The sequence below is a fragment of the Amblyomma americanum genome, chromosome 5 (assembly GCF_052857255.1).
Source record: "Amblyomma americanum isolate KBUSLIRL-KWMA chromosome 5, ASM5285725v1, whole genome shotgun sequence".
In the NCBI taxonomy this organism is placed as follows: domain Eukaryota; kingdom Metazoa; phylum Arthropoda; class Arachnida; order Ixodida; family Ixodidae; genus Amblyomma; species Amblyomma americanum.
Genome location: NC_135501.1, coordinates 143,133,306 through 143,259,221, shown reverse-complemented (window position 1 = coordinate 143,259,221; position 125,916 = coordinate 143,133,306). Strand labels below are relative to the sequence as shown.

The window sequence follows — 125,916 nt, the reverse complement described above, 5'->3', positions numbered from 1 at the left end:
TTCCTGTCCCCATGACTAGCGTTCGTTTTTTATTCTAACTAAAGTTCCTGGAAATACCAGTCACAAATTGTGTTCTTGGCTTTCAATTGCGCCCGCAAAGGTTGGATTGCAGGACTCCACGCATATTCCCTCTCCGCATGATAGCCTTCAAGAAGTGCGAAGCTCCAGCTCCACCGACTTCAAGCACACGGTTTTACATTGAGGTTGTTATATGGTCCATTTTAAAGGATGAGGTTCATAAACAGTGCAGGTGGCGTAATATATCGCAACGATAAATGGGCGAATTAAACTGCTCCAGCCTGGCGCCTAAGAATGCACTCCATTGTAGATTAGAGTGAACTATACGCAGTCGGCCTCCTGGGCACCGTGTCTTCGATCCACGTAACGCTGAATTCTTTTGCACATGTATCACGAACCCTCCTGACTAGCTATTGCCTTAATCCTCTCTTCATATGCGAAATGAGCAACAAAGCAGTGGTTATGAAAGACACATAGCCATATGACGTTCTACTCACAAGTAGATATTTGAGTACAGTCCCACACAAGGAGGTCAAATTTGTTAAACATTCGTGGTGATTCATTCGCATGAGGAGCGCTTGCCCAGATTTCATTCCCCGAATGCAAATAATTCATGATTTACGCTGCAAGGTGTTGTCATTTAGGTAGTATGCGATTATGATGTAAGCCCCAAAACAGCAGGCAGATAAATTTAATATCAATCTGTCTTTGCCGGATAGATTCTGGTTCTCTTGGAGTGCTTGCAATTGAGGATCTCGCAGTCAGTCAAGGGTGACTTGTAGCTTGTGCAACCTGCGCTCGGGGATGCCAAGTGCCTTATGTACGCTTGACCTTGGAACATTTCGCCTGCCGAGAACGCTTACGTCACCGCTGTGGCCCAACCTCAGCATGTTTATTTTTTCGCTTGATATGTCGGACCACTCTGTTACGCGCTGCGTCCTTCTGAGTTTCTGGAAGACGTGGTCCGTCTTTGCGATTGGCAGGAGCTTCAGCCGCATATGCCAACTGTGCGACTAGCATCGAAAGGTAGCGGCTGGTTTGCTACCAGCAACGAAGTTTCCCAAGGTGACTACAGCGCCCTAACCCACAGCCTAACCACAGAAGGAAGCAACTCTGAGGCGGGCCAGGCTCAACGATGTGATGCCACCAGTCATACGGAAGCTGGAGACATGAACGTTCTTGATTTATGAGGATGCGTGGGATCGCCTTAAGTATAGGGATGCTCCAGTCACAGTTCGAGGGTTTTTTATGTTACTAGTAGATAAAAAGAAATAAAGGTGAAATGTAATGGACGCCTAGACAATGCCCAGCCTGGGCTGTGATAGCACAAGGGGCCTGTAGATGAACTGTTAGGATGCTTCTGATTTGATGACGTCACTTCCGGTACTTACTTTAGATTTGGTGACGTCACCTGGTATGCGACGCCGCCTGAAATGGCATGCTAGTCATATATGATCAATGGCACTTCATGCTTAGTCATACCCTTCACCATAGACACCGACCATGTCTGCCAGAAGCAACTTGGACGCCGCGAAAATGGCAAAACAGTCTTGTTATGCCTCGCATAACACTTGACATGGGCCGAGGTGATACATACGGCTCTCCTACGGTTTTCAGAGAAGGAAAGCAAATCACTGGTTCAAATTGTAGGTGGACAACACCGCCACCTCGAAAGCGCGATTGCGGAGTCCACAGAACCAGTGAGCCAGTTATGCACCTCCCGGCCGCTAATGCCAATATTCTTTAGCTGATTAATGCGCTAAGCTGTCAAGCTTAGATTTACCAATTTAACAAAGTCCAGGTTTCGTGTAAAATTCATTTTGCTACAATCCTCCCTCTAGGTCCAGTACCTGGGATCTGTTTGTTGGATCCAACCAACAAATGCTCCAGTGCTGCCGAGAGCGGTATTTCTACAACAAAACATCTCGTGATGGCGAAGAGTATTTGACGTTAAACGTTGTAGGAACTGACTTTTTCGAGATTACATTTGCTTCACTGACGCTTTGCATGATGCGGTGTGGGTGTGTGCACTTGTACTAGTTGTCAAAAACATCTCCGTCAGGAAAATGTCTGCATTGATTATTTATGACACGTTATCCGTAAATAGGCTTTATCTTGAAAATATGCAGCTTTTAATATGATATTGGCGCGTGCTCATGGGAGCGCGCCGACGATGAAGACGAAGTGTGCGTGTGCCGGTGGACAAAGACGAAGTGTGTGTGTGGTTCGGACAGCCATCTTGTGAGTTCCCTGCTGTGCGCTGGACTTCGCTGAGACCGTGATCTGTGCCGGTCCTGTCTTCGTTATATTTTTGGTGGAGGTGCTGGGTACTTTCCAACATCTACGTGCCCCGAAGGCTCTCTATGAACACGGATTTGACTCCGATTCATCGCAGTACGAGCCGCCGAATCCAAGGTCAGTCACCAGAGTACGGTCCGTTATCCCCTAGGACCAGGGCTCCAGCTGCGACGCGCAGGACTGACGCGGCACCTATGGCTAGCAACGTAGAAGCGCCAGCTATGGCTGACAACGGGAACTCAGCTGCTCATTTCCTGGTCCTCAGCAGCGAACGCCGCCGACCTTCCATGGCGAAGTGTTTCAGGACGCGGAGGACTGGCTTGACCAGTTCGAGCGCGTTGCCAGGTACAACGGCTGGGATGCGGAGCGGAAGCTGCACAATGTTTACTTCGCTCTTGACGACTCGGCGCGGACGTGGTACGAGAACCACGAGACAACGTTTCCTTCTTGGGAACGGTTCCGTAGCCACTTGCTAGAGACCTACGTCAACACCGACCGTCGGGAACGAGCTGTGTCGGCGCTGCAGTCAAGGAACCAGCGTCCCAATTAGAGCGTCGCAATGTATTATGAGGACATGACACGACTGTTCAGAAGGGCGGATCCAAACATGGCCGAGGACAAGAAAGTGCGCCACCTGCAGCGCGGGATAAAAGAAGAACTGTTTGCTGGACTTGTGCGAAACCCACCTAACACCACTTCGGAGTTTCTATCGGAGGCCACTACCATCGAAAAGACCCTGCAACAACGCGCCCGCTATTACAATCGCGCCGTGAACACCGTATCAACTGCCGACTTTGCGCCAGCCTCCAGCGACTCCGCTGACACCCTTCGGGAGCTGGTTCGATCTATCGTCAAAGAAGAGCTGCACAAAATGCGCCTCTCTGCCCAGTCGCAGCCGCAGTGCCCATCGTTAGCACAAATTATCCGAGAGGAAGTGCAGCAGGTGGTCCCTGAACCTGTTGCCCCTGCTGCCCTTACACCGACGCCCCCGCGCCAGACGTACGCGCCGGTACTCCGACAGAACTGCGACCTCGCCCCTTGGAGCACAAGCCCATCTGCATCAAAGGTCGGGCGCACCCCGGTAGCCAAACACCGCATCATCGTCAACGAGGAGACTAGCCCCATATCCCAACACCCGTACAGAGTGTCGCCGGTGGAACGGGAGGCTATACAATCCCAAGTGCAAGAAATGCTTGCAGACGACGTAGTCCAGCCGTCCACGAGCCCCTGGGCTTCGCCTGTGGTATTGGTGAAGAAAAAAGATAACCCCTTGCGATTCTGCGTCGATTATCGGAAGTTGAATTGTGTAACGAAACGTGACGTTTACCCCCTTCCACGTATCTACGACGCCTTGGATCGACTGCGTGACACTAAATATTTTTCTTCAATCAACCTTAAGAATGGCTACTGGCAGATCGAAGTGGACGAAAGGGACACAGAGAAGACAGCGTTCGTGACACCTGACGGTCATTATGAATTCAAAGTGCTACCCTTTGGACTCTGTTCTGCGCCAGCAACCTTCCAACGCATGATGGACACCGTTCTTTCTGGGCTGAAATGGCAGACATGCCTAGTGTACCTTGATGATGTCATTTTTGCTCCTAGCTTCGAGGAACACCTCAACCGGCTGCGAATGGTGTTACAGGCGCTCCGTTCGGCACAGTTGACGATAAAGCCACAAAAGTGTCACTTTGGTTTCGAAGAGCTCAGTTTTCTTGCTCACGTGATAAGCGCTGACGGAGTCCGTCCTGACCCGGAGAAGACTGCCGCTGTGGCACAGCTCCCGCGCCCAACCGACAAAAAGTCCGTTCGTAGGTTTCTGGGCCTCTGTGTCTATTACAGACGTTTCGTTGAAAACTTTTCCACAATTGCCGAGCCCCTTACAATGCTTACTAGAGACAATGTATCTTTTGTGTGGCATGATGATCAGGAATCTGCCTTCAACGAGCTACGCAGCCGCCTACAAACTGTCCCAATACTCGCCCATTTTGATGAACGAGCTGCCACTGAAATTCATACTGACGCCAGCAGTGTTGGTCTCGGCGCTATTCTCGTTTAATGGCAGGATGGCAACGAGAAAGTCATAGCGTACGCCAGCCGCTCCCTCTAGAAAGCAGAGGCAAACTACTCTACCACAGAGAAGGAATGCCTTGCGGTAGTGTGGGCGATTAGCAAGTTCCGACCATATCTCTATGGTCGCCCGTTTCGAGCTGTCAGTGACCATCATTCGTTATGCTGGCTAGCCAATCTCAAAGACCCTTCGGGACGGCTTGCGAGATGGAGCCTTCGCCTCCAGGAATACGACATCATGGTAGTGTACAAGTCCGGCCGTAAGCACAATGACGCCGATTGTTTGTCACGTGAACCTGCCGACGTTGCTCCGGCCGAAACGGAGGACGACTTTCCGTTTTTTGCTCTCGTCACGTCATCCGATATAGCCCGGTGTCAACGGGCTGATTTAGAGTTGCGTCCGCTCATCGAGCATCTGGAAGGCCTTAACGTCGCTGTTCCGCGGCTTTTCGTTCGAGGTTTGGGTTTCTACAGTCTCCGAGATGGCGTCCTTTACAAGAGGAAATTCTCCCATAACATGGAAACTTTTCTTCTGGTTGTGCCATCCGAACTCCGTCCAGAAATCTTGCACGCCTGCCACGACGAGCCATCGGCTGGCCATTTGGGTGTTATGCAGACGTATGCCAGCATTCGTGCGAAGTATTACTGGCCAAAGTTGCTCTCATCAGTCCAGCAATATGTGAGGACCTGCCGTGACTGCCAGCGACGAAAGACACCACCAGTTAAACCCGCAGGGCTTCTCCAGCCCATCTCACCACCTACAACACCTTTCCAACAAGTGGGCATGGACTTGCTGGGCCCATTCCCATTGTCTTCCTCTGGGAACAAATGGATTGTTGTATTGACGGACTACTTAACGCGGTACGCCGAGACGCAGGCGCTCCCCCACGCTAGTGCTGCAGAAGTGGCTCAGTTTTTTATGACATCAATCGTCTTGCGTCACGGTGCGCCATCAGTCGTCATCACGGACCGTGGAACCGCCTTTACGGCGGCATTAATGCAATCTCTCTTCGAACTCACCCACACCAGTCACCGGAAGGCAACAGCCTATCATCCCCAAACAAACGGCTTGACTGAACGCCTCAACCGGACGCTTGCAGATATGCTTGCTATGTATGTCGACGTTGAGCATCGTACGTGGGACGAAGTTTTTCCTTATGCAACCTTCGCCTACAATACGGCAGAACAGGAGACTACCCGTCTTACACCTTTCCAGCTGGTCTACGGACGGTGTGTCACTACCATGCTGGATGCTATGCTACCCGCTGCTCACAACGACGGAGACATCGGCCCCTACGCTGACGTTGACACATTCGTCCAGCGGGCTGAAGAAGCCCGCCAACTCACAAGGTGCCGGATTCGACATCAACAACAACTCGACGCTGGTCGCTACAACCTCCGACACCGATGCGTTCGGTACGAGCCCGGCGACTCTGTATGGGTATGGACACCTGTGCGCCGCCGCGGACTCTCCGAAAAGCTCCTCCGACGCTACTTCGGTCCGTACGAGGTGGTTCGTCGTATAAGTGATGTCACATACGAAGTTTTTCCGCGGGACACGACCTCCTCACCACGTCGGCGCCATCCGACCGAGACTGTCCACGTGGTGCGCATGAAGCCCTACCATGGCAGGCTGCAACCCGCCGCTTTACCAGCTTAACAGCTGTCTGTATTCTCTGCCGTCCGCCGTCTATACCGAACATTACCTTTGCTGTCCGTGTTCGTTTCCGGCGTCGGGCCGCCGCCTTGATAGAGAGGGTAATGGCGCGCGCTCATGGGAGCGCGCCGACGATGAAGACAAAGTGTGCGTGTGCCGGTGGACAAAGACGAACTGTGTGTGTGGTTCGGACAGTCATCTTGTGAGTTCCCTGCTGTGCGCTGGACTTCGCTGAGACCGTGATCTGTGCCGGTCCTGTCTTCGTTAGAATATTCACTACTCTGAATGATCTAGTACAAGAAATTAGAGGATTTTTTGAAAGAAAAGGCGCCATGGTTGGCATTATTCCGGGGAATGAGACTCTTAACATCAAATCTTCTACAGTAAAACTTTACAAAAGGTAATCAATGGAATATTGTGCAAAATCTACACCAATACCAAATTACTGTGTGAGAGATGGACGTAAACTTTTTCACTTTCGTTCAGCTTTACTTTCGAGCAGCTGTACACAATACCAGTAATGCGTTGTAATTTGACTAATTCCACAGGTTGGCAAGTCAAATATCTTGCATTTCTGAACCGATGGAAAAAAAATCGAACTTATTTTAAATCTCATATCTTAGCTGCATTTTTTAATCAAATAATTTTTGCATTCTTGGGTACGAAAAATAAGGCGGAGGTTTAAAATACACTTTGTCAGTCATGGATCTTTTTACGAACTACAAAGAATCAATAGACAAGAGAATTTTATTGCGGTTTTTATTATGATAAAGCTTGTAGAAATAAATTTGTGCTTCGTCGAATAAAATTGTGTTCATGATTAATTTATTACCCTGATATCAGACAAGACAGTTTACTGCTCCGAAAAAGACAACATTCCTGTTGAAAAGAGGTGGTCAAATTATGAACTGTCGAAGACGAATATTGCGCCTATATCAAACTAGTATAAAACAGTGAAGCAAATATCAGATGATATGAAATGAGTACAACAAATAATGAAAGTATCCATTGCAAACCTTTTTATTCTTATATTACAAAAGGGTCGGCAATTACTCCGCATAAGCCCTGATATGTCACCGAAACTATTTTTATTTGCACATGAGTGAACATGGTCGTTATAAGAAAACGGAGGCACGGATACCTCGTCGTGGGACGTGCGTTTCATAACCTAGATATGTCTAAGGTTATCTTCAGGTAGCAAGAAGGAATTCGTACTGCACAGGCCATGAAAGCTGTCTTATACGACCTTAGTATTGTTCACATAGGAAGCATCAATGTAGCAAAAACGGAACATTAAAAAATTATGCTCACTCTCAGTAAAAGCGCCTTTATTTTATTCGCGGTTATTTTTAAAAGGGTTTGTCAATTATCAACAGGAATTTCTGCATTTAAAACACTGCTTTATATTGCACCGTTAAAATGGTTAAAACAGGGGCCTATATGACTGTCCTGTGGTCTTTCGCATAGTGTCCATGCCTGCGTGTGAAAAGGGGCCTGCTTCCGGGACCCATTCATGCTATCGCTTCATACCATTAAAGACGCAGCTTACGTGCACCCCAAATTTCGCGCATGATGAGCTGCCAAAATAATGTTTAGTTACTATTAAGCATTTTTCTTTTTCCGTTCTTGTTTTCCTTGATACAAGTTTTTCTTTTCGGAACGTATTGCGAAATAGAAGATGTCAGTACTCAGCCGTACAATCCGATGGGTGTTCGCGCACAAACCACGGTGATAGTCGGAAAGAAAGGCAGTAGCTGTATTTTTTTCTTTTTGTGGCTTAGAGACATTCATATACAAAGCTTCAAAGCAACGCTTGTCCTTAAACTTCTTTTTTTTCGGGAACAATCTACGCTCCGCTCCGTCCCACGCACACCAGGACGTCCCCACTGAAGGAATGCGATCGTGCTCCACCGTGTTCTGCAGTCATGCTTACACACCAAGACTTATCTGTTCAAAAACATGCCTGAAGTTGTTTCGTTGGGCTTCGCTTTCGTGCCGTCTCCAAAGGTTGTGGAGTAATCAAAGTAATCTTGAAGCGAAGTCTTTGTTCATCGCTCGAGCTTCATCACCGGCAGGATGTGCAAGGGCGTCACTTGGTTGAACTACATGCTTCAAGCTACTGTATGAGATATTCATCGCCAATCGCCCCTCGGTCGGTGCTTCCCAAGGCGACCTTGCTCTCATTACGCACGGCACAAGGCCTAGCACACAGCCGCTTAGTCCTGGCTTTCGTGGCACCGAGCAAAGTTTCCCCGCGAACATCTTTTCGCCTGTTGTTATGGTTTTTTGTTGGCCTGTCTATATTTGCGATAGCCGATATATGTACTGACCAAACTTCTGTCTTTTTCTGCTCCGTCTTTTTCTTTCATCAACATTGCCAACTTCTTTTCATCTTAGATCCTATGGCGGCCATTTTGTTTTTGTTTTTTTTCTCCTGGCTGTATTTGTGGTTTTTACAGGCTCCTTTTCTGCCCGAACGACGTCAGTTTACAAATTTCAGCATAGGAAAGCAATTTTTTAGCGTTATTGCCTCCTTGAAACATGCACAGTTGAGTTATAGCGATAACCGATTTGGTTAAATGTTACAGTAGCTTTCAGTTCGGCGCCCCGAGGGCAGTTTCGACACTCGGCGAAGCCTTAAGTATTTAAATCTATATTTTATTTTCTGAGAACCTAGAGCGATGTGAGCGGAATAAAAAAGAACGCGCACAATTCAGGATCAGAATAAAGGAGTTATAACTCCACTTTGCACAAAAGCGCCACTGCTTCGACAAACAGTTAAGAAGAAACGGCTGTTCCTGAAGCAGTCTAATATACAAAAAAAAATGTATTCAAGTGGTGAGACTCAAACATAGCTGGCGTTATGCTTCCTTTTTCTACCGTTAACGCTTTCAGCGAAGTAAAATGTTCGCGAATAAAACATCTGGGTTTATGCAGGTTAGTGCCCTTCAAAGCCAGAGCGCATCGTAAGCTGAACTATGTGCTTCTTGATTATGCAGGATTGCAGACGGTCGCCTTCCATAAGGGCATACACTTATGTGCTTCTTGATTATGCAGGATTGCAGACGGTCGACTTCCCTAAGGGCATAGACTTAAAAGCGTCTCTTTCCAAAACCACCAATCGCTGCCTTCATAAAGGCTGCTTCAGCGCAATGCGCGCACACTCTCAGGCGCTCTCACTGCCTAAGGAGCGCAAGCAAAAACATACGCGACCTAAAAACTGCGGCAGTTCTTAGCTCAGATGTTATGAATTCCGTAATTAAGCTGCTGAAGTAATAATTATTTCTGGAGACCAGGCTGGTTATTTTCTACGAAACTCAAGTATAATGCCTGAAAGTGTGAGACTTTGGCTGAGCCTAGCTGATGTATGTGAATAGAATGCATCGGTGCAGTTTATAATCAGTGCAAATGTCAGCAGATGCTAATCGAAAACAACTCCTTGAAGCTTTAATATTTTTTATCATGGGCAGCAGTTTCTTTAAAACACTTACCTAACAAAGATACAGTTTCTAAAAATGTGATTCGAGTACAATATCTGCGCTGACAAAAAAAAAACGTCCTCAGTAGTGCCCGGATATGTTGCTCAAAAGCCAAAATAAAAACGATGCCCATTTTGAAGTTCCCGCTTTTTTAACTTCAACGGTGTACAGGCCATGCGTGCAGCTTGTGCATTCTAGCATGTTGTGAAAGTAACGTCGTTAGCTGGTGTGCCAAGTTGCTTGTGCAAATTTTCCTATTGCATAATGTTCACACATTGGAATAAGCGAGTAGAGATATTTGTTTCGAATGAGAGACAAAGATTCCAGAAGATTTTGTATCGAAAACGGGGCACTCAAGCAAGCATGAGGAGAAAAAGAAGCATTAAGATAGTATATCTCTTCAATTACACAGAATACCTTCAATTGCTCTAAGAATCTATCATCTGTGATTCTACTATTGCTCTTGGAAGACGTCTCAGTAAAATGCCACTTCCTAGGAGGGAACACATCGACCAGGGTGCTGAGCATTATGTTCTGTAGCTCACGGCATCTTGTACTGCGTGCGACCTGTGTTAAGACACGTTCAGTGGAGATGAGTTCATGTGGGTTTTCAATAAAAACCCAAATAATAACACCAATAATCGTTAGGACATTGCGCGACATTAACGTAGACAAAGCTATATAACTGAATAATCAATAACTCTCTAGGTTTACCGATGCAATATAAAGCGTGTGCTGCGAACAAAATGGCAGTAATATTTTAGATGTATCATCTTTTAAAGAATTTATTATCCTTTTAAAATACCAATCAGAATGAGTTCATGACATGAAACGCGGCCGCGGACATTGTCACAGCTCGAACGTTCAACCCAGAACAAGGAAAGGTCGCACACATGTCAACGCTCTGGTGACACATACTAAACGGATGTCGTGCTTCTTGTATCGCCGCTTAAATTTTCATAGGAGTGACCTCAAGGGCTGTTACACTTCGCCGAGGATGTCACAGCTACGAGGTTCAACCAACATGCAAGAAATGTTGCATAAAGGCCATCGCACTGAAGTTACCAACTAAGGAGGTATAGTGCGTACGGTGACATGCAATGCCTACAAAAATGAAAAATCCTAATGAGCCGCCGCGGTGGCTGAGTGGTTATGTGCTCGGATGGTGGCCTGAAAGACGCGGGTTCGACCCCGGCCGCGGCGATCAAATTTCGATGGAGGCGAAATTCTAGAGGCGCTTGTACTGTGCGATGTCAGTGCACGTCAAAGAACCCCAGGGAGTCGAAATTCCCGGAGACCTTCACTACGGCGTCTTCACAGCCTGAGTCGCTTTGGGGCGTTAAACTTACATAAACCCAACTCAAAAATCCTAATGTCCAGTTGGCCTGTATGTTGCAAAAAATAGTGTGTTCAGCTATCCATCAATCGCGCTAATGTCAAACTTGTTCCTCATGACGCCCTAAGTTTTGTGTAGACCCTCCAAGTAAACTGAACTCGTCCAGACTGCCTACTGTATCTATGGAAAGCAAATGAAGTGTTGCGGCTTCGCAATGACTAATTTTCTCTGTATGCTTCATGTTTACGAGAGCAAGATATGTTCAGTAACGTAAAAAGTGAAAGGGCACATATTTTCAACTTCTCTTACCAGAAGAACAATAAAACATGCATCGATTTTTCATTGCAGACAAAAATAACAAAAAAATTAAAAATTTAAGGCATCAGGTTTTAATGCGAACGAATTAAGAGGCATATCGGCAACAAAACCCGTCGTCGTTGTTGACCAGCAGCAGTGGTCTCAAAAATCCCAGATGACATCACCGCAGTATCCGAGCAAATTTTTTTTTTCAAGGTGCGGGCAGCTGGACACAAGATTTTCAGGTTCTATTAAACCAAGATAAGGGGTAAACGACTACATGTCTCTTACTGGTTTTCGCTTCCTGACAGTTCTGCACAGGGGGAGGAAAATGGGGTCCTATGAAGGAATAGTTTGCTTCAGCAGTGCTTATTCAATGAACAGTAGAAGGCAGTAGTGGCTATAGGAGCCTGGTGTTTTAAGGCGAATCTTAATGGCTCATACTCGCGGCTTCCGACCATCCGTCCGTCCGTGCCCTGGAACTGTGCCAGCTGTGGCCCCTCCCCCTTACACTCTCTCAGCAATCACGTGATGGCACAGCGGCGCGCGCGGCAACGCTCCTTCGTCAGACGTCTCGTTGCAGCAGTCGAGTTAGTCGGATGGCTCCTAAGCGGCGCGGTGATGATTCCACGGCAAGCGGTTCGGAGAAGTGCCCCAAGAATGTGGGTTCCCCTGATACCAAACGCCAGAAGAAGAATGCGTGAATGCGCATGCGTGGGCTAACATGTAAAAGGGCACCAGGGCCAGGCAAGCGGAAAGACATGACATAGTCAGTCGAATGGGCACAGGCGTTAGCCTAACAGACATTGGAATTTACAAAATGCCCTTAAATTTTTGTTTCAGACAAGTTGGAATGTTCACTTTCATTGCCCATATCATTTAGATAAAAGCCTGCAATTCAACTACCGGAGGAAACTGCTGCTCTCTGCGAGTCCGCTGCATTGCTACTGCACTAAATTTAGTATAGTTAGTTGTGGGGCTAGTTAGTATCGTAGATTTAAGTTCATAATTTTCCAGCGCAAAGATGCACGGCCAAAGAAAGGAAGAAGAAAGGCGAGGCCTTCTTATCGTCCTCTTTCCTTCTTTCTTCGGCCGTGCGCAGATCAGCTGGAAAACTGCGCATAAATCTTGCTCTAAACTTCCAGATTTTGATGCTGCAAATGCGGTGCGAGAACTTACACGCTCAAGGGGCAGGCACGTGAAAAATGTGTGGTTTCGAAGTTGCTGCACATTCGAAGAAAATTGTGCTATATAAAGGCGCAAACATTAAATCTACTGTATTATACGCCAAATATCTACAGGAAACTAAGGTGCACGGAGCAAAAAAGAAACGTGCCTACAAAATATCCTGCAGGCCAAACTTTGCATGCCACTAGGGAACAATATGAGACGAGCTCGCTTTATCCTTGCTTAAATCAGTCGGTGAATGTATCTATCTTTCCCTGTACGCAGTACAGCAGCACGTTCTCAATTTATAATGTATTGACCTTCTGTAGTGTTGTGAAAGCGAATCGTAGAAGGCCCTGGCATCGCTTAGACGCATTGACACAGGAATGAGCTGTGCAGCAACTTAGGCAAGGTTTCCAATAAACTGCAATAAAGACTGAGTGCGCCTGCGCTGTTTCATAGGTCGCAATACTGGCCTTGTGCATGAGTGAACTCTCTCTTATTGTTGTTATATAGAAGGCTACCTTTCTTTTCCCTTCTATTACGGTGCGGCCATGTCTTCCCGGTGTAAGGCGTACTGCAGTCACTCCTTTCCTATACACTGCTTACTATTTATAACCGCGCCACATTCGCTGACATGACGTATTTATGGTAGCTATTGAAAGCCTTGGCACCTTCTTTCAACCATTCGATCACTACTTTCTGGGGCTGAAATAAGGGGACAAATACGTACTCCTCGCTGAATTGCGCCTAACAAAGCTCAAAACCGCAGATCCCATTCCGTGATCGATAGCGCTGCCTAGCGCACGCTGACCATTACGGGCTATACCCTGAGGGTATAAAGAAGCGACATTGACTCAGACAAAAATAGCATTTGTTGCTGCGACAAAAACAACGCCAGCTAGGAACAAAATAGGCTAAGGAGTCGAGGTCGTCCAACTGACTATCAATGTTACGAGCGAACGGTCGCCCACAGTAGGGGAGGAAAGAAGCTGCGACCCTGGACGGGGCGTATCTGTGTACTTTCAGTACACCGCCCGGTAACTCTCCTGTAATTGCTTTGTCAATTCTGCTAAGGAACAAGTCACTTAGCAGCGGAAGCACGCGAGACCCAATGCATATCCCGGAACGCTGTATGAACACACTGTCATCCCATGCAACAATGGTGGACCGGAGGTACATACACAGCACTTCAAGGAAAGCATCAACAGATACACCGCAAACATTTCGGAAGCGCACTTCGTCATTGTCCTCACTTATACATTCTCTTATAAAGCGCAGCAAACACTCATGAGGAATTGAATAGTATATATCCTCGACGTCCACGTGCAATTGACAAAGCAATTGCAGGAGAGTTACCGGGCTGTGTACTGAAAGTACATAGATCCGTGGACGATTACCTCGTTTTTGTTGAAAACGAAGGATGCACGCAAGATGTCGTGAACACATTTTTCAGAAATGGTCAAGGGCTTGCTTCCACCACGGAGACCGTTAACCAAGGTAGGATACAATTCTTGGATGTGGAGCTGAGACTTGAGCCCGGACATGTTTGCTGGCTGTATTCGCCTCGTTCCGTCAAGCCCCTACTCAGCTTTCAGTCTGGGCACTCTAAGCTGGTAAAGGATGGCATCGCCCTGTCTTGTGTTCGCGCCGCCCTCAACAAGTCGTGTGTCCATATGATTGAGGAAGGTGTGCAAGGCCAGATTTCTAGGCTTAAGGACGCTGGTGTTCCTGAGGCAACCATCGGAAGGTTATGCGAAAGGCTGATGGCCAAAATCAAATCGGAGCGTAAGCGTGCTCCTCAGGAAGATGAGGTCACGAATCGCCTGAAGATTGCTGTCATCCCTTATGTCCATGCATTATCACACCGTCTGAAGAAAGTGGGGCGAAAATTTCTAGTTGATGTATTTTCGTCTCGCAGAAAATTAAGCAACATTTGCCGAGCTGTGCAGCGGAAGCGAGAGTCCCTACTAGGAAGGATGATTGGTGGTGGTTGTACCACAGCACACGCAGAGAGGAGGGATGAGTGCGTAGAAGGTGTAGTATACAAGATCCCTCTTTCATGCGGTGGGTGGTATGTTGGCCAGACTGGGCGATGTCTTAATGAACGGCTGAGGGAGCATTACAATTCTTTGGACAGGGCAGCCTGTTCGAATTTGGCGCTGCACTGCAGGCAACCTAAGCACACGTGCGCCCCATTGCTTCATCAGACATCCGTAATCTTCAAACATAAATCAGATAGTAAGGGAACTAGTAGAGGCATATCATATTGACAACGGGGGTGCAGCATGCATTAGCAAGCCCTCATTATCGTTGGCTAACCACGAAATCGCCTGTTTGGAGCATGCATTTGCAGCAAGGTAGATTTAATGTGTTCAGTGATGACGCAGTGTTTCTTGAATTTTTTTTGTTCTGTGTAGTGTTTGGCGGTAATAGTATATGCACACACGTGCGTAATAAATCACCAGTTGAAAGTCAGCGCTCGTGTCGTCGTGTTTGTTCCGTCCGTGTGTTTTTTCCGCGCTGTTTTACCATGGATAACAGTAACCAACTTGCTCAGCTTTCCGTAATTCTAAATATCAGGTCAATATAGACATAAATACCCCAACGCAGAAGTCCACAGCAATCTCTGATACCTGAAGAGTTTCAATCAAGAAATCGGACCTTTAGCGCATGTTGTAAAGGTTGAGTTGATATGTAAGTAGTTGTGCACCGCTTCTCTGCTAAAGTCCCGATACGAGTCTCGGTACAGCTTCTGCATTCTAGACACCCTAGTGTGACCATTGGCGGTCTGGAAAATCATACTGATGTAGAGGAGCTGCAAAACTTTCAGTCCGAATACTGCGTATAGGGGAAAGGAATATTAGAACAGACTCGGAATCTGAGTCTGTAGCCTCGCAGAGAGTCCACGTCAAATGTGTATCAACTGTTTCCGCAGAAATGGCGCGTGGGGATTTAACTTCAGGTTATATAATGCAAAAGAAGAGTGTAGAGAAGCTTTCGAATAGGACGCTGAGAACTGACACTCGTTTATGACTGGTGGCGCTTGAATAGGGCGTAGACACGTGTGTTCTTGTTGGCGTTGCCGGGCAGGATCTGTCAACTACGATATTGTCGCTGAATAACGGTCAGGTACTACGAGTGCATATGCAGACATCAAAACACACCGCATATTTCCCTAAAAACGTCTGTCACGGTGCTTGCGTAGGTGAAATGCGAAGACACTGTAGCTAGTAGTACTGCTCCGCTCTTCTGTGTTAAACTTTACCGCATGGCACGCAGGGGGGGGGGGGGGGGGGGTACAATGTCAGCTACTTCTTTGGAGCTCCTACATGAATATGTATTCTCTAAACCCTTTTGTAGTGCATATAAGCATAATAGGTGGATTTTCAATGTAATGCACAGGGAATGAATTACAGTGTTTCTTGAGTCTGATGGCTGCAGTGCTAACAGGCACAATTGTCGCAGGTTCAGGAGGTTTCTGACAGCTGTCATGCGCTTACAGGCGTCTACTTGTTCTACACATGGAAGTGAAAGGAGCGGACGCAGAAAGATACCGAAACGAAGTGGGAGTCCAATCGCATGTATGCATATTTGATCCACAGTATCACGAGACTATTTGTAATATTTGTTTTCAACCTTAAAAATACCTTTACTGTAAATGTTATACGTGAAAATAAGCCGTGTTCATGTCTTTGATTTTGTGGAGCAAAATGCGGGCGATGAAATTCTTTTAATTTGCGGTATAACAGCAGGCACATCTATCAGATATTAAAATTTGGCATGATATGGCTTTTACATTGCAGCTTGCGACAGTTGAATTTGATTCCTAGACCCGAGTTTCTCTGCAATGTTTTCAATCTTGCTTCGCCACATCTTGTAAAGGCGATTGAATGCCGAAGAGCAACGAAGTACGTGCACCTTTTTCCTATAGAAGCCGGAATATAAGAGGAGAAACCTAACCAGGTAAAGATTGGACAAATACCAGAACGTGCTGCAGAAGTTTCAAATCTTAATCCTCGGTAGTAATAACTTCCTCATTAAGCCCGCGCGTATTTCTCCTTTCAGCCAAAACGCTGAACACTCGAAAGCAAATGATAACACTTTGTTAGAGATAATAAACTCTCCTTGAAAACGTATTCCGCATTCATGACGAGAATTTATTTCAGACGATAGAAAAATCAAAACGCCAACCAAGGTGAATTCTTTACTGCTTCGGCAGTAAGTAGGTGACCATATAATCACGTGGTTCGAGAAAGCCATTTGCAGCGCATCCATATTGTTGTGTAGGCGTTAAGTTGTTCATTCACCATGAAAAGCGGTACAGCGCTTTTCATCATAACGTCGGCAGCCGTCGTAATCATAAAGCAAAAAACTCGTCAGTGGCAGCCTCTCGACACATTACGGTGGCAGATAGTGTCCGCAAAGGTTGAGGCAAATAAATAAAATTTGCACATTAACAGAAATCTATATCGTGAAATTGACTGGCATGGAAAGAAAAACCATCGGAACTTGCTTCACTCCAAAAAGGAAACGAAGACAATGCACGTAGACTCTCTTTTTACACTTCTCCACATTTCTCATGTTCCATTTGGCTGTTTTTCTTGACTACAGAGTAAGTTTTGAGTATACGCGTTATCCCCGAAGACATGAAGCAATTGAAGCGAATCTTCAAAGCATGCAATAAATGGGTATTCAAATCAAGCTTTCTCGGGAAAAATTTTGAAAATAAAAAATTTGTAAGAGGCTGTGATGGAAATCTTGAAGGTAATGGTCCATTATTCTGATATGAATCAAAATCTTCCTTTAAAGCGTTTCCAGCGATCGAATCAAACATTTAAGACTCCCATTTCAAAACCAATGGGGAATCCTTTTGACGATAGCAAAAATGTTAATAGAGAAAAAAAAATACAAGACTTCCGTCGGGTGGTCTATGGGTATGTTAGTTGTTATAGTGAACTCTTACGTTATATTAAATAATTTCGTTCATAAATGGATTACCGCTCAAGAATGCTTGTGTCCAGAATTGCTGGTTATGAGGTGCCAAGTTTAGCGTCTACTTGTCTACATTGCTTGGCAGTGCGCCACGAGAAAAGTATTCAAGCAGTTAAAGGTACACTTCGTTCAATCTAAGCGTAGGCAACTTGAGATTTTTTGTTATAATCCTAAACTTCCGCTCTTTCATAGCATTCTAAAAAGCAGGGTGGAAAGAAAGCCGCTGTTCTTCAGTTAAAAATCTCTTCTGACACCAAAAATCTATTTGAAGCTTTTCACTAGAACCAAACCCACCCTTCCCCCGCACCAGTCACACATCTTTGAGAACTTAGATAATTTTTGGTGGCTATAAGATGCAAAACAGACTGGACTGTTATTTGCAATGGTTGACATTTATAGTCAGTAAGTGCACTTTGCAAGAAAATTTGTTGCATTTGTAATGTTATGTTCACTAGGAATTGTTACTCGCAAGGTTTTTGGTATTTAGCGTTTCTTGTTTTAAATTTCAATGCGGGGGCAATATTCACGGGAGTTCATCTGCAATGTGCGCCAGCATTATAGGGGCACGAACTATATAATTTGTTGCGGCCGAGGAATAACGCAGACAATTCCCGACATATCTCGACCCACGCTAAAAGGAAACTATGAAGGAGCAGGTGCTAGTCGTTCTCCTTGTCATATTCCCCGTGAAAGCAACGCGTTCTGGTGAGGAACTATTTTAGCATATTTTACAACTATACTTTTAGCAGTCTGCTTCGAGAGCATGCGACGGTGAGGTGACGTCCTGCAGTAACCAGATTATATGTGCTTCACTTTTTTGCTGATCAGGAAAATATTTAGACTGCTGTGCTGGAAGGAGCGCTGGATTGTGTACTTTGTGTGGGTGGGCCTTGTATCTGAGCACGTAGTCTTGATTTATGTGGCTTTTAAAATTGGCGATCTCATGAGCCGGGGTATACACCGGTAGACATAATGTTTGAACTTCCCGGTCCTGCAGGCAAGCGGAAAATCTGTCCGTTTCTTTTAAATTGTGATGAAATTACTCTGATTTCAAAGCAGACAAGAAGGTTTCTGGAGACCAAACTATGCTATGAAGGTATCTGTAGCCCCATGGCTGAGAAGGCTTAGAGCTATGTTGTGGGTGATGTCAAGCGCGCTCGCCATTGTTAATTTTCTCCGAGATTAAGGAAGAAGTGAGTTAATTCGCGTTTACTATCATTCGTTTTGTGATTACGTTTTACATTCTGCAAATGAACTCTTCAGAATATAAAGAAGTAAAATATACCGGCTCATTTCGTTGATGAATGCTAAAAGGTCTTGACGCTGAGGAATGTGTGTCTATTTAGTTGTGTCTTAAGAACGTGAGTCATTTGCAGGCACGGTGAAGTGCGCGATGAAGAGGGGCAGTAGGAGGATGTCAGTGGAGGAAATTGCAACCTACATGTCCAGAATTCAGTGACCTTGAAGTTTATCAAAGCGCAATACGAATATTCCGCTGAGCGACGTGCTCACTACGAGTTAGACCAATAGAAGGATTACATCTGTGCGGTGGAAGTAATGCACGCGTGGTTCGCCTGACAGATTATTTTCTTTGGAGAGCTGAGTCACCTGCAGCTGCAATAGCGGATGTATGATATAGTGTATTTAATACAAGCTGCCGCCATTTTGCTAATCAGTCGCGGCGTTCGTTCAGAGAAAAGCCAGCTCGCGAAAGCGTTAGAGAGGTGGAGAACGCTTTAGAGGTGCTACGGTGGGGCGCCGACACCGTGTTTGATTAAACTGCAGAGCCCCCTTTCTACCTTGCTTCTTGTTGCATTTTCCTAAAAAAGCAGACAGATTACTTTCAATGGGTTCCTTCTGCTGCAAACACTGCACCCGGCAATTCTCTGCAAACTTCTAGCGACCTGTATCGAATAGACGAGTGAATTGTTGATATGAAGCATTTACGGTCTCGTGTTGAAAAACCATCCGGTTTCTCCATAACGAAACTCCCTGATGGGTCAATTGGAAGATGATGTTATCAGGATCACGTGAGTCCACAGGAACCAATCGGAGAGCGCCGTCAAATTTGAAGTTCCGAAGGACTTCCAAATTGTGGTAGATGGCAGAAAGCACTTCGAAGTTTATGATTGCGAAGAACACACAAAAGTTGGCAGCTCGCCAACCTCCAAAAAATTTGAGGCTTAGACAACCCGCAAAATTTTGAAGTTTTGCCTGCCACCCAAACTGTGCCGTTTGTCCCAACCCGAAAGTTTCTCATTTGACCGCACCTCTTATGTGACACCTATAATTAGGATGGCTAATGTGTTCTGTTGAATTTTATGGCACATAGACAACACAGGTCACAATGCGCTACGCTCATGGTATATAAAACTGGTTTTCTGGAGAAGTTTACAATAATATCGTTATGTATTAAATTAGGCTTGTTAATGTATTGAAATGAAATGAAAGGAATCAGTAGTGGGAGGGTATGTGCTTTGAGGAAAGTATGAAAATGCCTGGTCTAACTAATTGGTTGGTTTACTGCACGATCAGGAGCAGCATAAATATACGCAAGGCCTAAGAATGCAAATTGAAAGGGAATAATCCCAACGTAATCAGAGCACAATACCCTCGTTGCCACAAACAGTTCGGGCAAGATATTGAAGTTCGTTTTTGGATAAACTTATTGACAGCGCTCTGACACACTCTGCTTCAGTTTGCACAATCTCGCAGGCTTCAACTATCTCTTTTGTTAGTTGGTCACAGTGATAATGCAGGATACCTGTGCGCTCAAAAAGTGGACGGCAGGGTGGGGTTTAGTCACAGGTTTTGCAGTGCATCGCTAAATTCCCGTCACCGCCACCGCGGAACCCGTTCTTGTGCACTTTTAGGCATAAGTTAATACGCCTGCCATTTTCTCGATATAGAACTTTCCGCATGATAGTAGATTCTTTTAAAACGCTCCCCGCCGACAAGGGACACCGGTCTTCCTGCATCTGAGAGGGCAGCCGAGATTTCGCCTCTTGACCGGACAGCTCATCTTGCACAGCTAAGAAATCTTTCAGGTGCCGTGAATACAATGTTCTCGCGTGACCGCCGGCCCACCTTCTGTACATTATGTGACACTTCTGGAAATAGCGTCCTAGGTTTTCTGCTTACTGCATGGACCCTACGTTCTTTGTTCAAGCATTGTCTGACCAACTTGCCTCTCAGTAGAGTTTGTAAGCATCACAAAACTGACCAGCCGCTGCGCTGGCACAGTTAGTAGGGCGGGGTCGGCTCTAGAGATCAAGGCGCAAGGTCCATATCCCGCCCGCGGGCGTTATATGTGCTTGAGGTAGGCTGCTAAAAAGACCCTTCGGTGCAGAATGTCAGCGCATGCTGAAAAACACCGGTTGGTTGAAATTAATCTGGTGCATTCCGCTTTGCCGCCTCTCATAGTCGATATGCACCTTTGAACAAGAGGACCACATTCGTTGCCAGCAAGCGAGTGATGATATTAGGGAAAAAGAGGCGCAAGTGTTGGCAACCACCCCGAAATTGTGCAACAAGAATCGGCGTGCGTAACTGCTTCAGGGTCTCCATTGCGTGAGCGATTACTTGGCAACTTCACATGGTGTTGCAGTTGCGCAGTAAAAAAGAAAGGTAAACGTTTGCAAATGATATTGCAGCTTGAGTCACTTGAAAACAAAGCAAACAAGAATGATAACCGAGGATAACGTCATTCGTCGGGATTACCAGTACTTCGCCGCCTGAAAGGGTGCTATTTTCAGCAGCACGAAATTCAAGAGCCTCTGCAAATGCCTTCTTTGAATAAAATGCAGCGCAAAAGAGACCAGCACGGGAGGAAGACATGACAAACACGAACACATATAATAACCGGCTTTATTTTCCGTAACAGTCATCAATATGTAGGTGTAAATAACGCGAGCGCGCTTTTCTGGAAAGTTTTCTGTAAGAACAACACCGGCTCTTTCTTACGTGTCTGTTTTTTATTAGGTTTTTACTTCAGTGCCTGCTTGTTCCTACCTTTTTTCGCTGCTGATACACTTGATTCCCGTTATTTCTGCGATTGTAGATATGTAATGAGATATATCTTTCTTTTTTCTGTCAAGAAGCCTAGCGCCGCCCTAGTGTCGTGTGTGCATGCGATGTGTCAGTAGCGTTCGTGTTTGTCGCGTCTTCCTGCCGTGCTCGCCTCTTTTGCTCTACATTCTATTCAAGTATGCGTTACCAACTAGCCCAGCAATAAGTTTTATAAAATGCCTTATGCGCCTCCTTCCTTCTCCTTCAGGCTCATTAAATTTAGAGGGATTGATCATCAATCGCGCGCCTAGCTTCTCACGGAACACACGTTAATAAACATTACTCGCTCTTACGCTACTTAATTTAACACAAAATTCCGACGCAGACGGCAAAGGACGATTACGGGCGTGCTAATTAATATTGTGCAACAAAAATGCCACTAGTAACGGCCGGCTGAGCTGCCCTTCAACGTGATAATTTCGATACGGAGTCTATTCAGAGAGATTCTTGTGAAGAAGGTACAGACAATCGCTGCATTCCGAAGGCGTTAGAATATTAATCAAGCCGTCGAAACGTATATATGATCCGATAAGTATAGTGCTGTCGAAAATATTTGCAGTGGCTTAGCTCGGCTATGCCAGGATATATGTAGCGAAAGGTACGTTTCCCTGACTGAACTTGTTTTTCGGAAACTCGAATGGTGTGATCAGTCACAAGATGCGCCTTCACATCCCCTGCTTTCAGTTCCAGTCGACTAACGCCTTCCATAGGCGCATCGCGGAGGCTATGCGCCGTCTACTACGCTCGGAACCCTGGCATCTCCGTTTGGCAAGGCGTTCCTTTCTCTGTTCGGGCGTCTCCGCTGCTCTTTTCGCCTTCTGATGCTCATTCTCTCTTTGTTGAGTAGCCAACTGCTAGGAGACAACCTCAGGATCGAAAGAGTAAATATTCTCTTGTCTATACTGCCATTTAGCAGCGACTGGACCCTCCTTCTGTGCATGAATGTAAAACGTTGATACAGTCAAACGTTGGTTTTACCTACGCCCTTTTACGCACTGCTGCGCACGCGACGCGCGGTCCGGGTTATAGAGAGACGGGCGGCGAGGCGACGACGAAGAACGCGGCGCACCTGTGGTGTGTCTCTGGTTATCATGGAATCGGCGCATGCGCACAACTGCTTATCCGCGTGACGTCACACTCGGCTCCGACGGTGGAGCGGACATGCGGCCATGGCGACGGTGAAGCGTACGCCGCACCTTGCTCCCGTCCGGTTGCCATGGTAACGGCGCATGCGCACAACTGTCCTCTGCCATGCACCGCGAAATGCACGACTAGTAGCCAGAGTGTACCTCTCGCTAGAAATCCAAGCATGAAATTTTTGGAAGCGGGTGGTGACGCCGAGAAAGGGCGTATGCGCCGCAGCTAGCGACAAGCTGTCTCCCTCTCTCGACTCTTGCAGAGGGCTCAAGCTGTCTAGCTTAGAAGGTCCTTGCGCGCCGGTTTACCATAGTCGTGAAGAGAAAACACAGGGCCGTGAGGAGCTGAGACGCGTTAGCGGGAGCGCGAGCCTTCGAGCGTGGGCAAAAAAAATCTTTTCTGTCTTCTTTTGCTGGTTGCGGTCGCCGCCGCGTAACCTCTCCTCACGCTACCACTTTCCTCGTTATGCTTTCTCCGCTATCGTCGTCTTTCGTGCGTTTTATGCAGCAATGCGCTCGTTCGCCCAGTTGCGCTAAGGCCGACTCATGAAGATCAAGGCAGGAACAGGAGCCTTAGGGCTGCGCTCTAAAACAACTATAGCGCCAAACCCAGAACAAACGTTCCTATGCGCGTTCCCAAGCTTCCGCTTATTCATAAATGAAACATGCAGATTCTATTTCTAGGCAACTTCCTCCCTACGCTGACTGCGTACTTGAGGCTTCTTGAGTTTGCACAGCAGGGATAGGCACGCAGAAAGCAAGAGCATTTCAGGAAAACCAGTTTTTCGGACACACGATGCTTGCATTGCAAAGCATCGTGCAAAATTAACATTCCCCTATGCACCTTGGTTTCGGAGACTGTTGGCTCCCTTCATGAGTTTTTAAAACGCCCCTCATTTCCTTTATCGTATCTGCTATATATATATTGTGAGCACTTTATGCGATTTCGTCGTCGTCGCCTCTCTGGCTGCGACTTCATCCTCTTTTCATGCACTGTACATTCCCATCGTCTTCGCTTGGTGCTGTTCGCTGGAACACGTCTTTGCCAGCGGACTGGAATAAACGTCTGCCTTGAAGTCTTCCCTTACACGTGGTGGAGGTGCTCCTTGGATCCCCCGTATCCTCTTTCCCCGCTTCTCGCTGGAGCTACGTTCCGGTCGTCGCTTGTGTACTCTCGCCGTCATGCCTCAAGAGGAGAACGCCGACGGCCTGGGTTCCTCCCACTCGCCCTCTGCTGCCCCCGCAACTTGGACCGTGAGCAGCCGTCAACGCGACCCCCAGATGTTTACCGGCCTCCTCGGCGACGACGTGGATGACTGGATTGACCACTACGCCAGCGTGAGTTCGTTCAACCGCTGGGACGATTCCCTTAATCTCCTGAATGTGTCCTTTTATTTAACTGACGCTGCACGGACGTGGTTCTTAATCATGAGACGGACATTCTCGACTGGACAAGTTTCAAGCAGCAGTTGCGACAGATTTTTGGCTCTCCAGCTGTTCGATATGAAGTCGCTAAGAAGCTTTCTGGCCGCATCCAGCGCCCTGCCAAGTCGTACACTTCCTATATTGAGGATGTACTTGCTCTCTGCCGCTGTGTCAATGACACCATGACCGGGGCTGACCGTGTTCGCCACGTCCTGAAGGGTATCAGCTCTCTGGCGTTCAATGCCGTTGCCGTCCAAAACCCTACTACCGTCGATGATATCATCGCGACCTGTCGACGCCTCGATCAGCTGCAATCTATCCGTTTACAACCTGACCCGGCTGCCTCCTTTTTGCCGGCCGACTCCGACCTGCGTGCCCTCATTCGTGCGCTCATTCGTGAGGAGCATCTCGCTCATGGTTCTCCGTGCCTCACCGTACCTGCGCCTTCTGCTCCGTCCTCTACTGGTGCTGGCCTTCGCAGCATCATTAAAGAAGAGTTGGCCTCAGTAGCCTGCTCTCTGGCACCGGACACCCCTGCTATTCGCCCTCCACCCACGTACGCTCAGGTCGCTGCCATGCCACCTGTCTTTGGTCCGCCTCCAACGCCAGCTCCACCCCGCGACCATGTAATCGCTTTAGCACATCAAGCCTCAACGCCAGCGTTCTCCTCGCCCTGGCGCCCCTGCCGCCCGATTTGTTATTATTGCGGCTTCCGGGGCCATATTTGCCGCTTCTGCCGCCGGCGCCTTCAAGACGAACGTTGCGGGTATGCGGCCTTCGAAAGTGGCTACTCTACTCGTGCGCCCTCTCCTCAACGCCATGCCTTCCCTGACTGTTTGGGACGTTCTTCTTCACCTCCCCCCCCCACCTCTGCTCGCCCTCGTGGTTATCGGCCCACCAGAGCTCGATCCCCTTCGCCGTTCCGCCGCTCTTCTCCGCTTCGGCCGGCTTCTGCGGCGCCTGACCTGCGCTCGGAAAACTAGCTGCTGCAGTTTCTGGAGGGAAAGCTGCATGCTTCGGACACCACCAAATACCTCCGGAGCGCCCGTCTAATATGGTTTCAGTGTGGGTTGAAGGTTTACAGATAGAGGCGTTGATTGACACGGGTGCTGCAGTTTCTGTTATTCACGCAGGCTTGTGTTCTCGCTTAAGGAAGGTGAAAACGCCGTACGATGGGCCTTCCCTGCGTGGCGCTAACGACGTCATAATTCGCCCATCCACTAAGTGTACTGTTCGGGTTTATATTGACGGTGTCCGTCACCACGTACAATTTGCTGTGCTTTCTCCGTGCGCTTACGTTATGATTTTTGGTTGGGATTTCTTGTCTTCTGTCAGTGCTTTTATTTCATGCCGTGACCGCATCGTGCACATGACCGAGAGCGCCCCATCATTTGAAGTCCTCGAGCCCTGCCATCGTCTCATTGCCGCTTCTGATACGGTTTTGCCCGCTGGGGGTCAAGATCTTGTACGACTTACTTCTGATACCATCGTCCATGGGGATGTCTTCATCGCGCCTTCTGCTCGACATCTGATCAGGGGCCTTGCCTTGCCGCCTAGCCTGATTCGCTTTGAAAATGGGTCGGCCGTCGTCGCTGCCTTGAACACTTCTCGTGAACCTCGAGTATTACCCAAAGGCACTTCTTTTTCCTGCACATTGGACATGCACCCGGTTTCCTTCGCCGTACTTACCGCACCCTCCTCCTCGTCGCCTCCCTCCGCGGATGTTTCCCTCTCCGTCCTCTCTGCCACCATCAATCCAGATCTCCCAGCGTCGCAACGGCAAGAGTTACTAGACTTGCTTCTCAAGCACCAGGGATCTTTTGATGTGGCTTCCTCTACCCTGGGCAAGACTTCTGTGGCAGAGCACCGCATCGTGACCGAGGGTACCTCGGTTGTTCGCCGCCGACCGTACCGCGTTTCCTTATCCGAACGCAAAGTCATCGAGGACAATGTGAGTGATATGCTCCGCCGAGGCATTATTCGCCCTTCCGCCAGTCCCTGGTCTTCCCCGGTGGTTTTGGTGAAGAAGGATGGGTCTGTGCGCTTTTGTGTTGATTACCGTGCCCTCAACAAAATCACTCGTAAAGACGTTTACCCTATGCCCCGGATTGATGACTCCCTCGACTCTCTTCAAGGAGCTGAATATTTTTCGACCCTAGATCTCCGTTCTGGTTATTGGCAGATCCCTATGCATGAAGCCGACAAGGAAAAACCGCGTTCGCTACTCCTGACGGCCTTTATGAATTTAATGTTATGCCTTTTGGACTGTGTAACGCTCCTGCTACTTTTGAACGCATGATTGATACCGTCCTTCGCGGCCTGAAATGGAAAACCTGCTCATGCTTTCTGGACGATATTGTTATCTTCTCTTCAACTTTCGAGAACACTTAGGCCGCCTCGATGAAGTGCTGACTTGCCTCGCTTCTGCTGGCCTTCAACTAAATAAGAAAAAGTGCCATTTCGCCAGGAAGGAAAACACAATTTTAGGTCACCTCTTCAGCCAGGACGACATTCGACCCGACCCTGACAAGCTTGCCGCTGTCCTGAACTTTGCCCGTCTCTAGCACACTAAAGACCGGCGTAGTTTCCTCGGTCTGTCCTCTTATTTTTGGCTCTTTATACAAAATTTTGCGACCATTGCCGCGCCATTGCATCAGCTCCTCGCTGCTCACAGTGCTTTCGTTTAGACTGAGCAATGCGAAAGTGCTTTTCAAGTCTTAAAGCAAGCTCTCACCTCCGACCCTGTCCTTGGCCATTTCGACGATGCTGCTCCAACCATTCTACACACTGACGCTAGCGGCCACGGCCTTGGTGCTGTTCTTCTGCAGCGTGATACTACTTCTCGCGAGAGTTATTGCGTTCGCCAGCCGCACTCTGACACCTGCTGAACGTAACTACACTATCACTGAGCAGGAATGTCTTGCCGTCGTTTGGGCAGTGCATAAATTTCTCCCCTACCTTTACGGTCGCCACTTTTCGGTCATCACAGACCATCACGCTTTATGCTGGTTGTATAGCCTGAAAAACTTGGCTGGCCGCCTTGGCCGCTGGGTTCTTCGTCTCCAAGAATACCGTTTTGACGTCACCTACAAGTCCGGTCGAACACATCGAGACGCCGATGCTCTTTCTCGTTGCCCTCTTCTGGACTCTTCGTGTCTGTCTTCACCCCACCTTCCACATCTCACAGCGCCTCATCATCGCAATCTCTTCAGCACCTCGCCGCACTCCCATGCGTCGCATCTGACGATTTAAACGACCTTGCATCGAACCAACTTAACGATGCGTATTGCCGCTCCCTAATCGACCGTCTCACGGGAGCTTCTTACCCTCCTACCGCTCAGTTGCGTCGGCAGCTTGGCCAGTTCAAACTCGAAAATGATGTGCTCTGCCGCTACGTTTACTGCCCTGATGGCACCCGCTGGGTTCCCGTGGTGCCACGTAGACTACGTATGACCGCGTAAAGAGCCGTTTCTTCTGGCCTGGCCTTTCCTCCAGCGTCGCTAAATACGTCGCATCTTGCCCGTTCTGCCAGCGCCGAAAACGGGCGACTTCACCTGCCGCTGGACATCTGCAGCCTCTAAAATGCCCCGCCACGCCGTTCACCGTCGTCGGCATCGACTTGTATGGCCCGCTTCCTCGCACTACACGAGGTAATCGATGGATAGTCACTGCCATCGACCATCTCACACGCTACGCCGAGACCGCAGCCTTGCCTGATGGTTCGGCGCCCGAAGTTGCCTCCTTCTTTCTTCAATCCATCGTGCTCCGCCATGGCGCCCCTCAGGTGCTTCTCAGTGACCGCGGCCGGACGTTACTTTCGACAGTTGTTGCCGAAGTTCTGCAAGCTGCTTCTACACTTCACAAGATGACGTCTAGCTACCATCCCCAGACCAATGCTCTTACAGACCGGTTCCATCGCACCCTCTCAGATATGATAGCTATGTACGTCGAACCTGACCACCGAAATTGGGACACAGTCCTCCCTTTCGTCACTTTTGCCTACAATTCCGCGTTGCAACGAACCACTGGTTACTCCCCGTTTTTCCTCGTGTACGGCCGTTCTCCCACTACCCTTCTCGGCGCCTCTTTCTCGACGCCTGCGAGCTCCTCACCGTCTCTCCCCGAACAATTTCTCTCTCGCGTGGCCCGATGCCGCCACCTTGCTCGCCTGAACACTCACGCCTGCCAGGAGGATCGCAAGAGTCACTACGACATGAGGCATCGCGTTGTGTCGTTCAACCCTGGAGACGAAGTCTTGCTTTCTACCCCTCTCCGGACGCCTGGTCTTTGTGACAAGTTTCAGCCTCGTTTCATTGGTCCCTACTTGGTGCTCAACCAAACTTCACCAGTGAACTACCGCGTCACCCCTGTTGATCCTCCCCGGACCGCCGTTACCGCGGGACTGAAATTGTCCACGTCTCCCACCTGAAGCCTTTCATTCGGCGCTTTGCATCGGACTAATCGCGGCCAGGCTGGCCGCTTCTGACCGCGCGGGTAGCTAGTGTGAGCACTTCTTCTTCTTCTTCTCCTCAAGTAATATGGCACATACCCACGTGGGGGGGATTGGCCAAGGTATAGGGTAGAATGCCAATGAAGCATTTGCGCGGGGAAGGAAACGTCAGAAGACTGAATCAAGATAAAAAAAATTGGGAAAAATAAAATGAATTCAAGAGGTTATGCGCTTTCGTCGTCGTCGCCTCTCTGGCTGCGACTTCATCCTCTTTTCATGCACTGTACATTCCCATCGTCATCGCTTGGTGCTGTTCGCTGGGAGCACGTCTTTGCCAGCGGACAGGAATAAATGTCTCCCTTGAAGTCTTCCCTTACTATATATATATATATATATATATATATATATATATATATATATATATATATATATATATATATATATATATATATATATATATATATATATATATATATATATATATATATACGAAGGAAGCCGACAGTCACCGAAACCAAGGAGCATAGGGGGAATGTTTATATTGTTTTAATTTGTAGTGCCCATCAATGGGAGAATAACACTTTGATTAATCTGTTGCTTAGTCTGTTCTGACTGGCAGCATAAAGTTAATTTCGTAAGTAATGAAGCTCGAAGAATGAACCGAGGTAAAAGTAACAGTGCCAAAAAGGCAGCAAAAAAACATTTGCACTAACAGCCAAACAATTAGATATATTAGAAAGCGTGGCGTGAACAACTCACAAAAGCCAGCCGTGGACATTAATTGTGAGCAGTAAACAATAAGGAAAAAGAAATTATGTGGCTTAGTAAAAGATAAATTTGTGGATCACGGCATGCAGAGAATGACGTGTCATTCTTGGTGTCAATATTGTAGAGCCGGAGTGTGAAGAGAAAGCACTTTTGTTTTACTCAATCGGAACAACGGAAGAAGTTGCTTTTTTGAGCGGAGCGCAATAAGGCTACATCTATGCGCAAACTTTGCAAATGCGTTTGGCTGCGAGCATCACGTTCCCCTATATTAATAACTAACCACATGCTTTTCTACAGTTAATTTATTCGGTGTATTACGGTCCAGTTTTCAACCACACCAGCAGCAAGCAGTTTTTATAAAGACACATCGGATATCACTGCTTTTCTTGCAGAGGGGCGCCAATGAACCGCCTTGGGACTGGTGCCTTTTTGTTGATATAAAAACAATCCAGTGACCTTCGCTGAAAACAAGGAATCTATCCGACGTAAAAGTAGAACCGCGTGCTCGATACGAAACTCAACGAAAAACATCGCATGATCGTGCTGTCTAATCGTAGGCCTCTGATACCCGTGTTACACGGGCGTTTTCAACGGCAGTTCAGTTGACTCTCAGTTGAACTGAACGGCAGCTAGCGGTGTTACACGGCAGTACTAACTGCCCTTGAAATATCAACGGCAATTGAGTTCGACTGTGGTCGGGGATTCCAGTTGAACGGCCACCTGACAAGATGGCGACCTAAGGACCGAAAAACTTGCCCTCTTACTGGATTATCTTGGCTCAGTGTGCTTCGCACCCGCAAATTTCTACCGCAAAGCAAAAAAAAAGACAAAAAGAATTGTCACTACAGTAAAGAGTATATACACTACGATCATTTACAACAAGAAAAAAATGCACACACTGCTTTTTTATTATTTACACTTCGCTCTAGACGCGAGGTCATGTGGTTAGAGTGCTAACTGAACTGAACGCGAAGTGCTCGTGTAGCAGCTAGCGTTTCCAGTTGAGTTCAACGGCAGTTGAAATCCTCAACTTGCGGTTAACTGAACTGTCGTTGAAAACGCCCGTGTAACACAGGTATGAGTCGACGGCTAAGAACTCCAAATTGGTGCTGCTACTTTTTCTGATATTTTATTTTCAACGCAGTTTTCAATGTTTTTCTCTATGCTATTTAGAAAGGCCTTGAAGCATGTGCACAGGGATAAGACCTGCTCTTATCCAAAGTATCGACCGGTGGTGTACGCGTGCAGTATCCTTGCAAATTACACTGCTCACAGGCGGCACATCGAATGCATAAACGTTAATTTTTGCAGTATTAGAGATAAATGCAGGTAAGCAGAGACACCATTCAATCAATAGTCAATATTAAGTGTGGTAGTGGAGATAATACTGTGCTGTTTCATTATTTGGGAGAGAGATGTGCGTTTTCCTTCAGTTCATGCACTTCTTCTAATGAAAATCATGTTTATTAATCCATAATATTTAGGAAGTACCGAAATGTATCACATTATGTTGAAAATAAAGAAAAGTTTTTCGTAAGTTTCATTTGTAAGATGTCCCAACAATAAAAACTTCATCTCTGGAGTAAATAAATTGGTGTTAAGTGACTTTCGCTTCAATTAGGCGGAGTGCTAATGGCATTGATGAATTACCTGTTCCACATGATGGCTACGAAGTCTTGCGTCTGTAGACATTGTGAGTTGTAAACTGATGAAAATGGCCACTAATGCGCTCATTCCTTTAGCATTCATGCTGCCACAGTGCGGCACATTTATTCATTTCATTATTGAAATCGAAGTTTACACCTATATGAAATATCCGTAATGTTCTTCTGTGATAACAGCAATAGATGAACCAAATGTGTGCATAAATGTAAATTGTTACGCACGTAAACAATGGTTCTGTTATTTCCACGAAATAACTCCAAGCACCACTCACTATAATCAAAAATGACAATTTTAGATAATGGAATAATACAGAAGTTTTAAAAAAATGTGGAAATATATCGAGGATAGCAAAAACGTAAGAAGCTAAAAGACGAAGCCTGCTCATGGGACCTAAGCGGATCTAAAAAAATGGGTTCAAAAACTCTTTCCTATTGAAAAATCCTTTTGCTCACAAACCCCACAGTCTTAAGGCTTTATGATTAAGGCCTTTAGCTAAAATGCCTTGAACGTATCAGAAGCTCGAATGCCCACCGTAACTAGTGCTACTACAAGATATTCCGCGCTTAGCCATGCTCAACCGTCTCATATATTTTTATGTGGACTTGGCGTCCTTCCTGGCAGCCTCATATCAATTAACCTCTCCACCAAGGGTCAGTATATTGCGGGGCCAGAGTCGTCACCTCAAATGGTTATGTCAAGAAGGATTTCAATTCGCTTCGATAGCAACAATATTTTGGTGTGTCTACTATCTCGGACACCACTTCTACTCACCAATGTACGGTGTGCTTTTCTTACACAGTAAAGGATGCCCGCTGGTCCTAAGCAGGGGCCGTGAACTACGAGTCCTTTACAGCGCATCAACAACTTCGGGACATTAAACGCAGCATAAACTAATCAGATCAGGGTTCCTATGATTGCCCTTATAATCAGAGATTCGTCCAGTTTGATTGGCTGCCAGGCTGTATAGTTTAAGGCTACAATGTTGAACAGTCGTTATGACCCTCTGTAAAAGCATGTAAAATATACGCTTGCACAATTGTTTCCCTGCTGCCAACTGTTGTTCACTACTTGCACAGTTACCATGGTTAAGAAACTCTAACCTACGTCTTGCAAAAAGCTGTGGAAGAGTGGCAAAAACTAGAACGTTATGTTGCATTCAGCATCTTCATGGTAGTCCCCATCCCAGTGCCGCGCTGCCACCTTCTGGAATGTTTGAGTTGTTGATGCGATGACTGCGAGCGACCGAATATAGATGAGCCCAAAAGATGGAGGGCTGCCCGGCTCCACAAAAAAACCGCGGTCTATTGTGTGAACTTTTAGAGCCGAAAAATACAAGAGTAGCTGCTCTGAGCCTTGAATATAAACGCTGAACCAGCAGCAACTGCCAGTGAGGTTTATCAAATCTGTGGCTTTAGTGAGGCTTCCATGGCGGCTAAGACGGAGACCTTGGCACTGTTTGCATTGGCAAGGACGCAGACAACAGCTGCCGCATATAAATGGTGGATGCAGCAGCAGCGCAGAGTCCTCATCAGCCAAAACTTTCCAACAAGTCGCAGATTGGAGCGGTGGCGATCACCTCGGTGCCGTTTGAGAAGAGGAACCGCGATCCCTTCTCCGATGGTGGCCACGCCTCGCCGCTCTTAAGCTTGGGCACCTTCCTGAAAGAGAAGATCAAGGCCGCAAGTGTGAGCGCTTCGTACTGAAGAATTTTTGCCGATCCAATCGCAAAGCTAGGTGTGAGAAACAACTGGCCGCCAAGAGAGCCGTGAGACGTTTCAGCCTAATCTACAGGTTGGGTCAACCTGCATCACTCCATTTCTACTAATACTATTTGCTTTGCGCGCATGACGAGACTAAGTTCTTCTGGGTGTGGCCTTAACATTGACATAGGTCCTGCATGTGCCTAGCAAAAACTGCAGGAAGTGGTAGGCTCTGGTACATGCAGGAGTCTGTTGAGGGTCCCTACATCAACTGTTGGCATCAGCCGCTTGCCACGTTTCCGTATACTGGAGAAAACAAACGAGGAGAGCCTCGTTTACGGCAGAGTCGCATGTTCGTGCGTTCGGCCGCGACCATTCTCTTGGCGAAAACGCAACATTCGTGAAGCTCCTGCCTCGGGATATGCGATGGCAGGCATGTTGGCGGAACTGCTATGTATCCTTATAATACGTGCTGTGTCCTCGAGACGTCTGTCACATAGGCGCCCTCAATTATCTGAGGAAAACAAAGAGGTGGACCTTTTAGACTGTCTGCTGCTGTAGCAGCATAACTTCGTTCTGCCTGCTAGTTCTTAGGTCTTCCTAAATGGCCATGTTGTCTCAGAATCATCTCTTTACGACCACAACTTAAAGCACATTTAGAGTAATTTAACGTTAAGAAATGAATTCTACCTTTTGTCTTATCCGCCCAAAAACTTTTCTTCAATATGTAACTTCCGAATGCATGTATCCGGTGTTTAAGGACGGGCTGGCGTGCTCTTTTATTCAGTTTCTTCTTTATACAGGACAAAACTCCTGCTGGCAATCAGTTCTGAGCGTGCATATTCCAGTGTTAATCTTGTATTCCTTTAAAGGCTCTCCAGACGGTTGCTCACTTGCATCATGTGATGGTGGCGTGGCACGTTTTACTAGAAAGGAACTCCGGTTGCTCTTGCCATCAAAATAAAGGTTCTGCCAGAAGCATAGTAATATGTTTATACAGCTACAGTGGGGCATCATTATTGCTGTTGTTTACCGCCCACTAGCGATTGTATAAGCAAATTCTATACAGCAATAGAAACTATGCTGTTATCAATTGCGACTAGTAATTCCCTGTTTATTACCTCTGGCGATACTAACATCGAATTGTTGCAAGATAACCGCTGTGCTTGCCTCTTGCTGTTATGGCCATTTAACGTGACAAATATTATAGCTGAGTCAACCTGAGTAACTTATCAATACGGTTCTGTGACTGACGATGTGTTTTGCAACAAAGACTTAAATGTGTTGGTGTCTGCGGCGTGGCCATTTAGAACCACAATCACACATTAGTGCTCTATTCATGTGAACCTTTGTGCTGTCATTAAAAGCAGCCTCAAGAACATTTAACTCGAGTCGAATACGCTTATGGCATATTTTTGCTTCAATACACTGATTTAGAAGGCGTGTACTAAAACGACGTCGATATTGAATACCATAATCTGGCGACGAAAAACACCGACGTCGTCCATCAGTTGAATTGCACATGTAGTAAGCGTAGCTATGACCAAGATATGCGGCCTCGGATGACAAAATCTACATTGAAGGTCTGAAAAAAAAATAATTCATACTATCAGCACTGCAGAAACTATCAGGCTAATAATAACTACCGAGAATAGTTTCGGTGCTACCGAAATAAGTCGGTTGCAATGGTGAGGAACTGAAGAAAACGAAAGTACGAAAGTTTAATTACATGGCACCAAGGGAGCGCCAAAATGTTATGGGGAAATGTAAAAGGTGTAAGATTAAAAAAAATCAATACACCGTTCCTGAGAATCACAGGGGCGGTCACGATACTGTTCAGAATTCCTTTCGTTGACTGATGGAGCAACCTGAAAAATGGATTACCTTCAATAACACCAGAGATAAGTACACCAGAAGTAAAAAATATTATTTCGCTTTCCGGGAGCTAACTGAACAAAAACCGAGGCAAGTAGTTAAAGGTGTGCCAGAAAATAAATTCGGTTATGATGGAGCACCAGCGAATGGATTAAAAACAGTATTGACACTCTCTCAGTCCCCATATGCACTATATTTAACCACGCCATAGTGGATACAAATGTGAGGAAAACGAACGTTGTGCATAATTATAAGGCTGGAGACACCAATCACCCCTTTATTCACAGACCCATATCTGTGCTTAGTGAACTAAATATGCCTCGTTCAAAAAATAAAGCGCCACATTTTAACAAGTTTCTGCTTCATAATAACAGTATGCAATACCTATATTCCTCGACATGAAAAGGCGTTTGATAGTGTCTGTCACTAAGAGTTGTTGAAAAAGTAGAAGCATGCGGTATTCATAATGATTCCTGTCCGAAAGAAAACATTTAGTGTTTCTAATGAACATGCAGTCGGCATTTTTAGCCACAACATGCGGGGTTCCGCAAGGATCTGTATTCGGTGCTGTTTCCTTTCTTATCTTTGTGATTGACCTAACACAAGCCGTTTGATCTTCAAAGGTCCTAATACCTGTCTTCTGAAACCAGACGATACATGAACTGTCTAATATTTCCACACAGTTTTGTGCCAAATAGTTAGCAATGCACATAAAACTGAATGTGTAGTATTCCACTTTAGGAGAAGAGAAACTTACCGTGGTGATACGATCCATATATAACTAAACAAATGCAAGATTCAGGAAGTGTCTTCTTGCAAATACGTTGGTGTCATCTTTGTCCAAAACCTTGATCGGTAAGAACACGCCCAAAAGGTGTGTACGAAAATAAGTTTTAGCTGTTACGCACTTTCTTATCAATAGACTCTGTTTCTTGCATTTTCCGCTATTTCTTGTCACATCAGTTACTGCGGCGTAATAGGGACCAAGCGTACACAAAACAATTTAATTCATATACAGAGAAGACAGAAGAGAGCATTGCGGTAATAGACCATGCGTTTTCAAATAATAGCCACAGTTGTCTATATCTGGACTGTCTAGAACCCATGCACACTTACAAACTGTGTGTAATGTCGAATTTTCTAATACTAATACTCCCCTACCATTCAATATTTTCCTATCATCATACCGTAACTCAAGGCACGCATTAAATGAAAAGTTCAATATTCCTGACTGTCGCAGTGTATACGGGAACGATTAGTTGAATTTTACCTTTAGGGTGCCGTTCCGGCTTCAGCTTCTGAGCCACATTCCGTTCCGGTTGAATCCAGTTTGAATCGGTCAAAAAGATTCAGGACAAACACGTTTTGAACGTAGACTCGAATATTATAGTAGTTCCTTTGCTCTCTTTGTTTCTCTTTTTGCGTTGGTATCGCAAAAAAAAGATGCAAAATTTGTTTTATACCAAATGTTTTCAGTTTACCAACATTTTACTGCCCACACCAAAACCTACAGGAACACGTTTGATAAAGCACTCAAGCTTGAGCATTATTAGGATTCCATCCAGCATGTAGAAGGGTTCGCCTAAGGTTTGTGCCTGTTGGATATTTTTGATATGAAAAGTAGTTATACGGACGCAGTTAGGGCTGCCGCATGCGGCCCTAACCGTATATAACTGAGATCGGCATCTGTCCTGTATTCGCAGCGGCAGACAAGTACCTTTCCATCGCTCGAAAAACGACATGCCAGTCAGCCCACGGGCCGATGTTGAGAAGAATACCTCAAGTTTTAGTAGATTCCAGTAAAGGAATAACTACTCATTGACACCCACCCAATTGCCATAAGGCTTGAAAACTATACAGCTTCCACATGAAATTCGTAGTTGAATAATGCGACCTAGTACGTGGCTCGAACGCGAAATCACCGCCACACATGGCAGCCGCTCTACTAAAGTGAGCCACCCGGGACGGCTTGCATATAGCAGGGCCAGAGCGAGTTGATCAACAACTCGAAGTTGGAATGGTGTTGGACCAATGTTTACGAGAGTCGCCTAAGTGGAGCAGATTTCTACTAATTAGACATTAAGTGCTCATTAGGATCTGACAAAGCCCAGCCATACAACTTCAGAAGAAAAGCTACATTACTTTGCAGCTGTATGGCTCCACTTGGGTAGGCGAAATTGAGATCGCCATGGTTTCTTGACGATATTTGCGTTAGTTTGCCTCGAATGGGTGCGATAGGCATATTACTTCAGGGAAACATTAGCGGTCTTGCAGGCATTGCATGAATGCTAGTGTTTCTGCTAATGACGGGCATAATTAAATGTCCTCGAAAATGTCTAAGGCGACTGCCCAGCGTGATCATAGTCCTCAGGAGGAAAAGTTAAATTGCGAATCAGAAGAGCGGTTACATTGCCTGGTACAATCTCTCCATTGTTAGCCTTCGCACATTTAGCGGTAGTATTCGTGGCGGGATGGGGAAGGTTTGTGGTGAACATTGATAATAAAATCATCACTTGCCTTCCATATGTTGAAGCTAATAACATGAGAAACAAATTGGGCAATAATTAAGCATGCCAAGCTGCAAATGAAGTCGTATTGATGGTTTAGAATGGTTGATAATCTGCCACCCAGAATAGGTCGTTATGCAAACGAGACCCTCTGCACCTTGCATGCAGCAATCAAGTTGGTTGCAACTGAGACGTTCTTACCTGACACTGTGCAGAATTTCAGGCACATGTTCTAGAAACCGATCTTTGCAAGCTGTTCCAACCTGCGCCAGCGCGGCAACAGCTTTTCCTGTGGCCTGCACACTAACTTCGTCATGTAAAGCCCGTCTTCCCGGACGAAATGTCGTTACAGAATTCCTCGAATTTTACCAGCCGTTTAAAAATGAAGCATGTCAACATCCGCTTTGTCGAGCAATCCAAAGTTTGCATCTTCAAAGTTCGCCTGCGAAGGAGGATCATTGCCGCTGCTCGCAAAATGTCATTGCAGTGCTGGTATTGTGGACATTGCGTTGCAGTGCATATATGTGTTCTCTGTTAAAACATTGCATGACCATTCTCGGTGATACGTTATAGGCACATTAACAAAAAAGAGCGGGTACATTGCTGCGCAGTCTTCGGCACAGGTACTAGAGGGGCCATTTGGATGAGGTCCATTATGAGACATACAGCGCACACACGACGCTATTCCGCACAAAATCACAGGATGAATGCTGATAGAAGCGCAGGCCTGCCAAATTCTGGGAAGGTCAAGTTAAGGCGACAACCCGAAAGCAATGCTCATCTACTGACGAGTGACGTCAGAAGAGGGCTGGCTTTGATGATCTTTTCTACGTGATCTGTTTACCGGAGCTTAACCTGACGGATGCCTCAGCGATGCTTGTCCGGAGCCGTTCGTGAACTTCGCGCAAAACTTCGCAGTTATCAAGAGGAGAATGGGGCCCAAAAAAACGCGGCAAAAAGACTTGAAATGCTATCACGTTATCATACAGTGCACATAGCCCGTGCCTCACGGATATTTCAAGCGGTTGTTACAAAAATATCCTGCAATGACTGTATGTCGCGGCATCCTGCATGGGCACCTGAGTAGCAGCAGCAGCAGCGCCGCAGTTGACACTGCCACGAGCGACGATGTGGAACGCAGCTGGTTTATAAGAAAGGAAAGGAGTAGTAACTGCCTCACCCCCAATGCGCACCTAAAGGGAAAAGATGAAAGAGGGGGCGAAAAAGGAGGAGGCTCGCCACATCAATCGTTTTAGGAGAAAACGATTGATTGATTTTAGGAGAACGTTTTAGGAGGATACGACAAGCACTAGCCCGTCAACTCAGACCCCACGAACCCGAGGCGTAAGACCAAGAGGTAGATATAAGCTGCTCGACAAAGCTTTCAAGATTGAGCAACCAGTTTGTCCTTGATATGGTCGATTGTGGACCAAAATATGTAGCAGAAATTGATCGCTGCTTAAATGACCGCCTTCGTGACCATAATCGCTCTGTAACTAAAAACAATGAAGAAAACGGAGAACTAGTGAAGCATTGCAATGCATGTAACAATTGCAGGCCATTACTCGATAAGTGATTTTAGTTGGGAATGCAAGGACTGGCGCACACAGGAAATCATCGAAGCTGAAAATATAGCCATATTAGATCTGAAGCTCTTGTGTAAGCACACCTTCTGTCAGACATTCAAAAAAAGAAATTGCCTAGTCAAGTTCGCAGTAATTTTCGCACATCTTGTGATGACAAGGCAATGCTGCATGTTTATACTATTGTGCGTGTTTCCGAATAAACCTCTTGGAAGTTAGCGGTGTGTGTGTCTTGTCGTTCACAGGTCCCTTGTCTTGGTGCGCAACTGGTCAGAAGTACGATCCAACTTCCCCAAATCTCATCTTTACTTTATTACTGCGTTTTTCGCTTTTTGTATAAACTTAACACAAGTGAAATCTCGCATCTGGACCGTAACAGCATTTCTCCGGTGTTTGGCGCGAGGTGTGTCGTACATATCATACAGAATTCACGTTTTACACCCAGCGGAGAGCAGCAAAGCCGACTACAAAACTTCATTTTCCCCGCCTTCCTCCGTCCCTCCAAGGTGGATGAAGTGCGGCCGCGTCGCTTTCTCTCTAAGTAATAGTGAGACACTCTATGGCTGTACGCAGGGTTGTTCTATACTCTCCCTGCAGCAAGTATGCGCCGTCTTGAAAACGGCACCGCTCACAAAAGCGGCCTTTTCAATGATAGCAGCACCTCTCTAAGATAACTCCATGTGTACAATGCAACAAAGAAAAGACTTGAGCGGTCATAGGCACTCGGGGAAAAAATGATGGGAAAGTGCGGGGGAATAGCAGCTCAATAGTTGCACGTTCGGCTGCAGTCAATAGCTGAACAGTGCAAAGGGATCTTTCTCTTCAATGCAGGGATCTTTTGGAAACACCAGTTTTTGCTGGCAAATAGAAGCGCGCGCTAGCAGTGAGCATAAGCGTAGGCAGCGCTTACAAAAATTGTAGCAGTCATAAAAGCCGCAGGAACGAGGATTCAGCCGGCAGTCGCTTTAGGGGCCCCCGGACTACTGGCGGTGTTCGTATTCTACTGGTCAACTGTGGTACTGCGCAGATGCGCACGCCACAATATCAGTGCCGGGATCACTGCCAGCCACCTGAATTTCTTTTCTGTGCACCAAAGTAGCGACGGTGCATGAGTGTTCATTTCACGAATGCCGTAGCCTGTATCGCGCTCATTACCTACCTTTCATTAGTGGTTTGAAGAATCAATAATTGTTTGTTGTGCTCCGGGGTAGTGTAAATTTTTGTATAAGCATCAGGACTGTGCTCACCCCTCGGAAAGGTACTGGGCGACGGCAGCTGTGCTGAGCACAGGCTCGAAGAGCGGCTGCGCGCCGCCATCGACGACGTAATGGTAGCCCCGCGATGCGCTCCGGGCTGCGCTGCGCGTAGCGCAACCCGACACGGCCTGGGCAAGAAGCACCAGCTTGGTCTCCTCGTCACCGCCTTTAAGCTGCTGCTCCACAAGGCTCGCCACGAGAGGGTCGTCCCCGGTCAGGTATTTGATGGTGAACTTGAACAGCGCCTCGGGCGTCGATGCATTGCCGCTTGCCTCGGCTTTTGGTCTCACATATTCCTCGAGTAGAGCTCTGGCCTGTGAATGTGGGAGAGAATAGTCAGTGTAATTTCATTGAAGCAGCCGTTGAAGGATTCAAAACGGCAATTCTCCTTCATCGATTGCTATGTTAAAATTTTATCAGCTCAGTTCCTCACTCGGTTTGCACTTCGGGTATTGGCTAGCGTCCATGGCGGAATGTTGCTAAGTTCGCATCCCGTGAAGGGATAAATAGAAGTAAAAATTATGAATTTCGGCGTTTGCAATGCCGCCGCAATATTCCAGCGCACGATGGATAATATTTTACGTGGACTGCGATGGAACACTTGTGGTTGCTACTTACACGAACGCGTTGTTTTACAGGACAACTTCCAGGCACACCTGACTCGCCTGCAACCGGGCTCACACCCACAGGAATGCAATAGAATTTGAAGAAATGCCGCTTCCGAACTCGTAAAGTGACAATACTAGTTCATCTCGCGTCCAAACCGATAATACTTCTAAATTATTCGAAACTATTTATTTTCGTTTAATTTCATCAGTAATTTCCAGTTAAAAACCTCGCAGTATTTGCTGCCAGATATTGTGTGCGGCGATATCATTGGTTTCTTTGCTCAGCGCCGTGCGATAACGCCTTCGTTGCATTACTTCGGATTCTTACCTCACACTCAATATTACGTTTTTATGGCTCCTTCTTTTATGGCTCTAGCGCGCCAACCTAAATCCCGAAGATGCTAACTTCGTCGGAGTCGGTGCTGTGCTTGCCCCATGAAAGATCGGATTCAAATAATGTGTTATCTAATGGGAGTTGCGCAACCTTCAAAGCGGAGTCAATCGTGCTCTGACCACGAGAAAAAAACACAGGAGTGCACTTCAGTCTGCTTAAGAGTGGAAATGGGGAAGCCTTCCCGTTTCCTCTTTCTCCTTCCCTTTTTATGCTAGAACCCACGAACTTCACGGTACTCAAACCGTCGTCCTTCACGAGACTCGAACCCACGACTTTGCCATACAATTTGTGATCGACATTTCGTGCGGACGCTTTTGCAGGCGGCCTCTGTCTACAACTTCCGTCCACGGACACTTTCGCGGACAGCCTCTGCCTACAACTTCCGTCCACGGCAGTCATGAGCGAAGAAAGGCTTTCGCCTTAGTAATGTGGTCAACTCGTGCTCAGCACCTAAATTTAGCCTGCGCAATGTCCGGTCGCCCGTATACTACGTCATTACCGGATATCGCGTTCAATGCTAGACATCCTCCACGAATAATTCTTCTGGTCCCCTCGACCGATATTCCTTGGGCTTGAGAAAAGTACGAAACTTTGGCTATCTGTCGTTTCGGCTGCAAACACTCAGTTGAAAACGCCGTCTCGCAGTCTCCGCTAGCTCCGCATACAACATACGTCCTCACATTTACACCATGCAGCGGTCGTTGAGTCCTTCTGGTATAATAGTGCAACAGCCTAAAAATGCATGAATTGCCTCCATCGTTTATCATCTCTGCAACTTAACCATGGCATTGCCCTTGCGATGGCAACTGATGTCGTTTAAAAAAACCGGGCATCCGTCCACTTGAAAGCTTAAAACTAAACCTCAAATACAAAAAGCTGTAGGCGGAACAGAAGCACAACCAGCCCCACATATGTTGGGTTTCATTGGACGAAAGCAATGGACTAGCTTGGGCCATATCAATTATAAGAAAGCACACGCCCTCGGTGTCCTCTGTTTTCTTAAATCTCCTCCGCAGCTGTATGGTGCCGCGTTATCGCGCGGTGCTGGAAATTTGAAGCCTCGTAGAAACCCCGGGAGATGGGCCCTCGTTCGGTCATTCGAAGGACGGCTCTTTTATGCACGATCTTCTTTTACATTTTGCGCCTCAGCTGCCAGCTTGTCGAGCTTTCTCAAATTGCGCGACTTGCTGCTGAGAGATTTTTTTTTCTTTCTTGAATTGACGCATCCTCAATGAAACGAAACAATTGAAGATGAGATGCTAAATCCGCTTTATGCTCAGCGCATACAGTTCGACATTTTGTCGCATTCGCAGTTGTACGCATCAGGCTTTGCTTCATGCTTTCAAAATACTGCTTCGGCTGACGTAACCAGTGTCGAATTGATTTCCGCGACCGTTTTTACGACAACACGGCTGGCACGAATAATTGCCTTTCGTCTCGGTGAACCATCTCTGGGAGCGCTGAAGAGCAATACCCGCTCTGTGCAAGTCGCGCAGCTCCTATTGCGGCCAGGCACAGCGACTTGCTTTCCCAATATTAAGACAGGCGCTCTCCCGCCTTCGCGCGCCCGCGCAGTGGGAGCAACATTCTGTGTACCACCGAGGTTGAGATATCTGAACTAGCCAATAGATGCCAGGACTTGTTCCAGAGCGGAATTCTGAGCTGGGCAGCATGGAAGAAGCCGTTGTGCAGTTTTGCTGGATGGCCTATGGGGCGGGAAAGCATACTCGGTGACATGATCACAATGTCTCATAAGGTTTTTGGGCCATTAGGTTTGCTTTTCAAGAGGCCTGTGTTGGAGCAATTATAGCGCTCATTAAGACCAAACGACCTTGAAACGTTAAGACGATGGTGATCCTGATGTTTACAAGATCTGGACTCCCAAGTACATATGCAGCGTAATCTTATAATGCGAAGTTGAAAAGAATTTTTTCCGTTCTCTGTGAAGTATGGATTCGTACCCATGAAACCATACTGCTCGACACCACCCTCTTCTACAATAATAATGACTCGAACTTCGTGCCGGCCTGATACCTGTGACATTATGAGCAGGAATGTCGCAGGGTGGTCCGCTACATAACGTGAGATAATCAGACTGCACAGAAAGATTCCCGTGATAACGATAAACCTCATGTCATTCTACCTACCCACTCACATGTTCCGCTTCGATAGTCATGGCTCGTACAACGTTGTCACCACAATGATGACTTAATGGAGTTAGATTCTGAATACGACCTGTTTTCGACCTGGGTGATGACTATATTGTTTTGCCGCATTTCGGATGCAGTTCAGCTTATTATACATAAGAAAGAAAGCGTCACAACACCTGCGCGATGTCGGCGCCGGCGACAACCTCGTTAATTTTAGGCATCTTCCTTTTGCCGCCGGTAATTATGACGTCTAAATCCATCGCCGGAGTAAAACGCAGATCAATTTGCTCTGCGGCAGACAAGAGCGCCTCCAGGCTGGCGTTCGAGAAGCAGGTCGACCAGGCGTCACTCTTGTTTACGCTGCAGCCCAGCTTGGCAGCAAGCTCCTTAGATGGTTCCACCTTTGCCTGCGTGTTAAGGTACGAAGAGTCATTTCTGGCCTACTAAGTTCGAGACGACAGGTAGCTTGATCTGCAACTCTCTAAACCCCATCAGTCATAACAATTCTACATGCTCGATCTAATCCACCTAAAAAGGTGCAACTGATTTGCATGATACGACAGTCACGCAGCAAACCGTTCCAACACCAGGCTCATAAATGGAACTCCACTATATAAGGCCCGCCTAAGTGGTTCGTGAGCACTATAGGACACAAAGTTTCAAACCAAAGAAAGAAAAAAAATTTTTGATGGCCTGCTGCGTGGATGTCAGAACAGTTACGACATGAAAGAGCTGAAACGTCGCTTACGAATTATGTCATGTCAACAACAAAAACAAACTTGAATATTTGGGCATTGAGAATTTGGACTTAGTCAGCAGCAGAGCAGTTGTCGGATCTCAATGGAGATAAAGAAAACTCAATGGGCAGAAAAGTCAAAAGTCTCCGTTCACATGCATATAAATTCCTTTCCTCGAAGGCTAACTTCCACCTGAGAATAAATATCATAAGCAGGCCAGTAAGACCTTTTCTTTTGGACGACAACGCTGCCAACTGGAAAGCATGCGCTTGCGTCGAAAGGGGAGCGTAACACAAACTCGAGTAAACCGGTAACTAACGAGAGGCGTTCAATGAGCTCCAATCTTTAAGGGTAGCATCGGAGCTTTGGGACCAAAACAGGCGTATTTTTCGAAGTAGACCCTCTCCTCGTCGATGTGCTGGCAATGAAAGAAGTGAATACAGCATGAGAGAGGCTGCCAAATAATGGTTACGCACTTCTGTGTTCCTCCTTTCGAGCTAAAGATTAACTACGCATTTTGGACAGACTAAACGTGCGTTTGCGCAGTATTTTTTCGTAGGACAGCGTTTCCAGCCTTCGTGGCCAAGGAACACTCTAATTGCGCTGCCACGCGTCGAATTTTGGAGGAAGAAACACAAAATGCATCATTCAAACGACATTCTGCTGCCAGTTCTAAGATCTATTGGGCGATAAAATCACCCCGGGTTTGACAGAAATGCAGCTATGTCAGAATACTTTTGACCAGACTGGTGCACGGTAATGAATGCACGGGCGCTGTTCAAAGCACAGGTTTAGGCAACGGAAATATTAGGGAATGACACCGAATTCCCGAAAAAAGACTATCGTATAATTCTTTTACCAAACAGGTGCGGTCTATTGCATCAGGATCAGGCCATGTATCTACACAATACTATTTATTTATAAGTACATGAGAGGTTTAATAGCTCTCTCACTCTCGATGGATGAAGCAGGAAGCGAAAGGAGAAAGAAAGAAATATGTGCAGCAGTGCTGTTCTCCGTGTTAACCCACACCACATGGAGTTCTTCAACGTGCAGAGACCCAGCACAGCGCAGTGGATTTTTTTTTTGCAAATCGGCTCCATTGAAACGCGAGTGCCACGACCTTAACGTCATATAAAAATCGTGCTCAGCAGCACAACGCATTAACCACTTAGCTAATACCTCGGGTGTGTAAACACTGCTCGATAGGTATAAGTGGCAGAAGCCACAGCAGTACATGGAAAGGAACCGGTTCGCTCCAATCACTTAGGAGTAATCCAGAACTTACCGTATTCCAGGGCACAACAGACTTGTGAAGTGAGCCCTCCAAAACAGCGCGAGAGACGTTAGCCTTGAGACCCCCTGTCGCTTGAGCGAGTAGGTAGCCTCCGGTGCCGTTGCCCACCAGCATGAGGGCTGACGGGTCGGCACCAAACGCGGCGGCGTTGTCCAGCGCCCAGAGGACCGCTGCCATAGCGTCCTCCTCGGCCACGTCGTTTGCGATGCCTTTTACACTGGGGTGGAGGAAGCCGAGAACTCCGAGCCGTACGTTTGGGGACATCACCACCATGCCGGCTGCGAGGAGCATCCAGAGCCGTGTTGGCGGCGCATTCGGTGCATCTTCTACACACAGAGTGGTAAGGTAGAAATGCCCTAACGCAGTGGCCTCTATGCCATGTTGCAGGATTAAATGCTAACAAAGGCATTGAGCAGTGGCATGGTGCCCATCTAGTGCTTCTATATAGCTATGCTGAGAATTGGTTAGAAACCAACACCGCTTGTTTCTTTTGTCTAAGGTCCTTTAAGGGCCGAATGTCGACGGCTTCACGTAGTGGCTGGCAATACTAGGCAGTTAATAAAGATAGTTCGATGGCTTTATTAAAATGATCCGAGCTTGAGACAAGGACAGCAATTGTGCGAAGACTGTTCCAGTCAAGAGGAATCTTGATAAAAGAGCGAAGGTGGGTCTCGCTGCAAGCCGGACGTAAGCAAACACCCTTGCGGTATCTTGTACGGGCAGATAAAATATGAGTAGTTCGGATAGGAGAATTATAACGGGAAGTGGGATATATTGGGATACAAAGATTGTCTTGCAATTTCTTGGCGGAGCTCAAAGTTTGGTACTCATGCTTTATTTTTATAGTAACTAACGCTCGCGGAGTACGAGTATTAATAGTAGATCAATCGAAAGGTGTATTGTTTGCCTGTTCAATAGAATTTGTAAGGTTAAATATAGCTGTGTCCCTGATTGCAGATTCGTTCTCTAATTTAGGTCGATTAGGTGTTTTATAGGCTAGTAATGTAACCGTTGCGGAAAGGCGATGCTAATTGCGAAGAAGGTAGCGCTAAGCTCTGTTAGCGCTCCTAAGGTTTCGCGCAATGTGGGCAAACCAGTTAAGGATTTCCGTGCTGTTGAAACCAATATGCTTAATAAAAATAGAGGAGAAGGCAGGTGTGAGGAAGTATTGATGTGAGATTGCATAATAATCTGCTAAATTTTGGAACATATATTGTTTACTGATGAATGGCGGTAATTAGCCAAACCTCGTTTTGGGACTGCAGAAAGTTACCCAGTTTCCAAACATGATGGACAATGCCATCAGACGGCGGCTGGGAAATGAATACCTTTGCTGATCTCCTTGTAGTTTTTATCCTGTTAGATGTTTGGCGTTTGTGCCAGTAGTGGGTATAAATTCTACTGATTTGACTATTTTCGAGATTTTCAGCGGAGAAAAGCCGATATCTTAAGACACTAGGAGTTGCCTAGATCTTCCTCCACGAAACCATAATCCCGCTAGCAAGGCTCAATCAAGGAGTGCGTACCTGGTGAACTCATGTTTTATTCTTTCTTGCAAACAGATGCTCCTGGACATGAATTCTTGACACCTATGCTACCCGTATTGTCCTTTTAATCACAGCAAGGGTCTCCTAAACAAGAAAGCATTTTTGGCCAAGACAGGGTGTGCCACGGGCAATGAATTGTACCACAAACCGAACCCCAATAGCAGGCGTGTACTATTGCGCAATCTTGTGCGTGCATACGTTCTGATGTTTTGTGGTGTGGATTGTTTGCAGCCACTCAACATCACACTGCACTACAATGAAGCACGCGCTGCACAAGCACTCCTGCATTTTGCGCCATAATTCAGGTGCACTGTAGCCAAAGGGGCGTCAACGAGACGGCGATATCAGCGAAGCCGTGTATAAAAAGGCAGAAGAAGTAAGAGCATAACCCCAGGAAACTACGGCCTTCTTTCACATTTTGTGGTAGTTTAAATGCCGCAGCAGCCTTTTGGTGTCAAGCCGCACGCTTCGTTCGTGAACGAGATGTTTCAGCACCAACGCTTGACGCTCGGTCGCCAATCAGGCACCACTTGGAACAGAGGACCAGACCGGAGTGAGGCGTGCATACAGTCTAAGGCAACCGCTAAGTGTTCGTTATGCCCTTTGATGGTCTTCTCAAAAGTGACGACGTCACCAAGGTACCACATATAAATGTCCCATTTTAAGTCACGTCGCGCTCTTGAACTGACTAGGTTCCACGGTCAAGACGCTCACCATTTTAAAGGCTATAGCTCATGTAATGGTTAATGCAATTAACTCTGGGAATCTAGCGAGGGTATCTGGCATTTATAACGGAATAAATGTTATTACTCAAGCCGGGAACTTTATACAAATATTTCCTTTTCGCCTCGTGCTGGCTACTAATTGAAAATTATCCGCTCTGTTTGTCAAGACGCTCAACACTTTCAACGCTCTCGCCCACGTAATGGTTAGCTTGCAATTAACACGACAGGTAGAAACAAGGCGCATAATTTCCAACGCGTAGCGAGCACGAGGCGGAAAAGAAAGATCTGTATAAAATGTCTCGTGTGAGAGATCACATGTATTCCTTTATGAATGCACCATACCCTGGCGAGATTAGAGAGACACTCATTAAAAACGGAGCAGATTTTTCACAGCGAAATCCGCTTCTGCGACGTCCCCTTAAAAGTCACAGGCGAAACCACTCGCACCGATGTCATGCCTCACCCAGTGGGGCACCTACGTTTGGGTCGATCACATCGAACGTTTAAAAATGTTTATTGGACTCGGCGGTGCATCCGTGAAATTGATAAAGCGCCCGTGGGTAGACAGGCGGTCATTTAAAGTCGCCTATGGTAGACAGGCGCTTGTTAGATGCTCCGAACACTTTGCAACACTTAGTTCATGATACGTCGTTCGAGTGAGCGCCCAGTGAAAGGCACCTCACAGCCGCCTAGATCGGACGCTCGGTGGTGTCCGCGTCTGATGCAAGTTGCCGTGAGGCGGAGCCGCACTATAGCGCTGGAGTCTCGAGCCACTAGGAGGCGGAGCTGATATGGTTTACGCACTCTCAATTCGTCGCGCGCATTAAATGTATGTGTTTATGCTAACGCTGGTAGCCTCATTCGTTGTAGGCCTCATCCGGAGCACGCGATAGTACTCGAAAGAAAATGAAAATGAAAACAAGTCCAAACTCCGAGAACACGTGATGCTCATGAACGTGACATTGGCATTAGGTCATCGTTGCAAGTGAGTGCTTGCCTCTCACGTAACAAAACAAGTGCATATGGGTTTATTTGGTGGCACTGCGGTACATATACAGAACAACGAAACACGGCAAAACACGCATGCATTCCTGCAGGGGGGCTATTTTATTGTTGCAGGGATTAGAAAGGCATTTATTCAGTGATTCCGAGCGGAAATGGCGCTTTAATAGGGATGTTCCAGTTGCTTGGTAAAGAGAAGGTAAAGGAAATGGTAAAGAGAAGCTTCTTGGCTCAAAGTAATACCACGAGAGGTTTTTGACTGTTTCCAATATGTGCCTGATTGCAATCAGATTTTTGTAGCAGGTCGTAAGTAATAGCCACATCAGTTGCGGAAACTTTCAAAACCGAACACTCTTTGCTGGCCTGACTCAACCATTTGAGACCCTTGCTCGCGCCATTCCAAAGCAGCACGCCTGCAGAGAGCGTACATTGGCGTAAATAAAATCTCGTCACTCGCACGTGCCCCGTGAAAATCTTAGCCCTGCCCGCGCTTCGGTGCTCCCCCCTCATCGACGCTTCGCTTCCTGAACGCGGCCACGGCAGAAAATATCACTAGGTAGGTGCACCACGGAGTGACGCGATTTGATGGAGGTCGCTGAGCGCTCTGCGCGCGCGCGTAGATTTAGAATGACGCTAGGAATAACCCAAATTGGTGCAGCCGCTGCGACTAGGGTAATCGCGTTTTGATGTACTGAAAACTGTTATGACTAATAGCCACCAGCTACTACAAATCTCTTATCGAAATAAGGTACCTATCTGTTGCTAATAGTAGCTATTCGAATTCACTTATTCACTTTAAGGGGTTACCATGATTTTGCCTGTATTCTGACGTCCGCCAAAGCTAGTAGTACTATGTCACAAAACATTATCTTTTCTTCCAAAACTCTATTTCGCAAAATTTATGGCGGGCCTCCCTGAAAAGCCTGGCCTTCTCAGTGTGCTTGTTCGAAAGCTTGCAGATTGCGATGCTATCATGAAATTGTCATAAAAGTTGTTTAGCAGATTTTTCCTCCAAATAAAATTGATATGCATAGCGACCCCGATGTTTTTTTTTTTTAATAATGAAATACAAGTTCTCAATGTCCCTAATTGCGCTAAGTCCCGCATCAGCTCCTTTTGGATATTTGCCCTTGCGGTCGATCTGCATTTCTCTCTTCTCATTCCGAGTGTTTTCCCAAACACATGAGCGTGGCATCGTACGTTACCCTGCGCGGCCAGCTCTTCCCATTGAGGGACGTCATTTGCGGCCCTCTGGAACCAGTGCCCCGTGGCAGCCAGCACCAGGCCCCTCAAGGCGGCCCGTGGAGTCGTTTCGGCGGGCGCCCAGATGTTTATGCGAAGACAGTCGTCGTTGCCCACAACTCCCGTGCCTTCCACCCAGTGGGCGCACGGCGGGTGGGGCTTCACCGCATCGATCGCGACGCACTCGTCGGAAGAGTTGAGCGGCACAGGCGGAGCGAAGCGTCGCTCACCCGCGATGCTCTGAGCGTATGGCACGCCCAGCCATCGCGAAAGCTTCATGTCGCCCACGGACACCGTGGTGCCCACCAATCTTCCCACCCTGGTGGCGGCCTGCGGGTTGCGAGGAGAAGGGTGGATTGCAAAGGTGGGCTTCGTGCTTATCTCTGCTTTGCTTGAGATTGTGTATACGGCAGCGACCAATTTACAAGGCCCAATTTATCGGGTTAGGGACATGGGCCGCAGGCGATAAACGTGACGCATTACAGCATACAACCACCACATAAATGGGGCAGTGAGAATAGTGTCTTGTCTGTCTTATATTATGTACACCTAAGACACTAGGCTCTCTTTTAGTAGACACGAGCCAGTCTTTTGTTCTGTGTTTGTTGTTCCTATGAAAGGTGAGCGGATATATACGTGGGTTCAAGAACGCTAGTTTATTAACTTAGGCATGAACTTGGCCTGGAATGTAGCTTTGGTTTGTTTCGGTTGCGGCACACAAAAGGGATCTAAAGACCTTTCCATAGGGCGTGGAGGAGGTTGTCGAGACGCCCCTTCCCAGGGCTGTTGAAAACAGGTTCCCCTGCCCCTTCTATTGCACTAGCGTGGGAGCACATACGCGTGTGTCGCCTGTGAGCAATCTAGCAACACCCAGGGCGCCATTAAACAATTTGTCAATAGTGTCACTACTGAAGTGGAGGTCATGGGAAGCGTAAAAAACCGATAGTAGAACGGCTGCTTTTTAAAACGCTGTCATTTCGACTCCTTGGGCAGGCTAGCAACATTTGAGCTGCTGAAAGCGAAACTACATGGCCTATGAAATTCAAAATAGTAATTTTTTCGTGTTCGTTGGTGAATGTCAAAGGGCAATTAATGTTTACAGATCCCTTGCCCATCATTGAAAAAAAAAGAACAAAAATTTGTCTTTGCTACTTATGTAAGTATTGCTTGAGTGCCTGCCTCCGCGACCAAGTAGTATGTGTAAAAATACAGCGTAGAGCTCTTGACATAAACAATTCATGAGCACACTGAGACTAATCCACAAAATCATAAATCCAAAATGAACAAATTGAAAGGCAGCCACATAAAGCAATTATTCAATACTCAGGGATACGGAAAACAAAAGTAATCTTTTTTCTCCTCGGGTGAGCATATGTTACAATCATTACTCGCATAATTAAATGAAAAGGACTAGAAACGAAGACGTTTTCCTCGATGACTTCTTTGATCTTCTGCAGCACCATTGGATTTTTCAAACATGCAGGTCGCTCATTATGATTATTGATTTTGAATGAATTTTCACAATAGCATTTATTGGATAAAATGAAAATAAAAGCAAACTATAAGCAAACAGCGGCGCGCTGCAGGTTTGGAAAAAGCTAGCTACGACTGTATGTGCTATACGATTCCTCTGGGGCCGTGCATGTTTACAGGGATCTGCTCAGCATAGAAAAATTTGAAACATAGCATGGCAAGGGTTAAGTATGAGCTCCTTTAAACCATAAACAGGACCATTGTTTTGCTATAAAATTTATTCTGGAACCCAAACCAATCTTCTGCAGCACCATTGGATTTTTCAAACATGCAGGTCGCTCATTATAATTATTGATTTTGAATGAATTTTCACAATAGCATTTATTGGATAAAATGAAAATAAAAGCAAACTATAAGCAAACAGCGGCGCGCTGCAGGTTTGGAAAAAGCTAGCTACGACTGTATGTGCTATACGATTCCTCTGGGGCCGTGCATGTTTACAGGGATCTGCTCAGCATAGAAAAATTTGAAACATAGCATGGCAAGGGTTAAGTATGAGCTCCTTTAAACCATAAACAGGACCATTGTTTTGCTATAAAATTTATTCTGGAACCCAAACCAGCCGAAAGCTGCATAAAAGCTCTTGAATTGAGGGAGACGAGCTAGTAATACTCTCCAAACGCGGCCTGAAGAGGCGTGCAAACTTTTAGAACGGGTAATGCATACCATATATAAAATCCTTCTTTCGCTGTCAAAGACCTTTCCTTGCGCACTAAATGGTAAGCAGCTGAAGTTGAAACTGTAAATAATATTTTGCCGTTGTTAATGCATTAATTTCGAAGACAATCGACACCTGATATTCGTGTGCATTTTATGCCCTCAAACAAGCGCGCTTCTAAAACTGGACTCGGTCATGTCAAAGCTCTGTGCTCCGATGGGGAAGGTAGAGCTAGGGGGGGTTTGGAACAGCACCGTGCAGTTTCCAAGGCAGCGCTAACACCAGACTGGAATTGCAAAGGGCGAGTCGGCTTGTACCTAGGCTGTAAGCGCGTGGCTAAGGGGCTTGGAGAAAGCTAGAGAGCGACGAGGTAGGAATTCTGAAGTTGGTTGTGCAGGCCCGTGAATTCAATCGAAAGCCATGCTTTGTTATCAAGAAATATAGCAATTATGAACTATTTCAAGCTGCAATCTCCTCCTTTCGGGCCCAAAGCCGGGCTCACCTAGCCTCTAAAACAAGTAGGATGGACCTATTAGTCAATTGGCAACGGATCAAAGTCAGAGAAATGTAGTGCGACGGAAATATTACGCTCAATGTTTACAACAGTGGTACCATTGCTAATAAGGCATTCAGATAGTCTTGGAGATACTGAACCCGCTAAAGGTTGACAGTTTGAGGCACCTGGTAGCAAAGCGTCTTTGGTTGCTCTTCTTTTATTTAGCCGATGAAGCACCACACGGGGGTCGAGAGCAACTTACCACGGCGGAGTCGGGACTAAGGTTAGGAATCGCCGGGCACAAGGGCTTTGTGCTCGTTGCCACCGAGGCCGTGGTTGGGGTAGTGCGGCCCCAGATTATGGAGGTGAGGACGACCGACACTGTGAGGAGGACCACAGCAGCGGCCACCAGGGCTGGCACAACACTGCGGTTGCAGAGCCACAAGACGCGCTCTCACATTTCACAACTGCACTGCCTTTAAACTTGTGCTTAGAGCTGTTTCGTATTCTTTTGCGGCTGCCAAACATCCATGTAAATATTTTCATTCTGGTTCCAAAAGGAACTTGTAGCCTCATATATGTCCCCGAAAAGTGACAGGGAAATACAAACCGAAGGGATGAGGGTAGCTGCAATCATGACAGTGAAGACCGAAATACAAAAACACCGACGAAAGGCAATGCCGTGTGGAAAGTGGTTGTATGCACCCAGAGGATTTGTATTCTGAGACCTTGAGTCTAAAAAATCCCGCTCCGAAGCACTTCCCTTTTTCCCAGGTCGATTTGAAACCATGACTTTGGGCCAGAGGCATCCCTGATTTGAAACGAAAACCTCGAGCCATAGGCATTTTCCTTAAAGCAGCAGATGTTTCTACAGATCACCTGCACTGAATGTACTGGACTTTCATCGGAGTAAACACAGGGTGTCAAGCGATAACACTTGGTTCGAAACGAACTGGATGTGAGCATGTGCGCCTACACTGATGCGAATCCACCATCTTTTTTCACCCTGGCTTGTGGACATGGCTCTGGACGCGTCTTTCTCAGTATCATAAACGCTGCGAAGGCGTTGTAGGCCAGTTTTTTTACTCTGTGTGAGTACCTGCCACATAAATCATTCATTTATTTCTTTCCTAAATGCTTAATGGAACTACATTAGGACTGGGCACAGTTGTGCAGCTGGCGTGTGTGCAAGCATGAAAAAATAACCCCAAAGGGAATAAAACATTAAAAAAACATTAAAGCGAAAAATAGGATCAAGATAACTATAAAGAAAGAGCAAAAAAATGATAATATGAAAACGTAGGTGCTATCACAAGGCAGCGTACATGATTGCTTTATGTCGACTTCGACGGAATGTTTACATGTTCTGAAAACGGATGAAGAGTTTGGAAAGCAACGGTGTCCTTTCACTGCGTGAAGCAATTGTGTTTCGTGAGGAATTCGAGACGGACTTCTCGCCGGAGGTAGAAGGCTTCCTAAGTAAAGTAAGAAGCTCGACAACAGCTACGTCGTTAGAGTCGTTGAGGAGGCTGTACCGCCGTCAGCACGCTTAAAACGAACGCTAAAGCACGTGACTTCCACTGACACTGGCGCCGGTAGGCCTCGGTCGGTGCATCTGAGACAATATTAGGGTGGAAGCAGAGCATGAGCTGTCTCCAGCCGCCGCAAGCATACCATACAGCTTGGTCTCGGACTAAGCGCCTAGAGCTGAGGGGCTGTAATATCAGTGCAGAATGCGCAATCCAGCGTTCGTGTTAAGCGTGCTAACGGTGGTACACACATTACGATCGATGGTTCGAGCAGTGCGTGTATTCAAGCTGGGTGATCGAAGAAGAGTAGTGCATGAGGCAAAAAGGAGACATGAAGCTACGTAACTCCAGTGTGGTCATTGAGATGAAGCACTTAGATACAGAGATGATGTTTGTTTTGAGTACAGTACATGTAAGGATCATACCGTGATATGGGAGTGACGTTCTAATGCTAGGAATCAAGGTTAGCCTGCTTTCTGATATATGTGTGCTGCTGTGCAGGTCCTGCTCTGTCGCTTAGCTTATTTTGCAAAGGTACTATGCCTGATGTAGTTGCCGTCGTAGTTTTGAGAAATTCATGATATAGCAAGTTACGGCTGTGCTTTCAGGAATAATTATTGCAAATATACAGTGCTATTCCTACTCTGCGTTAAGGACATCTTTCGAGCACATTGCTGCTCACCTTCTAAGCTTTCTGTCCTCGGGGGCTGGAAATGCACGAGCGTGTTCATGCGCCGCTGGTGCTTGGTCTCGCTGGAATGCGTGATAAAAGCCATTAGTTTGACCTAATATGTAAGGAAATTCGTGCATTTATTTCTCATATAGAATAAACATCCTCTTGGTCACGTAAACTTATCTCTAATGTACGTTGTGCCATAGTGCAGCGTATTACGTGGCTGTATGTACGTTTGGTCTCCCTGTCTCATTCTGTATTTTAATGCTGCCGACAAATGGGGGCAAGGTAGGACTAAATGATTAAAGGCGGCTTGCAACACACCGAGAGTGAAATTTCTTTTACAACACAGACTTTTCGGATGGTTCAATAATAGCTAGTAAAAGTTGCATCTTAATAGCAGGAGGGAAATAAGCTTAATTGAAGTTCAAACAAACAGGAGCGTAGTAAAAATAACGCTCGCACCGCTGGGGCCCTAAAGCACATTGTAAACTTCCTCACTCCGAGTTACTAGGAATTGTATAGGAAGAAAGCGGAACGCCCAAGATGTAGGCAAATATATGTTCTGCAACATGCGTATATACCCGCCGCGGCGGCTCAGTGGTTAGGGCGCTCACCTACTGATCCGGAGTTCCCGGGTTCGAACCCGACCACGGCGGCTGCGTTTTTATGGAGGAAAAACGGTGTGGCGCCAGTGTGCTGTGCGATGTCAGTGCACGTTAAAGATCCCCAGGTGGTCTAAATTGTTCCGGAGCCCTCCACTACGGCACCTCTTCCTTCCTTTCTTCTTTCACTCCCTCCTTTATCCCTTCCTTTACGACGCGGTTCAGGTGTCCAACGATATATGAGACAGATACTGCGCCATTTTCTATTCCCCAAAAACCAGTTATTATTATAAACATGCGTATAGAGTTTCGCATCTGCTGCTGCCTCTGAAGTTTTGTCCAAAGTTGGGCCACCAAAAAAGTGGGGCAGGTATGGCTTTAGGCCACAGCTGTGCCAGTAATGATATTTCCTATACTGTCGGTGTAAGAAGAAATAAACGGTGAAGCCTACGGATGTCGGGAATCGCTGGTGACAAAAATAAGTTGATTTACGGGCGACTCTGAAGTTACGGCTACCATCCTAGGAAATCATTTTTGTTGTTGGCATATAATATTAAAATCAATTAATTATTTATTAATTTAAAAAAGTTGATTTACAGCGACTCTGAAGTTACGACCACCATACTGGGGCACCATTTTGTTCTTGGCATCAAGCAAAGCAGAATGGTACGAGTCCACTAAGGTGGACTACCATTGAAGCTTTGAGCGTTTACTGCACTTTAAACATTTCTTAGCACACTATTCAGAATCGACTCTCATCGGCACTTCAGTAGTCCGGGACGACGGTCACTCGCAGGCCAACTTTCGTTATTCCGGCTGATTCGTTTTCATTCTTGCTCAACACCCCTAAGTTCACATTGTACGTATTTATAGAAAACGCTGCTCACATCAAAGTGCCGTACACTTCATGCTTAGCCCTTGTGCTGCTTTCGCGGGTTATGCCTATAAGGGGGCACTAAAATAATTGGACACGTAATGTAAATGTAGTGTTCGGCCATCTTTTTGCTGTTATTCTTGTTACTGTCAAACGTAGTTTATCTTGTTAGTTTACAGCTATTCTCCCGAAGTAACAATGAAACGGTATACAAAGCTATATTTCATAAAAAAATTAAGCCTCGCGTACCGGAGTCGTGCCAGCAGGAGGACCGCCTGGTAGCGAAGCCATCTGCTCGCGGGAGGCACCGCCCAAGCCTTTCGCAGCCGGAGGCCCCGCATCGCTCCGGTCCTGCACCTTTCCCTCGACTCCAGCTGGCTTTGAGGGCGGCGAGTCGGCATTCGGTGTTTGAGGACTGCGCGCCAACCACTCTGGTGTAAATAACTGAAAGGACCACATGCTCCTCGCCAGACGCAAAAGGCTTGTGCGAAACAGATGCAGCCACTGCAGAGAAAACTGAAGAGTAGATCTACAACACCTAATATGGACTTTCCCTTCTTTTTCGCGAGGGAGACATAGAACTCAACACATACTACACTATGACATGGCCATCAGACCACACTAGATACAATCACGGCAACACAACGTGCTATCGCTGCATGCGGCACTGAGAACGACCTGCTTCGAGTAGTGGAGGGGAGGTCGACTGCCTTACAGAGCGCAGCTCTGAAGGCTACGCGAACGACTGACTAGTGCCCCCCTAACTCCTAATTCCCCCAAAACGGGTGACAGCCATCCCACCCCCTTGTAATGAAGGTTGCATTCATTCATTCATTCATTCATTCATTCATTCACTCGAATTCATTCTTCGGCCTGCACGCCAACCGCTGTCCTGTGAATAGCCGCGAGGGCAAGCAGCGCCTCGTCGAATGTGCGGCTCTCATACCCTTTCCTCGAAATTTAAGGTTAGAGAAGAAATATACAATGCAGAAATAAAATACGCGCATGATCTCTAAGAGTCTTTGGTAAAGTGGCCTTCACACTACCCGAAAGGTGGAGAGTACTTAATAATCTTGGTTTTCAATAGATTCTAGTTTACCGTTTCGGAAGTGACACAACACTTTTGTGAACTTGCACCGAATATTTATTAGCACTATAGAGAGCAAGACAGAGCCCCCTCACACAGCATGGCACTTCTATCTGAGTAAGACGGTCCTGCATTTTTATTTCAATACGTTACCAGAATAATACAGTCATATGACGCATGTAAGAAATGTAACAGTGTAGTGTCTTCTCTATTGCAAAACCCGAATAGATGGATTTTGGCCGTTTACAGATTTGCGCTTATTATGATCCATGTCATCTTCCGAATGAGGCTTACGAACATGAGAGGAAAGCAATAAATATAACAATATCAACCGTTTAATTAAGAAAACACAGGGAGCTTAAAATTGTTGCCCGGAACCGTGACTTGTGTCACTCTCCTTGAATTTTAGAAGCGAGAAGAGATTTTTCTTCTTTAATTAAAACAATAGAAGTAGAGCATACGCCACACACTATGCTTCATAAATCACAATGTATAAAATTTTTTGGGAAATAATCTAAGCAAAAATTTCTACAAGCCCAATTGCATGCAATAATCTGGGTCTTTCACAACGGTGCTATACCTCCTTGTCAATACAGCGCCTTTCTAAAGGACTATTGACCCCTATATATTGTGGCGTTTTATCTTCTTTCAAGTGATGTGTTAGTTTTTAGAATACATGAATAAATTGTGGCATTCTCCTACGAGCGCTGACCTATATGTATTTGAATTTGATCTCTTATAATGTTTCGGTTCCATAAACCGAACGATCGCTGTGGCACTGAGTGAACACTTAGGTCTCGTGGGGCGCTAAAAAACCTGCAATAAAAAGCTAATATATAATTTCGCTTCACTGCAACACTTTAATCAGCTTGTTTCAAGAGCTTGAATGACAACAAACAAAGCATCACCAGTTACAGAGCGATTTGCTTTTCATGCCTAACGTGACCTAACTGTGAAATACACGCCAAGAACCTAAACAGTGTCTAGAAAACATTCAGTTATAAATTATTGAGCGGTCGTAGGCGCATACCGCAGCACGATCTATGAATTCATGTGCTTAACACATCATTTGAAAGAAGAAAACACAAAGAAAACTTTTGGAGTCTATAGTCCTTTAAGAGAAAAGGAGCCCATATATATTGTTAGAGTCTTTCCACTCCAGATGAGTTTACAATTCATTTGACAGTACCCGTCGTGCCTCGCGCGCCTTATAATTCGGCGGCCGTACTACTTACCCTTCTTCAGCCTAGAAGGACATTTGGGCAGCACCGTTAAGTATCTATAACGCCTACGTCATACTGGAAAGAAATTTTTTGAGCCACTGCAGTAAACCTAGAGACGCGAGAAGTCTTCGATATTGCTGCCCTCCTTTTATGATAAAGCTGAAGAACTGAGCTCGTCACTTCCAATGCAGTGGCACAGAATGTTCTCACATAGCGTTTTCTAGCTGGCCTTCATATGCCGCTGGATGCAGATGGAGTTGCAAATTGTAAACCGAGTTAAGACACCAAGGTCACATCAGGAAGGTGCCACTAATAAGCAACGACGCAGGCGGTGTTACACACTGTCGTACGAATGGGCGGGAACAACAATCTTCCACCTACGTGCACACGGCTCGTGCGCCCTTCTTAACGGGCCTTCAAGCTTTGTAGCGCTGAGTCTAATGGAAGGGAATCTTCACAAACTAAGCGCACCCTAAAGGAAAAGTGAAAAATATGACTTGCTTTGCTCTGTCCGGGCTCGTAGTTGCACTGGCGCCTTGGGCCTTGCGATGTTTTCTCTGATGTTTTTTGCTGTGCGAGTGTGGGGAAGACTCGGAACTCGCTGGCTTCGCGGCCTTGGCAGAGTCCATTCCGGCTGATGCTTGGGGCTGAGCTCACAGCTGGCACTACTGCACAACCAGAACGACGCACTTCTTCACTGCTCCCTCGAGCCTTGATCACGTGCAACTCCGACATAGCTTTTCCTCCTTTACGTCCTGGGCGCGTGGAATGATTCGCCGCTGGAGACTGTCTCGAAACGGTACTGATGGTTCATGGTCAACTGCAGAATGAGGTCTTTGTCCCACTAATCCCCCTCACAATAACCAGTGCACCGAGTATTTTGAATGCAGTAAAAGGAATCAATCAAACGATTGATGAGTAATGAATGAATGAATGAATCAATCAATTTATCAACATCAAATGAGTGTTGTCGCAATTAGAACGAGGAGGAACAATAGGGTCCTGGGACTTCTGTTACAAGATAAAGCCAATAAAAATTTAATATTTTTTTTTACATAGCTAACTCTAGCGGCTGCAAGGTGAATGTGTTTTAAGCAACGGTGAAGGTGGAAATTTTAAAATTACAAAGCTAGTTGAGAAAAACGAGAGGCTGGAGCGACGAAATAAACAACTGCGGGATAAGCTGTACGAAAGTGAGCATTAAAACCGGCTTATTCATTTCGTGAAGATGTTAAGGAAATCGGAAGGCAGTTAGGAGAGGGAAATTAACATTCGACATGAAGTTTATGTGCCAAATTCAAGGTCAAAGCACACAGTTGTTCGTTTCACGCGAGAACTAATCCTAATGATAGTTTGTTTAAAGCAAGAGAGACGTGGCTAGCGAGTGAACAGCTTGGTTTCGACGAAACAGCCAAGTCAGCGTACATAAACGGGCACTTGACGCGAAAAAAAAGCAACATCTCGAAGCTGCTAGCTTCAGCAAAAAAGCAGTGGGCTGGAGATATGTGTGGTCGAGCAATGAAAAAGTGGTCCGCCGAGCCGAGAAAACGAGTCTTGCATATTAAGGTTGTGGCCTGATGTTGGAAGCGTGACACCGATTTCGCCTATCGCACGCTCAAGTGATAACTCTGGACTGACTGTAAATGGTTCTTTGCCGCCACAAATCCTAACGGATATACTCATCTCATTTTTCATCGTACGTGCATGTTGTGTAGCATGACCTGACGCAAAGAATAAAAAATGATTGAGTCTAACAACTTCAATGAGAACATTTTGAAAAATGACTAGGTGAGTTGATCACTATGTTTTTTTCACTTGAAAACTCAGAGTCCTTGAAATAAAGGGCACAAACTCACAGTACTTTTAGAACTTCTTTGCGAATTTGATTTTGTTTGTTTCACAGAAACTTGATATGTGAACGATAATGATGTTTTTAGTTTAATGGCTACAATGATACGAGTTTGTTTTGTTCTTTATGGAGAGGTGGCAGCGTTTCCTTATATGCTAAAGTAGAGTTTAAACACTAGTTTAATTCAAGAGTATTGTGTTACAAAAATAATATTGCGATTATGAGGGCAACCTGCAGAGATAGCTTCATTCTTCTTGTGTAGAGACCTCCTTCGGTTGAAACAAGAAAATTCCTTGAAAATTTATATAAATTAATAATGCAATCTCCAGTTTATGGATGGTGTGCAAAAATTGTTGGTAAAATTAATATTGACTTGCACATCCTTTAGTACTGCACCAAATGAATTCATTTTATTGAATTTTTGCTGTTGCTATGAAAAAACTATAAGCTGCGCTACACGCGTCACTGTAATATCAGGCATTCCTGTTGATATCTGCTTTACCTTTTTTGTTTCTGGCCGCATTGCTTCTGGTGTACATGCAGCCGATATTAGTGACCTCCTGCCTACTTTTTTGTATTTTGGAAGATCGTTCTGCTAGTCAAGGCAATGAAAAAGGTTAAAACGAGAAAGAATAGTGGCCGTACCTTACAGGTATCCAGAGAATTAGTTGAGGAGGCTGACGGGTTTGTGGTCATTAGCGAGCAAGATTCACATGCTTGTTTAAACCTGTTCCTTTCAAAGATTAAAGACCTCACTGAACGGCACTTACAGTATACATGTGCAAAAATACAAAAGGGCTTGAATGGTATGAATTTGCGCCGTGTTATGTAATAATATGAAACAAAGAAATAATTTATTTGAGCAATGCATTAAACCTAAAGGCGAGTTAAAATTAAGGAGTTTAAATTTTTAACAATAAAGTTAATGCAAAATTAAGGTAAGCTAAACATGCGTACTATCACCGTAAATTTCTCGGCATAGATCAACCGCAAAATTTTTAAAGGTCTTCAAGGAAGTCACCTATACGATACCTGGCTTCACTTACCTCTCCTACTTTACCTACGGAGAGGGCTCATAACAGAGGAGCCCAAAATCGCACAGGTGACATAAAGACGGTGAAAAGATGGTCTTAATAGCTACCTTCCAAATCAAGGCAGTTATTAAGGTGGCCGTCATGTTCCACTTTCTTGTGGTCATTTTTATTGGGCCTTCGTATCACTCAAAACTTACTTTTGCAAAAAGATCAGAATGCGTTATACACAGACGACGCCGAATATGTAAGTCATTTGGGGTTAATCTTCCCAAAGCAGTTCGCCTTTCGCAAGAACAAATCCACTGTGATATCATTAATTCAAAGTAGGCAAAAGATCACTGAAATTATTAATCAGGCGCTTTATAAAATCAGTCTCTTCCTGTGATATCGAAAGGCGTTTTTATTCTTTATTCTTTATTCAATACTTACCCCGCGTTGACCGAAGGCGTTACAGCAGGGGGGTTACAAATTTGCAAAAGAGACATCTTCATTAACAGAGCACACTTGCGCTTCCGATAACTGGTTCCACTGTTGCACAGTCCTGAAAAAAATGAATTGGCAAGCAAGTTTGTCCTGGCACGGTACTCTCAAATTTTGCAAGAATGATCATGTCGTTTTTAAACGTAAAAGGGCTGTTTAAAATAAATATCCCTATTTGTACCGGTTCTAGTGTGAAATATTCAGTAGAATAATTTTAGCCTTAACTTCCTTCTACGAGAAGCAAGGGATTCTCATTGCAAATAATTTTTCTTTTCTGTACAACTATCTCTTCACCCGTACCTTCCCAAGACAAACCTTGCTGCCCTGTTGTGGATTCGCTCCAGCTTGTCAATAAACGATTGCTGTGCAGGGTCCCATACAACACAGGCATATTCCATGATAGTTCGCACATACGCCATGAAAGCCGTTTTCTTGAGGTTTTGTTGAGAACACTTTAAATTACTTTTAAGGAAATTCAGTGCCCTACCAGCATGCTAACCAGATGATCCACATGTACACTTGATTCTGTTAGTCATTTATTTAACTGACCGTAAGTAGGTCATTGCAGAGTGTGGTTATGTGTGGCAACTGAAACCCATTAACAAGGAGTACCACAATGATAAATTTGCGTATCTTTGTTTTATTGATTTATATTATTATATCTAAAATGTACCTTTCGTTCGAGGCATCCTGCTGTAGGCTGAGTATACCAATTTTTTTTACTCCGGATCAAAATTTAAAGAACAATCAGCTGCAGCGAGTTGACAGCTGAGTAAAATATTAAATTATCTTATTACTAATAACTTTCAGCGTAGCATACCGAAAAGAATATATAACATCTTTCCAGCAAGAAACACACCTGTTGACGCGGAGACTAATACAAAATTTCGCAATTAAAATGTTCAACAAATAAAAGCTGTAGTTCCTTACGTCCTTTGAAGAGTTTCTTAGTTGGGACGAGTACTTTATTCATTTAAATCTAAGGTTGTTGAAAGCAGTTTGCGCACTCTGGAAGGTGAAAAATTTAATTTCAAGTAGGTATAGAATAAATATATAATATAAAATGAAACAATATTATTAACATTACTGCCTTTTGGTAGGAGGGAGAACAACACATTTCAACCTTGAAAAATTAACCATTACGCAAAAAAGCCATTAGAGCTATAGAACCCTCTAAATTACAAGTAGAGAACGGGGTATTTTTTTTTAAACTTGAATTGTTCAATCTCGATCAGCTCTATCTATGAAAACATGAACTCTACATATACATCCAAAAGAAACAATACACCCAGTGTTGATAATATATATCTCCTGGAGAAAGAGATATTATCCTTGAGAAAAATTTATTGGATCACCAACTATTCGAACTACACACTACAAGGTATAAAACATCTTATTCCCAACGCTTTAAATGAGAGCATTGTTTCAGCTCAAATTATCAATTCTCCTGTTAAACCTCTGAAAGCATATCGATTTAAAGTTTCTTTATGCAGATGTATTTTGGTGAGTATATCTGATGCATTGTTTGTTCTGAATATTTCGGTATGCGCAGGTTTCTTTCTTTACTGACTTGATTTCTTACATTTATTTGATTCTTGCCTTTTGTTCTGTTTCTAGAGATTGAAAGTGTTTTATTATGTGTTTTCTTCTTATGATAACTGGATTTTGTTTGAATAGATTTTATTTGTTTTCACTTGTTACGAGCACTGTGTAATGTGTCCAAGCAAACATATTGACTTATGGCGTTCCTCTTAGGTGTTTTTTTGTTTTTTTCGACATTGATTTTGGGTACTCCCAATCAATGTTCCAAGCATCAATGTCAAGATTGTTGAGGTTTCAGGGGACCCTGTCAGGTACTGCTCTGCGAATTTTGTTCTGGCCGCTTAGTTTTTCTCTAAAGACAAAAGTAAAAGGTTTGAATAAACAGAATAAACTCAAAATCCGTTGCCTTATTCATGGTGTGCGCCTGACGACGACAACGACAACGAAATGATATAGGAATGCATGAAAGGAAAGATCGCGTAGTCATAGTGCAGAGGTAATGATTTTTGCGGCCGATATTTTAAGGTTATTTAATTTTAGCCGCCCCCCAGAAAGCACGAAGGGATTTTTTTTATTTGCCCTCATAATATAGGAGCAGGCTCGCTGATTATATTTAGGCGAAGTACCAAACACCCTGCCCGCCGTTTTCAGCCAGTGCACGTTAAGGAACCTCAAATGGTCCGAAGTGTACAGAAGCTTTTCAGAGGGGCGCCTGGATTTCTTTAGCATCGTTTTTTTTCTCCATTCTATTTTCACAACGCACTTGAGTATCCCACTGCATGAGAAAAGGTTACTCTGTATTTAATCCCCGGATACACATATAGCCATAACCACGCCATGCCGTTATGCCCTCATGGCGTTCGTCAGCGGGTACTACGAAGAGGTTGGCGGTGAACGATATCACACTCCCAAAGAATGGCTTCCACGACGCCGCACAGAAGGCTACCCCGATCGCTGAGGCAACCCTGAAGCGCACCGTGACGAAGAGTGATGTTCTAAAGTATGAAACCGTCGACGTCATATGTCGTCGTAGCTGTGCGCTTTGCGCATAGCGCGTGAGAGCATAAATGTCGACAACGATGCGGCATTTCCCTGTGGAAGTGCTGGGAACAGGACTATAAACCTCGATCTCAATAGTGTCGAATGCCCGGGGTAGACAAGGTAACGGCTACAGAGGAGCAGGAGAGTGGGCTGGTGGGTTCTTGCGACGCTAACATATGAGACAAGGTCGGATATACTGGCGAACAAAACGAAACATGCCCCGATAGTAGAACTCAATACGCTGGCGGGTAAGAGTTTTCAGGAGGCCGGCATTAGCACATCGTGGGTCGTCGTGATAACTGGCGCAAATGACGAGGCGAAGATGCCGTGGAATCATTAGCAGACATTTGCGACCATCTGGCAGGCGCCCATGTAGCACAACGTGGGCTATGAAATGACGCCACCTGAAGGTCCAGTATGGGTAGCCCATGTAAGCCCCGTTGGGACCAATGTAGGATTACAACGGGTTGCAATCGGCCCGCCGTGGGCTGCCCACATACGCCCCAACACGTTCCACTTTGAACCGATGCTGGTAGCCCTTGATTTCTTGACGTCAGCCGCCCATGGATCTCCCCCATCGCTCCTATTTCGTTGAGATGTCAGTAACCCCTGAGGCCAAAGGTTAGGTTTTCATCCCCATTAGCCCCTCTGAAATCGATGTAGGACCGATGTGGGTTCTAAAAGGGCAAGCCCAATTGGGGCCAGCCGACATAATCCACGTAGGAGACTGATGTAGTTTCTCTAGTTAAAGACCCACCCCACCATGCCTCCATTGTACTCTCAAACACTAATACCACGCACATTTTTTTTTCACTGTCAGCCTGACCTAAGCAACCCACCAAAGTTTTATTTGTAAAGGAGGGAGCAAATGGCCTGTGTGGGCTGCCTACAATGAGCCAGTGTTGCACTTCGCGCACGCAGCGTACCTGACTGTTGGGCGTTGCGCGGAAAGCCCATGTTCCGTTCCGAACTATAATGACGTTTGCAGAATCTCAGGTATTCGAATGCATCCTGGTAAGCGAGCACAGTCATTGTTGTGCGTGTTCCGATTATTTACTCAATTTGGTTGAGTGCCAGAGCCCACGGCGACACCGCAGGCATCGAAAATAGGTTGTGTACGATAGGATGTGCAGCGGAACGAGGCAGAGAATGGTGGACGAGTGGCACTGTAGGCGCAAGGTGCGGCCGAGAGAAGGTGGAGACGGGTGGCGCGTAGACAGGAACAAGAGGGGGAGGTCTTCGCCAGATCATAGCTTCGGTTTATGTCAGCGAGGCACTGACCAGAGGAGGTGGAATGGCGGGTAGGACCTCAGCAATCTGCTCCGGGATGACACGCATGAAGAGCAAGCGACAGGGATGGCACTCGGGTTGGTTGGAAGGCAGCCAACGATATTGTCGGGCGGCCTCCTCCCGCACAAACTGCTGGATGTTCCGAAGAAGGGTCGGTTTATTGTGGTCACTACCGCCTCCAGGCAAGCTCACAAGGGCGTCATCGGCGCAGCTGGTACGGCGTGTGACAAGACGCTGTTTGCGGATCTCGTCGTAGATCTGACATAAAGAGAAGTCGTCAGATAGGGTTTGGTGATTTTTGGACACTAGCATTTGGAACGCGTTATGCGCAATATCTTATTATTCTGCTTGATTTTTTTCGTCTAGCTGACAGATTTATTGAGGCGCTTGCAGACATCGGCGACGTCTTCTATAAAACTTCAGAAGTTCCTGCTGTTATGCTTGGCCCTACTGCACAACCGTTGTTCGGCGCAAAGTTTCCAGACACCGGGGAGGTCAAAGACGTCGGTCAGGCTCGTTATGAGGGCCGCCTACGCAAAAAAATTGACTTCTTGGTTTTGGAACCTTAATTCGGCGGCGTCGGTCAAGAAAAAGATGAAGTTCACGAACTTTACGACATCATCCTATTTGTTATAGGCGCTTACACGCTCGAAGGACGCCATCCAGGTGTCGTCCGTGCCGATGAAAATGGCAGGGTCAGGCTGACGCATGGCACCGGAGCCGATGAGAGCGGTGGGAACAGGCCGGCCAGGTTTGGTTGGAGTGTCAGTCATCGCGGTAGATGCATTGAAAATGCGACTGCGTAGCTTCACGGTGAGAGTAGGCGGTACGTCCATCAAGTGTAAAGAGGCGAATCCAACAATTATTCTGAAAAGCCACAATCTTTTGAAAAAGGCTATGGGTCAGTATACCAGCTTTTGCAAGTAAAAGCCCACACTTCACTGGCAACTTCGGCGACCACCTCAGCGAGACTGGTCTTACTCCTTCTTTTAACTTTCTATCCCCTGCATTCCATTCCTGCTTTCGTAACTTATGCCTCATGGCACACTTCTAGAAAAAAAAAGTCCTAGCGCCGTGAGCCTCCTCTTCTTTCTGTCTCGCCTCCTTTGTCGGCGCTGGCCGATGGTACCAGAAGCGCAAACTGTCTTGCTTACAATATATACAGTATAAATGCAATACATTGGAAAAGCAGGCAATTCCTTCATATAAGATTTAATAACCACCGCTCACACGCTAAATCTCTTCCTGGTTTCCTTCTTTCGACACACATCCACGAGAAAGGCCACGAGTTTGAGTAACGATTTTGCAGAGTAGCTTTAAAAACACTCGGGAGCGCGAACGCGAATTATACTTTAATTCGGACTTAACACAGTGCAAAAGGGCATCAATGAAAACCACGGCACCATATAGTCTCTTTCGATGGCGGAGAGAGCGAAAATTCTAACTCTAATATACAAAGCACCACCACTCACTGAGTCGTCTGAGGTCATGCCCGTTTTGAATGTCAGTTTCGACTAGCTATTTCCATCTGGCGTTCAACTCATTCTTTGGTCCCGCGAACATATTCTTTCCTGCATGTCATCCGCTCAGGGATGCTAGAACTGTGACATATTTGTGTGTGTAACCTGTGTATTTGTGACTCATGTTTTTTCTTTCTCTTGTCCATTAAGGTGCAGTTTTCTCAGTGCATTTATTCTTCTTTGCATTCCTGCAAACAAGCGTTTCCATGTGGTCCGTGTATGGAAACCTCATCTGGTTTTAGCGGCTCGCCTGTCACCATACGGGCCCACCTTGGGCAATCGCAACCTGTGCCTCCTCGTTGGGTTCTCTTTCGGAGTCGCACGGGCCCACACACACGCGGCCAGAGGGGTCAGACGCCAACAACTGGCGGACACTTCGCTCATTTTGTTAAGCCCCCACCACATTTTTTCTATCTTGGTTTTTCCTCTCTCTCTTTTTTCCTTCTCGAAATAGCCGCGAGGTTCGCTTACACCCAATGAACATAAATACCCACGAGAGCAACAGATTGGACATCCGTCGCCGTAGCTGAGTTGGTAAGAGCACCGGATGCGATATTCGGAGGTCGTGGGTTCGGATCCCACCGGCGGCATGGTTTTTTTCTGCTGCTTTATAAGTAATTTTCTTTAAGCGATTTATTAATCTAAGTACTATAATATCCCACTGATAAGCACAACACATAAAAAAACATTCCCCTATGCACCTTGGTTTCGGTGACTGTTAGCTCCCTTTATCAGTTTCTCAAACGGGCCCCTCATTTCATTTAACTTATCTGCTGTATATATATATATATATATATATATATATATATATATATATATATATATATATATATATATATATATATATATATATATATATATATATATATATATATAGAGAGAGAGAGAGAGAGAGAGAGAGAGAGAAAACAAGAGAAGGGAATTGGGGGGCTAGTTTGACAAACTTTTGAAGGAAGCCAACAGTCACCGAAATCAAATTGCATTGCGGAATGTTTTTCCTTTCGTCCACTTTGTGGGGCATGACGATGGGAGAATAATACATCAATTATTTTGTACCTTAAAGAAAATCAATTATAAAGCGGCAGAAAAAACAACTATGCCACAGGTGGGATCCGAACCCACGACCTCCGAATATCCGGACGCGAAATTCGGAGGTCGTGGGTTCGGATCCCACCGTAAAAAAAAATGTAAAAAATCATGTCCAATAGTATATCGACCATCATCATGCAGTTTTTGTAGTGAAAGCTACATTGGCCATGAACTCATAGTTTCGCGTTGCTCGCATTCCCACTGTGGTGCAACGCACCACGTGACCAAACACGTGTCTGTTCACGTGACCAACCGCGTGACGAACCACGTGACAACAACTAGCCAGACAATCAGACTAACCAGGACTTGCAAGCAAGATTAATCAAGGCTAACCAAGACTTAGCCTTCTCTACACATATCCTGGCATAGCCATGCTAAGCCACCGCCAATTTTTTGCAAGAAATGATCGGAATTAAGGTGTTCGACTATCTCAATTTAGGCTCGCGGTGAGCTAATCACCACCAAACTATCCCTGCAAATGCTAATCTAAGCAGCCCTCAAAATACTACAGAACATCTACATTTCTTTTCTCTAAATTGGATTGTAAAACTTTATTTGTCGAACAGATGTAGAAAATGCTTTAAGCCTTCCCACCATGACGACGGCCAGGAGTCCTTGGACCTTAGCGGCGGTTTCGGCCAGTCGGACGGTCTTCAGTTAAAACTCCGGATCGGAGCTGTGTAATAAGGTCTCCCATTGTTCTAAAAACTTTATGCTTCCGTCAGAGGGAGCTTGTGGGCATTCCCACAGAATGCGATTAAAATCAGCCCTGGATTTACATAGCTTACACTGGCTGGAGTACTGACCCGGGTAGTAGAGGCTGCACGACACCGGGCTTGGAAACGAGTTGGTTTGCCGGTGACGCCAAGTGGAGGCCTGGCTCTTGTTTAAGGATATATCAGGCGGAGGATATTTAACCCGCCCTAGTCTGTAGTGTTGTGTGATCTCTCTGTAACAACACACTAAGCGGCCCCGCCCCGTGAAGCCTTCGGCTAGCCCACCAGCTCGGAAAGTAAGTCCTCGAGCTAATTCGTGGGCCGCCTCGTTTCCAGCGAGGAAGGCGTGCCCAGGTGATAAGATTATTTCAATTTTCGTGCTATCTCTGCAGGTCTGCAGGATTCTGTTCGCTTCGGGAGAAATTCTGCCGCTGGCAAAGTTCATCACCGCAACTTTAGAGTCGCTGACTATAATTTTGGCTAAAGTACTTGCAATTGCAAGTGCTATGGCAGATTCTTCTCCAATCTGTGAGCAATCCTAAAAAATGAATTCTGGCAGCCTTATGAACAAGAGGACATCTATTCTCGTTACATGTCCAGCTCGGGTCGATTTCGTGGCTTTCCTTACAACTAACAATAAATTCTCCAATTTCCTTTTGCAGCCGCGGTGAATTAGTGATTATGATGTTAGGCTGCTGACCTGAAATACTTCGGTTCAATCTAGGTCACGGCGGTGACATTTCGATAGAGGCGAAAGGGTTGAGGCCCGCGTATTAGTGCACGCGAAAAAACCCAAGTGGTGGAAATTATCCGGCGCCCTCCATGACGGCGTCCCTCTGAGCCTATGCCGCTTTGGGATGCTGAACCCCGTAGACCATAATTCAGGTTTTTTTCTGTAATCCCTGCTTTAGCGTTTTTGCGTCCTAATGTTACACTGATAATCATCATCATCATTTATGTTCCCTTAAAGGCCCCAATGGTGCGTTACATAAGGGGGGGGGGGGACAGGTAATAATGAGTCACAAAGGTAGAACACAAATATAAATGCAAGCACAAATAAGCACAGTGAACGCATTGAAATTAACAAGGCAATAAATAGGTAAATAAAAAGGTTTTTACAAACATTGAGGAGAGAAATAAGCAATCAATTAGTTTTTAGTTCTTACTGAGTTGGTTTCGTTGACAATACCGTCAGGGAGTACATTTTACTCGGACATAACAGTTGGCAAAATGGAATCATTAAAAGCGTTAGTGCTACCATGAATACGCATAACACTGTTGCAATTAAACAAACTTCGGGAGGATATCAAGAGGGGCAGAATAAGGCTCTCACGTAATGGGGGGAAATTATAATAAAGTTAGTGAAATAGACAGAGTCTTGCTATCTTACGTCGTGATGCTAGGGGAGTTAGACCAATGGAAGATTTGATATTCGCAACGCACAGCCGAGAATCATATTTGGATGTTATGAAACGAGCATCTCGGTTTTGGATTGCTTCTAACGCCTGGATTAGGTATTCTTGATGCGGGTTCCAAACAGTCGATGCATATTCAAGTTTGGTACGGATGAATGTTTCATATGTAATTAGACTAACCATGGGCGGAGAAAATGCCAGAGATCATCTGATGAAACCTAGTGATTTGGAAATGCGTGCAGCAAGTGACTTGATGTGCTTTGACCAGTTCAGATTTCTTGTTATTTCGACGCCAAGACACCTGTAAGATTCAACTTGCGATAGCATGGTCGTGTTTAGCGAATATGAGCAGAGCAAGTTAGATCGTTTCCGGAACACGTGCATAAACTTACATATAGTCACGTTAAACTTCATGAGCCAGGTAAAGCACCAGTTTTGGATTAAGTCGTCCTGCAGCAGAGACTGATCACTATTAGTACAAATATGACGCTAGAGAACACAATCGTCTGCGAACAGACGAATGGATGACAAACTTCCAGCAGGAAGGTCATTAATAAAGATTAAAACAGAAGCGTACCAAGAGCTGATCCCTGAGGGACTCCAGAGGTAACATTTGTAGCGGCGGAAGGATGACTATCAATGACGGTGTATTGCGAACGATTAGTTAGAAAACAGTGAATTTATGATAATACTAGCGTGTCCAGAGACAGGCAGGAAAGTTTGGTCATGAGGCGCTGGTGGGGAACGCGGTCAAAAGCCTTAGAAAAATCCAGGTAAATTATGTCTTCTTGAAATGAATAGTCTAGGTTTGAGTGGAGGTCAGTCGTGAGTTCGAAAAGCTGAGGTTGGCATGAATAACCAGAACGGAATCCGTGTTGGCTTGAGAAGAAAAATGAATTATTTTCTAGCTGCGTTGCAATGTGAGAGTAAATTATATGTTCGATGAGCATGCATGGAATGCACGTTAGCCAGATGGGTCGTTAATTGTACGGATTAGAGAGGTTCCCTGCCTTAAAGGTGGGCACAACTCTACTTGACTTCCACTCGGACGGGATTTGGCTACTGCAGATAAAGTGCGTGAAAATAATTTTTAGATTACGGCTGGATACTAACTTGGTACCTTTAACAATTTTGGTAGATATGTTGTCGGGCCCAGACGCACTGGATACCTTTAGGTTATCTATTCATTTACATATTCCATCAACTGAGATATCAACTGGTGGCATTTGAGGGAAATTTAAGCTGGGCGCTATAGGAATGTTTGTAACCGATTCTTGTGTGAAAACAAACAAGAAGTACTCATTCATTACGTCTGAACGGAGCTCTTTTAGAACGTGAGAGCCATCGGCATCTAATAAAGTGATATTATGTGATCCGCTATGGTTGCGAGTTAACAAAGACCAAAACTTTTTTGGGTTATTTCGGAGGATGTCAAGTAGGTCGTCGTCGTAAAATTTATGTTTGGTGATGTTCAGCAACCAGGTGTAATTATGCAGACAGCTAAAGTACTTTTGCCATTTAAGAGCTGAGTTGGAGCTCTTAGAGGCCCTAAATTACCGTTTTTTCTTGTTACATAACTTTCTTAATGAATTGGTAAGCCATGGTTTGCCGGCATCACCACAAATGCAGACGAGGGGCACATATGAATCAATTAGAGAGATAACTGTTTCTTTATACGAACGCCAGTTTTCATCAACAGACCTATTAGGAGCGGACTCTGCAAAGTGAAGAAGAATTTCAGCCAGTTCATCATTGATATTGGGAAAATCGGCTTCGCTGTAATCACGAATGTATTTCAATGAACCTTGTCGTGGAGGGATTGGAATCGATATGTTGAACTGCACTATGTTATGATCGCTAAGACGATCGCAGGATGACAAAGACTGGATTAAATCTGGATTTGAGACAAGAGCAAGATCTAGGGTGTTTCTACCAGTAGTTGGAAAACTAACTGTTTGAGAGTGGTTAAACGAGATAATAAGATCCAAAAAAATTCTTGAATGGCGTGAATCTGCACATAGGTTACACCAGTTGATGTCTGGAAAGTTAAAATCACCACGAACTATAAGGTCCCCATAGGGAAACTGGTTTTTCATCTGAAATAAAATGCTACCTAAGTCATCAATGAAGGAGTGATCACAATCAGAAGCTCGGTAGCAGGCGATGATAATGTTAGTGCGATGAGCAAGTGAAATGTTGACACAAAGGATTTCGCTATCGCTAGTAATTTCAACAGCAGAGGAACCATCACGAGTACCATCACGCCGCCTCCCTTGCGCCATTGTCTATCGTGCCGGAAATAATCGAAATATTGCATATCTCTCAATATCTCTTTATTCTCTACATCAGGCGCGAGCCATGTTTCGGGAAAGATCGCGATATCGGTGCCGTTGTCATCCAATATAGGTTCAACGGCGTCCTTCTTTGGGAAGTAGCTTCGTATATTGGTTAGTAACACTGATGCTGATTTATCTCTTGGGGCAGGGGTGGCACGCTTAGAGGTTTGCAATGTTGGGCGAAACAATGGCTTCTGTGACTGCAGTGAGTGCTATGAATTTTGATCGATCACGGTCGTTCCAGCATCGTACACAAACTGTTTTTGTCCATAATAAGCTTATCAAAACGGATTTTCAATGAGATAGAATTCTGCTGACCATATGAAAAAAGTTATTTCCTTGCAAAGCGTACACGTGCAGAGTAGTCTTCTCGGACTGCGAACAACGTGTCTTTAAGCATCGAGCCGGAGGAAAGTATTCGCGCTTTGTCTTTAAACCTCGTGAACTTAACAATGATGGGGCGGTTTTTTCCTGTCTGAAAACGACCGAGTCTGTTAGCGCGCTCAATATCTTGGCTCTCCATTGCGATATGAGGCTCCTGAGAGCAGAATGAAATGATGCGCGACTCGGATTGTGACCACCCCAGGCAGCACAACGTCATGGAGCAAACATTGGGCGATTATTGGCAAAAATTGGCATGAACGGCGGATTTACATTGGTATTTAAGCAAAGCGCTTCCACTTTGACACATTGGCCCCAGTTTCAGGCCAGTTTTGGGCCAACATCCGGCCGATCGAGGGGCCAACGCAGGCCTGGCGTTCCTTTAGCGACATGGGCAAGTAAAGGCCTCGAATTAGCTTTCCAGCTTTCGAAAACTGGCATCCAGCTTTCAGACGCAGGCATATTCAGATTTCAAACATTGATATCCAGCTTTCAAACTCTGGTGTCCTGCTTTTGAAAATTGGCACATGCAACATAACAACTCACTGGCCATTGAATGAATCTGTGGGTGTGCCATCAACATAACAAATATTCATAAATAAGGTTGCCAAAGAATTCAGAAAAAAGGCTGGTTTATTGCATCGAGTTACAAGTATAACACTTCTAGGGCATGAAGGATGGCTTTCGCTAATACCACTCATCCTGGGAATTAAAGGAAAGGAGGACCCAAGAGCACAGTGGCAGAGACTTTGGGAAAATCATTCATTTTCAATTTTGCTGCGTGCCGATGATACAGGTTGGATGACACAGCTCGGCAAGCTGCTGTGGCACGGCAAAGACTTCCATAAATTGCTTAACGGAGCTGCCCGCCTGTAAACTGATCAGTCATATCTGAAGTAACCGTTGCACTCATCTTTCAAGAGGACTCTTCCACGGCACTCAGACTCCTCTTCCAGCTCTTGCACGATGGCCTCACAACGTGTCGAGCCTGCAGAGAGAGGGCTGATGTCATGATGAACCTAAATATGGGCGTCACAGGTCAAAAACAGAAATGATTAAATAACACTGAATTTTGTGAGGCACAGTCAGCGTGAAAACATCTGACACGCATCTTACAGGATAATTTGTAACAACTAGAAGCGTAATTTTTGAACAAAGTGAAATTTAATTTGCCTTGTACCAATGTGGTGATTTTTAGTTTAATGCGCCGTTTCGCACCTCCAGTAAGATATCTAATGTGAAAAAAAACAAAGTACTCTGATCATGAAAGGAGATTAAGGTATTATTTTGTTTTAAAGTCATAACCGCGTATCTCTGAACTGAGAGCGCATTTTTTATTCTGGTAAAGATGCACAGGTTGTAGCATCTGCACCATATAGAGACGATACAAAAGTTCTGAACAAAGCTCGTTTTTTTAGATCGGGTTCAAAATAAATACTCTGGATGGAAAAAACTAAGAACACCTTTGTTTTTTTAAATCCAGCAGTTTATCTCAGTCGCTTCCATTGCATGTAATAGAGATTCAAAACTGACTTGAAAACCACACAAAACACCCGTCTGACAGTCCAGAGTAATGCAATTTTTTTCACTGAGAGATAACTTGGCGAAAGCTTTAACCATAAATTGCGGATATTCTATTGAACCTGCAAGTTTGTTAGCCAAAAAAAAAGAGCTCGGAAGTAGTGCACCCATCCTTACCCACCGGTCTGTAGTGGAACACAAAACAGTTCTGATTCGTATCCTGCATAAGCTGTGCATGACAAACGTATTCCTGAATGCATCGGATGTCAGGTCACATGAATTCAAACCTGCTGTCCGACAAAGTAGTGAATGTTTGGTGAATTCACTGCACCAAAGACGAAAAATAAAGTTCTTACCATTCGTACAGATCTGCACTGCGCACGACGTTAAGACATTTGGCAATGAGAGTAGGTACATAGAAGTCGTCCTCGTGCTTTGTCTCGTTCTCTGTTCCTGCCGGAAAAAGTAAAGCCGCATGCAGTCAAAGCAACACTTACTCCCAAAATCACATTCATTTCCGAACGCATCTCATGATAAAATATTGTAGTACTTACAAATAAGATATTGCAGGCCAGGGTAGCGAACCGCGTCGGCGCTATCATATAGTATCAGATGTGGGTTTTCGCTTGCGCAGACTTCGAACGAAGCCAGCTCGAGTGTGCATGCTCTTTCGTCACGTTGGTTGTGCGGTTGGGCACCGCCGTGCCAGGCCAAGGCAAGACTCGTAATAATAATAATAATAATAATAATTGGTTTTAGGGGAAAGGAAATGGCGCAGTATCTGTCTCATATATCGTCGGACACCTGAACTCACTAAAACAGAGCGTGCAAAAACGCTTTCAAATACATAAATTCTATAAAAATAGGCGGGTTATTATTGCCAGAAATCGAACAAAGGCGACAGCGCATGAGCTCTGTCTGTGCGCTTCTGAAAAAAAGGATATTTTTTAATTAGCGGCTTAGCTAATCCATATATATTTACACGAATGATTACAACTGGGTCATGGCAACGCACATTCGTTAATTACAAAATTTACGAGACATTCTAAACAGAATTTTAGCGGTAGTTGCAGCGAACGGACAGAACAAAAGTCGATGGCAGCAGCACCATTGCTATAGAGTCAGCGAATGCGTTTGGAATGCTTCCGAATGCGTTTGGAAATTGTTGCGAAGCACCTTAGAACTCAACTGATCAGCGAAGGAGCCCGTGGCAGATGTTGCCGCGCCGCGCCTCGACGGCGTCGACATATATACTCCTCCTTTAGTTTCTCCTGTGCGAGCGCTCTCTCTGGCCGGCGCGATCTGCTGGAAGTTCGGATTTCATTGAGTTTTTTTTTTTCATAACTATCCTCTATCTCCGACTGCGCAGTCGGAAAATATTTGTTGTTTGTCCAGCTTCACGCATATACTGCGAAAGTATTCGGTACGAAAAAGATGAATAAACTTCAAATTTTTGAATTCGCACAAGCCCAGACCAGAAGCTCAAACCAGTTTTAGCGCGTTCGAAAATTGTAAGCTATCGAGATGGTACTCGAGATTAAAATCAATCTTCTACCCAGTATAATGGATGGTACAATGCTCACAGAAATCTTGCATATAGTTTTAATACTGGATAAAGGGTTGCAGGCCAAGGCCAATATAGCCAGGTTTAGAAAATGGCTTAGCCAATTCTAGCAAAGACTGGGAGAACTCTGGCTAACATGGCCCACGATAGCCACGTTTCGAAAATGGCTTCGCCTATTCTGACAAAGAGTGGGAGAACTCTGGCTAACGTGGCCCATCATAGCCATGACTTGATGAAGGCACAGCCAATATCAGATGCTCATTGGCAGCTCTAGGCCTACTTAGGGCCACGCTTTGCCAGTGACTTTCTAATATTGGCCCGCTGTCATGTGCTACCTGGGACGTTTCCTCTTGTTCATCTTCGATTCCGAAAAACAGCAAATTTGACCGTCAGGGACGATTCTCGGCGTCGTCACATTTCTCCGAAAATAGCGAAATATCTGAAGAAAGTTTAGCCATATCTGAATCGGCTACATAGCCTGGGCTGCCTAGCTGATTTGTTTCGGGGAGATCTTCAAGGGCATCAACTCGAGAGGAAAGGCTGGAAATCGAATCCTCAACTTTGAACTGAGCAGCACGAATCAGAGCTAGTTCACTTAACACAGTATTTTGAGAAAGTTCAATGCGGGATATGGCCATGGCAATTGATTCGAGGGACGGTTGTCGGTTACTATCCACTGTGGGTCCAGGGCTCAGTTCGACGTCTCCAGCGTTGATACACTGGTAACATGATATGCACAGTATTCTTCGAAAGCAATGCGTAGGGTCGATGGGGCACGACACTGCTAGCAAAAATACATTATCAGAGCGGATGTAAATTGAATCAGGTAAGTATTCAACCTGCATAAAGAAGGGCATTCTCGTGACCTGCATCGTTGCGGTGGCGTGCCCCGAATGACTCCAGTAAGAGGGCGGTATTTGTAGTCCATTCGAAGTTGCCACGCTGTGCGTAGCACTTGGTTTACAGATGTGAAAACGGTCCAGGTTTGAAGGCGGCGGGTGATGCGCGGCGTTGCTTTCGTTGGGCGTGTTGACGGTATCCCGCCAAACGTCAGAGAAGTGGTCCAGACCACAACGGCTGCCTTGGTAGCGCAACGGCGTTGACGTGGCGATCCATATCAGTGCGGCCTCCATAAAGGACATTCTCGTGACCTGCATCGTTGCGGTGGCGTGCCCCGCCCGATGATCGATGACTGTGTAGTAAATAAAGGGCTTTTCATTCTATTGTCAAACTACTGCGAAAATAAACAAACTTTCTGTCAGTGAAGGCATGCTTAGTACAAATTATTTAAATTGATTAATAAATTTCATTATTTTCTGAAGACATCTTTTACATACAATGCAGTTCTCTTATTTCCTGGAAGTCGGGAGGTACATGCAGCACCAGAAGCATCTTCGTACAGCTTTTAATTCAGTGGAGCTGGATTGCTCCGGGGCTGTCTTAAAGCAGCGATACGTTATAATTGCGTGTACCAATTAAAGTTATATCCTGCGGCGTGAGCTTTATTGTGAGTGGCAGCAATCGTTCACAGAGATCAGGATAGGCACCGCCACAGTTGATGACGAACCCTAATCAAATAAAGATCGCATAAAAGTCAACGTACTGCACATGTATTTTGAAAGGTGAGCTGTGCAGAAAAAAACATGTGCACACATAGGCCTGCCCTTCAAAGGCTATTTTTTGCGCCGTAGACCCGTCGCAGCAGCTGCTTTTATGCTACGCAGGCCACCTTTCGGAATGCATATGCTGCGACCGGTCTACGGCGCAAAATATAGCCTTTGCAGGGGTGGCCTATGTGTGCCGAAAAAAAAAGGAAAAATAAGAAATTCGTAAGGATCTATATACGTCATTGAAACACCCTAGTTCGTCACAATTTATTCTTCAGTATTAATAACCTGCCGCAGTGGCTGTGTGGCTTTAGCATTCGGCTGCTGATTGCAAGGTCGCAGAACTAAGCTCGACCGTGGCGGCAGCATTTCGATGGAGGTGAAATAAACAATTGTCTTCTTGCTGTGCGATAATGGTGGACGGCAAATAAGCGTAGGTGTTCTAAATTCTTCCCGAGCACTGAACTACACCGTCCCTCACAGGTCATGTGTCACTTCAGAACGCTAAATGTCACGAACGAGAAACAGTTTTTAGTATTACTACTCAAAGTGGTATCAGTTGTCACGAATGTGAGTTTTGTGACGCATTCGGAGTGGTGCACTTTTGGAAGGCCATAGTACCATAGTAAACGCTACAAAAACCAAATTATGTATTTTGGGAACGCCATGAACTCCAAACTAGAGGGGTATTTTACGAGAACCAGGCCACTCCGTTATATACTTGTATCGTAATTTCTGCGATGACAGATGGTACTAAAGTTTGACTCAAGTGGGCAAAAGGGGCAGAATGCTTCCCTGGCTCTTGCAGCTTGACCTATAGTTAATATGACGTGGAATGGGGATGTGAGCGTAGTCATAGCTAATATGATAAAAGCACACTGTAGGTATATTTTCATCCTTCACTAGATTTACAAAGAAAGGGTGACATTTTATTTGATTAACATCTGCACCGCCAGAATACGACGGTCAAATATATCTTCCCGGACGTTTTTTTTTATAATTAGTGTTGCATCTTTCAATGGTTCTTCTACTGGGAGCCTCTAAATCGCTCTCTGATTTTCAAGTTTAAGACAAAGGAATACATCTAAGCTTTGGAGGGTAACTTTTCGGAGAATTGCAATACTGTGCGTGCTTACTCAAGTTTGGACCGAGAAAAGTGTTCGATTTAAGGTGCAAAGATGCACAGCAGTCATAACAATTGTAGGAATGAGGGCCCGCCCATCCGCTTCTACATCTAACGGATGCTTTTATGAGTCGCGGCAGTCTTGGATACGCAGTCGCTTTTTATTACAACCAAACGTCGCTTTCGCAAAAAATCCAGCAACTGTAAACAGTTATTTTGAGAAGTTTTGAGGGGGATGCTGCAGACGTGTCCTTCAGCCTATTTCCACCACCAACTTGCTGTTTAGTAGCGAAATTTTTACGCTTGAGAATAAGGTGCTACCGACAATAGAGACTCCATTCTATTAAATCTCATTGGGAACGTTCCAAAAATGGCATCATCAAATTACACTTTTCTAGCGCCTTTTGATGACAACGTTAGATCTGTCACAGTGAATGAGCTTCCCACACTATCTATTGATACTGAGGAAATAAGCTGCAACAGATTAGCCCACCAAATTTTACGTCTCCTTTCAAGGACTTCAACACTTCCACACTGCTTTCCTCGGTATCTTTGTTTGGCTTCAGAATATCAGCTGCTTCTGCTCCAAAGAGTTTGTCCTGATGTGAGAACTGTACAATGGTACAAATGACTGTAGAACTGTACATCTGTACTGAACTGTACAATTGACCGCGAGGTGGTAGGGGTTATAAGAAAATGCATCTATTTAGTGTAGGCACTGAGCGCAGATCGGGATCACGAGATCTAAATAATTAGAATAAGATTAGGGTGGATACAATTTGGCAACTGATCTCAGATAATGAAAGGCAGTTTTCCAGTATCCCTGAAGAGAAAAGTATATAACAGCTTTATCATACCTGCACTCACCAGAGGCGTAGCCAGGTGTGGGGGCTTATAGGGTTTCAGCCCCCTCCCCACCACTTTTTTTCGAACTGTCACGCACCGCTGACCAAAACAACCCCCGGCGCCAAAAGTTATTCTAATTTTTGGCACCTACAGTATTTTTTTTTCAGACAAGAAATACATTTTGACGCGAACATGGCTAACTGAGGTTGGATTTCTTCGCAACACCCACGCTCCTGGAGTCATGTAACGCAAGGGGCCCCATCCTAGCACACACTTTCAAGGGCCTATCGATGGCTCGCTGTTGCGACTAAAATTTCGGTGCAATTACTCGCAATACAAGACCGGTGACAGCTGCTCCGCAGTACACTGGAACGAAGGACAGCGTCATTGAGATTTTTCCCTAGCTGTTGCATATGTACAAAAATGTAAAGGCTCTTAAACGACAAACATTAATTAAAATATTTGTCCTCTACTTGCTAAATTCTTGGCCTTTACGTTTTTCATATCAGCGTTATGCACTGCTTTGCTGGTTCCGGACAGATATTGTTTTAGACTTCGTGTGATATTTTCTTTACTTATTAAATACGCAAAAAGCATGGAAGCATTGATATCAGTTATGTCTGCCACGAGTGAACGATAATTAGATAGTCGGTATGACATGATTACAAGACATGAATATGCGCTGTGGACAAGACACAGAAGAGAAGCAAACAGGACGAGCTCGTCCTGTTTCTTTCTCTCCTGTGTCTTGTCCTCTGCTCAGTTTTATGGTTTTTAATCATGTCTCCCAAGATTTTTAAGGCATTAGAATATATTATTTTATTTAAAAAACACACATTTAACTTGTCTAGACAGCGCGTAGCGTTATCTGATACACAATCGCATTGTCAATGGCAATGCAGCTTTTAATGTTGCGTTTGATCCTTCCACAAATTCTATGAGGAGGCCGCGCTGCAACTTGAACCCCCCCCCCCGAACAAACTTCTGGCTACGCCACTGGCACTCACCCATGGGGCAGCAATACGCAAGCTAACGAACGGGTTCAGCTGAAGTAAAGGCCAGCGCAGCGAGCTCTGAGAGAAAACTGCTAGCTGTAACATTAGGAGACAGAAAGAGGGCAGGGTAGGTCAGGGATCAAACACCGGTTAATGATATCCTAGTCGATATTAAGACAAAGAAATTGGCTTGGGCCGAGAAGCTGATGCAAAGGAAAGATAACCGATGGCCCTGAAGGGTAACAGACAGGATTTCAAGGGAAGGGAAGCGTAGCAAGGGCGGCAAAAAGTTAGGTGGGTTTATGAGTTGAGCTGTCTCTACAGAGGTTTCATTGAAGGGATATGAGTAAAGCCTTTGTCCTGCAATGGGTGTAGTCAGGCTGATGATGATACAAATACAATGGTACGGTATGGAAGTTTTAATTCGTTTGCAAAAACGCAATTATTTCACTATCCAGGGATGATAGGCAGGTTCCAGCTGTAAGTTTTTATTGATGCAAAGGTGTCATTTTAACTTCTGCATCAGCATAGAGTGCATGAAATATTGAAACTTTTTCTGATGTCTTCAGTAAACTGCTTGTAGTTCTCCAACCTACCGGTCACTTGATGCTGCCAGACACGGAACGAGACCGATGTTTTGATTGTGGCAAGCTTCGCTGTCGACACGAGTCTGGGACTTTGTACAGTGTTGCGAGGTTATTGTTACGTTGATTGTTTGTTCCATGATCTTTTTCTGCTTATGTTTAGACAGCGTTAGATAGTATATTGTTGGTAATAACCGAGGGACTTGCAGTATATTACGGAGTACATGTAACTCCTAAAGCTGCGCAAATTATTTGGGCTCCAATAAAAAACCAATGGACATATCATTGAATGTAGAAAGATAGCCACGCATCACGTTTAACATGCACTGGCGATAAAGGACAATACTCATGCACAATAAGCCGCCGCGCTGGTTCAGTGGTTATGGTGTTCGGCTGCTGAACCAAAAGACGCGGGTTCAATCCAGGCCGCAGCGGTCGAATTTCGATGGAGGCAAAATTCTGGAGGCCCGTGTACTGTGCGATGTGAGTGCACGTTAAAGAACCCCACGTGGTGGAAACTTCCGGACCCCTTCACTGCAGCGTCCCGCATAGCCTGAGTCGCTTCAGGACGTTAAACCCCCGTAAACCATCCTGCACAATAGTCTAATTCGGAACATTTAATATATAATAAGATAACAGCTTTTATATCTTTATATTGGCCGAACCAGGAGAAAATACCTTAACACGTTCCCTGCGTCATCGGACAACAGTGGGTCACTAAATTTGCTGATGCTCTGAGGGACTAATGCTGGATAGCACAATAAAGCCGTGGGAGGCATTTAATTGGGCGTTCCTTCCTCGCAGACCTCCCAGTAGAACTTAATCCATTGCTTCCTCCTGTGACCCACTATTGGCGGCCGCACGGCATAAATAGGTGACGTGACCCACTGGTGACACACGATGCAGTGAACGTGATAAGTGCATCTATAGTGATGTAGCGAGTTTTTTGTTTTTTTAACGCGAAACTTCGGTAGTATTTTTGGTAGTCTAAAAGAAACGTTAGTTTACTCAGATCCCCTTGCTGCTAAAATGCGCTCCTCTGTTTAGGAATATTTGTACTGCCGAACAAGCTGCTGTACTTGATAAAGTACAGAACACTAGGTTTGGATTTGTTGTCAGTAATACGAGCACTAAAATCAATGTGCGCTAAGTAAATCTAATTCATTTAGAGGAAGAAGAACGTTTACGGAATCCTCGATTACCTATTTTTCAGAAAACATGCAGCGAGAAATATGCAGTAATACTTAACACATTAAGCCCTCATGTTACGCGCCAGAAAGGCACAACCATGGCTTGACAGACCATGAGATCTTTGAGAAATTACGGTTTGAAAGGTTTTGTTTGCGCAGCCGCTTGGATTGCTTTACCTGGACATGCTCTTATAGTTCTTCATTTTTATTACTTGTTTACCCTAACAGCACATATGCATTGCCGATTAGAGTGGGGTTTATCGAAACTTAAATAAAAACAAGAACAAATAGAAAGGTAAAAACTTATAGTTAGCAGCATGCACACACTAAGAAATTGTAACTTTGCAGAAGCAGCATTATCCGCTAGTTCATCGATGACATGAGGACGGTTGTCCAGGACGACTCAACTTGTTGGCATAAGTGAATATTAGTTGCATTTCCAGTAGAAAGACATGATTCTAATTTGGCGGCGGTGATCAGAGTGTAGTGTTTATATGACGATGCTGTGAATAACTTTTGTTTAGGATAGTGATTGTGAAAAACGTAATGAAAAAACAGAAACCGAAGCTACAGCCCTGTAATGAAAACGAACCGATACATAGATACACTGCGTTTCATGGCAGTTGGAGTACTGCTTCGCTGATAACCAAAAGCTTCAGCCCCGGTTTTGTATAAATTCCGAAATAGAAATCAGTGATTCATTACGTGGTTCTAGATTAATACAGCGTCTTCTAATTTTCAGCAGAGAAGAATTTAATTGATAAAACAATGTTTAGTGAATTCAGTGAGGGGGAAAATTCTTGTTGGTACTGAAGCATAGAGTTTTGGTTAATTCTGTCATAAGGCAGATTGTTTCTTTCTTTTAAGATAGGTTACGTAGGCACCAATGGCACTTCTCATAGGGAGGAGTTTCAAAAGAGCTGCTTTTGTTGTGGTAAGTACAGGTACAGTTGACAGAGTAGAAAGAGGCAAATACTCGCACATAATAATACTGAGCTTTATGCCACCATATTGCACAAAAAAGACACCACGTTAATATAAGAATCGGAATTGTTATTTATTTCACGGCAACTACAAAATTCATCAGCAAAAAGACAAATTGAACCGACGTGCAAATTGGTGCCTCGTAATTATAAATATTGAAGTGTAGAATTTCATAAACGGACCCCTGAGGCACGCCAAAATAAGCAGGTGCAAAATCTGAATTAACGTAATTGGCCGTAACCGACTCCTTTGGGTTTAAAATGAAGAAGTGCAACAAGGTAACCGCGCAAGTAGGGTAGAGTGGGCGCTGTGGTTACACATTTTCAGGAAACTAAGCTCACGAGATATTAATATAAGCTTCATAAAATTTTTAAAGTATCTAATACGCTTAAGACGCATGGTGCAGAATTCAAAGTGAGTGTTGTGTGAAACGTATGCAATCAGTCTCGCATAAAACCGCTCACAGAAATCGAGGTGAACATTGATATTAACGGAGTTTGATTCTTTAAAGTTAAGAATATAACAGTATCTGATACATTTAAAAATTTTATGCGGACTTGTAATGAGCGATACGGCTCGAAAGTTATCGGACAACTTTCATTGCCTGCCTTGAGCAGCGTAGTCACCCTCCCAACTTCCCAGTCATTAGCGATTCAGCCTGTCTAGAGGTTCAACTGAGTTTGATAAGGACAATGGAGCTGCACATATTTGTATTATACATAAACTTAGGATTAATGTTAGAAACGATACACTAGCAGGAAGGGTGGCGATTTTATATATTTCTCTTTATCCTTGCCTTGTAAAGAAGAATTATATCTATGGAGAGAATATCAAAAACAGCTCACTGATAACAGTGAAAGAATGCGCTGGTAGAAAGATCCACAGCGAAAACTTAGGATAGCATGTTCATTTGGAGGAAACGAAACGCCATTAGATGATACAAGCATTAGAGCAGTGTGTACCTTGATCACTGTATTCTAAGCCTGCTCCGGATTTATAAACATTGCAACAGGCAAGGTCTCATTGAATAATAAGTTCTAAGTTTGTTTTTACTATTTGTTTTTTATCGGCAGCCACAAAAATGTGGGTGTCCATTCGATGTGGCGATTTCGATAAATTTCTCCTTCGATAGAAGTGTTTTTCTCAATTTATCGTTTCTTGAAAGATTATTAAACCACGGTATTTGCCAAATTCCACGGCAAAGGTCGTAGTGGCACAAAAGAATCAGAGTTTCAACGGTATTCTTGAACAGATCCAAATTTGTGTGAACATAGCGCTGTGAAATACTCCGAAAGTAATAGCTAAGGAAAACTAGCTGACAAATTATTCTTTTAATGTCAGGTTGCTTGCAATTTTATTTATTCTGACTCAGTTGAATAAAATAATGAATTTGAACATTCAAGAGAAGAAAGAATCGATCAATAAAATATGACAGAATTTAGAAGGGATAACATACACCGTGTAAGCACGAGGTCTAATCCAATGTATACCGAGCTGCCGCGGTGACTCAGCGGTTATAGTGCTCGGCTGCTTCCCCCAAAAGACGCTCGTGCGGTCTCGTTTTAAAGGAGGCGAAACGCAAAAGCCCGTACATTATGCGATGTTAGTGGAACATTAAGGTTCTTGAGCCCTGAATATTTCGAAACTTTTAAAAAATATTAGCATCACATTTTTTTCAACACTTCAAATGCGAACGATGTCTGTTTTTTTTGTCATGTTTTACTGATTTTTGCGTTGGATTTCTCATTGCACTAATATGGCTTCACTCACCCAGAACATGATGTGTTTTATTTTAATGCCGACAAATTTACCCAGAGCACCTGGAATAAATAAAATAAAGTATATGTGCCTTTTCAATGCGTTGAGAACCAACAGCTACTTTTATGAGGTGATGCCACTTTTCAGCAGCTCTTCCCAAAATCGGCAATCAGGTAAATAGTGCTTGCACTATGTTCATGCCCTAGAAGAGCCAGACGGCGCCTATGCGTAGCGAAGGGAAGATTTTTTTTTTAAGGAAGTGCGCGTGGGCTATTTAATGTTAGGCACGGGCCGTGAATGAAGGCATTTGGGTCGGCGTTTGTTTGGGGCTATCAAAGTCGGGCATTTCTGGGGGCTGGTATTTGTTCATTGGCATGTGGCCATGTATTTCTCCGTAATGATTGGTCGTCAGGACAGATTTTTTGAGTTTCTCAGAGTATGATTGGCGGAGAAAGAGACACGAAGCAGGATTTAATAAAATTTTGTTCCCATTCACATGCGGCAAAGCCTACTTGTGTCTCCTTGATGGACGTAACTGCTATTTTGCAAAGAAATTGTTTTTTAAACAAAGCGTTAGCTTTTCACCCCCGAGCAACCGTTAAAGCGAGACGTATCGATAAAATTAAGGAAACCTTGGACAAAAGGCCCTTGATAGAGCAAAGCTGGTAATGGTTAAAGCACGCTTCATAAGTGGAAGCCAAAGAAAGGAAGTACACCTGCCCATGTTTCATACTTTCGCTCTCACTTTCTCCTTCGCAAATATTTTAGCTGCCTGGCCTCCTAATGTAGTCTGCATACTATCAGGAAACGCATATTAGAAAATATTTAATAATTTCGCCACCAATTCTTCTAATGCGCTGGGTAATGAAGCCTTGGGAAGACATGAAACCTGGATTGTTTTTTGATTTTAAGGGTCACTCACTCTGACAATTACCTTTTTAAAGTTGTCATCTATAAACAAATTTGCTCTGCCGTCATAGAGGAACTTTAAATCATGCGAGAGAATTTTGCCTTTTACTTTCTGAATAATGACGGAACTGGCATTTTTCTTTTCCAGTTTGATTCATTTTTTCTCGAGACTTTCACAGCCCGCCACCATTTCACTTGTTTACAGTGCAAAGCTTCCCAAGTGCTTGTTACGTGGAAAGGTTTTGGATATTTCTCGCCCTTATACGGCCTTTATTTGTTGTTGAGAATGGAGTGGACGCCACCCCCTGCGATATAAGCAAAATAACAGCCCAGAGAAGTATAAATAGAGTTTAATGTGGGGACAGTTTTTAGGTGCTTTGTTCGTCTCACTTCTGCCACTACGCCTGAAAGGAAACTGCGATGCACTGTCTGCTCATTTGTCTCCTCGGGTTGACTCTTGTGACAGCATCACGTTCAGGTACGGAAACCCACACATATTTTGGCAATAACACTTCTGTGGGCTTCTTTCTAGAAGCCTTCCACAGCCTTACCGTACATCATACTGCTTTCATAATCGTAGGAGCATTGCCCCATATTTTTGGTCGCATGACGCCATTAATTATCTCTCCACAGCCTTGTACGTACCACAACCAATTGAAATAGTCATCTAGAGAATAGTATCAACAGCAGATATTTGGTCATGTGTAAAATTTAGAGAGCCATTGCGGTCACCTAATCATTTTTGTGTGCTATATATTTTGAGTAAAGAATAATATTTACACCGCATAAAATACACACATTTGAGATCTTTGCTCTGAGTGATTTCCTGAGACGCTTTTGTACAGTCACAATTTAATTAGAAGAAAACGGTTTTCTTTATCTTCGTATTCCTGCTCGTCATTATTTTTAACAATTGCATTAGTATTTATATCCTCTTTCGCGTTTGCCCCCGTGTTTTATCACTTCATGTCGAGACTGGAAGTTATCTTTTAAAATTACATCATGTCGTATATGTCGAAGCCAAAAAATTCTTTGTTCATCTGCTTAGATAGGTTATGGGTGAGAGTCTGAAAATGTGCCCTCTAAGCTTAGCCGATATGTGTGCACATGCGTGATTCCGCTTTCTGAGTCGCTGCTCGTATGAGGCGCATGTGTTTGCATTGGTCCAAAAGATAAAGGTCAGGGCTAGTTGCAGCAATTCTCAACTCTTTTTCCCTGAATGGGTAGAAGAGACGGATGGAAGGTCTTGCTAATTGACCTGAATTTAGTACTATTGTTATAACTGGCAGGAATAAGCAAGAATATAACAGCCATCGAAAATATTCATGCCTGCGCACTCGTAGCTTGCGTTGCAGGCAGATGTGTAACCGCTTAACGGCTGGCACACTACGTTTATAGCAGTATACAAAAAAGTTGGAAGATATGGATCAATTACCTTATGTCTGCTCTCCCTGCGTTAACACAGCTTGCAAACACAGCGCGATTTGTGTCGTTCGAAATGACTCTTGTTGTGAGCGACACCACTTTACTAAAGAGTGATTGGCACGAAAGGAGCGCTTTTGAAAGTTGGACGCTGGAAGAATCGTTCTTGAACTATTTTTTAAACACAGTTTTTTAAACTCTAAATCAAGGAGTTCGTACACGCACCCTTTGGCGGTTCCCGTTATTATCACCACACCATTGTCTGACAAATAAAATGTATTTTGTTGGAACCTAATGTGTATTGTATGCCGTATCTTCATCACTTCTCGTTATTGTTGTAATGTGTATGAGGGTCTTTCCTGCGGTTTCTTTTCTTAATTGAACACCAGTTTGCTCGTGGGCGGCCTTCCTCTGCTGCATGTATGTTTTATTTTTTCACGCGGCTTTTACAAAGGCCACAGGCATTTCAAAGCTAACATCTTAGCTTTTGTTCAACGGTCCATTCTTAATGTGTATGCATATCTAGAAAATAAAATGGTTCTTTCTTTCGGTTTCTCTTCTGTAATTCCGCAGTGTTTGGTTTTATTTATATTACAAACGTCATCATGACGAAAAAAAACGAATACCTGTATTAGGGCTTTTAAGCGCAAGCTGTTCATCATAATACGTTTCGAAATCTCGCCACAAGTACATAAACTGGCAGGCGTAGAATTATTCTCGCAATTAGTTTACGTCACTTCGGAGCTGATTTTCAGCTAATTGCACATCTCTTGAAGTGCATATTTTTATGAATTTTTCATCTGCTAATAATATTTCTCAACCGCCGCCATCGGTCTTCTCTGTCGCATTTCGGCAAAATGATCATTCGCCTCGTGATAAAGACTATAAAATTTACATGATGTGCTGAATCACCTAGTTCTCCATATCGCGATAATATTTAGCCTTTTTTATATTTTTAACGGGCCTGAAAATTGGCTAAACCTTCCGCTGGAAGCTTACCGATTGTTCGCACTTTCTGGTTTATTTATAAAACCTGCTACAAGATAGGTCTACTATCGCTGTAGCGAGGCTGCACGGAGCTCATCATAACAGAGCAAACTGATACCGAGCAATAAGCGGCAAAATAGCGGATGCTCAGAAAACGTAGTGATAACACTCTTTTACCGGATAGTATATTTCTTGCTGCAGGCGTAGGGCATTAAATTTTATCAATGAATTTTGTGTTTAGAATGACGCACAGCACATTATAAAACATCAGCTTCCACGTGGAGTGCTCAAACAAACGGTACATAATCTGTAATTGAATTTTCTCTCATGCTCTTTTGGTTGCGGTATGTACAGCCGAATGATGGCAGTGAAGTAACCGACAATTTTATTTCATGTGCCGCATTCAAAGCCTGCAGAATTTATTCTGGATTCTTTGTTTTAATTCATCTTAGCCATTCAGTAAGCTTTAGCAGAAGTGGTAATCGCAAAAAAAATCAACAAGCAGCGATTGTAACGGCATATTATGGCCGAGAGATGACACAGCCTTCCTTCGGCTGTTCAAATCGAAACTGAAAGAACAGGAGAATAAGAATCTAAGTTATTGAGGTGGAATACCTCAATTCCATGTCATGACTCACGTACAATAGTTCTGAGGGCCACTCTAAGGGAAAAAAAACGCGCCCAAAATTATGTGTCTATATTGCTTTAGACCGAATGATTTTTTTTATTGAAACCTCGTCTCGGTACACTCATTCTGCTCTACACATTAGTGATTTTGCTATCAACTAACTGTTCGTTCAAAGTGGGGAGACAGAAAAGTTTCGAAACTTCTTTAATGTGAAAAATATTTTTTCATAAAGGTTATAATAAAGTACACTTGATAATTTTCATATTCCTCTCTCAAGAACTGGAAACGTCATTTCAAAGGGGTATAAAAAGTATTGCCTCCTTCTAATACCACACTCGTCGCGCATGCTGCGACAAAATTTGAACAATCAGTGCTCCAGAAAGTTTATCTCATATTTACTCAAATGTAAAACGAATATAATTTACTGTTCGATTTGATAAAAAAAACGCACAATTTTCGGTACTTGTAAGCACATTATACCATAAATTTGCACTCTTAGCGTACACAGGGCTGTAAAACTAAGCAGTAAGAAAGGCCCACAGCAACATTCTGATCTCCATAGAGGGCACGGTATCCTAAAGTAAGAGCTGGTGTGCCTCAAGCCTGGGACGCCATATATTGCAATTTCTCTTGCACACGAAAGAAGTATATGTTATATGTTGATCATTATCACTACTCCCTGATACCACATTAGCTCATAGTTGCTATTTCGTTTTGCCATCAGCAACATTCTAGGTATAGTTGCAACAGGATATCAGTCGTACCCACTGACTACCGCTTACTCCAAGTTCCATCATCCTATACAAAAGAATGCATAGCCTTATCCCATAAACTTAGTCCCTACTCCCCATAAACTTAGTTGCACTCTCCTATTATTCGGTGGCTCTGTTCTAAAGGTATTGGCGCTTAACCACTCATTCATAAACAGCATACGAGTGAGCGGAGCAATTTCAGGAGATTGCGTTAAAATATTCAGTTTGTTTTATGAAGGTCAGGTTGTTCGTTGTCTGAACGTAGAGAGAAAAAGGAAACAGTAAATTCTTAACAGCCGCTGCAAAATAGGAAATAAAGAGCTCTGAAAATTTGTAAGTCTAGAAAGCCTTCTCCTGAAAGCATAGATTACCCGCTGCACTTTTGGTCTAGGTGCTAATATTGTCTTACGCTTGTGTTTCATAATTTCGCACATTGTATAAAATTTGTTACAAATGGAAGATACTCTTTGCCCTTAATGAAGTATTATCTCTACGAGTACAAAAAAAAACGGTCAAGCATATGGCACAAAAACACGACATATTATGTGCAAGTACATAAATACAAATCTTTTATGGTGAGCATCGTGCTGCACGAACTAAACTGAGCGTCTATAGATCGAAAACGTGTTATGCTTTACCAAATATCAATTGTGACCAGGTATGTTGAACGAAAAAAACAAAACTCAGTGCTGGTAATGTTACGCGCGCCCGTAATTCTGGGATCACTTCATCATTGGTTTTATTCCAGAGCAACGAAAGGTGGCCAATCATGGAGCCTGCAAGATACCGCTAATAGAATATGAACCTCGATGCGAAGCAAAAGTCCCAAGATATTTTTACAATACGACATCACGCCGTTGCCAGCAGTTTCGATGGAACGGGTGCCTTAAGGAGGATGTCTATGAGAAACGAATTGACTGCGCGATGAAGTGCAACCAAAGTACGTACACTGGTTTGGTGATTTTGCATTGTTTGATGTGACAGGCTTGCCTCTTTCACAGTTTCCGACTTCTGTTGCTGGACAGCAAAAACAAGAATACTGAACAATATTTATTTGCGAGAAATGGTATCCTAGAAAAGCGAACACAAATGTTCACTCACGAACCCTCTCGGAGCAGATACGACCTTGCTACTAAGAAATTTCACCGTAAAATCATAGTTCTCTGCTGTTGATATGCTTGCGCTGAAAGCTAACCACCAAAGAACGATAATTTATAAATGTCATCAGGAGAAGAAGCAAATTTGTCTTCCAGTGAATATGAATATGGCAAGAGCTTTTGTCTTTCAGGTATTAAGAACAACCAGATAACAACTATTCCGCATAGGGGCGCCTTTTAATCTTTTAAAATAATCGTCACAAAGTATATTAGATAAGCCATGACACTCTCTACCCGGCTGCAAGAAAAACGAACTACACTCGTATAGACTTCGTAGATCCTAAAATAAACACACTGGCGTCATTCAACTGTTCTACCCTGGTAGGTGAAACCCTGGATATATGCGGAATGCCTCCTCACCCGGGTCTGTGCGCTGGGCAAAACTACAACAGAGAAATGAAAAGATTCTTCTACAACTCAACATCAAGAGTTTGCCAGGAGTATTCAATGTGCGAGAACGCAGGAGCGGAGATGGAAAAGAACTCGTTCAGCACGAGAACACTTTGCATATTTCATTGCAGGTGAGTGCATGCACAGCGACTCCCGTCAAATATGATTTGGTTTTTGGGGTTTAACGTCGCAAAGCGACTCAGGCTATGAGAGACGCCATAGTGAAGAGCTCCGGAAATTTCGAACACCATTGAAATTGCCGGGCTGTTCATGCATGGCTGATATTTTAATGAACTAGCTACAGCGTACGGAGGGAAAGAGAACAAAGATGCACTTGTCGAGTGTTTCGCTTTTCTCATGCCGTGTCGTGTTGCCGTTGGTTCCTTTCTGTATCAGTATACGAAAATTGTTAATAAATAATAATCCAGTCCTACCTTACCCCGCAGTTATTTCGATGCATTTGTTAATCACGGATGGAAGTTTAGACGTGCGTGTATTACAGCGACGTGAGAGTGATTTTTAAGTTATATTTAAAGATGTCTTTACAGTAACGGGGCTGCATGTAATTTTTTCTCGCCCCTCTGTTTCCGCATAACCGTTCTGGTAACAGGAAATAACCACATACACAATGCAATAGTACCGGGACGCTATCTAGTTGTAACGACAAGTTAGTGTTCATGCAAAACGCTTGCTCCGGGCTGTTACATGTGAACAGGCATGGGTTATTTCAAAGGCACCAGCAAAGCATCAAACATTTAGGATTGGTTGATGGTTTTTATCGGAGCCTTAAATAGGCGGCTGTCAAGAAAATTACATAACAAAAGTGCAACTGCCGTTCGTTTATACTTTGGCCCTGAGACTGCATTGAGAAATATTCGTTTCACATTTGCATTCCCTACTTAATTATTTACTGAAAAGCTGGAGTTTCTCGAGAAAGTTTTCGACCGACCGAAAGAAATGCTAACTAAAACAGCAGTTCAATTGCCCCACACTGAATGATAGGCCAGATAAAAAGGAAAAACCTTTGAAAATGACTAAAGATTGAATCCAATCAATATCGAAAGTGAATTGATTGTTCGCTCTCTCACTCCGTCATTAAACGACAGCGTGAGTGTACGCCAACGGTCGCCTTCCAGGGGAATCAGGGCTTTCTACAAAAAAAAATTTCATTTCCTAATATATTTACAGTACCATTTCTGCGGAAATCAGAAAAAAAAGGTACTATTTTCACAGAGTTCTTTGTTACATCTTTCGAAAATTGTTTCTTAATCTATTTTCTCTTCTTCTTTTTTTTCTGAAAAGAGTGTAGAGTCTAAAAATGAGGCAGAACGCTGGTTCAAGATTTATGTCATTTTTAGTGGCGTACAACAGGCCAAGACGTTCTTCAATTTCCGTTTCGCTCAGGTACAAACTTCTGTTTTTAATTTTTGCAACGCGGTGTCCGTTGACCCCCCCATATCTAGAGTAAGACATACTTTCACAAAAGAAATTTAAAATTCCCAAATTTCAAAAAACAAAAAGATTGCCTGGACCTATTCTATGCTCCTTTGAGCGCAACGAATCAAACACGGTAAAAATAGACAGAATAGGTGAGAACTCTAATCTGCAGGGCAAGTATCTAGACAGTAAACCGGAACGGAGAAAAACGCCCTTCATTCGAGCGTTTCCCAGCAATGTTCACCGATCGCGAATCACGAAACAATTTAATAAAATCACTTCTCGGTCAGTTTCAGCAATGAAGTTTAGGGACAGCAAAAAAAATGGGTGATAAAAGTGGACAGATTTTCAAGAAGTGAATTTTGCGGCCATATTTTCGGATTTAAGAGCCGCTTTCCTTCTTAAGATTTCATTCTGTTTCGTAGGGTGAGGTGACAGCAATAATGTTTATTTTCTTGACTCCTGCCACGGGGTTAATGACCACCGAAATGCTACTGCGGTCTTTTCGTTTTGCGCTAAAAAGGTTCCCCGCAATTATAATCAATCTTAATCTTTGGTCAATATAGACAGCTGATGTATATCCAAAGTGACACCCTGGAAGGTTTGTAAGCATTGTGCTTCTAGCTTGGAACCAAACTGAAAGAAATGGAAGAACCAAACACCTTCGAAGCGGTCTCCGGTCGGCTTGTAATTTTTACGCGCACATTAGTAAAGAAAATAAAATGCAAACATAAAGGTTACTCAGTGCGCACATTATTAAATAAATCTTTTTATCAGTGTTATTAAGTGTTGCAGTAGGCTTCAACGGCTGCATTGCGTTGCTCTTCACTTTGCTAGAGAGACATGCCTTTGCGAAATCGGACAGATTTAAGTTTAAGAATGCGAAGGAAAATCTTTGCACGTATTTGAAGGACAAGACCACGAGGTCCGCGTTTAAACAGCGACAACACTGCGCGGTCCAGTTGTAGAATTTCCTGCTCGTTGCAGTGAAAAAACCTCCCCTTTCAGTGCGAAAGAACTATTGCACTCTTAACCTGGAAAATCCCGGTGTGTGGTAAGCCTCAGAAGTTAGTCAAGTGATGTGGGAAATGGCGGGAAATAAGCTAGACTTTAAATAAGCGTGCCAAAAGATAACCTCGAGAAATGATATAGATATAGCTATTGCCGCGGCTGGGCTTCGAACACGCGGCGGCGGGAACAAATCAGCTTCGCTGGCCACTGCATGAGAGCACTATGCTATCGCCGTAGCCGATCACGCGTCTTGTTTTTGTTGATGTCTCAAAAGCGGTGGCACATACCCACGGCGAGGCGTTTGCCAGGGTTTGGTGCAGATCCAAACAGCGGATAGGATAGGATAGGAAAACTTTTATTGAATCATAAGTATTTAGGCGATCAGAAGTCTTCTTGCTTGCTTCGCGTGTCGCTGTCTTCACGCTGCGCTGCAGGGAAGGCTTCTTCAGCAAAGGGTGGTCCCTCAGTCCAGGGCTCCTCTGAGTTTGGCTGCATCTCTTCGTGCTCTACCATCCTCTTTTGGACGGCGAGCTCGCGGCTGACGAGCCGGCTCTCCCAGTGCTCCGCACTCGGGGGTTTGTGTTCTCGGAATGCGTTGTTTCGTTCGCATTCCCATGTTATGTGAAATAGTGTGGGTGTGGCCCCGCACCACGGGCATGTGCCCCTATATTGCGTTGGGAACATCTTGTTGTATATAAAGAGGTTGGGGAAGGAACCTGTTTGTAATCTACGCCAATCTGTTGCCTCCTCCTTGGTTAGTGCTTTATGCGGGGGCGGATATTTATATCTCACCCCTCTGTGTTGTTGGAGTAGTTCTGAATAGCTCTCCCCGAGGATCATGGCGCTCAGACCACGGCTCTCCTGCTGCTGTCCGACTCGGAAACAAAAAGCTCGAGCTAGACCATCCGCCGCCTCATTGCCCCTTATGCCCTCGTGCGCAGGTATCTAGATTAAATTATGTTGGACTGTTATGCTCTCTGAGAGGTTGCACTCTCGGAGCACCTTAAGAGCAGCTTTGCTAATTCTGCCCTTCGTATAATTTCGACAGGTCTCTTTTGAGTCCGTGAGAATATTCAATGATTTGTTCTCCCTATATCCTTTTGCTGCCGCCAGCGCTACGGCTAACTCCTCGGCGTCCGTTATACTCCAGATTTCCGTGGATGCCCCGGAGGTTAGTTCCCCATCTTTGTTTACTACCACTGCCGTATACCTATTTATTTGCTTCTGCCGCTCGCTACTTCCATAGCGCTTGCGTCCGTGTAGAATGTGTTATCCTTCCCCGCTAGTGTTCTTTCAATGTGTTCTGCCCTGGCCTTCCTTCTGCCTTCGTGGAAAACAGCGGAAAATTCTTCAAACTGCAACACATTCTCGCGCTTCGTGTTCCACGTCGTCGTTTTCATCAACTTCCAGCTGTGCGCAAGTCACGAAACGAAAAGAACGGTGCTTTCAACCGGTACTTTCAGGCACGTGGTCTTGGTGTCCAATTGGAAAAACGCGCTTTCGTGCAATATTTTATGGTTAGCAATGTCAAAACGCCAAATTTTTTTCCCTGCATCACTCTTCTGAAAACTGCCGCGCCCCCATGCTACGTTATGACTATATCATGGGATTTTTCACCTGTTCTGTATGAATGTCACCTGTCCAAACGGCGGGCTCTTATAGGGTGGGGGGGGGGGGTGCTAAAACGGGCGGATGTGGCAAAACACGTTGGCGAACTGCGTCGGATGTCAAGAGGCCAACAGAGCAATTCCAGCAGCCACTTATCGGGTTGCCATTTTAGCGGAGTGACGCGCGCTAGGCCTCTCCAAACCATATTAAGACTGACCCATATGGAGCCATTTTCCTGCAAGAATCATGCGAACGGCCACATGGCCGCATCAGTCCAGCGGTAGGCGGCTCTTCGCCGTCGAACAAGCAGGGCTAAGTATGTTCGCCGGGCTCTCACCAGCTCGGTACAAGCGCCCAATGCGTGTTGTCAATGCGTACCAATCAGGGCGCAATCGCGTCTGTCTTCCGTCCGCTTCTACATGCCTCTCTACGTTTGAGCAACATGGCAGCGCCCGCCCGGCGGGGCCTCTCGCTTTACCGCCAATCCGACGTTGCCCTCACACAGTATCTCACGTTATTTGCAAACGAAAGGCGCACGAAGCTTTCTCTTCGTTTGAAGCTGTCCACACCTCAATATTTTAGCGATGAAAAGGGTCCATTTCTCGGATTGCTTCGGCATTTTCAGAGCTGCTAAGCTTAGCCATACGCGTTGTTTCACATCACTAAGCATAAAAATTCAAAAAGTTTAAATATATCGTTCCAGAAATGCATCACAGACATTAATTCGTCCTCCTTTTCGCTAGTGGTCAAATGATGCCTTAATTTCATTTGCGAAGCTTCTCTTCCCGGCATTTTACTGAGTATATAGAATCACCCCGCTTCGACAGCCAGCCTGACTGCGGCCGCCTAATTTTCGCCGCATATGGTGCAGCACGGCGACTGCACACCGGCGTTCCGCCTAGCTGGTGCTGGCCGCCCGAACTTCATTGTGAAAGTTCGCTCCATATTGGTCGGCCATTACCTTTTCAGATCGCACGGTGCCGCCCACTCAGACCACTGGCAAGGGTGACAGTCACTGTCGACTTGATTCCGCTATGATTTCACAGCTGACGGGGTCGTGCACGTTTAGGAATACTTGGTATAATTGTAATCGTGATAAGGCCTCCGTTAATACTTTTCTATGCCTCTAAGCACTGAAGATATTAATTCTATACCAGGCGACATTTTTTGAAGGCAATGAAAGGGTACTGATGGGGCGGAGTATTCACCACATTGTTATCCTGCGAAGGAGTTCAGCCGCACGGTGGTGCGCATGAGAACTTGGCGCCTTGCATCCTGAGTGGAAGCTTCACTCTGTAGCTAGCGTCGCTGGCGCCATCTGTGTAAGGTTTTTATAGCCAGACGTACCTAGAAATTTCTTAGTAACCAAGAAAACTGCTTTTTACATTGACTTTTTAACGTTGAAATTTGGCAGTAGTGATAGAAATTCGCTTATGTCACGATTATGCTAAGATATTATGTTTTAGGGCAAATATAAAACTGCAATTGGGACTATATAACGCAGGGTAGAAATCAAGATAGTTTCCGCTGCACAACTTCAGCTCCATTCGCAGAAAAATTTATTTGGGGGAATTGTCTTCCAGAGTTTTCGCGGAGATGATCAGGTTGTAGGAAATTTTTTTGAGAAGTTAAATTTCTACGTTATCCCGTTATCCGAGCTTTAATAATTTATTCAATAGCCTTCCCTACTTCGAACGAATGTTAGTATAAATGCGAATCAAGCCAACAAACATAAAATATTACATGTTCGGTTGAAGTCTTCATTCGCGCCGTGTGAAATTGATGGGTTCATAATTTTCAACCAGCGGTTCAAAGCCAGGACAGAGAACAAGAGGGGACACACGGCGCTGAAACTTCAAATTGTGTCTGTCCCCTCTCGTTGTCTGTCCTGGTTTTGAAGCACTCTTGGAGAATTATGAAGGAATGCCAACTTGCCTATTCTACTGTTTTTCCTCAACGTAACGGCGTAACAGCGTCCTTCGTGAGCTTAGCTCACTAAACCGTGCCAGAGATGACCGGAAATTCGCTTGCGGATATCTATGACCGAAGTCTAAATTGTGCATGATTGTAAAGTTAAAACTGTCGCGGCTTTCGTCTTCATCTGCTAACTGTTCTGCTTTTAGAATAAATAATGTTCAGGTTTTTTAAAGTCCATTTTACTACGTCTATGTGATATTGCGCTCATGTACCCATGCAAGTGCCAATACAAACATTTGAAGTGAAGATACGCAGCAGCGGCTCACTGCAAAAAAATAATTCCTCCTTCACCGTGACCAAAACGAATCAAGAAACCTTCACTGTGGCGTTTATATCAGGGTCAGTATGTGGATTTTTGAGGTATATATTTCTCAACAAGGCATGGTTTAAAGGCCATTGTTTTGTTTTTTACAAACCCCCTTTATTTTTTTACATTACAGCGGATTTCCTATTCGCAACCAGAATAACACAACCAAAGTGAGTGCTCTCTATGTATTCCTTGGACAAATGTGAAAAATAAGAAATTTTAAAATTTTAAGTGCATATTTGACAATAACCTTACCTATTCTCGACGACGTAAGGCACACCAATGTTTCGAAAAACAACACCAACAATGATGTTTCACATCACCTGAAAAAATGTTTTTTCTCATTCTTAGGGTGGAAAGAACTCGCCTAGAAGACAATGAAAAGGCGACACAGCCACTAAAGGCTTAAAACAGCTCTGAATATGAAATTGGAACGCATTTAGAGGTTCTGAATAAACCATCTAAGTTTCACGTGGCTAAAGCAAATAAATTTATTTACTTCGGCAAAAATAGGCTGCCTAAATGTAGCGTCTGTACTTCCCACCTCTTCTTTGTGTTGAAGATAATCACAATATATATTATTACAACGTCCATTACAATATTACTTTATTATTACAATGTATTAGAGGGCTCGAGAGTCTGTCAAGCTCCTAGGAACTTTTTCCTCTCGATGTCCTCTCACGCTGAAGAGTGAATAAACTTCAAGTTGAAGTGTTTTTCAACAATTTTTGAAATAAAGGGAACAAGAAATGTTGATGTTATGTGGAAATACTATTTACATTTATAAACAAGCATTAGGGGATTAATAGTTCCTAGCAGGGAGCACCAACGCGAACTAGGAGCCACATTAACCTCTTCTTCTCTCGTCCTTTTCACGCGAGTGGCCACTTAATCCTCCACTTCGTCCTAACATGACCCCCGGCGGCACGAGTGCCGTCCTGGCGTTTGGCCGATGATAGAGGAGCGACGTCGTAGGACATGAGGTGCATGAACAACATGAACAATATCGGTGGGTGGACTACATGAGGATGCGGGCGTATGAGGAGCAACTTCATACGTGACGCAGGTGACCTTACGCACCCCAAAATAAGAGCCTTGGTAGGGGACAAATGTTTCTCAGAGAGACCAGCGCGGTGGGAAGGGGACCACAGAAGAACGAGCGACCCCGGTTCGAAGGCGACGTGACGATGGCGATTGTCGTAAATAGATTTCTGTCCTTCCTGGGACGCTTACCCCCGAATGCAGAAATGTAACTTGGCTCGCGCTTTGACTCAACTTCGGCAAGTCGAGTCGAAGCACCAAGGCGGCTTCAGAACGGCCAAGTTGGGTTTCGTGTTTCATAGATGCTCAACCTGACTTGCTTCGTCAAGTTAAGCGCGTGCTTGAAAGCGAGGGCGCATTGCTCGTCTGGGGATGAGAGTATTGAACAATCTATTATAATAATGCCCATTTTGCTCCTATAAAACAACGCATCTCGTTCAGCAGTCATAAACAGGCACTAGGTGTGAGTGACCTGCATAAAATTGCTACCAATAAAAACTACATTTCAGTGCTACCCGCTGCTTCCACTTGATTGACGTTTTTGGCTGGCAACGTGCTCCACATTGAGCCAATCCTAGTTGAGCCATAGCCAGTTTTTCTCATGCTTTTCCTGCTCCCAGCGGAGACCAGCGCCTCAGTTCACGTTCGAGGAAAAGGAATTGTTATTGTGTTTTGTTAACGCACGTCGGCATATATTAGAGTGCAAAAAAACCGATATGTCGTCGCTGGCAAAAAAAAAAAAACGCCGCTTGGAAGGAAATTGCCGGGCTGTTTAACAGCAATCACGGTGTGACCCGACGTGACCCCAATCAGCTCAAGAAATGCTGGGCCAACCTAAACAAAAGTCGAAGGAAGAGGACGCGAGGAAAAAGAGAGATCGCCACAAGACAGGTGAGCGCGGCTTGCAGGCCGTTTACAAATGTTTGTTCCTGCATGCTTTGTATGCCATGGATAAGGGCATGATTATTCTACTTCGGTCGGCGTAAGCAACGTGTACTGGAATGCATAGTTTTTCAGGAACAGTGTGATAACACGTAAATGGGCACGTAATAACGTTTCGGTGCAGTGTACTCTGCCTTATTTACAAACGCAGATGAATGCAGCCTGCGTTAATCGTGTAAATAATGCCCAAGCAGTATCCTGTACAGCCTCCGTAATTTTTAAAAACTACAGAGAATGTTTGCTACATTCAAGTCAGTGCGAAGGCATGCGATTTCTGCTGCATAGAAGACTATGATGAGCGGGCAGTGCAGTGGGACGGAGGGCTCGCGCCTGGCCAGCAGCGAACTGACAACGGACGATTTTGCTCGGAGTTGGTACCATTCGCATACTATCGCGCCGCGAAGCCAAATTGGGTGCACCGTAGACCAGACGGTGTCTACACTGGCGACCTTTATGTTCATGAGGAAACTTGCCGCGCTATTTACAGTTGCTTGGTACTATTGAAAATCCGGAAGGCTGTACATACAGCTACCTACCTTTACTCATTCCTGGCACTGCTGGGACGGGTGGCACAAAAACGTAGTGAAAACAACACACAGTTGCATGCATTGGTGTGCCTTTGGTTGCTTATGTTTGGCACTTCATGAACAAAATATTTTAATGGCGCATTGTCTATAAATTAAGAGTAGCTTCACTGTGTGCGGTGTCTTTTTTCTTTTCAGGAGGAGGGTCAGCTCAATGCACTGTGAGCGCTCAAAGTGAGCAAGTCATTGCTGTTGCCAGCCACATAATGACCAGGGTAGGCAACCAGACTGACTCTGATGGAGGCATCGACCTGCCACCAGTGGCAAGTTTGCCTGTTATAAGATTGTTGCAGCCAATGGTGGATGGAGCAGGCAATGAAGAATTCCATTATGCAGGTAAAGAAAGCACTTTGCATGTTGTAGAAAAACAGCACTCCCTCTATTTATATTCCTTTGATGACAACGGAGCGTGTACTGTCAATTGACGCTGTTTCAATGTTTTTTATTGCCTTGAACCTGCTATGAGGACTGTGCAGTTCATCTACAACAAATTATAAAAATCTACTTTAATACAACACTGTGGAAAGCTGCTCTACATGTGGTTGGCTGAATGTTTGTGCAGATAAAGGCTGCATTCGTTGACAGTGCGAAAGGATGACCTGCTCCAAGCTGCATGTTGTTGGACAGCACTCTGAAGGCATTTTGACTTGACGGCTTATATTCATGTGAGTGGTATGCTGTGTTCCTGTAGCGGAAGGCGAGGAGTTGGTTAACCGTCGGACACCGAGGGAGCAAGCATTCAGTGCTGCAACTGAACTGCATTCATTATGACATTCTCTCCTGATGATGTTTTTGAGTCTTGTTTGCCATTCCTGCCTCACTTCAAACGAATGCCAACTTTAATGCAGTTTCATTATGCATGCACTCCTTCACATAAATTTTCATATTTCTGTGTACTTGTACATGATGGTGCTCCAGGGATAAGGTAACAACATTCTTGTTGTGAATAATGGTGCAGCTTGCCTATGTGTAATGCTCAAAGCCTTTTCGAATTTGGCTGCTAGTTTCAAGGAAATTGTTAGTTTTGCAATGCAGAGGTTTCACTCGAAGCGCATGTTTTCTGTAGCCCTCAGGCTCAGGCTGCAGTATTTGTCACCTTTCTTGTATGCCTCACCTTGGCATTTGTGTCGCATATATGCGGCGAAGCAAGCAGGCAGGCATTACAAGGAAACCTTTGCAAAAAAATGAAAGTGGATTAGCTCAGCTACTCCAGGATATACAAAGTGAAAGCTGTCGGCGTTCATTGGCATTGACAAAGTTCTAGACGCTGATGATTTTGAAGAAAGGGCGTATAACTGGCACCCTGGGCCAGAGGACACGCATGAGTACAAACTAGCAAATATACTAAAATTGAAAAGAAACCCATTGAATGAGCAAAAAAGCTGCAGGTGCAGAGTTAGAGGATAACCACATGTGTAAAACTCGGGGCCTGCGTGACTATCACTACTGTATCAGCAGAAAAAAATAAAGTGAGGTCATCAGGCATAATTCAGAGTGAAAGGTGAGGAATATGGCAGAACAAAACAATGACTAAACTGGGGCCCCCAGAAACAACGGCAGCTATTTGGCGCCGAGAAGGGCAAGTGGTGCCTTATATAAGAACATTATAAAGCTTTCGTTATAATGTCTCTTCACCAATTGACCCAACAATCTGTGCTGTTGAGGCAGACAGCTAATGTGTTGTAAGCTTAGATTTGTCCAACTAATTTTTACCTTTTCTTTATTACAGAAGACGACTGGGAACCTCCGCTCGTGGATGAGCCGCAGTCACCAGCGGCTGCTGTTGGTAAGAGTGGGGCAACTCCAGAAGCAATTGAGCAGGAGAGCAATCTCTTTTTTCCTGCTGTGCAACCTGCTGATGCTTCCAGCACAGCTGCACCAGGCTGCACCAGTGCTACAGTTGCTTCTGGAGCTGCCGCTATTCCCACTACTGCTGAAGCAGTGGCCACCGGTGACGCTGGCAGGGCTCCAAGAGGGCGGATGGCCCTTTTAGAAAGGTCTCTGGCAGATGAGAACGACTATAGAGCGGCCTTACTGCGCGAAGAGCATGGACTGCGTCTGCAGCTGATGCGAGAGGACCACAACAGTATTCTGCAAGAGCGGCAGGAGAAAAAACTCCTTGATATCCAGAAAAAAAAAATTGGAATTGGAAATCTTAGAAATTGAAAAACAAATCAAACTTGAACAGCTTCGTAGGCTGCGAGAGGCACCATAATAAACGGTGCCTATGGCTGAATGAAACTGGAATGCTGTGTGAATGCTTGCACAAATATTATGTGGCAAATCCACATAACTACACTTCATTTGCACATGTACCGTTTTAAGTACATGACTCGGTGGGAATAGACATACAGCCCCGTCACCACCTTGCATGCAAGTCTGACAAGCTATCGCATAGCAGGAGGCAGGTAGGATGGTTGCGTGGTACTTAAGCTGCTATGGCTATATGGATCTTTGGATGCAAACAGCAATTTATTCATAGAAATACGCATTGCTGTATGCTACAAATATGGCTGCTCTAGGAAGTAAAAACCTCCCCTGGCATTGCTTGCAAAACCAACCAGTAGAGAAAATTGCAGGCCACATTGTTAAAGTTTCCATTTATAAAAAGTCAACAATATTGGCTCACGCAAGTCAACACCACATAAATGCTCAAAGGCCAACACCGCTCTCTACTCCTTCCATTATCTTTGCTGTCTCATCTAACCTAAACCCTCGCAGCTAGTGCCTCCTACTCAAGAACCGAAACCCTTAAAGAATGCGATTCCTCCTATGCTGTCTACAAGGTGGGCCCATAGCTTGAGTCAATACAATGCCACAGCCTCCCGCTTTGCTGAAGTAATCTATTGCTTCAAAAATATGGCCACCACATTCCTGTGACAAGCCGCACTAGGCATGACAAAAAAAGACTATAAAGAAGCATGCATCAAAAAAACACTTGCTGATGGCACCCACGTTCTGCTATTTCGAACCCCGCCGAACCATGTAACAATTTCAAAACATGCCAGTTCTCGATGAGTGGAATCAGCACAGTTCCAAGAAGGCCGGCTCAAATGCAAAGCCAGATTTAAGCTGTGACAGCCAACCAGTAACTGCATGTACAAATCAAAAGAACCGCTAGTCCAAGTGTTTGCATGTAAAAGATTTCACTACAACACTTGCGAGCTAGAAGTAGCCACCTAGTCATATCACAAACCATTCATTGAACCCACAAAACAAAAAGTTGCAAACACTACTGGGGTCATAAATTATCTTTCAGTGGTCCACCATGACTGCGGCAGCAAGGCGTTCCCAAACATCAGTAGTGCCCGCACACAATGATCTCGACTAACTGTTGGTGTTGGCTCATGACGACTCACTTTATGATCTAGGGTTTGTATTCAGCCATGCAAAGCAAGGCACCTAACAAACACCAGGTGCATTTGGCTCGAGGACAATGAATATTGAGTGCAACTGCTCGCAGACAGATTGTGTAGCCTTAGCAACAGTTACAGGAGTTTTATGTACGACCATGACCTTTACACTTGGAAATTAAAAATGCTCACAGGTCACACACTGTAGGTTGGTATGTTTCACCATGACACAACAATGCCTGGAATCCTCTCCGCACATATGCTGCTTCCTTCGCTTCTTTCTCTGTGCCAGTTACTGCCCGTTATGCAACTTTGTTGTAAGAGATTGAGCTGGACGAGGCATGTGGATCATGTCAGGAAGCCCATTTCATACCTAAAGAATCGACCTTTTGCCCCATACTATGACAACAACCAACTCCCACTTTGAACAGAGACGAGAGAGAGCGACAATGCAGAACAAACCACTCGAGCATCGTTCCTTGAAAAGAAGGCTCCAGTGTGACAGCTGAAGGTTCGACCGTTCTACATCATCTTGAAAGCAAACCAAATGAAAAGAATACACTCATGTTTTTTTTACCTCAATACAGCAAAAAAAAGGGCGAAATTTAATAACTGATTCACAGCACACCTCTGTTGGCAAGCCAGAAAACAAAACTTCGCAATGATCTGGAATTTCATCAATGTAGGCAATTGGGAACGTCTCGTTTTGTTGTAAAAGGGATATTTGAAATTAATGATTGTGCAATGGGTTTTCCGGGCAGAAAGTACAAAGCGCAGAACAGCGTTCAAAGACAGTCAACGGTTCCAGCAGCACCAACCCGAAGCACGCGCTTGCCGAGAGCAGTCCCGCTGCCACATGGGCACTTCTTTGTCATTACAATTGTGACATAAAAACAAATTTATACTCAACACATGGAAGACATGCAAGAGCCCAAGCTTGAAGTGCAAGCCAGGTGAAAGTAGGAAAGACGAAGTAGCAGAACTACTTGCTGTGAGGAACCTGAATTCCATGCCACTACCAAAGCAGCCACACAAATGTTTGCTCTGTGGAAAGGTGCACAAGCCCTGCGACTGCTCCACCTAAGGCCTAACTGTTGTACTTTACCAAATCTGGTAATTTTTCACATGCGTGTAAGCAAAGCCGCCAAGGCAGCAGCTCTTAAACAAATGAACTGAGCGCCATTAAGACCCTCAGCAGCAGGGTCAACAAGAGCTTTTCTGGTATTCGCCTCCTGCAAGATCAATACAGCGTTCTTGAAAAATAGCATTTGAAATAGAACACTATAGCAAGAAATGCAGAACCTAGAAGTGGAAGAGTAGCAGTTTGTTAATGCAACAAGCTCGCAACTTAAAAGCTTCCGAAGCTGAGAAAAAATTCTAGTGTAAAGGGGTGTATTCGCAGTGAAGGTCTGCGGTCGTAGATCAGAGAGCGTCATGATGAGCACACTCTCAGGAGTCACTCAGGATCCCCAGCTGCACTTCGTCGACCTCTTCGTCCCGCCGCTTGAACTGCTGCTAGTCGTTCCCATTGCTCTAACATTTCTTTAGTTCCTGCACAAAAGTTGGGATACGGGTAGCATGAGCAAGTGCGCAATATAAACATGCTTTATTCAAAATGCATGGGACAGTGTTGAGGACTGTGCATTTCTTACCTATGTGAAGCTCTTCTGGATGAGCACCCGTCGTGCCTGCATTCCCGACAAGCTGTCGCTGACAGCATCAACAGGTGGCAGGTGCTCTGGCCGCCTCGCTGCTGTCGTGCTGGTGCGAGCCGGTGGAGCGTCCTGGATGGGAGCGCTTTCAATATGAGGCTGTTGCTCCTTCATCAAACATGCAAAGTTCTGCAGGGCTGCACACGCTGTGATGATCACTGCAGCTTGTTTCGGCTTGTGCTGGAGCCCCATATCCAGAAGAGGGAAGAGGCGCTTCCAGACACCGAATGTCCTTTCGACCACATTCCGTGTCTTTATGTGGGCTTTTTGGTACCTGCACGTATAAAGGAATACTGCGTTGATTTAATGCCACAGCTCGAAAGTGTGGTCAAGCTTTGTCAACTTTGTCATGCACTGTCATTGGAAACATTAACTAACCTTCCTTGCAATGAATTTGCACAGTGATTGCGTGGTAATATAGCGCCTAGAATGTAGTGCTACTCTTCATGGAGCATGGAGAACGAAGCTACACTCTTCATGGAGTACAAAGCTACATTATAAAGCAGTACTAAAACAAAATGCTGGGCCTCGATCGCATATTCCGAAGAGACACATTTCGCTATGTGGGACGCCGTAGTGAAAGGCTCCGGAAATTTCTACCACCTGGCGTTCTTCAGCGTGCAACGACGTCGCACAATACACAGGCCTCCAGCATTTCGCCTCCATCGAAATGTGAACGCCGCGGCCGGGATCGAACCCGCGTCTTTCGGGCAAGTAATCTTGTGACTGTACGTTCGTAGCACCGCGGGGAAATAAATAAAATGACAGCACGTACACGACGCGAACGAATACGAATGAGCTGAACAGTCGTAACTGTTCAGAGAATTTCAATTTTCATTGCTCACCTGCACATTGATGGAGAAATGGCCTTTGCGGTTTCGGTAGACTTCCACATCTGCACCACCCGGGCTGTTGATGCGGACATGCGTGCAATCTATGCAGCCGGTCACACCAGGGAATTCACCGATCTCATAAAAGTCCCGCGTCAGCTTTTCAAACTGCGAGACGGCTGGAAACTGCACCAGCATCGGGCGCAGGTGCTTGGCAATCAGCAAGGTGACCTTGCCAACTGCGCGGCACACCATGGGCTGCGAAATCCGCACCAGATCCCCGGTGACGGTCTGGAAAGTACCGGCCCCATAAAACCTCAAAGCCAGGAGTAGCTGCAGCATCGGAGGAACAGGCTATCCCCTGTTGTCGGGACTTTCACGCAGGGGCAACACGGTGAGCAGCTCCCGCACGGCGTTCTTGGAGAACCGATAGCGGGCGAGGAACTGCTCGTCGTCGTAGGGCTCCATGGGGTTCCCCCGATCTCGTAACGCTGGCCGTGGAATCTTCGGCAACGAATGGGCCTCAGAAAATACTACGTCCATGGCGTGGCAAGCGAACTCGAACGCAGCTACCCTCCGCGCGACGTCCAATCGGTAGGTGGCCATGTTGGAAAATACAACGAAGTCAGCTTCAAGCAAGCTCCTCAGCCGACTTGAAGTTGGACCGAACTAGGATCGAGCCAAGCCGGTTGCAAGTCGCACTTCAAGCCGAGTTTGGTTTATGAAACACGATGGAGCTCACTTGAGACCGATGGAAGTTAAGTTCGAGCCAAGTTACATTTCTGCATTCGGGGGTTAGAGTCGACTATACGGGCGGTTTGGCGAGCATCTGCAGCTTGAGCAATGGCGTCACGGGCGTAGGCGGTGACGGGACGGTCAGCGGATGCGAGAGTGTGGCCAAAGGCAGGACGGGGTGTCTCCCATAAAAGAGATGGAACGTAGAGCAAGCAGTTGTGTCATGCCAGGAGCTGTTGTAAGCGAATGTCACATACGGCAAGGCGAGATACCAGTCTTTATGGGAGGGGTAGACGGGCATAGACAACATGTCTTTTAATGCCCGGTTCAAACGCTCGGTTGGTTTGTTCGTCTGAGGGTGGTATGCTTTGGCAATCTTATGGTTTGTAGAACATGAACGCAGGATGCTGTCAACAACTGTAGACATGAGATAGCGTCCGCGGTCTGCGAGTAATTTACAAGCGGCACAATGTTGCAGAATAAGACTGTGCAAACGAAAATCAGCGACATCGGTCGCGCAGCTCGTAGGCAATGCACGGGTCATCGCTTACTGAGTGACATAATCGGTGGCTACTGCGACCCGCATATTTCCGGATTCCGAGGTCGGGAATGGTCCAAGCAGGTCGACTTCTAAACGGTGGAACGGCTCCACGGGCATATCTATAGGGTGCAGAAGATGAGGAGGTGGTGCGGAAGACTTCTTCCTGCGCTGACACAAGTCGTTAGTGGTGCCGTAACGCCGGACTGTACGGTATAATCCAGGCCAAAAGAAACGGTGCTGTATCCGGTTGTAAGCTCTTGCCACACCAAGGTGTCTAGGTGCAAGTAGGTCATGGAGGTCTGCGATTATTGAAGAGCGCAGCTGGTGGGGAATGACTAGAAGTAGGGAGCGCCCGTCAGGACTGAAGTTGTGGCGATAGACGATGCCATTTTTGGTATCGAAGTGCTGCAGGGAGCACTTTGACCTTCCAGAGCTGAGGCCCTCGATGATGGTTTGCAAATATGGGTCCTTGCGCGGCACCTCGGCGATGTTATGTAGATTAGATTATCCCAACAGTGCAGGGATATCGTCAGTGTCACTGAGATTAGGTGGCTCGAAAGGGTACAGAAACCAGCATCCAGCGTCTTGATGAAGACGTCCAGACTTGTACACGACCGTGTACGAATAATCCTGAAGGCGTAGCACCCAGTGGCCATGACCCCCGGAAGGGTCTTTCAGTGAGGGCAGCCAGCAAAGTGCATGGTGATCCGTGACAACAGAAAAAGCATGCCCGAACAAGTATGGCAGGAATTTAGCTACAGCCCAAACCAGGGCGAGGCACAGACGTTCGGAAATGGAGTAATTTCGCTCTGACCGACTGACTGAAAAACTTTATTTTCAAAATATGTACCGGGAGCAAGTGGAGCGGTCCTTAAGGGGCCGTTCCTTACAAACGCTAGGTGGGCTGCTCATTACAGGAGCCCATTGGCTGTAGCTGCTGCTCGGGCGCGTCGGACCAGGGCCTTTTGGCTCGCCAGGTCAGAGCAGCCGAGCAGGGCCGCCTCCCAGTCCCCCCGGGTAGGGTTGGGGATAGGGGGAACGTGCGAGTTTTATTGGCATGCCCACACCAAGTGGTATATGTCCAAAGACTTTCCCCTATAGTCCGGGTACTCCCCTGTGCACGCAGGGTCGAAATGTTTGATGACTAATGCAAAAAAAACAGCGCGAACAAACGGGGACTAGACGAAGAATGCACAGGAACAAGCGCTGCACCAACCTTTCCTTGCATGCCAGGAGGACACGCGAGCTTTGCACACACACCTGTGCATTCTTCATCTAGTCCCCGTTTGTTCGCGCTGTTTTTTTGCATTATGTATCACCAACTCGCCCGCTTATCCATCCTGTTTGATGACTGCCCGGCACAGCAGTGTTTTAGTATAAAAACGAACGAGTAAGCAGTCCTCCGCCTTCGTGATGCTTTTGCAGGGCTTAGGAAAGATTTCATGGCAGAATTGGTAATATTGGATAATTTCCTTGAAGGGAGAAGCCGGATTGGGTATGGAGTCCGCATAGGGGGGGGGGAGGGGGGAGGCGAGGACGATGCCTGAAGAATGAGCACGCGGCCAGCGGCGTCGGCTGCTTCGTTGCCGTCGAGAACCGTGTGCGCGGGAGTCCATACTAGTGTGGGGGACGCGGGAGCCCCGAGATAATTGCTATGCTGAAGTATTCGGTATGCTAAATAGGGAATAAAGGCCCTTTTGATGTTCCTGCAGGCCCCCCGCGAGTCGGTAATGATGACCCGCGAGTGCTGTTCGGCGGCGGCAAGCGAGATTGCCACCTCTTTCGCATGAGTAACGTCTTGCGCTTTGAACGTGAGGCTATTCACTGCGGTGTTTTGGCGGACTACTACGGCCGTGTACCAACCCCCATGGTGTGGGCTGGTGGCGTCCGCGAAAAATATTCCGTGTCTCCATAGTAGCGTGCCAAGGCGTCAGCCCGTGCGAGGCTCCGGCCACTATGGTCGTCTCGTGCCATGTTGGCCGGAAGAGGGCGCACGTTCAAGGGCGTATCTCCAGATTTCGGGGATGCGCACGCGCTCTTCCGTCAGTGTTGTATGGTGGATATGAAGTCGGGCAAGCAGGCGGCGATCCCTCGGAGTCTTTGAGAGTCTTGAGTACTGGTTTGTCAAGTGTGCTTCTCGGAGCTCGACGAAGGTGGTGGCCATCCCCTGCCGAGGAGCCGCTGGTTGGACGTGGTGACCGGGAGGTCGAGAGCACGCTTGTAAATCTTGAGGAGAACCACCACACGGGCTTTTTCGTCATATTTGCGAAGGTGGAGGTAAGGAATCGAGTATAAGACGACTGAATACGAATGCGTGCGCCAGCCGCAAGGAATCTTTCCACCGTAACGCCCCGCGCTTATTGGAAACCCGGCAGATCATGCGGCCCACCTGGTCCCCCACCTTGCGCAATTTGGCCAGTTTGTGTGGACACGGCGGTGCTTATTGATAAAGAGACCCAGTACTCTGATCTCAGCGTGTTCTGAGATGGATGCGCTCGCCAGGGGCAGTTCAATTTTGGTAGTGCACTTCGGCGAGGGTCGAATGTCCACAAATTTCAATTTTACCGGTGTCCCCACTTCGCGCACTTTTGCGTGCGCTCCCAGACACCCTTAGAGCGTGTGGGGGTAGCAGTCTCGGTCACAAAGGAGATGCCCGCAACTCAGCGTGGCAAGCTCAGCCGGAGACCAGCAACCAAGTGACAAGGGGGTTGGTCGTTTGGTGCCCAGCTTTCGCCGGTCGCAAGCAAGAGAATGGGTCGGAGCCAAAGGTTCACAAAAAACAAAGTTTACAGCTGAGGGACGATACAGAGGATTTTACAATCACTCCTAAGAGCAGATACGAAGTGATTTACAAATACAACGCCACTCATGCAAAGTAACAATCGACAGAGATTACAATTGAACAAAATCCTTGCACCTAAAGTGCACTAACACAGAGAAAGACAAACAAACAAAACACATTTTTTTTCACCGGGCACTGCGACAGTCCGACGACCTGAGGAGCTCGAAGGGGCCGATCCGCAGGCTGGCGCATGTTGCCTCGCTTCTCCTTGGTTGGTCGAGTGGTGTTCTACCGGGAGTCGAGCGGGCACGCTTCTCGGAAGCTTAAACGGCGGCTCGGGCTAACCGACAGCGGTTGAAGCCCCTCATTTATAGGTGCAGCCCGCGTCTGTTCTTCGCGCCAAGGCAGGCGCGCACATACACGCAGCTTCAACTGCACAGACGCCTCCTTCTCGCACCGGGCGCGCGACTCCATTGGTCGAGCGCGGAAATCACCGTCCAGAAAAATCTAGGTCATTCTCGGCACGCTGAGTCATCGACACAGGAGCGAAGGGGAGAGAGTATCACTTTAGCGCGGACAAGGTTACCCCCTTTCCGTCGACAACGAGCAGAAACCACTGCGGCATTCTAGAAAAATCGACACCGCGCGCGGCCATGCACCCCTCGGCGCCGCGCCGGCGAGCAGAGTTGCAGCAGTTACGCAAAGCTACGCACTCTCCGGGGGTCCTTCCCCGCTGTTTTTGTTTTATTTTTCCGCGCGCGGGCGCGATTGCTTAGCCGCAGCGCAGGTTTTTTTCGAAAATGCGCCGAATTTTGTGACAGCCGGGGAGCTTTCAAGGCCGCAGCGTCGGGCGTAAGCGTCCACAATCTCCTCCGCTTGCTACAGGATGGCTTCAATGTCTCCCACCGATCCGCAGTCAGCACAGATGGTGATCTCGTCGGAATATAGCGCGTGCTGTATGCCTTCGACACTTGCCAGCTGAACCGGTGGGTTTCATCATTACCAAATTGAATAGTAGCGATGAGAGGACCTCGCCCTGCGGTGTACCTCTCGTACCTAAATGGTAGGGGCCGTGTTCTTCATCTTGTATCCAGACATACGATTCCCCGGCGGAGAGAAATGGCCTAATGTACTGAAACGTGTTGTGTCCGCAGTTAGTTTGGGAGAGGTGTCAAAATTATGTCGCGTGTTACATTGTCGAAAGCTCCGTCAAAATAGAGGCCGACACTACCTTGTCATTAGGGGGTATTAGACGGGGTTCAGAATTTCGCGGTCTACTTGAAGCAAGACATCCTGTATCTAAAAGCAGGCGGCTAGCATACGCAACCACGCGGTCTGAAGCCCGGGAGCGTTGTGCCAGCGCTGCTCCGATCCCGTAGCCGCAGGCGTCAGTGCTGAGTTCACTAGAGGCCGCAGGATCAAAATGAGCCAAAATCGGTGATAGCGTAAGCAGGCGGACAAGCGTGCAAAATGTATTTTCTTGATCAGGACCCCATGTAAACTCAGTGTCGGTCTTGAGTAGGTCAGTGAGGGGACGAGCGATAAGGGCAAAATCATGAATAAAACGGCGGAAGTAGGAACACAGCACAAAAAAATGTGCACGTCCTTCTGGCACTGTGGACGAGGAAAGTGTTGCACCGCTTCAATTTAAGCGGGATCAGGACGCACGACTGAGGCGTCGGCGAGATGTCCAAGAATGGTGAGTTCCCGGAAGCTGAATAAGCATTTGGACGAGTTGAGCTGCCGCCCAACCGTACGAAACACAGTCGGGATACTCCTGAGCCATTCAAGGTGCGAGGCAAATGTGGGCGAGAAGACAACAACGTCGAGGTAGCACATACACGTAGACAACTTAAATCTGCGAAGGAGCGAGTCCATCATCCTTTCGAAAGTAGCTAGAGTATGACAATGTCCCAACGGCATGACATTTGACTGGTATAAACCATCAGGTATGACAAAAGATGTTTTTTCACGGTCCTTGTCGTCAACGGCGATTTGCCAATAACCGGAATTAAGATCAATGGAAGAAAACTATTGAGATCCGTGGAGGCAGTCGAGAGCGTCATCGATCCTTGGGAGTAGGGACACGTCTCTTCTTGTGATGTGGTTCAGGTGGCGGCAATCAACGCAGAAACGCCAACTGCCGCCTTTCTTTTTGACAAGGATGACGGGAGAGGCCCAAGGACTGGGGGACGGTTAGATGATCTCCTTAGCGAGCATCTTTTCGACTTCCTTTCGTATCACTTGGTGTTCGGAACTGGGCACCCTTTAGGGCCGGCGATGCAGAGGAGCGGCGTCACCGGTGCTGATACGATGCTGCACAATAGTCGTACAATCTAAAGGTCTGTTTGTGAAATCAAATATATCCTGGAAGGAAGCCACAAGATGGGTAAGAGCCTGTGCTTGCTGAGCGGAGAGATCGTAAGTTATCATATTGGCTTTGTAGTCAGGTCTCGAAATAGCTGTGAAATGACCGTCCGAAGAGACGATGCACAGTTTGTGACTACGAAAATTATGTATTCGTCGGTCGGGGAGAGCATGACGAGCAGATGCCTTGAGAAAGCGTTTGGAGGTGCGTACTGAAGTTGGGAACAGGTAGACATGCGCTGTTTGCCGAGACTGTGACAACTGTATGTGCAAGGGCAGCAGTCTTTGTGATGGGCAAATCAAGGACAAGAGTGATGACCTACAGGCCATTAAAAAGAGATTTAACAGATTTAAACAATGCGTAAGAAGCGGCTTCAGGTGGCAAGCGGGTGAACTCGGCCGTACAGAGATTGTGCGCAACTCAGGCAGGATGCTCTGAAAGAAACGGTATGTCCAACTCAACAACACTTGTAGCACAGTAAAATAAGGGCTGCGTGCTCACGAAGGAAATGAAGGCCGAGCATGATTTCATGAGGGCACTTGTGCAGAACGGTAAAGAGCACGGTGGTTTTGCGGTCAGAAATCGTCACACGAGCAGAACACAGGCCCAGGACTGGGGACATTGTGCCATCGGCAACTCGAACAACGGCTGTAGGAGCAGGCGTCAGTACTTTGCGGCAGCGGCGTCGTAGGTCGGAACTCATCACAGAAATGTGGGCGCACGTTTCAAACAGACCAGAGACGGCAAATCGACCGACTTGTGTGATCAGTAAGTTGCGGGCCACGAATAACTAAACTAGGATTTTGGGGCCGGGTCGTCACTGGAGCATCGCCTCCAGACGCTACGCAAACTAGTTTTCCGCCTGTGATCGTTCATAAGTGCTGAGAGAGGAAGCGCGTGGTCGTTGCGGCGAACGGGACTGGCGGCGCTGTGGGGACGATAAACGGTTGAAGTGGGGCGGCGGGACGTCTGTGGTGGGGCTTGGTGGGTCCATGGGTCGCGAGAAAGAGCTTGAGCGGGCAGCGTCGGGGCGAGTAGGGGGAGTCGAGGAACGGGTCCGCTGGGAGGAGTATCATCGACTACGGCAATGACGGGCGATGTGGCCGACACGGTAACAATTGAAACATATGGGCCTGTCATCAGGCGTACGCCATTTGGAGGGATTGCGCGATCGAGGAGCGGCGTAAAGAGGCCGGACAAGATTCAGAAGATGGACTTCGGGTGCTTGGGAGGGACGAATAGCGGTGACAGAGTTGAAACCCAAGTTAGCAATTCCCTGTCCCAGGACGGCTTGAATAAGGAAAAGGGTCAGGGGCTGAACGGCCACAGGAGTTGCTAAGGGAGCCGGACCAATTGCTCCATGCTCACGGCGTACAATACGGGCCACGTTCTCAGTTGAGGTCGGCTAGTTCCGAGAACCCAGGTCTTGGCAGGAGGAAGACGCAGCCGTGTTGGGCAAGCGTGCGATGTGCTGAGTGATCCGTCGGCTTTTGGCGTCCTCGAAGCGGCGGCATTCTTTTATTATGTCGGTGATCTTGTCGCAGTTTTTGTAGATGAGCAGATTGAAGGCGTCGTCTGCGATGCCCTTGAGCACATGCCCGACTTTGTCCGCCTCGCTCATTTTTGTATCCACCGTGTAGCACAGAGACAACACATCTGGAATATAAAAGACGTAGGACTCCGTGGATGACTGGGCACGACTTGCAAGATCTCTTTTAGCGTCAAGCTGCCGCCCGAGTGGTTTGCAAAAAAGGCCGATAGGTTTCTGCTTACAGTCATCCCAACTCGTCAGTGTCTCTTCGTTCGTATCATACCACTTGAACGCCGTGCCCTTAAGGTCAAAAACGATATTCGCAAGCATGAAAAGTTTGGTCCCAGCCGTTGTTAGCGCTGCACTGCTCATACTTTCAAAGCCAAGTCTCGACGTCGGCGTCATCGTCGCCAGAGAAGGGTCCAGGATCACGAGGGTGAGTGAGGACGACGGAGGACGCCGATGCTCTCGAATCTTGGGGGATGCTTCCGTCATTGTCGGCCGTCGAAGGTAGCGTCCGCTGCGTAGTTACGTCTTGCCGCACCTCCACGAAATATGTTAAAGAGAAACACTATTTACATTTATTTACATGCGTAAGGGGTTTAGAAATAATGGCTTCTAGCACGGAGCACCAACGCGAACAAGGAACCACATTAACCTCTTCTTCTTCGTTCGTCCTTTTCACGCGAGAGGCCCCTTAGTCTTCCACTTCGTCGTAACACTATTTACTGAGGTTAGAAAACGAGCACGCGGGATCGGTATTCTGTCGCTCCTTACTGTACCAAGAGAAAGCTTAAGCTACCAATAAAAGCTCCGAAGACATCGCTGTTTAAAATTAATGCGTCTCGTCTGCTCTATCAACTCATAAAAAAATAAAAAATAAAAAGAATGAAATCAGCTCGGAACTACAACCGACCACATCGAGTTCAACCGACATCCCTTGGGCACGTCTAATGACAAGGCTCGTACGTATTGGATTCTCTATGACTGTGGGGTAGCGACAGGTATGAAAGCGCTACAAGCTCTACTCTAAGTAGTGGGAAAGGCAATTTTTAAAAATTAATTGTGTATTAAAGGTTCAACTTACAGTTTTCAAATTTGACTCCAAACTCGGAAAGAGCACGTGTCCACAATTGTTGCTTTGAAATATCACTTCAGGATTAGGTCAGGGTTTCATTATAACATAAAAGATACAGAATATCGCTTCGCGTCATATTGTGTGTACACCTAATAGACTTATGAAAAAGTGGATGTCTTCTCAAAGAGTCATCAACTCAAGAAGGAATGTGTTTATGGATTTACAAACGAGTAACCGGAAGAAGCAAAAATGCCTGCTGGCTAGCGTGACGTGCTGCTATCCCGATCAAGCTTCTTTATATGCACCAACCATAGAGCAATAAAGAACAGCGAAGCGAACTCTCACTACAGGACGAGACCATGTATACACTAATTAACAAAACCAGAGTTTCTTATTACTAAAAATGTGACGGTTAAAGCAGACATGTATACACAATCCTAGTCGCTTCTTTGAAGACTCGCCCATTGCGGCGGTTTCTATGAAATAAAAATGTCACGAGCTTTCTGTAATTAGTGATTTAGTGCTACGAATTTCGCGCTAGGAGTTGCTGATCACAGTCGATTATATTCAAAGGACGGGGGCGGATTGGGAACACCTGTTCGCAGTACGATTTCGTGACCTCTACGTTGCGGCTTCATTAGCGGCCTGCGGGGAGCCATTGTGCAGCGTCTAGTGCCAATCTCGATTTGTCATTTTCCGTGTGCTCATTAGCCCTGCTCTGCCGACTCGTATGTGCTGTGTAGATTGCCATCAGCAGCAAAAGATAGCCTTTAAGTCTAGGGCACATTGACGTAAAAAATAATATGGAACGCTTGAAATAAAGGCATTATCGGGCACGTGTAGCGAATCGTTATGGCTGTTAACACTCTCGAATCCAGGTGCAGGGAAAAAGGAAAGCATGATCTGGATGGCCGCACAGCCTTTACAGGATGAAGAAAAGAAAACTAGCAACGACGAAAATTTTGTAAAAATCTTGCTATTTCTAACAGTTACATGAAAACGAAGGTAACACGACGTTCGAAGTAAGAGGCGCGCCCTCGGCGCTCGAGAACAATAAAACCAATTAGCTGCGTTTGTGTAATATGTTGATGGAATATCTTCACATTTCCATACGGCACATGATATTTGTTCGAATTTAAAAAAAAACGCTCGCTTGCGACAGTGTAGTCTTTTTCGTAATAGCGGTATTTATGTAAATAGGAACATGTTTGACAACCTCTGCTGTATATAGAAGAAACACCTTCAACATATGAAACCAAAATGAAATCTGAAACCGAAGCGAATCAGTCTTCAATTTGTCAGTTTCCTAGCGGTGTGGGAGGACATACAATTAGCGTTTTATTTATATATTTTAGAACAAAGGACGAAAAATATGAGTATGAGGCCGCATAATAAATGTTCACTTCATCCATTGCCATTTGGTTATGCTCACAGTCAACCTAGCTGAGAAAGCAACTTGGTTTTCTTCCCTTCAACTCATTTTTTCTTCACGCCCCAAGCAGTTTTTCTAAAACAACGTGCAAGTCAACTAGGGTAGAGTTAACAGCCACAATAAAATGGCTTACAAAAGGGCGGGTGCTCTTTTTTCTGGCACACCATATTGCACACAGCCCAATTATCTTGGCACACAGTTGCGTCTTTGTTACAAATAATAATTTAAAGGACATATACTGGATATTATATTAGTCTACGTAGTTAAACAGCAAAAAACATATAGAGAAAACATCACAAACCTTATCAGCAAGTTCCCCGCCCGTCTTCTGCGCCATGTCGGCACACGTTAAAGATCCTCATGGGGTCGAAATTCCGGAATACTCAAGTGCTGCATCCCTGTGAAGCATCATATAGGTTGCGGTACTTAAATATTTTTTTCGCCGTCTTCGTTCAAGCTCCACCAACGACCTGTATTATTTTTCCACCCTGGGGCAGTACCTGGGAGCCACTTGGCCCCATGCATCGGACATATGAACCAGGAAAGATAAAGTAGTAATAATTTCAGAAAATCACCATATTGTGTTCAAGCAAGGACAAAGCGCGTTAGTGCAAGTGCCAAGCTAACCACAGCGGTGCCGCCAGCAAGCGCGGCAGACGACACTCTTCTGGCAGCGCGCTTCTCACTGGTCGTTGCCAGGACTAGGTTGTTCCGCCTTGATGCAAAAGTGGGCAGCGCTTTCGTATTAATAAGCTCTATATATGATGCTCACATTTTTCGCGGCTTGATGTCAACCAAATCGCCTCACAAGAAGCTGAATATGATCGATTTCCCTGGAGCCTTAGCCACAATGCTAGCGGATAAGCAGACCGGATGAGCCACGCCGCATCGGCGGCAGCTGCCAAGCGGCTGCGGGGACAAACAAGCTTGCACCGCGGCATGAGTGGCTTTGGCACGTTCAACCCCTGAATCCAAACCGAACCAGTTATCACTAACTACAATAACTAGACACCGGTCAGCGGTCATCCAGAAGGATTCAGTTTAGAGATTACTTATTGAAATTGCTTATTACCTATGAGAGGAAATATTTTTAAACGGTTTGCTGACGTTACGCTGCAGTGGCGGGCCTTTCTGAGCTCGCTTTGGCTGCACTCGACCGCCACTGCGATGTCCCGCATGCGGCCTTTCCATGAGATCTGCCAGGTTTGACGCAGGCGGAGAGCGCTGGTGCGTAGTCTTGACACCACTTCGTCGGTGGCGCAAATATGTCCCCGCCTTTATGCTAATGATTGGTATGATTGGTTAAATGGCGATTACAGGTCAAGCTAGAGTGGAAAAGCCGTAAATGAGAAGAAGGCTAAAGCACTACTTGAGAAAATTCGTCTAGTGCAGCGGTCGTGCTAATGGCTGGCAGAGCTTGCATTGGAAAAAAACTGGCAATCATGCAGCGCATTGAACTAGAAAAAACCATCACCCTTCATTCGAATTAAAGAAAAATGGCCTTCAGGCAGGAAGCGGCACAATCCGCACAAGTGGTGGTGAAGAATTCTCGATAATTCCTCATGCTTCGGAAGAACAGCGCTCTCCCCTTCGGACAGTAGCATCCTACCGGGAGGCTTGCAGGAAGGTTTGCATCAAAGGGAAAACTTGCGGCAGTCTAATAGTGAGCCGGCAGCGGGCCCAATGACCCTTCTTTACATCACACTTTTCCTCAACTAACAGAAAGCAGTTTCAAAGGCTTTAAAAAGCCTTCGAGAGTAATACCTCCAGGTCAGCCTTGAGGGGTTACACTCACTGTTATCGGCATTCTAAAGAAGTGAAGGAAGGTAAAATGTAATGGCCAAGGGGAAATAGTCGGCTAAAAAAGGCAAAGATGCTGCATTTCCACAATCAAAGCTTCAATAATCGAGCATATGCATTTACTGAGTTCATGAATTTATCCTTTCAACTGCCGCGGGTAAAAAATTTCGACTTAATTGGGATAAGAGAGCTAACTGAGAGCTGCGCGAAAATTCCAGAGTAGTCGTGCTGCTGGCACACCGCTAAACTGGCCACCTGGAGAGCCGTGTGACAGTGCTGCAGTAAGATAATGCGGTGCTCTCGGATGGAACCCTAGAAGCTACCTTAGACGGCACCTTAGACATTGCCTTTTTTGTTCATTCCTCAAGGGTGCAAAATGAATTGGCCATCATGATGGAAAAGAAGAATATGATACTTGCACGTCGTGTTATAGATACTACCGCGAAGAGGCCAAGCATATTAAAGTAGCATTTTTTCCACCTTGTTGCGTTTTTACAGTAAGCATTGAGAGACTGTAATAAATTTCTCACTGCTTTTCCATGCGCATGTTGTGCGATATAGCAAGAATTTCATCTATACAGAAAACTTTCTGAACCATGAGGGTCGACCACACGTCGATTTCAACACAAAAGCAAGTGACGTGGAGGATCTTAGGCACCTTGACCATGCTGCATTGTGCTCTTCAACAAACCTAACTTTCCTTTTGTAGCATTTCTTTTTGGAGAGTCGAAGAACAGAAAAATGCTATCCTATATTTTCTGCAGACATCGAGTAAAATTGGGCGCCTTTAGTGCGATGTTCCTCGGAAGTAATGCTGTTTCATAAGATGACGTGAAGACCAGTATTCTGAAGCGAAAAGCTTCAGTACGCCAGCTTTTCGAGCCGCCAGCGGGGCCGCATGTTTTACCTTCAATGTAGCTAGGGGTCAAACAAGAAAATCACGCCCGCGTCACATATCTCGGTGAACATAAGTACCATGCCCGTAAAGGGAGGAAAATGAAACGAAAATTGCTTTTAAGGAAAAGAAATTACGGCTGTCTCACATATATCGGTGGACACCCCAAACGCGCCGTAAGGAAAAGAAAGTGAAATAAAGTTGATTTAACCAGCCTAGCTACGTCCACATGAGAAAGATCTATTCCACTGGTCGACTGTTCCAATTGTTGCCACCCTGTCTTCGCAAATTCCATGACCTTTCAGATCTACACAACTGTCTGTCACCTTTGCAGTGTTTGCACTCTCTTTAATTTCACTCAGTCACCTCCAGCGATCTTGGTAATCTATGGGCCACATGTCATGTCACGATCACATGATTTTCTTCTTGATTTCACCTACGAAATTATTTGCCGCATTTACCAATACCGCTCTCCTCTCTTGCCATCTTTGCCGTTACATATATCTTTTAATCACGAAATGCTCTGAGCTCTCTGTTTCGAAGCACCTCGGATAGCCATGGCACAAGAATAGAGAACACGGAGCGGATACTAGGCGAAATTTTCTGAAGTTAAGTTTACCCCAAGGTGCATATCTGCTGCGCCTAAAGCAGGCGTCAACAACATCGTGTTTGTTGTCTTGCTGTGAATGAAGCCAGCACACGATGAAAGAGTACGAACTTCCGCAATCCGCTCCACGTCGATCTGAGCGCTGTGGCCGGGCACTTCTTATCATAATTGCCACCAAGTAGAAGACGATGAAGCGGCCAGTGGCGCGGAACGCAGCGTTCGCAGTATACCACAACACATTAAATCGTATCAAGTCCCTCACTTCGTGCCGCCGCGTAACATCTTTGAAGTGAGGTGCAGGGCTATCCTCAACATCCCAGTCCAGGAGCTTCGGAGCCTGTTGTCCGCCAATGTCTCCTGTAGAGTGCTCCAAGTTTCGCATCTCTATGAAATGCACCTGCTTTCCAGACGTGTCTAGACTACGCCACTACCCTCCACTTCGTCCCTCAGCCCCAACCACAGGACACGACACCGCTATGCCACCGACCCAACTGATCTGATACCATACTGAACGCGCATACGCGAGAGCACGGCACCCCCGGCCCTGCCGTTGGTGCATCCATCGGTCTTGGCCGTTGGGTTGTGGCTCTGCAGACCTTGGGGCTCAAGGTTCACGCCCTGACCTTTTTTATCGTCGAGACAAGCCCTTTATCTTCGTATCTTCATTCTTCAACCATTCGGTCACGCCCTTCGTTATGTGCTGAGTTTCAGCGTCAGAGCGCCTTCTAGTTTGCGATCGCGACTATAGCTCGGTCTGCCCGGGCCGTCTCACACACTAGAAGATGGAGAAATGAGAAAGGGCACGGAACGGAGCGCGCACGACAGGCCAGCAGACTTTAAATAATATCATCACCATCTGCGATAATGTCTCGTCATTCTTGCCGCTGCATAAGAATATTTTTACTGCTGAAAACTAAATTTAATATTTAGTTTGTCACCATAGAGAAAGAAGATCACCACAGCAATGCAAACACTATTTTCAGAGTCGTGGCAGCGTAAGCCCAATGATTCTCCTGCGTCATTCTCGAATCGTGTACAGAGTCACTTACATGGTTTTCAGACCTAGAAACACTATGACTTGAATGAATGGACAGCTAGCGTAAAAAATAATGCAAACTGATCATTGCTCATTGCGCACCACTCACGGGAAGCCAATCTAATGCTGGTTAATATAGCTATCAAACCTTTGTGCGCAGTCATTATTCAGAGGTGCAGAGTACCACATACCTTCCAGGGGCTACTCTGTAGTTCCGATTTTATTGCTTATTGTGAACAATTCACAGAGTACACTGCGACTCGTATTTATGGATAGGCTAGAAACTCATTTTTTCTGTTAAATGTAATTATTCAAGAGGCTGGGCCACGCTTTTCATATTTTAACGGTCATGCTGGGTCGAGTAACGTGCTGATCAGGTATGTCCTGGGCTCCTAGTTTAGCCCGCACTTCGAAGGTCCACTTGATGACGTGCCCTGGGCTCGAAAGCTGCAGTTTTGATTCCTGTCTACCGTGACACCTTTCAGACTCTCTTCGGCGCTAGCAGGGTTGAAATATGATTCGCTTCACGAATTTTGATAAGCGCTCTTTTTTACTTCAAGAAGTAGCCGTAAGATCAACTCTTGTTGCTTTTTAAGTGCAACAGCTTCTCGCACAAGAAAGTATGACAGGATCATAGCATACAAGTTGACGACATAGTGCTCGCGGCCTTCCGCCTTGTTTGCCGGAACGGCTGGTCGACACACGCTGTTTTTGGGAACCAGCTGCTGCCTTCAAGAGGCGATGCCACTGGTCAACGGCTTTTAACAAAGGCGGCAATCGTGTAAGTGGTGTCTGGACAACGTTCATGCCCTAGCAGAGCCAGACGGAGTTGGTATGCGGTGAAGGGGAGTTTTTTGAAGAAATCTGGCGTGTGCTTTTTGACGTTAGGCACGAGCAGTGAATGAAAGAATTTAGGTCGGCGTCTGTTTGGAGCTACCAAAGCAGGGCACTTCCGAGGGCTGGTTTTTGTTGATTGGGGTGTGACCGTGTATCTCTCTGTAATCGCTTATGGTCAGGGCAGCTGTGTTGAGCTTCCTAGGCTATGATAAGTGCAGAAAGATAAGCAAAGTAGGAATTATTAGGTTGGTATTCCCATTCCCTTGACGTGAAGCCTATCTGTGCGTTCTTGATGGACGTAAGTCACATGGTATTTTGTAAAAAATTGTTTTTTTTTTAAACAAGGCGTTTGTTTTTCACCCTCGAGCAGCCGTTAATGCCAGACGTCTTGATAAAATTAAGAAAACTTTGAAAAAAAGGCAATTGATAGAGCAAAGCTCGTAATGGTTGAAGCAAACCTTATAACTGCAAAGCAAAGAAAGGATGTACATCTGCCTAGGTTTCATAATTTTACTCTCACTTTCTCCTTCGCAAATATTTGGCTGCCTGGCCTCCCAATGTAATCTGCATACTATCAGGAAACGCTTATTAAAAATATTTGACAATTTCGCCGCCTCTTTTAATAGGCCGGGAACATTACAGACATGAAACCTGGAATATTAACGCGACAGCGTTAAGGAGCTCGTGTCGCAGAAAAGCCGGTGTCGTCGGCGTCTTTGGCCGTGAGCGAAAAATGGCGCATCCCGGTGGACACCTAAACCGCGCTGTAAGGGAAGGGATTTTCTTTCGCTTACGGCGCTGTACGGGTGTCCAGCGAGAATTGTGGGACAGGCGTCATTTCCTTTCCTTAACAAATTTTATTTTCATTTTCCTTGCCTTCGAGCGCGGTTCGGGAGTCCACAAAGATATGTTTCCTTTCATTAAATTGTCCGGGCAAGGGGTCGCACCGAAGAACGATGGCATTTAGTGGAATCATTGGCAATGCTGCAACACGCTGACGCGTCCTGCTTATAAAGGTGAAGCTTAAAGGTGCATCTAAAGAGGACTCCGAACTCACCTTTCTACCGCAGGAACTCTTTATACTCGTTCCGTGCCTTCTTAGAAATTTCTATTTATTGTCCTGTGCGGCCAGTTGCCCTAATTAAATCAGATTGAACGTCCCGGCTCCCAGCCTTTTTTTGAACTCAAGGCGGTAGGTAGGAAGAGTCAACCAAAGAGTCAGCTAGTCCCGCGGTGGCTTGCCGCACTCCATCGGCGGAGTGATACGTAAATCAAAGAGTCCACGTGTATTTTTTATTTCCGTGGGGCTAATTTGCAGGCTATATTTTCTGTGACTGAAACTCTTTGTTCGCAGAAACCTGAAAACAAAATAAAATCGAAAGCAAAGCCGCCACTGGACTGGCTGAAAGGCACTTCACCCGTTGGTTGACTCCACCTACCTACCGCGTTGAGTTACAAAAAAGGCGGGAGCCGGGACGTTTAATCCGATTTAATTGGGGCAATCGGCCGCTCAGGAAAATAATTTCTAAGAATGTCTAAGAATGTTTCTATGAATGTTTCTATGAATGCCCGGAACGTGTAGATACAGTTCACGCGGTAAGAAGACTATTTCAGATTCCTCTTTAGTGAACCTTTAGGCGCCCTCCAATTTTTTTTTTAATTTAAGCGTGACTCCTATAATTATATTTATAAAGTTATCATCTACAAATTAATGTGCTGCGCCGTCATAAAATTTAAATCTTGTGACAGAAGGTTGCCTTTTGCTTTCGAAATAATGTCGGAGCTGCCAGCATTTCTCTTCCACTTCAATTTTGTTTTTTCCGAAACCTTCACAGTTCTCGGAAATTTCAATTGCTTACGTACCCAAGTGCATGTTACGTGCAAAGGTCGTTGGTATTTCTCGCCTTTACATCGCCTTAATTTGTGGTAGGGAGTGCCCCACCCCTGCGAAATAGCCCCGGTACCTATAGCCCCGGTAACTATATATAGAGTTTGATTTGGGGCCAGTTTAATGTGGAGCCAGTGATCGTCACACGTCTTCCTCTGCGCGTGAAAGGAAATTGCGATGCACTGTCTGCTTTTTTGTCTCCTCGGGTTGACTCTTATGACAGCATCACGTTCAAGTAGGGAAACCCGCACATATTTTTGCAGCAAAACTTCTGTAGACTTCATTATCGAAGTCTCTCACAGCCGTTCCATACATAATACTGCTTTCATAACCGTAAGAGCGTTGGCCTTATTTATGGCCGCGCAAAACCATTAATTATGTCTTTAGAGCCTTGTATGTACCACAACACATGCGAACAGTACTCCAGATACAGGTATTAACAGCAGATGTTTGGCCATGTCCAGAATTTAGACAATCACCGCCTAATCATTTCTATGGGCCTCTATTTTTAGGAGCCTATGAGTAAAGATTAATATTTATGTAGCATAAAGTGTACGCAGTTGAGTTGTTGGTCTATTTCTAGCGAATTCCTGAACCGCTTTTACGCAGTCACAATTTAATTAGAAGAAAACGGTTGTCATTAATTTAGTATTCCTGCTCATCATTATTTTTAACAATTGGATTATTATTTCCTCTTTTGCGCTTTCTCGAATGTTTGATAATTTCGTAATGATGCTGCGAGTTATCAATTCAAAAAATATCATGAGGTTGAAGTCACTGAATGTCGCACCCCGAACATTTTGTGTTCATCTGCTCCGATAGGTTATTGAATGAGCGTCTGAAAATGTGCTCTGCAGGCAGAGCCGACGTGTGCACATGCGTCGTGCCACTTTTTACGTGACTGCTCTTATGCGCTCTACGTTTTTGTGTAGGCCGAGAAGAGGAAGTCGAGAACAGAAACTTGAGATTAAGTTGCAGCAATCCTTAGCCCTTCTTCGCCCAACAGGAAGAAGAGATGGATGGAATTTCTTGTTCATTGACCTGAATTTAAGCAATATAGTTATAACTCTTACCTAAAAAGCACGGTTAAGTACTAAACCAGGAATGCGCAAGCATATAACCGCCACTGGAAATATTCATGCCGAGGCACTCTTGGCTTGCGTTACAGCCAGATGTGTAACCGCTTAACGGCTGGCACACTACGTGGTTAAGAGAGCGCAAAAATGTGGAAAAGTAGGGATACTCAAAATTATAACGAAAGTGCTATTTCATTCTTTCGAAACGACTCTACTTAGGAGCGACATAACTTCACAGAAGCATGAATGGCACTAAAGAAGCGCTTTTGATTGCTGGACGCTGGAAGGAACGTTTCTGTATTTTTTATATAGGAAACAAAGTTTTATAAATTCCAACTATAAGAGTTTGTATGCGAACACTTTGGTTGTTCCTGTAATCATCACCTCGCCGGTGCCTGACACGTAAAATGTACTTTGTTTGAGCATAGTGTGTATAGTAAGCAGTATCTTCATCATTTCCCGTCACTGCTGTACTCTGTATGGGGATCTTTTCTGCGCTTTCTGGTCACAAATAGTCATACGTTTTCTCGTGGGCGACCTTTCTCCGCCGCACGTGTTTTTTTTCTTCATGCGGCTTTTCTAAAAGCCACAGGCATCTGCAAGCTATTTTCTTATATTTTTTTCTCTGTCCTGGTCTAAACATGTATCTAAATTTCGAAATAAAATTGATCTTTCTTTCGACTTTTCTTCTTTAATGCAACGGCAGCCTCGGCTGGCAAAGCCACAGTGTTTGCTTTGATTTCTATTATAAATTTTATCATGACAAAACAAAACCGAATACTTCTAAAAAGGGTGTTTAAATGCAAGGTGTTGATCATAATGAGATGCGAAATCTTCTCGCCAGAAGTATCTAAACTCTCAGGCGTAGAATTCTTCTTGCACTTTGTACATGCCGTATTGGAGTTGCTTTTCGGCATATTGCGAAGCTCTAAAAGGGCATAGTCCTATGAATTCTTGATCTTTTTATAATATTTCTCTACTACCACAATCTGTCTTCTCTGTGGAATTTTAGTGAAATGATTATTCGCGTCGTGATAAAGAATTTATCATGTACGTGATGGGCAGAGACAGCTAGTTTTCTATATCGCGCTGATAGTTAGCTTCTTCTTTTAGATTTGTAACGTGCCTGAAGATTGGCTAAACCTTCCACTGGAAGCTTGCAAAGTAGGTATTTGCACTTCATGCTTTAGTTATAAATCCTGCAACGAGATAAATCCGCTATCGCTATAGCGAGGCAGCACGAAGCTCCTCATAATAGAGCAAACTGA

At 45.5% G+C, this 125,916-nt stretch overlaps 3 protein-coding genes and 1 long non-coding RNA gene across 4 annotated transcripts; 2 read left to right on the top strand and 2 right to left on the bottom strand.

The window, feature by feature from the left end:
- The first annotated feature begins 17,854 nt into the window (after positions 1-17,854).
- Positions 17,855-97,786, top strand: LOC144134244 (BPTI/Kunitz domain-containing protein-like). The gene is made up of 4 exons (XM_077667202.1): positions 17,855-18,022; positions 90,442-90,633; positions 91,176-91,371; positions 97,714-97,786. The coding sequence occupies exons 1-4, from the start codon at positions 17,962-17,964 to the stop codon at positions 97,784-97,786; spliced, it is 522 nt and encodes a 173-aa protein (XP_077523328.1). The 5' UTR covers positions 17,855-17,961.
- Positions 32,358-49,776, bottom strand: LOC144133665 (para-nitrobenzyl esterase-like). The gene is made up of 5 exons (XM_077666824.1): positions 49,416-49,776; positions 44,928-45,214; positions 43,079-43,309; positions 39,742-40,064; positions 32,358-32,487 (listed from the first exon to the last, which is right to left on the bottom strand). Exons 1-5 carry the CDS (start codon positions 49,729-49,731, stop codon positions 32,358-32,360), a joined length of 1,287 nt encoding a protein of 428 aa, XP_077522950.1. The 5' UTR covers positions 49,732-49,776.
- Positions 97,787-99,246: 1,460 nt separating the features above from the next.
- On the top strand, positions 99,247-102,493 carry LOC144134243 (uncharacterized). The gene is made up of 4 exons (XM_077667201.1): positions 99,247-99,512; positions 100,286-100,483; positions 101,877-102,088; positions 102,473-102,493. Exons 1-4 carry the CDS (start codon positions 99,443-99,445, stop codon positions 102,491-102,493), a joined length of 501 nt encoding a protein of 166 aa, XP_077523327.1. The 5' UTR covers positions 99,247-99,442.
- A 2,525-nt stretch (positions 102,494-105,018) lies between these two features.
- On the bottom strand, positions 105,019-105,296 carry LOC144135112 (uncharacterized). Its single transcript, XR_013315377.1, has 2 exons — positions 105,153-105,296; positions 105,019-105,051 (listed from the first exon to the last, which is right to left on the bottom strand). It is a non-coding gene; the product is annotated as an uncharacterized LOC144135112 (long non-coding RNA).
- Between the last annotated feature and the right edge of the window lie 20,620 nt (positions 105,297-125,916).

Bases quoted from the DNA above. Each gene is read 5' to 3' on its own strand.
- LOC144134244 (XM_077667202.1), top strand. From the start codon at position 17,962: ATGAAGGAGCAGGTGCTAGTCGTTCTCCTTGTCATATTCCCCGTGAAA. The intron at 18,023-90,441 runs GTGAGGAACTAT...GTTTTATTCCAG, and splicing joins CGTGAAAGCAACGCGTTCTG to AGCAACGAAAGGTGGCCAAT. The intron at 90,634-91,175 runs GTACGTACACTG...CTACCCTGGTAG, and splicing joins CGCGATGAAGTGCAACCAAA to GTGAAACCCTGGATATATGC.
- LOC144133665 (XM_077666824.1), bottom strand. From the start codon at position 49,731: ATGAAGCTTTCGCGATGGCTGGGCGTGCCATACGCTCAGAGCATCGCG. The intron at 45,215-49,415 runs GTAACGTACGAT...TGCTCCTCGCAG, and splicing joins GGAAGAGCTGGCCGCGCAGG to CCGGCATGGTGGTGATGTCC. The intron at 32,488-39,741 runs GTGAGCACAGTC...CTTCTCTTTCAG, and splicing joins GCCCAGTACCTTTCCGAGGG to GAAGGTGCCCAAGCTTAAGA.
- LOC144134243 (XM_077667201.1), top strand. From the start codon at position 99,443: ATGCTGGGCCAACCTAAACAAAAGTCGAAGGAAGAGGACGCGAGGAAA. The intron at 100,484-101,876 runs GTAAAGAAAGCA...TCTTTATTACAG, and splicing joins TGAAGAATTCCATTATGCAG to AAGACGACTGGGAACCTCCG. The intron at 102,089-102,472 runs GTGGCCACCGGT...TACCGTTTTAAG, and splicing joins TTCCCACTACTGCTGAAGCA to TACATGACTCGGTGGGAATA.